The 129,756-nt window shown below is 39.6% G+C and overlaps 2 protein-coding genes across 2 annotated transcripts; one reads left to right on the top strand and one right to left on the bottom strand.

Moving 5' to 3' along the window:
* Window positions 1-852: 852 nt before the first annotated feature.
* On the bottom strand, window positions 853-34,549 carry Smc4 (structural maintenance of chromosomes 4). The gene is made up of 24 exons (XM_051157289.1): window positions 34,337-34,549; window positions 33,246-33,383; window positions 32,038-32,216; window positions 31,053-31,244; window positions 29,268-29,444; window positions 22,808-22,972; window positions 22,311-22,438; window positions 21,098-21,238; window positions 20,196-20,346; window positions 18,427-18,591; window positions 17,086-17,319; window positions 15,388-15,573; window positions 13,029-13,190; window positions 11,212-11,437; window positions 11,052-11,131; window positions 9,856-10,008; window positions 8,769-8,895; window positions 4,685-4,874; window positions 3,777-3,921; window positions 3,384-3,557; window positions 2,622-2,804; window positions 2,265-2,497; window positions 1,257-1,440; window positions 853-1,121 (listed from the first exon to the last, which is right to left on the bottom strand). Exons 2-24 carry the CDS (start codon window positions 33,376-33,378, stop codon window positions 969-971), a joined length of 3,861 nt encoding a protein of 1,286 aa, XP_051013246.1. The 5' UTR covers window positions 33,379-33,383; window positions 34,337-34,549; the 3' UTR covers window positions 853-968.
* Window positions 34,550-48,998: 14,449 nt separating this feature from the next.
* Window positions 48,999-129,132, top strand: Ift80 (intraflagellar transport 80). The gene is made up of 20 exons (XM_051157288.1): window positions 48,999-49,111; window positions 50,214-50,297; window positions 52,554-52,778; window positions 54,049-54,154; window positions 55,736-55,804; window positions 69,353-69,462; window positions 74,068-74,157; window positions 75,619-75,756; window positions 87,783-87,962; window positions 94,351-94,469; window positions 96,992-97,066; window positions 103,039-103,202; window positions 105,984-106,048; window positions 111,005-111,140; window positions 111,519-111,666; window positions 113,380-113,551; window positions 114,243-114,332; window positions 114,437-114,609; window positions 123,517-123,640; window positions 129,034-129,132. The coding sequence occupies exons 2-20, from the start codon at window positions 50,259-50,261 to the stop codon at window positions 129,130-129,132; spliced, it is 2,322 nt and encodes a 773-aa protein (XP_051013245.1). The 5' UTR covers window positions 48,999-49,111; window positions 50,214-50,258.
* Window positions 129,133-129,756: the final 624 nt, after the last annotated feature.

Raw genomic sequence — 129,756 nt, 5'->3', positions numbered from 1 at the left:
ACAGATATATATTACATATTATGAGTGCCATCGTTTAATGTAAATACTAGCAAGCATGCATTTTTTCAAGGGGTTAAGTATAGATGAGGAAATAAAGGAGTGAGATTAGCAGGTAGAACTCTTCTCTAGTATTATGCTTAAACAATTGGACTAGGGCTAATTAACAAACTTACATTTCTACCTGAAAACAGCTTATGTCATAGTCTTGACAATTTTAGTGCACAGCCCTTTTTATTTTAAGGCAAAAGTAAAGTATATACTGCATATACTGTTAAGTATAAACTTTTATATTTTTTACCAGGAGGTTGAGATTTTCCATACATTTTGAAATTCTGGGTTTGATGTGTAACAGTTTGTTTTAATAAATTTGGTATTTTATTGAATGGCTTAGAAAGTGGTGGCTTTGGAATTTTCATATGTAGTGCATATTTCTTCAAAACAGCTTTGAACATCATTCTAGTTATTAAAATAAGATACAATTTCATTCACTTCTACTTTCATAAGCATATTTGTAGCATACTGCTAATCACAGCCCATGGTAGGAGGCATTTGACTAACTGCTTAGGGTAAGCAGCACCTAGGTATTTAGTAAGGCAAAGACTTTGGCTTTTTGAGAAAGGAACTCACAATACAGACCTGCCCTGGCTAGCCTCAAACTCAAGATTCACCTCTTGCCTGAGTGCTGAGATTAAAGCTGCACCACTAAGCCTGGCAATGGCAGACTTTAAAAACAGTTTTCGTTTTGAAAATGTTGCCAGATAACATTTCTTTAGGTAATAGAGTGAGTATACTGGGGTGTTCCTGTCCTAGAAGATTACAGTTTTAAAAGACATTATCACTCTAATAAAACAAGACACTTGTAATACAGTTTAGAAAAATGTATTTTAAACAACTCATAATCTCACAGGCAGAAACCTAGAAACAAATCTAGGTAAGTTAAGTTTGAAGAATGTTCAATAGAAACAAGTTCAACAAAGTCCTTTAGATGCAATTTCTTTTGGGTTCACTGCAACGCTTTTTGTAATATTATATGTTTTATAGATTCCAATAAGTCTATCTGATATCTCAAACATATTATTTCGAAGAGAAATTATGATGAACTGGGCGTTTTTTGTTTGCTCCTAAAAAGAAAGAAAGAAAAAAAAAAGTCACAACAGGCAAACATTCCTTCCCTTACAAAGTTTGTGTGTTGTGTGTAGTAATTCTGATATAGATGATTAACACATGCATATTTGGAATATCAAAGATTTACTCACATATATGTAAAATGCAACAATAGACACATTTTTAAAATCCAGGGCTGCATCAATCTCATCCATGAAGTAGAGGGGGGTGGGTTTGTAGTGGTGAAGAGCGAACACTAGGGCCAGGGAGCTCAAGGTTTTCTCGCCTCCTGAAAGGTTAAAGATCTTCTTCCAACTTTTCTTAGGTGGCCGAACACTGCAGTAATTAAAAAATGTTACTCAAATGCCTTATGTAAAAACAGGATGCGACTTTATGAAGTGTTCCCCATATACCAACCAACCACCTTTTCCTTGCTTAGCCTGTAAGATGTTTTTACAATTACTAGTATTTTAGATTGTGGTTTTCTGAAAAGGGCAATTTCAGTATGTAATGCCTTTTTTTCCTCTTAAAAGTTGTTATCCTCCTGCCTAAACCAGCTGCTTACTGAGATTGCCAGTACACAACCCCCTCGCTTGGCTGTTGGTTAATGTATACAGTGTTTTGTCTGCATGTATAGTTGCAGGCCAGAAGAGGGCACTATATCACATTATAGATAGCTGCAAGCCACCATGTAGTTTCTGGAACTTGAACTCTGGAAGAACAGTCAGTGTTCTTAGCTTCTGAGCCATCTCTCCTGCCTGGCTGTTGACCTGGTAGATTTTTAGGATTTATCCAGCAAGCTAGTTACTAGTTATTTTTTCTTAACCAATGGAAAAAAAAAGTGTTGATGGAGGCCTTTCTACATTGTGTGGCAGTCATTTCACATAAACCTGGCTACCTGCCTGGTCTGAGTGTCTGTCTCTGCTCCCATCTCTGTAGAGGCATGCTGGAACTACAGATGTTTGAATTATATTGCATCTAGCTTTGATTGTAAAAGATGAATTACATATTGTATAACATATATTGCACATATTTCATGCTGTAAACTCAAAAGCACATAAGCATGTTATTTATTACCACTTAAAGGTAGTTCCAACTTTCACTCACTCCCAAGGAATATTAGGAATTTGGAAGATAGGCAGGATTCAAGTCTCACAAACCTGAACGTGATTCCTTCAGAAAAAGGATCCAAACTGTCCACAAGCTCCAGTTCAGCATCCCCTCCCAAAGTAAGCATCTGATAGTTTTCCTTTAATTTATTTGTTATTACATAAAAACCTGCCATAAATTCATTCAGCCTTTGCTTTCGAAGATCTTCATATGCTTGTCTAAAACTATCTCTTTCAGAAGTAATTTTGTCCAGTTCGGCTACTCTTTGCAAATATAATTCTTCCTGTGAGGATTGTAAAACAAAAAGTCCTTTTCACATACAAATCTGAGAATTCACACTGCTTACTATGCAAGATTAAAGAGCTTATTTTAGGCTAAGCAAAATTCATATTAGAATTCACTCATACCTTCTTTTTATACTCAGCTATGGCACCAAGATTTGGTTTCATTTCATGACACTGAGCTTCCAAAAGTGCAATTTCATTTGTTATAGAATCTGGGTTCTTGATTGCCTCAAGATCCTCTGGGCTTAGAACTGATACTGTCTCAACAGGATTATCTTCTACAGGATGCAATTTTAGTTTTGAAATCTAAGGAGAATTGAGAAGAGATGAAAACAGGTTGTGTTTATTTTGTGCATGGTGTATCTGTGCATGCCAAGTGTGTAGATGGCCTAGACACTAGAAGAGGGATCTTGTGGAGCTATAGAGATAAACCTTTTAATATGGGTGCTGGGAACAAAACCATGGGCCCTCTGCAAAAGCAGCAAGTGCTTGTAATCACTAGGCTATCTCTCGAGCTCCCACTTTTATTAAGTCAACATGAAAAATGACAGCTACAAAAACCATATAGGAATTAACTACTTTTCACATAAGCTTTGGTGAGAAGGTACTTGCCCTATTTTAATGTTATATCCTGTAATTTGTAAACTTAAAAAGTGACTATGAAATTAAGAGTCACAACATACCCCCAAAACATCAACCCCTAAATAACAAAAGGCTTTCATATTTTATGTATAGGCACATGTGTGCCTGGTGTCCTTGGGGATTAGAAAAGGGCGTCAGATTTCCTGGAGCTGGAATCAAACGTGGGCTTTTTACAAGAGCTCTCTTTCCAACCCCCCACCCCCAGCCCAAAGTCTAGAATTAATTAAATGGCAATAATTTCACCTCTTTTTGCCAGTATTTTATTTTCGAATTATGTTCAGCAATGTGGCCATCTATCTGTTCAAGCTTCAACTTAATACTCAGTGCGTCTTTCTGAAGGGCATGTTCATTTTCTTGAATAACTTTCAGTTCCTGAAGTACATTTCGATGTTCTTTCTGGATTTCTGATAAGGACTTCTAAAAACCAAAAATATGACAAATACCTTGTCTCTACAAGTCAAACAGGTATTTTTACATTACAAGGGCAGTGTTAGCAATTCCTCTCCATGTCCCACTTTAATAAAAATTTTAATTCACAGTTCTCACATTGTTCCTAATTAAGAAAATTCTAACTCACAACCGACACTTTTCACTGCGTCAAATGTCATATTCCTGTAATGTAGAAACAGGTCTTACCTCTGCAGCTTTTGTATCTTTTATGACCTCTTCTGCATTGTCTTCAATATTTTTTAGTTCTGCTTGTAAGTCATTTGTTTCTTTCTCAGTGTCTTTTATTTCTTTCTCTGTGCGTAAAACGGACTCTTGTGCCTTTTTAAGATTTCTAAAAAGGCAAACAATACAGTTTATGAGGTTTAGTGCAATTTAAAAATGTTTGATTTACTGAACCATCCTTGGTTTTTATATTTATACAAATACTTATAGTCCAAGTTGCATATTTTATTAAAATTTCCATAAAACGTAATAAAGCCTCATGTTAGCTTCTAGTAGACTTTGCTGCAGTTATAACGTTTCTTGACATCAAGGTTTGTTTTGAGACTGGGACACTCTTTGAACTCACAGAGATCAACCGGACGCTGCCTTCTGAGTTCTGGGGTCCCTGGGATTATATGCTACCATGCTTGGCTCCAAGTTGGGTTTCCCTCCCTCAACTCTCTTTAAGTATACTTCCTACTTCTGACATGATTAGCTCCTTTTAACCAGACGATTAAACAGATTAAACAGATAATACAAATTTTAAAAATCTTAAAAGATTTGATTTAGAGCTCGCTCTTACCACTTCCTGTTTCTGTGAAGACTTAGCTCTGCTACTCTTCTCTATGCCAGAGAAACAAAATTTCTATGCCTTGAATAACTGGGTTTTGATATATAACTCCAACTTTTCTAAGGCATATGTGTTTACGAGCTTGTGTGTGTCTTAAATTAAGAGATTAAGTGATAAAATGTTCATTGTAAGGTTTTTTTCCTGCTCAAAGTGTTGCTGGATAATGGCAGTTAAGTTTAGTAAGTAAATCGAATGCAACATTAAATATTTATGCCAGTGTTGAGGAGGGGCGCTAGCAGGCTGAGGGAAGCACGTGCTCTACCTGTCAGCAGTCTTGATGGCTACTTGGGCTTTAGTAATAGCAGAAGCACATTCATCCAGCTGCTTATTTATTTTGTCAAGTTTGTTTTGCTGCGCCTTGAGTTTTCGGTTGTTGATCTCTATGATGGTATCATGTAGCCGTTTAACCTCAGCTTCAACTTTACCAGCTTTCTCAGCCACAGTATCATATTCTGAAATCAGATATTAAAACAGCTGAATTCACTTTTCTATTTTAGTAACTACCATTTGGTGGATGTATGTTTTTCAATTACTTAATTTGATACATGGTATCAAATTTCAGACATTAGGGAAAGACCTAAAACATTTAAGCCATTGAACACATTTCTTAGTGGTTTTACTTTCTCTCTCTTTTTTTTAAAGATTTATTTATTATGTATACAGTGTTCTGCCTGCATGTATGCCTGCAGGTCGGAAGAGGGCACCAGATTTCATTATAGACAGTTGTGAACCACCATGTGGTTGCTGGGAATTGAACTCAGGACCCTTGGAAGAGCAGACAGTGCTCACCTCTTAGCCATCTCTCCAGCTCCTCATCCTTTTTAAAATACTTCACTGGTTATTTACTACATGAGAATTTTGGGGTCTTAAAAATCGCAGTTATGGGTGTGGTGGCGCACACCTTTAATCCCAGCACTCGGGAGGCAGAGGCAGGCGGATCGCTGTGAGTTCGAGGCCAGCCTGGTCTATGAAGTGAGTCCAGGATGGCCAAGGCTACACAGAGAAACCCTGTCTCGAAAAACCAAAAAAAAAAAAAAAAAAAAAAAAAAAAAAAAAAAATCGCAGTTATGTAACCATGTTTTTGTTTTAATCCCAGGTGTGGGATTTGGGGCTGCTTCAGTTTGTCCACAGCTGTTAACTACGATTGTCTCATGCACTAGCAGGGGTATGTGTGATCTTTGTCAACTGTAGATAGTTTAAATCTGGGGACTCTAAGCCCAGAGAGGGAAGGTACATTGAAGAAACGCAGTTGTTCCTGCTCCAGCTAGTTTGTCAAGTGGTCGTGCGTGAAAAAAGGAATTTGGGGTTATCTTGACAAGAGGAAGACTGGACCTGCCCCAAGGAACTCCACGCCTCTAACCAGCAGGAAGTAGTAGTTTAAAGAGGTCTACATCAGTTTTCCCCTCTAACCTTTGTCTCTTCTACTTGGTGGTGTGGTGTGGAAGGGATTAGGGTAGACAATGGTGGGAGATATAAGAACCCAAATAAAGTATTGTAAAAATAAATAAGTAAGTAAATAAATACACCGGTGCCACCCCACTGTAACAATGTGCATAGACTGTTAAACATTAGCAATTGCCTTGTTGAGACAGGAGTTCAAAAGTACTTTCAGCCACATAGTTGAGACCCAATCTCCAACTTAATAAGGAAAGGGAAAAAAAAATACATATATTGTCTATAATTTTGAGGGTTTTTAATTTAAAAATTTATCTTAAAATTAAATGTCCAGTTTTAATGGTTTACTAGAGCCATTGTTCACTTAAAAATATGGATACCTTTGAGAGTTTAAAAAGTAAGTTACAAGGAGTTAAAGAAATGGCTCAGCAGTTTAAAAGAATTGGGCACTTTTACTGAGGTCTTAAGGTCAATTCCTAACACCCACATGGCAACTCAAAACTGTAGTTTCATGAAATCTGATGCCCTCTTCTGTTATGCATATGTACATGCAAATGAAACACCTATATGTATAATATATAAAAACAAAAAACATTATTAGTAATTTAATCAATGTAGTTAATTTTTGTATGAATTACCCCAACCACTCTAGTGGTTCCCTTCTTAAGACTATCACTGCATCTTAGCCAAAGATGCTTTTTAAACCTATTAAGGTAAAATTAACTGTTCAATCTTATTCAATCTTTAACCCTACATTAGTAGAATTTACTGATATCCTCCAGGATTTCTGTGCGAGAAGACTATGCCTCCTGTTTGTAGACTACAGTCCAATGGCATTTGATTTCACTTAGAATCACTGGCAGGTAAAGTCCTAAGGATCTGGATGACTCTTTCCTATACTCCAGTAAGGATCTCTTGTGTTCTTTAAACACTGCAAAATAGCCCCTATTGTGCAGTGTTTGCACTTTTCTACACTCCAAGTGGCTTTCTTACAAGTATCCACATACTGAACTCCCATATTTCCTTGGGTCTATTTCTATCCATTTTAGATGTAAAATATTTGAAAAAAAAAAATTACTATCTTTAGTAGCACTCAGTACAAAGCCTAGCTAGTAGCAGATGATCTTCAAACAAATGCTTAAACATTAAAAATACAAGCTTGATCACATACTTGTCTTAGTTGGGCTTTTTTTTTCCTTTTGGTTTTTTGTGACAGGGTTTCTCTGGCAGTCCTGGAGATCCCCCTGCCTGTCTACCAAGTGCTGGGATAAACGTGTGCATCACCACGCCTGGCATCTTAGTTAGGTTTTTTATTGCTGTAACAAAACACCATGAACAAACAAATTGGGATTTGGGAAAGGGTTTATTTGGCTATCACTTCCACACTGCTGTTCATCACTGAAGGCAGTCAGAACAGGAATTCTCAATGCGCAGGAACCTGAAGGCAGGAGATGATGCAGAGGTCATGGAGGAGGGCTATTTGCTGGCTCACTTGGCCTACCTTCTTATAGAACCCAGGACCATCAGCCCAGGAATGGCACCACCCACAACAGGCCATTCAGCTGGATCTCATGGAGGCGTTTCTTCAACTCTGATGACTCTAGATTGTGTCAAGTGATGCACAAAACCGGCCAGCATACATATAAAATGTAGTTTCAAGTGAATATTCATAGGCACACCAGGCCTGGCCATTTAAATTTGGTGAATGTGTTAAATAAAATGTATCTACAGGCAGAGTCCTTGCTGCCAAATCTGACAGCCAGAGTTCAATCCATGGGACCCACATTCTTTTATCTCTTGTGTTTAGGAAGATAATGCCCCTATTCTGGGAGTATTTTAATCTTCTTCAAAGTGGGTTTCTCAATATCTTGCATGGCATGGTTTTCAATTCCTGAGTTCTAGAGACCCTATTGTTTCAACTTCTATAGGTCCAGATGTGCACCACTGTGTCTGAATGCCTCATCAGATTTCTGGGGCAGAAGAGTATTTGCCTTCCAAGGCTCATGAACTAGACACCAACAGGGATCTCTACTATGGATGTAATGATAGATTTTGGATGTAAGAGCTAAGACCCCATGAGGATAGAAGGTCTATGACATCACCCGCTCTTCCCTTGCATTAAGTAAGACTACAAAGCATACTACACTTCCACAATTTTCCTTTTTTAAAGCTTCCATTTATTCTGATATGTTTTATTTAAAAAAAAAACAAGTGGGCTGGGTGGTGGCACCTTTAACCCCAGCACTTGGGAGGCAGAGGCAGGTGGATTGCTGTGAGTTCGAGGGAACCCTGGTCTACAGAGTGAATTCCAGGACAGCCAAGCCTAAACAGAGAGACCCTGTTTTGAAAAACCAAAAACAAACAAACAAACAAAAAGGGAAGAAAGTATTTGTATTGCTTCAAAATAAGTTGTCTTATTTTTCACTTGCTGTGTGCTTTCTTTTTAGTAATTTACTTTCTTCAAATTCTTCGACTTCTAAAAGCATTTTAAAATTTAATTTTGTATATGCGTCTTTGCTTGCATATATATAAAATATACTGTATATACTTAGTGCCTTCAGAGGTCAGAAGGGGGCATCTGAAACTGTAGTAACAGAATTGATCCCAGGTCCTCTGGAAGAACATTCAATGCTTGAGTCACTCAACCACAATCTACTTATCATAACTACTTTAAAGATTTCCTGTGAGAGCAGGCTGCCCATCCCTCCCATCAGCATGTCATGTGATTGATTATAGGCAAATTACACAAACCACTCAATGTTTTGGATTCCTTTTTCATCAAATGAATTTGTAGGGACTAATTTATAGATTTGTATGAATACAATACCAAAAGCCAAATAAAATCAGCAGAATGACTTGCAAGTGATTTAACTATAATTTGTTATTCTACAAACTGATAGAGTACCGCAAATTTTGAAAATCTTTGGTAAAAAGTTTACTTTTAAGCATACCTTTTTTGAAAGCACTGACATTTTCTTCTAGCAATTTCTGCTTCTTTTTATCTGGAGCTGTAGTAAGCACATTAGCTTCCAGCTCTTTAATTTGTACACTTAAATACTCTTCTTGGTCTGACAAACCCTATAAAAATAATTTAGCATTTATGATCAATATTTTAACTTAGAATAAATTTCTTTGACCACTGACTTTTTAAAAAGACATTTTAAAGACTAACAGGAAACCGGTAGCACCATCAATATAAAAGTAAAACTGACCAGTAAACAAAAGGTTAGAACCCGTATTTGGACAATTCATTTTAAGTGCTTTAAACAGTCAAACACAACTAATTATAATTTCAGGAATCTAGCTTACAGAAATAACAGATGTGCATGTAAAGACATAACTATAATAGTAAATGTGGCTATGAGCATAACTCTAAAAAACATGAAATATAGCAGACAAATCAAGCAAAACAAAGGAAATTATTAAGCAAAGAAAAGTTTTTTGGTATTTGTATAATGTGTTTTAAACATTAAAAATCTATAAAACTTTATACACAAATATATAGATATGCATAAACACATTGCATGTAAGTAAATTTAAAGAATTTAAGTTATGAATCATAGTTGAAGGTTATAATTTAGGTATTTACTAAAAGTTGCCTTAAAATAGAAACAATTGGCCACCAGGCATAAAAGTGCACATCTTTAATCCTAAATCAGGTGGATTTATCTCTATGAGTTCGAGGCCAGCCTGGACAACATAATGAGTTCTAAGAATGTCAGAACTATATAGTGAAAACCTCTCTTGAGAAAAACTAAAAAGGAAAAAAAACCCAAGCCAAAACAATGGGTATGCATAATCAAGAATGCATGCCACTGCTTTGTGAGGAGGAATGTTGTAAGTGGTGATGTAGTTGGCTAAGGAAAAAAAAAAAAGCATATTTCTAGAGTCGGAAATAATCATCTTTTAGATTTCAAAATTGGAAATAACCATCTTTTAGATTTCAAAATTGGAAGCAAACCCAAAATGTTTCTTTGCAATTGCTGTTGAATTCAAATAGTCTCGGCTAACATTCACATACTCAAACAAACATGGTACCTGGATGCTCGCAGTGAACTTTTCTAGTGTATTTCTCATTTCTCGTTCACTATTCCGTAACTTAACTACTGCTTCTTCATGCTGCGCTTTTTGTTCTTGGATTTGTATTGCTTGTTTAGAGTGCCTTTCCCACTGGGATTCCATTTTATTCACCTTCAAAGAAAAGAAGGTATGAAATGTTCTCTAAGGGCCACTATATAGCAGCTCACAACCTTCTGTAACCCTAGTTCCGGGGGATCCAATATTCTCTTCTGGTCTTCTAGGACACCAGGCACACACGGTGCACAGATATTAACACCCAATCACATAAAAAACAAACACCGCCCCCAACCCCAGGCTTCTAACTGGACAAGAATAAAAACCAAAAGCAGTAGTGCCCGTGGATTCCCAGCGACTCCGAAGACCAAGGGACTCTGAAGACCAGCCAGCCTACAAAGCATGGAACCAAACCAGCAGCTTCAGATCCCCAATATTAAAGCTTAAGAGACAATCACCTATTAATTCAATAAAAACATAGCATTCAAACATTTGAACGGAAGGGATTTCAAAATATAGGGGGAAAACTAACACACACTTTGGAAAAAGGTATCCAAGCTAAGAATATTTTAGTGGCTGGATTCATACCCAGTGGCCTTACAAAGGCCAGGCTCTCTGAGCTGTATCCCCAGATGTCCAAAGCTTTTAAAATAAAATTTAGAAACATGGTTAAGAGTCTTTGAAATACCAAAATGAAGTACTTTGACACATGCCTTTAATCCCAGCCTGGTCTACTAAGAGAGTCCAGTACAACCAAGGCTACACAGTGAAACCCTATCTTGAAAAACAAAACCAAACCAAAACAAAAAACCCCAAACCACACACTACAGTAATTCTGTGAAATAAATAACAGACACTAAAAAATTGACTAAATTATGAAAAATCTGTATATACTAAAATGTTAACTAATAATGTTGTATGCACTTCTTTTTACTGTGGTGCTAGAAATCACACCCAGAGCCTTGGTCATGCTAGGCCAATGCTCCACTATTGTGACACCCACCCTTCTTTAAGTATACACTTTTTAATTAACATGTTTTGAACCCCAGAAAGGACTTAACATAATAGCTAACTTTTATATAATAGAAAATCTGTTAAAATTTACAATAGCTAATATTGTACTAAACTAAAAGTGAGCACTATTTTAGATTATGCTTAACCTCTTCTTCAGGGATTTCCACAATCACTGATGAACCCATTCTTCCTCTCATTACTCTGCTTCCACCACCAGTCATTGTACCTGGGAAACATGAGACGTCCGTGTTAAATGTTTTATCCAAGATTAAAAAACTGATTGGTAGGGAAAAAAATCCAACTTACCTGACTGTTCTATGATTTGACCTTGTAGAGTTACCACTCTCCATCGTCTGTCTTTCTGATAAGCCACTCTTGTAGCTTGATCCAAATCATCAGCCACCAAGGTATCCCGTAAAGCAAAGTAAAATGCTTGGCGGATTTCCTCATTCTTCACTTTAACTAAATCAAATAATCGAGGAGTATTTTCAGGAGTTTGAATTTTGGTCATTTTTTTGGCCCACACCGCCATCTAAAAGTTAAAAAAAAAGTGTGCATATGATAAAAAATTAATCTTGTCTTCTACATATTAGAATCTATTTTTTTTTTTTTTTTTTGAGACAGGGTTTCTCTGTATGTAGCCTTGGCTGTTCTGGAACTTACTTTGTAGACCAAGCTTGTCTTGAACCTGCCTTTGCCTCCCGAGTGCTGGGATTAAAAGCATGTGCCAACACACCTAGCTCCTCACTAAGATCTAATTGTGGTTCTATATGAAATTCCTCCCAAGTATTAACTTTATTTCTATACAGTAGCAATGTGCAATTTGAAGACAAAACTTACCACTAAGTTAAAACTGCACTAAAATCTATAAAACTTCGAAGCCATCAAGCACTTGCCCTACCACTTGGAAAGCAGAGAGGAGGACTGCTCCAAGTCCAAAGTCAGTCTGGTCTAGACACCAAGTTTCAGGTTATCCAAGGATACACCTTGTCTAAACATGCACACTTCTACCCAAGAAGGTGAGGAAAATCACTGTTAACTGGGCATTTTGTGCTTCCAAGTACACAATCAAGAGACAATTAACTTAAAGGGTTTTTACAACCCAACAAGACAAACCAATGAAAACAGGCAAAGGTTTTAGCATTTTCCCCCCAAGAAAGATAAAAAATTATAAGCACAAAATATGTTCAATATTAGCCATTAACGAAATGTAAATAAAAGTAGATAGCACTTTACATCTACCAAGATGTACTGTAATAAACAAGATACACCATATGATCCAATATCAACCCTATCCCTAGGGAGGTACCTACACTCACACAAAATTTTGTACCTGAATCTTTGCTACAGCATTATATTTTCAAAGTAGCCAAAAAAAGTATAAACAAGCAACAGAATGGGCAAAGAAAAGTGAAGGATAGTTACATGATACAAAACAGATGAGCCTGAAAAATTATGTAAATGAACCTGTGTAAAAGGACAAAATTATGATTCCATTTAATGTAATGCCCAGAACATATCCACTGAAGCCAAAAGCAAACCAGTGATTGTTGCTGAGGGTGGGGAAGAGGGTGTGTGGAGTGACTCTTAATGCCTATGGAGTGATGAAAATAGTCTGGAGTTAGATAACAGCCATAGATGAGTATGTTTGTGGATATAGTGGGAATAAATGAATTCTACGTTAAAACAGAATTATATAACACATATCTCAATAAAAATTCTATTAAGAAAACAGTGGTTAGTAATGAAAGTTACAAATATCCAGGTGGTGGTGATACACACCTTTACTCCCAGCACTGGGAGGCAGAGGCAGGCAATTTCTGAGTTTGAGGCCAGCCTGGCCAGAGCTGAGTTCCAGCATAGCCAGGTTATGCAGAGAAATCCTGTCTCAAGCCTCCCCACCCTCCAAAAAGAAACATACCAATAGTCATTCATGCACTGGACATGGCTCTAACACTGAAATTTTTTAGTGGAGGCATTACAAATCCAAAATCATGTATACACAGAGTGTAAATTTTGAAACATCAGGGTTAATTGAACAAAGGTGAAGAAAAATCTAAAATTCTAAGGGAAAAATATATGGCACATCAAAGTTATATAGGAAGCTTGTTATGAATACTTACCTTATCCAAACCTATAAAAGTTGCAACTCCAACATTATTTCTTTTCAGGAAGTTTACACATTCCTGGGCTGTATCAATCGAGTCAACCACAATGTAGTCTAATGCATGGCAGCAGGATGAAATAGCAATGTCATATTTTTCATCAATAGCTCCCAAGTCTCCCTAATAATTAAAAGGAATAAAAAGATTAAAGAATTAGATGTTTTAAAAGTATAAATCACTTCATTCCTATTCTTATTTCTTCACCTTTTGGCTTCTGTAGCTTAAGACTGAGCCTTGTACCACTGCACTAAGTCCCCAAGTCCTTGAATGTTATTCTGAATCTATTCCTTATTAAAAAAAGTATAACTCCCATTTTATTTGCCCAATGTATTTTTTTCTTCTGTCCTTCTGTCTTTACATGGGCTTTGGTGGAGGTCATGGTGCAGCACCAGCAGGTCTAAACCGGGCCTTCCGGGCCTCATGAGATGGATTCCTGACCACCTTGCTATGACTGGCTCAGCTCAGGCAGTAAAGCAGCCTGACAGTGAGTGAGCTTGGGAAGCGCGTAAGTGTCAACGGCACTGGCTTCGGAGACGTCCCTGACAGCAGTGACTTCTACAATGTTCTGAATGACGAATTTCTTAATGGCACGAACCTGGTGCAGTTCATGCAGCAAATTGGCTGCTGTGGCCCATTTTAGCACAACCACTCCTTTTTATGGTCATCTTGGAGCCAAGATGTAACACTTGCACGCTGGAAGAGGGCATTAGATCACATTATAGATGGTTGTGAGCCACCATGTGGTTTCTGGGAATTGAACTCAGGACCTCTGGAAGAACAGTCAGTGCTCTTAACCTCTGAGCCATCGCAACAGGCCCCTGAATCTATTCTTAATGGAAGACTAAATCACTACACTTGGGTTAAAGAAGCAGAAAAGTAGACTACAATGTTTCCTTCTCTCACCAACCATCCTTCCCTTTCAACAGGAGAACCAACAGGGAGGCTAATGTGTGCTCAGCAAGCATTCTACTTCTGAGCCATCTCCAATGCTTCTAATCTATAATCTACCCTTGAGTGCTCATGAATATGTGATGTGAATATTTAATGAGTACAGGATGTAAAAACTGTTTTATTTCATGAAAGCATATAATGTGGACATGAAATCTAAAAGACATAAGCAAAACAAAGTTTTTAACTTTTTTTTTAAAACTTTCATATTGAATGTTACCTTGGAATTATATGAGTATCTATGAATCAATCTATAAGCTATATGGTTTTAGATCTTCACAGCAAACAAACAGGATCAGTCGCTCTACTTTCAAGAAAATAAGGTAGAAGCCATCTAATATCAGATATAGACACAACCATATTGATTAAATTCTACTTGTCTTTCCAGATCATTGCTTCCCTTTCCAGAAGGCTGATAGGAAACCCATCAACTGGCTCTTTGGGCTCAAGTCTCAGTTATAGTTGCAGGGCAAGAGATAAATAGAATTGGCATACGTATATTCTTCCAAATCATACAGTGGTTCTCAATGCAAAGGCTCAGAAAGGTAATGAACCCCAAAACTGGTACTGAGTTCTAAATTCATCTCTCAAAAACCACAACCAAACTGTTAAGTATGTTATAAAATCTATAATATATTAAATCCTTATTTTTTTGTCTAAAAGTTCTAGCAGGGGATTGCAACTACTGCATATACTTGATATACTTGGCCAAAACAACAACAACAATAACAACCACCAACTTCTAATTGAATAGGTCACCCTATTAGAATGAGTCATGCAGCTTCAGGAAGAACACCCTTTGAAAGGTGGTGATGGGGACATATACAGAATAGTCAACATCAGTCAAATCAACCATGGTGATTAATAGAATAACAGATTTCAAAGTAGTATTGCCTTATATCCTAAAATTGCTCTTGTTTCTAAGACAGGGTCTCACTATGTAACTCTGGCTTAGAACTCACTCTGTAGACGAGGCTGGCCTTGAACTCCAAGAGATGTGGCTGCCTCTGCCTCTCTAGTGCTGGGATTAGAGCATGTACCACCACATCCAATTTCTAAATTATACCTTTTATAGAAAAAAAGTTTCTTGTGTGGTGCCAAGTGCCTAGTACTGGGAGGTAGAGGCAAGAGAAATCAGAAGTTCAAGGTCCACCTTGGCCACAGAGTTATTTTAAAGCCAATCTGAGCTATATGAGATCCTGACTCACATAAATAACAAACTTTTAAGAGAAAATATTTTGTGTGTGTAGTCATGCCCTCCTGAAACAAAAATGAATGGGATTCTGGGCACAGCAACAATATCTACTTAAGTCAAGGTTAAGAGTGTAATTTGCAATGGCTTGTCTGAGTAGAATGTGATGTACGTTACCAATCTTCCATATATCCCTGGGATCCTGCCAGACTTTTTTTCTTGAATTATTGCATCAAGTACTTTCCCCCTACTTCGATTCATTGCTAAGGAACTCTTTGCTTCTTCAACTTTTTGGAAAAGCTCATGAACCAAACTTTTCAAGTTTATTTCTTCTTGAGTCAGTTTCTGAAGTTCTTTTTCTTTCTAAAAGTGAGAAAATGAAACCAATAAGCATTTGATCTTAAATACACCCAACAGTAACAGAAAACTATTTGTAACATTTCAATAATAGGAGAGGCACAAACTAACCCCAAGCTTCCAGATCACTATGTTGGCCTGGCTTTGAAAACACAGGTGGTGAGTTTCTCCTAATGGAAAGCAGCGAAAAGTACTTGGGTCAGCCAGAGGGAGCCGCCAGCTCTCTTTCTCTCTCTTTTTTTTACTCATACTATCTATATATTAGAAATCCCAGGCCAGCAGCACATGGGTAGAGAAGTATGTACTAGTCCTCAAGTTCTGCCCCAAGCAAAACCAAATCCAAGAACGGGACACCAGTTGTGTGTAGCTGTGAAGTTCTATGGTGGTTATGGCTTTTTGGCTCAAGTAAACATCAAAACAAAAAGGCACAGTCCCTAAGTAGCGTTTGGAAACGGATGAGGGGATAGCTACCAACCCTGGAATAGCACACCCAAGTGCAGTTTCCCAATCTCCAGTTTCGGAACAGCCCCCTTCTCTACTTGCTATGCTCCTCTACTACTCATGACGCAGCGTAGAGGAAATGCTCAAATTATAGATGAACAACCGAAAAGTAAAACAAACCACCACAAAGACATAGTCACTGAACATAACTTAAATTACACTTAAAACTTACACACCAGCAAACTGCCTCATGATCAAACACTATAAACTTACTAATTTAAAAATACTTATTTTTAACTATGTGTACCTGTGTGTAGGTTAAGTCCAAGAGAGTATCAGAAGCCCAGGAGCTGCAGTCACAGGTGGTTATGAACCACACAATGAGGAGCAGCAAATGCTCATATCTGCTAAGCCATCACTCTAGTTCCTCAAATAACTATTTTGGCAGTCTGAGGAGAAACTTGTTCAAGAAACTTAAAACATTTTTATTATTAATCTTCATTTATCTTTATGTAGGCTGCCTACATTCTTAGACTTAGAAAAACATCTTTTGGGGGGGAAGTGGAGGCCAAAAGGCTAGCTTGGAATCCATTCTGTAGCAAACACTGGCCTTGAACTGATCTTGCCTCTACCTCTCAAATGCCAAGATTACAGGCATACTAACTTCTATATGGTGCGAGGGATAGGCAAGCACTCTACTAACTGAGCAATATACCCACCCCGAGAAATCGGGTTACATTATTTCCACGGGACTGTGGTTATTTATTGTTTGCTTTTAGAGACAATACAGTTAATCTCCTCCCATTCTTTTTTTTTTTTTTTGATGTACTTTGGGTGGAGCTCATACAGAAGCTCTGTCTGTACTGATGCCCTATACTTCTAGCCCCAGTGATCATCAGTTAATTCAAATACTTGAGATGCTATCACGTTTGAGATTATATTGAGAAGAATATCTGTATGTCAATTACTTAAAATCCTGATATTAAAAACAAAACAACAACCCCCTGCCCCGCCACACACACACATACAATTCTAGGGTTGACAATGTATAGATGAAATATAGAAGCAAAAATTTACCTTCTTTAATTCTTGTTGAGTCTGAGGAAGCTTTGTGTTTATGTCTCTGATTGCAGCTTTTCTTTCTTTGAGAGTCTCGGAAGCTGTAATTAAAGCTTCCTTCGCCTTACTTAGTTGCAACACTGCTGTATTATGTCGACTGAGATAGATATCAAGTTCTGACTGAGCGACTTCCATTTTTGAACGTGCTTCATTTACTGATTTGTTAAAACTCATAAGTTCCTTTTCTTGAATCTATTAAAATATGAGTTCATTAAATATGAAATATATTTTTAAGCTTAGACTGAAAATTATACTTCTTGAGGTCAATTAAGAAAGAAAGGTTTAAGACGGGCGTGGTGGCGCACGACTTTAATCCCAGCACTCGGGAGGCAGAGGCAGGTGGATCGCTGTGAGTTCGAGGCCAGCCTGGTCTACAAAGTGAGTCCAGGATGGCCAAGGCTACACAGAGAAACCCTGTCTCGAAAAACCAAAAAACAAACAAACAAACAAAAAACAAAACAAAACAAACAAAGAAAGAAAGGTTTAGAGACAGGAGGATCGCTGTGAATTTTGAGGCCAGCCTGGTCTACAAAGTGAGTGTAGGATAGCCAAGGCTACACAGGGAAAACCTGTCTCGAAAAATCAACAAAACAAAAACAGAAGAAAGAAAGGTTTACAAATTTAGTAGGTATCAAAAGTAACTCTTGTAAGTGGACTAAACTAAAATAGTCCAAGTATACTATTCAGTGTCTTTTCCTATTGACGTCATATGAATGAAGCTGGTATTAGCATGCCTGTTTCAGAAATAAAAATGTAATGTTTAAGGAAATTTGGGCTTACGTACAGATTTCATACCATTTCTACATTGCCCAGTGTATTATGAAGTTTCTCCAAATGTATTTATGTTGAAAACCCTGCATTATGGGGAAATTTCATTTCAATTTCATTCATAGCTTTATCATTAACAATAAAATATATACAGGAAAAAAAATCTCAATGCACATTAAGAAACCATGACCGCAGAGAATAGCTCTATGCCAAAATATCTGACCTCACAATTCCTACCATTACAAATTCTTTCAAAAACAGAAAACAAAAAAGGGCAGATAACCTTAAGCTTTAGGTATGTTAGATTAAAAGGCTAAGCAGTTTGAGACAGTCTTGCTATGTGACGTGGCTTTGCCTCTAGCGCCTCCCCAGCTGCTCCAGCCAGACAGGTAGCTGACGTTACAGCACAGGTAGAAACTACTGCTGTAGGCCTCAACTTACCTTTAGAAGCTCACCTTTCAATGTTATTGCAAAGACAGTTATCAGGTTAAGAAGTCACCAAAACCACCACTGAAGAAGAAAGACTCTTACCTCCTTTTCTTTCTGAAGCCCTTGTGTCTCCTGTTTAAGGCTATCCATAACTTCTTTTAATTTTTTTTCTTCTATGTCCCTCTCTTTCTCAAGAGAATTGCTTTTAGTTGTCATTTCATTTATGACATTTTTACTCTTGGCAGGTATACTTCTTAGCTCTTCAACCTGGGGTTATGAAACAAATTAAGGTTATGGAAGTATATTCCCCAGGGCACCAAATACTATTAAAATTTACCTATACAACCAAGTATTCCTTAGGGTCTCTATAGTTATCTGGAGACAGCACATCCTGAATTATCTTTGTTTGTGCCCTTTCACAACCCAATCATAAGATCTTTGAGAACTTTAACCATTCAAAGGCCCTACAAATAATAAAGATCCTATCCAGAATACATTCTGAAAGTAATCATATACATTTTATTCCTATGAACTAATGAGTCAGGGCTGGAGAGCACTTGCTACTCTTCCAGAGGACCTAAGTCCAGTCCCCTCACCCAGGTGCTCAAATCTGTCAACTGCAGCGTGAGGGTATCCAATATCCTTTTTTTGGTATACTCTCTCACACACAATATAAATACATTTGGAAAATACTTAAAGGCCAGGAAAAACCAAGTCTTGGGTGCCATTTATCTATTCACATCTGATAAAGCTATGAACACAACTTGAGAGACACAAACTTACTTAGCTATTGAGTCAAACTTTTTTTTTTTTTTCCGAGACAGGGTTTCTCTATGTAGCCTTGGCTGTCCTGAACTCGCTTTGTAGTCTAGGCTGGCCCTGAACTCACAGTGATCCACCTGCCTCTGCCTCCCTAGTGCTGGGATTAAAGACGGGTGCCACCACTGGCCAGCCTAAAATTTTTTTTTTTGGTTGAGGCTTTCTTCTAATTTTATACTGAATGTCTATGCACCACATTCATGCAATGCACGCAGAGGCCAGTAGATGGCATCACACCCTCTGACACTGGAGTTAGAGACAGCTGTGCATTTGACATTGAGGGTTCTAGGAATTAAACCCAGGTCGTCTTCTTCAAGAGTAGCTAGTGCTCACTAAGCCATCTGTCCAGGTCACAAAATTCATTTTTAAAATTTCAATGCCAGAAGAGATAATCTGTTACTCATAAGCCTTCTGTTTTTTTGCTTATTTTTTTACTTTTGCAGAAATTAAGTATTATTGTTAAAGTTTATGGGGCTGCTAAGACTGCTCAGTGCATTTACCTCTAAGCCTAATGACCCGAGCTTAATCCCTGAGATCCCGTAAGGTGAGAGAACCAACTCCCTCAAGCTGTCCTCTGACCTCCAGATGCATATAATAGCATACATGTGCATATAGACACACAAGTAAATAATTTCTGAGGGAGAGGAGAGCTGTTTTTAAAAACTCTGTAATATCTAATAAAAATATCTTTAGCTATCTAGCACTCAGTAGACAAGAGGCAGGAGGATCTCACTAGCTAGGACTATGTAGCAAGCAAGACCTCATCTCCAAAACAAACAAAAACATAAAACACCTAAAAATCCCTCTGAATTACTATTTAGGAATAAGAAAATCATTGCTAGTATCAAAACAGTATTGCTGGTTAGGTAAATGTTTCCCTAACATTAATGTAAGCTCTAAAACTCAATGCACAAAACATATCCCACGGGACAAAAATGTGTTCAGACATAAAATACACTAAGCACCAAAATTCATTTTCTCAGGAAACTAAAGCCAAGTGAATTTGAAAAATAATATTTAGATATGAAAATTTCGCCATTTCCAATGCCTACCTTTTCTTTATCTTTTTGAAGTTGTTTCTCCAGTTTTTTGGCTTTACTTGTAGCATGTTTTAATTTTTCCCTAACTTGAACATCTTCCAAATCCAGCTGTGTAAATTTTTCTTTATTCTGTTCAATAAATTTTGTAACTTTGTTGAGTTTCCTAACAAAGACAATAAATTATTAGCCAGATACAGTCTTACTGGTTTATTTCATCTTTGAACATGTTAAAGCTCTTATAATTAGAATCCTAGAACTTCTAGGCCGATCTTCCCTGCTAATGACTTTTTCCCTCTTTAAACCTTGTGTTTTCTAAGCTGCCAAAAAAATACTTTTTTTGAGACAGGGTTTCTCTGCATAGCCTTGGCTGTCCTAGAACTTATTCTGTAGACCAGGCTGGCCTCAAATCAAGAGATCTGCTTGCCTCTGCCTTCTAAATGCTGCGATTAAATGTATCTGCCACCATCACCTGGCTCAAAAATAGTTTTAATTATGTCTAGGTATATAAAAATTTGTCCATAAAAGTAAAAGAAATGCAACTCACTTAAGTGAAAGATCCCACTGTCTTTGAAGGTTGGCCTAGAGTGATAATTTTAAAGTCTATCTAAAATTACCAAAGTTTGATTTCTAAATCAAGTCGGTAAACTAGGAAGGCTAATGGGTCAAGTAAAACGCTTATGTTTTAGTTTTATATTTTTGTGGCACTAGGGGGGAAAGCATACCCTACTGTATGACTTCAAAGTTAAGCAAATCTGTTACAATGAGTTAGGTATAGGGTGGTGGTGGTGCTTAAAAAAAGATTTATTTATTTACTGGGAAATGTATCATATTCAATGTATTTGCAATACGTTTATGTGTAGACACACGTACAAACTGAATTTAAATACTCTTAATACTTTCCCAAAGATTATTACTTTTCTATGTCCTTTACAGCGGAATTCTTAGCTTTCATTTCATTTGAAAGCACATTGCTTTTCTCAGTAATTTCTTTAGTATCTTCATGAATTTTTTCCTTTTGAGTTTTCATTTCAGCAACTCTTTTCTGTAGATCATAACTAGAGAAGAAAACAAAGAGAATGTAAAATGCCATTAGTAAAATCAGATGCTTCTAAAATGTTCTTACATATCATCCTATAGCAAGCTAGGGAGTGGTAGGGTAGTACTTCTTGGCTTAGGCTAGATAGAATTTAAGAACAATATTGGTTCATTCAGTCAATAAATAAGATCTATTATATGAATTTAACAGTACAGTAGTATCTCATGTTTTTGCCTTTCATGATTTCAGTTATTTGTGGTACACTGTAATCTGAAAATATTAAATGGAACGTTACAGAATAAACAATTTAAAATTGCACACTGACTAGCACTATTAATCCTTCCTTTTATTTAGTATACCAGGACTGTACACAACAACATTATGCTTTTGTTCAAGTAACTCTTGTACTTAATAATGCAAAGGGTATAAGACATATAAAGGAGCTAAGGAGATGGCCCAATAAAAACACTTGATTTTCAAGCATAAAGATCAGAGCACAAACTTTCTGCATCCAGTAACACTCATAGCAGTACGCCCAAGTGTGACATTAACATCAGCACTGGGGTGGGGAGCACAGTGGTGCAGTGGCAGAAATAGGCGGATCCCAGGAGCTTAGTGGCTTGCTGGCCAAGCTGGAACAGTGTACTTCTGCTTTAGGAAATGACCATATATATAGGAGAATGAAGCGAAGAGGGAAAGAGGAAGACACCCAGTCTTGATCTGACTTCTGTATGCCCACACACAACCATCACAAAATATCCAATCCCGCCACCCCTCCACCTCCAACCAACACAGATTGGGGACATGATTCAGAGAGTAAAAGTGCTCCCAGGACAAACCCAATAACCTGAGTTTGAAATCTGGAACCTTCTAGTTGAAGGAGAGAATGATCCCTGAAAGTTGTCCTCCTACCTGGGCAAGTTAGTATTCATCCTTGCACAGTAAGCAAAAACCATGTGGAAGGGCACTTCTATAGGACAGCAATGAAAACAAATGGAATATATAAAGGTTGGGTACTACCTGTGATTGCTACTAGGTTCTGACTATTATAAGCCCCCCTAATGAGGGTTCTAGCTGAGCAGAGTACTTACATGTAATACTGACAGATATGATTCTTTTTCTTAAATATTTCATTTTCCAGGGTAAGGAACTCAATGGCTATGTTTTTCTCTCCTTCTAGGGCATCCTTTTCCTTTTCCACCATTTTAACTCTGTTTAACTACAAAGATTTAAAACATATTTTATATGTAAAATCAATTTGACACATACATAATAGAGTATCTCATACAAAGGCAATGTAAAAATGGAGGTTAGTAAAAACATTTCTGTAAGTATGAACTATAAAACCTAAGTACTCAACTCGATAAATTCAGTTGATCTGCAAATAAGAGACTCTCTCTTTTTGGTTTTTCAAGACATGGTGTAGCTTTGTCTGTCCTAGAAGTTGCTCTGTAGACCAAGTTGGCCTCTCTCTCTGAGACCTACTTGCCTCTGCCACCCAAGTACTGGAATTAAAGGTGTGTGCCACCACTGCCCAGCTAATAAGACACTCTCATTGGCAACAGATGTTTACTGAAGATGCATTTACCTTTTCTCCTCTGTGTTCATTTAGTATTTCAACTCTCCGACACAGGACTTTAATAGGTTCATTTAGCCGTCCACAACCAATTATGTCTTCTAAGTATTCAAGCATACCCTCATCATGTTCAGTCTGGCCTTTTGGTTTCATCATAGCAATCTGTTCAACTTCACCCTTTAAAAGAGTAACGTTCATACTTACTGGATACAGCAGCTAATGTCTCTAGTGAGACAGGGTAATCCCAACTAAATGATATTCATCAAGTAGGTTAAGGATATTTTATGTAGTGGGTCTAAAACCCCTTTTGCATATATATATTCTTATAAAACTACTGACAGTACATACCCACATATACACACAAAGGTGCCCTATCTAGTGTAAGTAAAAATTTGTTAATGAAAATTTGGTAAGGTACACTACCAATTATTTTTTTCAAAGATTTATTTATTATGTATACAGTGCTTTGCCTGCCTGTACGCTATGCCTGCATGCCGTAAGAGGGCACCAGATCTCATTACAGATGGTTGTGAATCACCATGTGGTTGCTTGGAATTGAACTCAGGACCTCTGGAAGAACAGTCAGTGCTCTTAACCTTTGAACCATCTCTCCAGCCCTCCACTACCAATATTATTAACATAATTTGCTAATTAGTTCTCTAATTCTAAAAGAATTTTCAAAAAGGGTCTTCATAATTAAAGTGTATAAGGAACCTTGCCTGAGTGCTACCTAATTTCTCTATAAACCTGGTGTGAGTTTAACAAAGTACCCATTTCAGAAAAGATGACGAAAACTTAATGTTCTGATTCTCTGAACTGGGAAAGCAAATTACCCTTCCTTCTAAGCAACCCAATTAGAGACAGCAAATAGCACTGTTATGTGCTATTCAGGACATCTTCTGTTTGTAATAAATCTATCAATGTTGAACTAAAAACCTTTGATTACCAAAACAAAACAAAAAACAAAACAAAACAAAAAAACCAAAAACCAAAAAATCCACACCAAACAACAACAAAAATGAAACAAAACCAAAACCAAAAGCCCCCAAAACTCTACAAGCAGCACCTAAGATCGATTTCAAAATAACCAATTAACTTGAGACTGAGGAAAATTCAGTAGCCTTTTTTGTTCTCTAAACATTGTAACAGCAAAGGAATAGACAGGCAGATGGAGAAAAAAAACAATCTTTAGCAAAATTTTAGTGATTCCATTTTATTGAGTGTTATGACTCAATTTTAAAAATTAGGCTAAAATGTATTGGAAAAGAATTTTAAAATCTATTCACTGGTAGGTGTACTTTGTGTTTATTTTTTAAAGTCAGCGTTTCTCTAAGTAGCCCAGGCTAGACTTGAGCTTGAATAATTCTGCCTGTCACTCACTGCCTACCAAGTGTTGGGATTAAAGGCATGCACCTAAGCCAGGCTAACAAATGTACTTTTTAATAGTTTCATACATCATCATAATGTCAATACTTGGATGTTCTAGCAGCACCATATGATCATCAAGTAGAGTGAAACTAAACCAAAATGCCAAAATGTATGCTAATACTGTATTATGTAGGTATCTATGCAGAGTACTTTCCTGTCAGCTCTCAACTCTTTGCATCAACAATTTTAAGTTTAGACAGGATCTAAATCTGAAATATGGTCAAAGCTGTGGATTATACTAGTAATTTTTGTCACTAAGCCCACATATTATAATTCGAGTTTCTAATGTTACCCTATACACGAGTAAGTTTATTTAAATAGCATCACATTTCTTGCCCAAACTACTTTCTAGAGGTGTGTACAGAAAGAAGTAACCCAGCTTGAGAAAAAGCATGGTAGCTGACTGTTTTTACTGTTTTCTGATGAAGAATGAAGAGCTGATTTCCTCATCTAATCAAGGTTTGAGTTAAAGACAAGTTTATAAATCAAAATAGTTCAAGTATCATGCAACAGAATATTTTAAATTGTAATGGTATTTTTGTTTTCCTTTGAGACAGGGTCTCTTTATGTAGACCAGGCTGTCTTTGAACTCACAGAAATCTGCCTCCCTCTGCCTTCTAAGTGCTGGGGTTGAAGGTGAGCACACCACACCCTGCTACTGCATTCTTTTAAAGACCAAATACTGAATGAATAATGTACAATCAGTTACATTTTTAAGAGACTTTTGTGGGTTTAAAAAATGTTACTATTTTATGTCTGACTGTAGTGTTGGCAAGTATGTTTATGTACCACATATGGGCAGTGCCCCCAGAGGAAAGAAGAGGGGCCAGATCCTCTGGGACTGGAGTTAAAGATGGTGGTAATCTCCCAGGTAGGTACTCTCTTAATTCTGAGCCCCCAGTCTGCTGTGGTTTTTCAATGACAACCTAGAACTTTTCTTGTGGTCTCAGTCCTTAATGCCTTCACGTGTCCTATCATTTGCTACTCTTTGCTTTTTAATATTCCATTTTATGCCATCTACTATGTAATCTGTGGATGGACAGAAGGTAGTTTTCAAAAAACCTAGGTCATGTGAAATATTTTACTTAAGGTGGCAAGCTTAGTATATTTCTAAAAGTAAATTTCTAACAAAGATTTTTCATTGTGTACATGTGTCCATACACCCACATGAGTGCAGATGCCCATGGAGTTCAGAAGCGTCATGGATCAACCCCCTGGAGTCGGAGTTACAAGCAGTTCAAAACTCGATGCTGAGAACCAATCTCAGGTCCTCTGCAACAGCAGTCACCACCGAAGAGATCTCTCATCGTACAGAAAAAGTTTATCCCATCAATCTGGATTTAAAAGGGATACTCTTTTATACAAGCAGCAACAGAACAATGATACCTAAAAGACATTTCAAGTGTTCTGTCACACCCAAAGCAGATAAAAGTTCATACACCCTCAAATGTGATGGTGGTGGGGCCGGGCATATAGAGCTCAAACATCTAAGAGAAGGTGGGCACAACAGCACACACCCCAAATCCCAGCATTTGTGAAGTAAAATAAGTCCTTTTACTTTTATTAAAATAAATACAGGTAGGGAGGGACTGGAGAGATGGTTTGGCAGTTAAGAGCACCAATGGCTCTTGTGAAGGACCCAGGCTCAGTTCTCAGTATTGATATGGTGGTTCACAATGACCCATAACTCCAATTCCAGGGGTTCTCTAATGCCGTCTCCTAACCATCTTGGCGGCAAGCACACATGTAGTACACATGCACACACACAGGCAAAACATGTATCAAACCAAGAGCCTCATGTGTGCTAGACAATCACTACACTGAGCAATATTGTAACCCCTTGGGCTTTTTTGTTTTGCCTAAACAATTTTCATTTTTCTTGTTTTTTGCTGCACTGTAAGTTAAATTCTACCTTCCTCAAGTTACCTTTTACTCTAATTTTTCTACAAAAGGACAAGTAAGCAAACCCCCAAGGTTAGCGTCTGTCTGAAGTACAGGAGTGAAAAGAGAATGCTCTCACGGGCAGCTCTCCTGTCTATCCTGGGTGCTCAAGGGCAGCTTCCTAGCCTGTTCTCATAGCCGAGACACTGGATCACAGGGACACCTTTGGAAAATTGAAGTATTACTAGTAAGTAAAAAAATTTCTTCTGAAATTTAGTCATATACTTGCTTTTAATTTTTTAAAGACAGAGATAATTTTTTATTTATTTAAATTTTCATTTCTACAAATTAAGAGACTATAATAGTTTATATGCCACGCCAAAAGTAAAGGTCTATTTAAAAAAAACATGAACAACTCAGATCTAAGTTAATTCATCTTCCAAAGCAGAAAAATGGGGGAAAAAAAACACAAATCGGCTGTTTTATTTGTACTAGGAACACAAAAACATTGTTCATATTCACAAGAATTAAGAATTGACAAAAATCAAAGTTCTGCTTTTTAAGGAATTTATGAAATCACCCTCAGCACAGTAATTTTAATATAACTTTGAAGGGTAACAGAAGCATAAGATTATCATTTCTCTACCTGAATGGAACAAAAGCATTAACAAATGAAGCAAACAAATAAAATCTAATTAGTAAGTCATAGTTTCCTGTGAAATACTACAGGCTAATAAATCTTTCTTGAAATGCTGCAAAGTCTCTCCAAGTAAGATACAAAACTATGTAAACCAATGGCCAATCAACTCTGTGGCTACTTCTGAAGAATACATGCCCGTGTATGTATGCCTGTCCCTAAGGATAAGAAATGGGCTCTAAACAGCTTTACATTAATCTTAGCACTGTGCCTTATTAGGAACACATTTCAAATGGTTAGTGAATCTTGGATCTGAACACTAGAGAATGCTTACTTAAAGAAACCTACGTCCATAAACACTATAAAAGTTAAATTTTTTTTCTAAAGCTTAGCTTATTTTAATCTTGAAAATCCACTTTTCCTAAACTTAGATGACATATGATGTAGTCATGATCGCTGTCCAGTCTGTATACTTCTATCTTGGATGCTGATATTGTGTATGTATGGTGCTGTCTGCAAGTCTTTAGCCTTCTGAACACGGGTAATTATTAAGATAAATGTTAGTGAGGAGAAATGCAATAAAAGCTCGAATCTTACTTACCTTCACATGCTTTAAGTCTTACTAGTTGAGTCAAAGATTTTGATAAGGAGCTAAGAAAAACTCACACAAACTACTTCTACTTTCCCTCAAATTTTAAAGAATTCTGAGTTCTATTTAGTCCTAGTTGCTAAGGTTCTTATCTAAATTCAAGCAAATCAAACTGAATCTGTTAATTAGAAAGTTTAACTTAGTATTCTTTAAGAATATAAAAATGTAATTTTTAGAGCACAGACCCTTGTGGTTCAGTAAGGAGGACAATCATCTTAAGTACCCCAGAAGCATGTTTTAATAAAAACTTGACAACTTATAATTTCTTTGGGAAGTTAATTTATCAGCTTACTTCATTACCAAGTTATATATAAGTAAGTTGCACAAAAATTTTACAAGACCTAAAATATAGCATATTTTACACTGGCAAAAACTGATCTCAGGATAAAACTAAGAAAATAGCAAAGAATGAACGAAAGTATAATTTCCTGCAAAAATGTTACCACCATTAAATTTAGCATTATAAAGGAATAAAACTTTTTATTCATAGTTAATCAAGCCAAATTCTTGAATCTGGAAATCCATAAAACAATAAAATTCATTTAAAAAACAAAGCAAAAACACCCACAATGGCATAAGACTACAATTATATAAATTCAAACCTTATTTACATGCATATCTGCAACTGATTTTTTTCAATATTTATTTTAAGTAACTGGTTCATTGAAGTATTATAAATGCACTGTTCTGATAATTAAGGGGTATTCTAGAAAATTGTCATCTATACTGTGTATGCTGAAAATTATAATAAAAAACCCTTAAGAATATATTCTAAAATGTGTAAAAATTATGTTAATAGGAACATTTAGTTACTGCAAGAAAACACTTTATATCAAACTAAAACTCCCAACTTAATTTAAAATCAGTAGCACAAAATACTAGTGTGTCAGCATCCATCTTTGCATAATAAGCACACTCTCTTTTAAAATTTTATTTATGTTCTTAGTAGCTAGGGATAGGGTAAAAGAATAAGATGCCTTTAAATCAAAACAGAAATTTCACAATACCCAAAGCCACATTTTACTCCCCCTCCCCCCAAAAATAGGGAGGACAACTTTTTCCTTCCTAGCAGGATTTACTTTTATTTACACACTCACACCAAAATTGAAAGGATGAGGGAAAGAAGGAAGGGGGGGGGGGGGAGCAGGAAAGGAGGAAGAAACAATAAAATACAGGCTCTAATAAAAAAAAAAATTAATATTAGAAACCTAATTTTTATACTTCTAAAAAAGACTTCTCTAAGAGTTGTTACTAATAGTACTAGTTTAATAAGTTAGGTCATTGTAAACAAAATTAAACCCACCCTGAGTAAACCTTTATGGGATTATTATAAATGCTAAAAATATTAGGTGCTCAGGGAAATTTAAGTATCAAGTATGTATTTTTTTATGATATAAAAAATGAGAATAAACAAAAGGGGCACACTATTAAAAGATTTCATTTAAAATGTTATCTTAAAGGGAAATACAAACAGAAATGATAGTTGCTGTATCCCTGTCACACTAAAGCAGCACAATAATATTGGTGTTTAATATTTATTTCACTACGCCAATATTTACGTGCTGCTAGAGCGGAACAAGAATGTCAGATATCCAAACATAAAACAAACATGCAATAACAACATAATCTTGAATGAATTTCCTTAAATTTCTAGAGCAGCAAATGATGATTCGCATCTTGACTGTAGTATGTAAACCATGATGTGCTGCTACAGTACTTTAAGGTTCCAAAAGACAGGATGCACATAACAGAAAAAACAAAAGCAAAAACAAAACTACAAAACAAAAACAAAACAAAAAGCCACCCCACTCTTTCAAGCTTTATTACAAAGCAAAACCTCAAAACTAAGAACCTTGGGGAAGTGTTTTTAACCTTACCTGCAAGATTAAAAATCGATTGTGGTCCAGGTCAATCCCATGGCTTCTTAGAAGATTTCCAACATCTTTAAATGTCCTCTTCTTCCCACTTATATGATAGACAGAAGTGTTATCTCTGTAGGCTGTTCTAGATACATAGAAGTTACTGTCAGGAATGACTTCATAATCATCCCCTTCCTGTTTTTAGGAAAAACAAAATCAGAAAACTGTTGGTATTAAGTCACAGGTCTGATCCAGATTTCATTTATTTTATATTAAAACTAATGCAATGGATTAAATATTCAAATTATCTTATATTCTTTAAGAGTCATACATTAATATAATGAATTTTAGTCCTTTTCACCTGCTATCACTAGTTTTATCTCCCCTGAATTAAATATGCACATTAGCTGACAATCACTCTAAAATGAAATGAAAAAAAAAAAAAAATTGCTTTAGCAAGGACTAGATACTTCTCCAAGTTGTTTTGTTTTCTTTCTCAAAGATCTCTAAAAGCTAAAAGCCAAATCAAGCAAAGAGTCATCCTCAAACAAGCCAAAAATATATTTGAGCAAGAGCCAAAGAAGGTGGACAAGAGTCCCAGCTTATCTAAAACGACCAACAGTCAAATTAATAACCTTCTTGACTGATTAAAAAGCTACAAGAAGAGATCATTTAAGGAAAATACTAAGGGGAAATATTTTTTGGTGGTGGTGGTGTGTGTAGACGGGACCCCCTTTTGGAATAGCATTTCCTATCATCAATTGAAAGTAAAACAAAGTGTAAAAAGTCACAATTATATGCCTGATAAAAGAAATCAAAATTGGGAGGGAAGAATGGGAGGATACAAGGGATGGGATAACCATTGAGATGTAACAAGAAGAATTAAAAAAAAAAAAAAAATCAAATTATAGATCTATTTTAGAGTTAGACTTCATTTACTCTTAAAGGCTCTGTCATATTTAATTTTAGATGAATCAAACTTAATAGGCATTGGATTAATAATCGATTTATTAGCTATCTATTTTTCTAACTTAAATGTACAACAGAACGAATTAAGAACCAAAACCATGATAGATGCTTCTGTGTAGTTAAATGTCTTTATGTTTAAATCCATCTGTTATTTTATCATGTGCATTTCTTCATTTTTTAGGTTCTTTTCAGTTGCTTCTGAATCATGGATATTCTAAGCTAATATTTAAACAAATAAAGGAGAACATCCACAGAACTGAGTAAATAACATGGTCATTATTTATAATTGTATTTCTAGCAAACAAAAATGCTAGCCTGTCACCTACCATTTCAAAAAATAGCTTCATCATGGTAGTTGAAACCTTAGAAATTTTCATATCACTCTCACACACACACACACACACACACAAACAGCTACTAATAACAAATTTAATGTACAAGGAAATAATGGGGGTGGCAAAATGAGTCAATTATTACATTTTAAAGATTAAAATGTTTATTCTAAAGTAATAAAAAGTGTAACTTTAAAAATGAAGCCCTTATTTGTAATGAATGAATGCTTAATTAACATTCACTGCCCTCATAAGTTACTATTTTCTTCCAAAAAGTTTAAGTAAATACAGTCATATAAGTAATCAATATTTCTTTTGCTTTAATTATACACAAAATGTAAAAAACAAAAAAAAACAAAAACAAAAACAAAACAAAACAAAACAACAACAAAAAAAAAAACAAAACCCACAAAAAACAAACAACCAAAAAAGGTCTACAATAACAAAATGTGGCGCGTTTGTTTTTATTGCTTGAGGTTGCAAGTAGAAAATACTTTCTTACCTTGTCAATTATCTTTTGAAAATGAACTTCTACAGTACAACTCTGAATATCCTTGTGTTCATCAGAATTATGTATCAGTACCGACAGCTTTTTAGACCTTATTTTTTGTGCTCGATAGCCAAACACAAAAAGCATGGAATCAATAACATTGGATTTTCCACTGCCATTTGGCCCAATAATACAGGAAAAGCGCTGCATAAAAATAAATTAAAAAAATTTTAAATTCAGTTACAGCACCAATATTACTAATTTTAAGGTATTCCACACATTAATTTATAGTAAAAACTAAAGGTATTTAAACGTTTTCTGTAAAATAACATGTTTTTCCCAGCTCCTAATCTCCAATAAGAGATGGAGAACAATTTTTACACTAACATTGAGATAGGAGATTCTCCGATAGTTAATTGTCAGTGCCCAAGGTGGGACTGCAACCAGATCTCAGGGAACATAAATCAGCATTTGAATGCACAGTGCACAGAACTATCCCCCAACAGTTTTCACTATTAGAAGATACATAATTTGGGCTTTCTTTCTTTCTCTTTATAAATAAAAGCAATTTATTAAGAAAAGTGCTCCAAGAATGAGTGGGCTACTGAGCTGAGGGAAAAGCATGCACCCCCAAAAACCCAATGTAAGTTTCGTACATTAACTTCTGCTCTAGCACAAGCTATAATATCTTAAATATAACCACACTCAAATTCTAACCCTACATTTTACAAAACTCATTAGAATAGCCAACAGGAAAACATTCCCTTCTAACAAAAACAGATTGCATTCAACATGAAAATGTTATTGCTAAAGATATACCAAAAATATCAGATCAAGAAAAACTAATTCCTGTTGCAGAAACCACAGGTAACACACTGCTTGTGTGTCTATGAGCATGTCTGTGTGGGTGAGTGGGAGCGCAAAGACTCAGGTCAGTTAGAAAACGGAAATATCTTGTAATAAAGATGCATTACACGTTATTTAAGTAGGCAAATACCTTATGGAATGGTCCCAGAATTTTTTCTCCAGCATAGGACTTGAAGTTTTGGTTTACAATATGAGTTATCATAAGCCGAGGAGCTCCAGCTTCACTGGCCATCGCGGGAGGTGGCGGTGGAGGGACACTACTCAAAATCTCTTCTAGACTTCTGTTATCAAGTTCCTCACCTGGAGCCTCTAGGTTAGCGTAAAGGCAATGAGGGGAAAGCCCACATTAGTGTAATTAGCTGGAGGCCTATTGCCTGCTAGTATTTAAAGAATGGGACGAAGGGCTGGGTGTTACTTATAAAACCGAGGAGTCTATTTTCCATATAAATATATCCTAAACTCATGGGGATGGGTCATTCTGCAGATTAGTTTCTTGAAAAGTAAAATCCGTGAAAGACATCAGACAATTTATAAAATCTGGCACAACTACACTGTATTTCTTAGGAGTCAAAATACCATACACTACACCACAAAGCAAACCTGAGAAGGTAGCAACAGATTCCCTGCATCCTATCTAAACAGCAGATGCAAGCCCAACCACTGAAAAATCCAGCACTTAAAACTCACAAGGTTCAGTAACATGGCCACAGGAGTTTCACAGCAGCCCTTAATTCCTACACTCAGGATGCTGCACGATCTTAAATTAGACCCTTTTCTAAGGGGCTCAGCGGTTTTTTTTTTTCCTTGAAGGAGCCACGCGTTTGGTTCCCAACACCCACAACGGGAGACGAAGGACTACCTATAACTCCAGGTACATGCCCTCCACGGGCACCTGCACTTGTTGAGGGGCACATACGCCAACACAGACACACTTTTTAAAGAGTACAAATTAATATTGCACCAAAATGGCAATCCAAGACGTTAAAGGGTGAAGTTGGCGTCAAGCAATTCGACATCACATTCAGTCCAGTCTAGGTCAGGGAGGCGCTCAGCAACTCTGGGCTGACCAAGCCGCTTTCAGTGGAAGTATGTTCAAGACGTCAGTGCCACTCCAAAACATCACAGAAATTCACAACTTAAATCTCCTCCGCTCACCCTCATCCCTTCCAGCAGCAAAACTGCATGGAATTCCTTTGAAAACCGTAGAGTTGCTTCTCGGAGCTGCATTTCGTGCAACCCCGACCTTCCGACGTCAACCTGTCGCCTGCGCCCCTCCAACCCTAGTGGGTCTCTGCGGGCTTCCGACGCACCCGGATCCTGATCGGCCACTCAACTCACCTGCGGCTGCTGCGCTGTCCGCTCCGCCGGCCGGTTGCTCCGGGTCCCCATCGCTGTGGGCGCCGTCCGGTGAGGGCGGCGGCCCTTCCTCCTGGTGGCAAGCAGTGGAGGGCTTGGTGCCCTTACGCCGCATGGTGGCTGCGGCAGAAGAGAGCCTGGAGTCAGGTCAGCCCGCAGTTCGCTGCCCAGGCCCCGCCGCAGCAGGACGGGCTCCGCCCAAGACCCACCGGCCGGCGCGTTCCCCAACCCCGCGGGCAGGTAACGGGTCCTGAGTTAAGCGGCTACTATTGACGCCGCCGTGGCAACAACCAAGCGGGGCCGGTTCTTCTACGATCCAGAAGAGTGGGGGAAAAAACCCACTCGTGCCGACAAACGCACCCAGGACTGAGGACCTCGCCCCGGCCACCCGCCCCCGCGGAGGCAAAGGACATCTGCAGACAGTCTCACGCCGTCGGGGCTTGGGGATGAAAGCGTTCGGAATCAGAGAGAGGAGCCCGTCCGGCTTGGTGTCGGAGCGTCTACTCTCGAAAGCAGCAGCGCCTGCCCGGAGACTCGTCGTCCTCAACCGCTCCCCTCTCCCCGCCATTTAGGTCCGGTCGCCCGGACGGCCCGGGGTGGGGTGGGGGAAGTCGAGCTCCTTTCTCTTCCTCCGCCCCAGCGGAAAAGCTGGCCGAAGCCGGGTTCACCCGCTAGACACTGCTAAATCCGACTCTGGCAGCGTCTGCTCCGGATGGGTCCGTTTTCCGGGGTTTGAAGGGGGTCTAATCCCTCCCGGGCCCTGGGCGGAATCCCGATGGACAGTATAAAAACCATGCCAAGTTGCCAGGAAAGGTACCGAGTGGGGCCGCAGTCCGCTTGGGAGCCGTGACGGACCGGCCTTGCAGGGGGAACGTCTTGGTCCCGAGCGGCTCGCAGCCTCCCCCAAGAAGAGGCGCCCGAGCCTCCGCCCGGCGCCCGAGGGGGAGGGGTGACAGGCAACGGAGCTCCCCGAGCCGCCTCCGCCGCTCCGGCTCCAGGCCTCTGTGTTCCCGGCGCCCGTAAGGCAGGAAGGGAGAATGTGACAACCTGCTCCAGAAAAAGAAGTACTTTACCTGTCGGCGGCTCCACTCCGATAGGGGCTGAAGCCGTGGGACACGGCCGACCCCCAGCCTCGCTCCTACCGGTGTCTCGGCTCCGGGTCCTTCCACTCGAAAATGGCGCCTAAAATCCAAACTCGAACGGAAATTCGTTACAAATGCGCGCAATGGTTTCTGGGACCCGCGAATTTGAAAAAAAAGTGCGGCGATTCCCACCGCCATCTTCGGGCCGTTCGGGCGCATGCGCGGGTTTAAGCAGGGGGGGCGGGAGGGCCCTTAGTGGCGCGAGGGGGAAGTTTCGACCAAGTGAGACGAGAGAGCTAAGGAGGATTACGTCTTTCCTATGGGTCTTTAACAGAAACACAGTTGTGGCGACAACAGCCTCTCCCATGGCTGGCGCGACTGCATGTGAAAAACGGGCGAATTCTGAAAAAGAGGGGGGAAAAATACCCAGCAGGGTCCCGCCCACAGCTGTAGGCGGGGCCCAGTAGTCCAATAACACCCTTCAGTGAGAGGGCGGGCTCCTCTGGGGGCGGGGTCTAGGGCCTGCTCGGGTGACTGGCGTTTGGCAAGTATCGCGGGAACAGGGAAAGGGAACCCACGGAGCGCTTAGAAATCACTATGGTGACGGGAAGGTCGGGAGGCTTCTCGGTAACTGGTCTGAGCTCTGAAGGCAGTCGCCACCGCTTTCCTGGAACTTGAGGTAAATTTCTTCACCCCACAGAGCCTTTGGAGAAAGGGCTTGGAAGCAGTAGCGGTCGTTGGGACTTACTTTCCCTTGCTTTGAAGGGATGAGCTTTGCGGAGCATCAGTTATCTTCCATCTTCCTGACAGCAGGATGTAGATCTTGGGATGTGGAGTTTATAAGTAAAGCGAGGAAACCCAGATTAGTGAGTAATCTTGCTGGTCACTTATGAATAGCAATGATTATCGAACTATTTTGTGTTAGTGTCACTAATGAGAGGTTTTGCATTTAAGATAATCATTTGGCCAACAGGGCTTCTAATGGGAGAAACGATCTGCTGGTGTTAGCCATTATAGGGGGAATTATTTCGTAAGTAGCATTTGTGTGCATTACGTTGTGAAAGGAATTGCCAGGATTGTTAAACAGATGTGACAACTTCTATTCCCGGAGAACTTAGTTTCGTTAATGGGTTTTAACCTGAGTTTGAAGATAACGGTGGTTGGGGACTGAGTGTCTAACTCTCCGAAAATTGTATACAAAGTGTGTGTGTGTGTGTGTGTGTGTGTGTGTGTGTGTGTGTTTGTGCTCTGTTTTCCTGGAGGGTTAGTTTTCCTATAATTTTGAAGAACCGTCTGAATCACCCGTCCTCGCCCCCTCCACACACAGCGTTAAAGAACCACTGATTTATTTGGCTGCCTCCAGTTAGTATTTATACAGCAGCTTTTGCTGTTGTTTTCTTTTGAGACAGTGTTTCTCTGTATAGCTCTGGCTATCCCGGAATTCCCTGTATACAGCAACTTTTAAACTGAGAACTGCTAGCCTCTTTTTCTCCTCTCTTTACTTATTTAGGGTCTAGCCTATTAGAGCAACAATAAGCCTTTTGAAGGAATGCATTTACATTGTTGCTCTAAAATATATTATGGCTCTTAGGGACATACAACTTACTAATGTTATAATGTACTTTTGTATTTATAGTTGAAAATAAATTATCTTCATAAGATAAATGTCACTATAAAGCTCAATACAGTTTTTTTGGGGGGGGGATGGGTGTTAGGATTCTGCTTCAGTCCACCTACTTGTGATGTCATTGCTTACCTGCCATGGGGGGGGGCATGACCGTGCCCAGGACCATATAAAAGGACAGACCCTCCACATGGTGTGTCTGTCTGTCTGTCTGTCTGTCTCCCCCCTCCGTCCCTCCCTCCCTCTCCCCCTTCTCTTTCTCTTACCTCTCTACCCCTCCCTCTCCCTCTTACTTTCTGTCTCTCTCTGTCTCTTCTCTCTTTTTGGGTTACCCCTTCCCCCCTTTTCTTTTCCCCATATGCTCATTTAATAAACTCCGTACAACATAATACCTGACACCTTGTATCTATCATTATCTTGTTCTTATTAAATATAAGCAGTGGGGTTGGGTGGGAATACCAAAGGATAAAAGGATTCTCTGGAGAGGCTTCTGGATTATTTTGTATTTGCAGAGGTTGTAAAGTACTACAAAGAGATACCTACTATGAAAAAAGTAAACTGGGCCAGGGGAGGTGGTTCAGTGGTTAAAAGCACTTACTGCTCTTGCAGAGGACCAAGGTTCAGTTCCCAGCACCCACATGATGGCTTATAACCATCTGTAACTCCAGTTCAATGGGATTCAGTGCCCTCTTCTGGCCTCGGGCAGGAGGCATTACACGTGATACACTTACATGCAGCTAAGACACTCAACTCCTACATGTAAAATAAATATAATAAAAAGGTAGACTAGACCACATGGAACAGTGTATGTGCTAGTCACACCAGAATTTAGTAGAAAGATCTAATTAGAAAACAGGGAGGCAGAGAGATGGCTTGGCACTGAGGAGCACTGCTACTCTTGCAGAAGACCTGGGTTTGGTTCCCAGCACCACACTGTGCAGTTCACAGCTGCCATGACAACAGTCCAGGGGACCTGAGACCCTTTTCTGGACACCAATGGTATTAGGCACACAATTTACATACATGCAGCCATTCACATAGAAGATAACCCTAAATCCCATTATTTCTCTGGTTGTCATAAATGGGCAGTTTACTCATCAGCTATCTCTGGGAGTGTTTATAAAAACCAACAGCTGACTATCTCATAGAATTGTTAGTAGTTGTTCATGTAGTGCACATACATATTTGATGTTACTGGGTGATAGTATATTTAAAGTATCAATAATGGTATATCAAATTTGAGGAATAGTAGTTTATGAAGGATCTTGAAAAGCAAGACAAGAATACAAGCTGGGTGTGGTGGCTGTTTCTGTAACTCTAGCACTAGTTTATAGACTATCTTAGGCTAATAGTGAGTTAGAGCCAATGCTATACAGTGAGATCCTTTTTTTTTTTTTTTTTAAAGGAAGAATGAGGAGAAGGAAAAGAATTAACAAGTACTGAAGTAGGATATGTTACAGGAAAAAGATCAGTGGTAGCTTTAGTTAGATTGTTATTAAACAATTTTTCATGTGATAGGTGAAGAGCGCCTATGCAATAGAAAGAATTCAAAGTTACTTTGGACAGAATATTGCTTTTATAGATCTTGGTGGTTAAGTGTATAAACCCTTAAAGACAATTCAATAAGGTTCTTTGTGAATCTTTGTAGGAACCAGGCCCGACTGGGCTGCCTGCCTGTCTTGCTGTTTCATATCCTGTTTCTAGCAGCTTCCATGTCTGTGTTTATGTTGGTTAGCTAGTCATGTTTACTGCTCTGTGAACACACCCCTCCCCTCCTCGAGACTTTTCCTCCTGTGTGCAATCACCTCTTGAGGGATTTCACCAGCAAGTGGCGTTCCTGTTTCGCTGCCTATAAGAAGGCTCTTTGAACACTGAATAAAAGCTGCTGCTGCTGCTCTCTTAGCATGAAGGACCCACTGTGTTATTGTGTGTGTGTGTGTGTGTGTGTGTGTGTGTGTGTGTGTGTGTTAAATCCACAGTCCCTTGCCCTTGACTTGGTACTGTGGTGGCGCGGGCGCCACAAATCTTTGAATTAGTGAAGAGGTAACAGGTCGAACATAGATACTAGTTTTACTGGCTTGGATGATTCTTTTCAGTATGGAAAGTCTTAATTAAAGTAGAAAGAAGTGGTTTTCAATAAATCATTTTACTTAATGACAGCCTATTGTTTTTAAATTACCAGTATTATTAGTATTATCAGTATGCCTGGCTAGCAATCAATTAAGACATAAACATTTGTTAAGTTTTAAAATATCCATAGTTAACCTGGGGCAGGGCAGACATTAATTCTCTAAACTATTTCCCATAGTGGGACAGGTACCTGCCCCAATCCTATTCCGTCTGTTTCTACCAATTTCTATCAAGCTACTTTCTATCCATAATCCCAAATATTTGTTAATGTTCTTCATCTGGGCTGAATTCTCCATCTACTCCGGCCATGTGCTTCTCCTCCATCTAACCCATGGTGGCCTTCCTCTCTTCCCTTCAGGTCTCTCTTCCCAGAATTCCTCTGTCTCCTTCTTGGGACCCTTAGCCACACCTACCTCCTTTGTCCTGCCCAGGTGGGATGGCTTTTTATTAATCAAAAGGTGGGTCACAGAGACAGCAAGCAGTAATTAGCATCAAAATACATTAGACCATCCCCCAACAATTTCACTTTTCTGTTTAAATAAACAAGACCATTTTTTATATACAGCAAGTACAATTATGAAAAATTATAAAAACCAATAGGTAAGACTTACATACATGTTTAATCAAAGGATATTTGGCAACCTTGAAGAAAATATTATGTATTTTATCTTGATGAGTTATAAAGTTTGAACTAAATCAGTATCTATCAAAGCTCAAATCTATTAACCTAAAAGTATCTTTCTAGACCTAAAAGTATCTTTTTAACTCCTAAACAATTAAGTTTAATTTTAAAACTATCTGGTCTTCAACCCCATCAGAGACACAAGAAGGAATAAATTTAACTACCTAAGTAAACAAGAAGTGCAGATTGGCAGCTTCCAAATTGAAAAAATGACAGAGACAGTTTACTGCCAGAACAGACACCCAAAACTCTCTATAATGTTGAAGCATCATCTTCAGCCTTCTGGCTCAGTATATCTGACAGACATATTTGTAAGACAGGAACCATTGAGGACTTGCTTATCCTGTCTTGGCAGAGGTTGGCTGTCAATTCTGTGGCTATACAAGTTTGCCCATTTTAGGCAGAACTTTTACTGTGGGAGAAACGAGGGCATTTTTGTCCTGTGGCTGTTGTGCCACACTGAAGCCATTTCCACAAGGAGGTTCTTCAATGCTCATCATCTTTGTGCTAGGCTGGGTGCTGCCAGGAATTAACCTGTTTTATTGTCACAGAATCCTTAAAGTAATAAAAACATTTTTATGCCATATTTTGTTGGTCTCTAAGGTTTTTGAAGACCATATTGAACTATTTTGTCTTATCTATTTATAGAATTATATCTATCTGTTAAACCTAGCATGTATATTTTTATATTTGACATGACCATGATTGATCAACTAACAATTGACTTGTATTACTTAATTACCCTAAACAGCCTGCAACAGCACTATCAGAGTATTGGCAGTAAACCTTGTATTAGTTGAGTTGTATGTGGACAATATTTCATATTAGAGTTGAAATATAATGTGAAAGATAATACTAAATTTGAATTCTATTTCAATGTATCAAAATTAAACTTATTTTGTATCAATATACAAAATTTTATATCAATGAATTAAAATTAACCTTATTTGTGAGTAACAATTTAGGCCTTAAGTTGAGGAGTAGATTCAATAATTTACTTTTTGTCCTATCATCCCTACATATCTCTATACTCCCCTTTCTTTACAATCTCTATCTCTATACCTCTTAATGACAATATACATCTATAGCCCAAGAAAGCAACCAAAAACCCAACCAACCCCACTTAAGGGAAATGGGGCATCTTTCTCTTAAAGTTTTTAAGCTAATTTGGGGTGGGGAATACCTGTAGGGAGCCCAAATTTTAAAAAAATGGTTAGACAGCTGGGAACAGAATTTGTGGTTCAGTCTCTAAATGTTGAGAAATTTTAGGCTTAATATTAGACCTGTGTGGGATAGTCTGAAATGTTGGAACAGTTTAGATCAGGTGCCTTCTTTGAAGCTGTCTTTTTATGATGAGGAACAGCAACCAAAGCACTTGGGGCTGGAACATGAAGGATGCAGGGTGTCACAACAGCCTCAATTTTAATCCAATTTAACCATGCCCTCTCAGAACAAATATTTTCTTTCACCTTCCATCTTTTCTCCTTCCCTCTCCCTCCCCTTCCCTCCTTTCCTCTCCTCCCCTTTCCCCCTTAACAGGGCTTCACATACCTCAGGCTGATCTTGTATTCACTATGTAGCCCAGGCTGGCTTTGAATTTCTCATCCTCTTGCCTTCACCTCCTGAGTTCTGAGATTAGAGGCAAGCATCATGCCTGGCAGCACAAACCTATTCTTAACAGCCATAAACTAAATTTCATAATGAAGTAAAGATATAACACACCGTTATAGAGTAGACTTAAAAGTCTGAATATGAACATAATGAAATAAGGCATTTAGGCACTGGCAATGTAGGCTTAGCTGGTAAAGTGCTTAAGAGGCCCTGGATTTGATTCTCAGCACTGTATAAAGCTCATTATGGATAACATACTCCTGTAATGTCAGCACTCAAGTGGTAAAGGCAGAAGAATAAATTCACGATTATTTTACCAGCTAATTTAAGGTTGGTCTGGACTATGAGATTCTGTCTCAAAAAACAAAACAAAATCTGAGTGTGGTGGTTCAGCCTTCTAGCACTTGGGAGGCAGAAGCCCATGCATCAAGGCCAGTCTGGTTTGTTACTGAGTGTGATTAGAAGCGTCAAACAGTATACGAGTAGGGCATAGTACAGGTGCAAAGTACAAAAAAAAAAAAAGGAGGGGGGATATAATTATCATTTCTCACTGGGTTCTTCCTGGCCTCCATCATTAAATGTCTGTATATCTTTCCAGAGATGTGTTTTAGTACCCACCAACTTAAATATATATCACTTTTCATTTGCACAATTATATTTTATAAAAAATGTATAGTATATGTACATGATGTGTGTGTAAGCGTGTCCTGTGGCACACAAATGGAGGTGAGAGAACAACTCAGTATCCTCCTTCTAGAGCCTTTAGGTAGGTTCTAGGGATTGAATTCAGGTCATCAGGCTTGTGTGATATGTTCCTTAAACTCTAAGTTAAATAATAGTGCTGTACATCTTGCTTTTCTCTTGCATGCCATAGACATCTTTCTGTATCAAAAGAGATAGCCCATTTAAAAAGAATAATCATGTAGCATTGTATTTTGTTGGCAATCTTTCTCTATTAGTTGAATTAAATAACACTGCATTTGTGGGTAGGTGAGGTGTATACATGCATGTGTATATGTGTTTGTATGTACCTGTGTGTGCAGGTGCTCATGTCTGTCTGTGTGCATGCACATAGAGGCTGGGGGTAGGTGCTAGGTGTCTTTCTCTGTCATCTGCTACATTAGTTTTTAAGGCTGGGTTTCTCACTGAACTCAGAGCTTACCACCTGGCTGGGCCTACTGGCAGTTCTCTGTCCCCTTTGCCAGTGTTACAGACACGTGCTGGTTATCCATGGGTGCTAGACCTAGGTCCTCTTGCCTGCACCACAGTCACTTTATCCAGTGACAAAACCCTCCCCTAACCTACCATGTACTATATATATTCTAGATTAGAGAATCAGTGGTTTGTTAGAATTAACTGAACACCCTGTCCCCCACCCCCCAAACCGATATAGGGGTCTGGCAAAATGGCCCATTCAGTAGAATAATTGGTCCTACATGGTAGAAGGAGAGAGCCCTCCACCTTCTTCAAGTTGTGCGGCTGTACACACACACACACACACACACACACACACACACACACACACACACACACAGAGAGTTAGTTAATTAATCTTGAGGTCAGAGAGATGGTTCTTAGGGAAAAATTATTTCAATGCAAGCCGAATTATGTGAGTTTTATCCCAGGAACTGACTCCTAAAAGTTATTCTCTGGCGTCCACAGACACAGTAATAAAATAAAACTTAAAACATTTTTTCATTTTGTGTTCTGGGTGTTTTGCCCACATGTATGTCTGTACTCCAGGTGCATACAGTGCCTGAGGACATCAGAAAAGGGTGTCGGTTCCTCGGGGACTGGAGTTTCAGACAGTTGGGAGCTGACATGTGGGTGCTGGGAACCAAACCCTGGACCTCTGCAAGATCAGCAAGTGTTCTTAACTGCTGTACCATCTCTCTAGCACCAAATTAAAAAAAAAAAAATGTTTAAGGAAAATACTGAATGCTGGGCTTAATAGTACGTATTTGTAATCATAGTACTTGTAAGCTTGAGGCAGGCGAATCGGAAGTTCAAGACTATCTTCAGCTCCATAGCCAGATTGAGGTCAGCCTGGGCTACATAAGACCCAGTCTCAGAAAACAAAAAATAATATTGGAGTAGAGATACTTGTCCTGGGGAGAATTGTAAGGAAATACATATGCTACAAGTTAAATTTATTTTAGCAAGCGTATATAGGAATACTATCATTCATAAGCCTCTTAGCTTTGGAGGTTTAAATGTCTTACTCTTTTCTAGGTAATAGTGAGTCTGCCCTCAATTCTTCTCAGCTGTGCAATAGACCTTAAATTTAGTTTGCTAGTGGTTCTATGATATAACTTACCTGAGTACAAAAAAATCTGCCTTTCATATTTCTTTTTGTTGAAGAGCCATAAAAGAACTTAAACAGAGCTACTGACTTTGACATTTGTGTGTGTGTGTGTGCGCGCGCGCGCATGCGCGCGCGCACGCATGTAAAGAGAGAGGGAGAGAGGTACTTGCTGTTGATTTGAAATGAGGAATATTCTCCATAGTCTTGGACATTTGAACACTTAGGCACCAGTTGATAGTGCTCTTTGGAGAAGTTTAGGAGGTACAGCCGTGCTGAAGGAGATAGATTATTGGTAGTGGGTTTTGATGTTGAAAGCCTTGCACCATTTCCAGTTTGTTCTCTCTGCTTCCTGCTTTCGGTTCAAGAGGTGAAGTCTGAGCTTCCTGCACCTTCTAAGCATGTCTACTGCCCACTGCCATGCTGGCTCACCATTATGGACTCTAACCCTCTAGGACTGCAGCCAAAATAAACTCTTCTATAATTTACATTGACCATGGTGTTTTATTATAGCAATAGAAACGTAATTAATATAGTGTGCAAGCAAAAGATCCTGAGTTCAAATACCCAGCATCCATGTAACAACCAAGCATGACAAAATGTGCCTGTAACCTTGGCATTTGGGGGTGGAGGGAGGCAGATCCTAGGAACTCACTGGTTAGCCAGCCTAGCTGTCTCAAAAAATAAGAGAGAGTGATGGAGAGGAAGGAATGCCATGTCCTCTGGTCTCTGTGTGTGCATGTGGACACCCTGGCACACACTTGTGCTTACACACACCCCCACGATTCAAGTCTTTGCATCTTTTATGTGTATGTATTTTTGTGCACCATTTTCTGCAGGTGCCTGTGGAGGCCACAGCACCCTTGGAACTGATATCACAAGAGGTTGTGAGCTGCTTGTCATGTGTGCTAGGAACCAAACCCATGTCCTCTGCAAGAGCAGTAAATGCTTTGTTTTTTGAGACAGGGTTTCTCTGTGTAGCCTTGGCTGTCCTGAACTCCCTTTGTAGACCAGCTGGTCTCGAACTCATAGCGATCCTCCTGCCTCTGCCTCCTGAGTGCTGGGATTAAAGGTATGCCCTACCACGCACGGCCAAGTATTCTTTTATAATAAGATTTAATGTAGGGGATTTCCCAACCATAAGACAAATTATTTATTTACTTATTTTTCCCGAGACAGGGTTTCTCTGTGTAGCCTTGGCTGTCCTGGACTCACTTTGTTGACCAGATTGGCCTCGAACTCACAGCAATCTACCTGCCTCTGCCTCCCAAGTGACAAATTCTTTATGTTATGCCAGCACTGGATTCTGTGTGTATTCATTTGTCCATCTGGATAATAGAAAATGTTATCTTAGCTGGGCATAGTGGCACAATTCTTTAATCTCAGCCCTCAGGAGGCGGAGGCAGGTGGATTTCTGTGTGTTTGAGGCCAGCCTGGTCTGCATAGTGATTCCAGGCCAGCCAGGGCTACATAGTGAGACCCTGTCTTTAAAAAAAAGCTATCATATTTTTGTATTTATTTGTATTTGATCCTGGCTGAGGCTTGGCATTGCTTTATGCTATTCATTGCCAACTTACCATGTGTATGTTTCTGTAAGTCTGTATTTAAAAATAGGTATACCTGGGACTGGAGAGATGGCACTTATTAAGAGTGCTTGTTGCTCTTGTAGAGGACCTGGTTCAATTTTCAGCACTCGCATGGTGGCTTACAACCACCTGTAACTCCAGTTCCAGGAGATCCGATGGCCTCTTCCTACCTCCATGGACACCTGGCACACACACTGTGCACATAAATGTGTGCAGACAAAACACTCATACAAATAAAATAGACAAATCTAAAAAAAAGTAGAAGTATCAAATTATATTAATTAGAGTTTCTCTTTGTTGTGAACAAATACCTGAGAGAAGCGACTTGAGAGAAGAGATTTAATTTGGCTCACAGTTCCGAGCCTGCCGTCTGTCATAGTGCTATCATGGCAGACATCACAGCAGAGAACCGGGTCAGTCCATGGTGGCAAGAGCCTGGAGGAGCAGAGCAGGCCCAGGCTATAACCCTCAAGACTTGCTCCAGTGGCCTTTGTCCTCCAGCAAGGCTCTACTTCAGTTTCCATGCCCTCCTACACAGTGCTACAAGCTGGGAACAAGTGTTCAAACACGTGAGCCTATGTGAGTATTTGTGTGTGTGTGTGTGTGTGTGTGTGTGCGCGCGGCTGGGGGGGGGGGGTCCATTTCACACCCAGGTCATAATAGCCATCGTCAACATCCTTGATTAAATGATGTTAAAGGAAATGTGTTACTCATTCTGTCTCTATATATTCCCAATGTGTCCCAGCTTAGTGGTTCTTGTATTGTTTTCTGCCTCCAAGCATACTGAATACTATATAATTTAAAGGTCTTTCATAACTACTCTATTATTTCCTTTCACTTATATGGCTATCTTTGCAACACACACACACACACACACACACACACACACACACACCCTTACCTGCTCACCTAACTATCACTCCTGGTTGTGGGAGCTGTCAGGTCTAACATCCACAGGACATTGTCTAACGAGTTGGAAGTTGAAGTAAGAGTTTATGTTGCCCACTTGAGCCCCAAGGATGGAGACTGTGCATCTGTGTTATAGTCTAGAGTCAGATCCCTGCTCTTCTTTTTCTTAAGGGCTTGTCAACTGATTGGATGAAGCTCGTTCACATTCTGCAAAAGGATATGTTTTAACTTAGAAAAAGTGCTGGTAAATGCTTATCACCTGTGAAAAGTACCTTTACGACATTTCCAGGTTGATATATAATATTAATCAACACTGGGCCTGGGCACTATTGGGAGAACTTCCTGGCCCAAATACTTGCTTTTCCTTCTGCATTATTGAAATCCTGTCTGTTCTCTGGCTCCCTGTACCCAATTCTCAGTTCATTCAGATGAAAATAGAAGCTTTTATTTTGACTTTCCAAGAACCCACCCCTTTCCTGACTGCTTGCTAGTCCTGTCACCCCTGCTTCTGTGTTTTGAGGTAGCTTTCTAAGCATTGTGTCTGGTGTGTTTCCAGGGATCAATTCTGGTTGTCCTGCAACGACAGCGGCAGGGATGATAGTGGCTTTGACTATGATGGTGCTGTGAGGTGACTAAATGTGGTGGGTGTTGGTTGGACTGTAAGCTTAACCTACTACTTTCATCCTAAATGTTGGGATTACAAGCTTGTCCACCCAACCTTCCTGTTAAACACATTTTCTCTGTTTTTCAGAGGTCTTTTCTCAAGCCTTATAAATGTTTACCCTCTGGAGAGATGGCTCAATGTTTAAGAGCACTGGCTGTTCTTCCAGAGGCCCGGGTTGAATTCCCAGCTCAGAACTGTCTGTAATTCTAGTTCCAGGGGACCTGACACCCTCCCAGAAAATGCAGGCAGAATGCCACTGCACAAAACAAATAAATGCATACATACATACCTTCACTGCATCAATTATAACTGGTAAATGATATTCAGCATAAAAAACAAGCATTACTTTTGCTGTTCTGTTTCTTGTGTAAAGTTTAACATTATGTTCTGGAAATTTTCTACAGCTTTCTACTCCATTATGAAGACACAACTGGTTGGTCAGACCCTTCCCTACCCCACTACCCAGACACCATTGGCTGGTCAGACCCTTCACATATTAAAAGAATACATTCCACCATGGTCAAGAAGACACCATGGCAGGACAGCTTTGTTGCTGCATTGGCCAGGAAACAGAAAAGGGAGTGCAGTACTCAGCTAGCTTTTTCCTTTTCCTACTTTCCCTCATCAGTCTGGGATCCAAGCCACAGGAAGGTATGTCAAGCCTGTGTTACAGGTGGGACTTCCTCAGCTAAGCCTCTGGAAACATCCTCACAGAACAGACACGCCTTTAGATGTCTCATTAATACCCTAGGTGGTCCTTGTTCCAGCCGAGTTGACAGTTGAAATTAGCCGTCACACATGGTTAGATAAGAACACCTCAATGCAGCATTCAGGCTGTTCTGCGCTTCTCAGTAGGCTGTGTGCAAATGTTAATTTTCCTACTTAATAGTGTATAAAGATGTATATGCCATTCATGCAGATGATTTCAGCTACATGGAATATTTAGAGAAAACTTTTCTGAGCCAGGGAGAGTCTTCCCTATGGTAGGTTGTTTCTCTCTTCCTCTGACCCTTTGGCACCATTATTTCTGAATGGCTGGTGGACCATTAACAAAAACATTCTGCTTTTACTATATAAAGTTGATTACGATCTCTTCTGGTGAGGAAATATCCTAATATTTTTTTCCTGAGACAAGGTTTCTTTATGTAATACCCCTGCCTGTCCTGGAACTCACTCTGTAGACCAGGCTGGCCTCAAACTCACAGTGATCTGCTTGCCTCTGCCTCTGGAGTGCTGGGGTTAAAGGAGTGCGCCACCACTCGTGGGCGATGTAATTGTTTTCGTGTTCTGGTTGTACTAGTATAACTATGTAAATATCTTACCAATGGTTTGTCAGTTGCAGGAGCAACAAGAATTCTGTAATTCTTTTGTACTTCTTTAAATTTGAATAATTGTGAAGAACTGGGTCTTTTTAAAGTGTTATTTACCTTTCTTCTAATAATGAACCAGCCTACCTCCATTTTAGGCTTAAAAGCCATCTTACAGTAAAGACAAACTAGGCTCATTCCTGCTTATGAGTAAATCTGTTTCTTAAGGATTAGACTGTGCCTCACCTGTAGCTTTAACTATGAATGATTCTGAACTGCCTATTCAAGAAAAACAACAACTATGTCTTTGTTTCAAAAAGTTGTAATGACCATCTTGCAATCTTACCTTTGTTTCAAAACGTTGTTATGGCTACATTATTATGACCATTTTGTTATGTTCTGCCTCTGTAACCCAGCCTAATCTGTTCCTACCAACCTCCCCCCTCCCACACACACATTGGGAAACTCCTTACTGTAGTGAGAATTTTGTAATTGTGTTAAAACACACACGCACAGAGAGAGAGAGAGAGGGGAGAGAGGGAGAGAGGGAGAGAGAGATATGCTATGGGCATATGCTTTTTTTTTAATCCCAGTTGTGGGGCTATGGGGCAGCTTCACAGCAGGTGACTATGATTTGCCTTATGCTCTAGCAGGGGCATGATTTTGCCAGCTGCAGATAGTTTCTGAGAGTATATGATGTTTTGAAATTTGGCAACTTTTTAGAGGATATGGGAGTTCAAGAGGCAGGCTTGTTGTTGGCTGATAGGTGCTGGGTTGATGCTGTTGGTTTCTGGTTGCAGTTTGCCAAGTAGTCATGCACAAAGAAACGAGAAGGAATTAGGTATCCTGACAGCGAAGATCAGACTTGCCCCAAGGAACTTGATGCTCCAATCAGCAGGAAGTAGTCTGACAATAACTTCACCAATTTCTCCCTCTATTATTTTTTCTCTCCTCTCTAGTGTTAGGGGCTTAATAAGGGTGGAAAAGGGTGGAAGAGAGAAAAAGGAACTCACAAAGTAGCCAAAACGCCGGTTACACCTTACCCCTGAGCTGTAAACCCGTGTCCAGTGCTGATCTCTTTAGCTCCACCTTTAGGGGGAGACAGCTTGTGTGCATGAATAAAAAGGCTTGCTTTAATTGGCCATGATGATTTGGGTCTTGCTCCATGAATCTCGGGTTAGAAGGGTCTGATGGAAGGGAGGAAGGAGTTTGGAGAAAGCTAGAGAACACCTTAATACCAAACCAAACCTAGTAAACATGCCTGAAGCAAATCACATTTGTTACTGTCTGTGCTGCATATAGTGTTATACTTTTGAAGTTTAAGAGAAATCACCCAGAGAGAAGTGAAGAATGTTGCACACCTTGCCTATCCAGAAGATTTCCTTAGTTTAGGGGAACAAGAAATAATCTCAGTGAGCCCCAATGATTTTTAAAAATCTCTAGTTAGCATTTCTTTCATGAAGTTTTCTGTAACTGTGGACCTGGTGAAGAGATTTTCAGCCCTGTATACTCACTTGATTTTTTCCCCTATATTGTCTAGTGATATTGCTCAAAATAATAAATACATATTGAGATGTGAATCTTTTTTTTTTCTTTCGGGACAGGGCTTCTCTGTGTAGCCTTGGCTGTCCTGGACTCTCTTTGTAGACCAGACTGGCCTTGAATTTACAACAATCCTCCTGCCTCTGCCTCCCAAGTGCTGGGATTAAAGGCATGCACCACCATGCCCGGCTAAGATGTGACTATTTTGATGATGCAATTATTTGGAGAGTATTGACTATGTTTTATTTTTTAATTTCATTTGGTAATTACATGCTGATTTGTTTTTTTTTCTTGACAGATTTTCTCTATTATTGTTGGTCTGGCTGTCCTGGAACTCACTGTGTAACCAGGCTGGCCTTGAACTCAAAGAGAGCCACCTTCCTCTCCTGTCCAAGTACTGGGCTTAATGGTATGTACCACAATGCCTGGCTACATGCTGAGTTTTGCTCAATTAAAACAATTTTTTTTGAGGTGGGTTTCATTTTGTTGCCCATGTTGGCCTCATTCATGGGTTAAGCAACCTTCCTGCTGCATTCCTCCAAGTAGTAGCACCACCACTCTCAGCTTGTAACCTTTAAAGCAAATTTTCACCTTGTCCATAAACAATTCAGTTGTTCGTCACAGTGTTAGCTGTAGCATTGGACAGATCGTTAGCCTCAGATTGCACCATATGGCTGGCTGCTAATGCTGCTGTATTGTTTTCATGTAGGTTATAGATGTAGTTAATGTAGTTTAGCCTTAGGAATTTAGTTGATATATTCATTAGATTGGATCAAAGCTGAGCTGTGATTGAGGGTTTCCTCATTTGCCCAATCTTTTGATTCATTTATTAATTGTATGTGTGCATGCATGCATGGCCCATGATTGGAGGACAGTCTGTGGGAGTTGGTTCTCTCCTTCCACCATGTAGGTCCTAGGGATTGAACTCAGGTAGTCAGGCTTGATTGACAGCAGGCACTTTTCCCACTGTGTTATCTTGCTGGTCCTGGAAATTCTTTACCTATGTAGATTTCATTTTAAACATCTCTCTTTTAGTTTGTATTATGTATATTTGTGTGTATGTGGGGTATGTGCAGACTAGTACAAATGCCTTGGAGGTGATGGGATCCCCTAGAGCCTGGAGTGTCAGGTAAGCTGTGAGCTGCCAACTCAAGGTACTAGGAACCCAACTTGAGTCCTTTGCAAGAGCAGTACATACTCTCGACAGCCGAGCCATCTCCAGCCTCAGACAGATTTACTGAGTGGGGTTCTCGGATAGTAAGCCTGTGGCAGACTTGTTAGAGAGAACCCTGCGTGCTCAACCCAAGGGCGCCGTCAATTCTTGCTGTTATTGTCATACCCACTAGTTTCCTTCCTCTTTCCATGAGTTTATATTAGAGGGATTGCTGGTGCTGTTGTGTTCTTTGGGATACAAAGAGTATGTTGTGTGTGGGGGTGTGTATCTGTGCGTGTGCCTGTATGCTTGTGTGCACAGTTGGTAATGTTGATATATATTCTCTCTATCTTTACAGTGGATACGATCAAGTGCGAATTAATTTTTTTCTGGAACTGGAGACATGAGGCTAAAGATATCGCTCTTAAAAGAACCAAAGCATATCCTTTAATATTGCAAACCTCTGCATTGAGCTTGCTACGGCACTGTCAAAGGCTTTCTTCTGCTTATCTGTTATTTATTTTATTCTACTTAATGGCTATTTTTCATTTCTTGAATGGTACTTTATAGACAAATTGTTTTCAAAATATTTAACTCCAGGGGTTCTGACGGCCTCTCCTGGCCTCTGGGGACACCACATACACATACACATGTGGCATACATATACATATACGATAAAAATCAAGTTGAATCCCTAAAAGAAACATTGTTCAGTGGCAGCAGCTGTACTAGGTTCTGAGGTAGTGGCCTGTGGTCCTTTCCTGGACACCATGCTTTGGCTCAGAATATTCCAGTGCCACTACCTTACTTCCTTGTGATGTTGCTGAATATCTCTGTGTTGTCTTTATCTTTTTGCTCGATCTTTTATATTTTGAATTAATTAAAAATCTTGGAATACATCAGAATGATTATGGCACAGTCTCTTTCCTTGGAAAAAGTTTGTTCATATAAGGTAAAAAGATTGTATAAGATCTATGAGAGAGAGCCGGGCGGTGGTGGCGCACGCCTTTAATCCCAGCACTCGGGAGGCAGAGGCAGGCGGATCGCTGTGAGTTCGAGGCCAGCCTGGTCTACAAAGTGAGTCCAGGATGGCCAAGGCTACACAGAGAAACCCTGTCTCGAAAAACAAAAAAAAAAAAAAAAAAAAAAAAAAGATCTATGAGAGAGTAGATAACTTAACCAGGATTGACCTGGTGATTTAGAAATAGAAAGATAGACAAGAATAAGCATCTTATATAAGTGACAAGTGGAAATAGTTTCTTCAGGAACACAATTCTGCTGGGGCAAACAGTTTGTCATGATAGCAGATCTGGGATTTACACTTACTTAGAAATTTTTGGGATAAATCAGAGACTGCAAAGCTAAATTAAATAAAGAATTGGGGGAACCATATTTCATTTATTCTTATGTATCTTCTATGTACAATAAATTGTAACTGAATTATTTTTTACTTCAGTATCAAAAAACTTGTCTTGTTGGAGCGGTGAGATGGTTCAGCGGGTAAAGGTGCCTGATCTGAGTTCAACTTCTGGGGCCTACGTGGCGAAAGGAAAGAACTGACCCCTGCACATTCCTGCAAGATGTCCTCTGACCTCCACCCCCTGACATGGGCATGCGCACACATACACATTAAAAAATATAACTTTAAAACCTAAAACATTGTATTGTTGACTAAACATAAATAAGTAAGGACTGGGAATATAGCTACCATACAGAACTCTGGGTTTGCTCTTAGGACCATACAAATTAAAAAGTAAAAATCAAAATTGGTAACTAAAATGAAAACAGGAGAAATGATATGGTGGTATTTCTGGCTGTTAGACTCCACCTTCCCTAGACTATTAGAATGCACAGTTGAAAGAGACAGTTCACTGTTAAGAGTTCAGTCTTCTTTTAAAAAGTAATGTTTTTAACTTACTAAAATAATATGTTACCAGGCATGGTGGCTCACTCCTTTAATCCCAGCACTTGTGAAACAGGCAGATGAATTTCTGTGATTTTGAGGCCAGCCTGGTCTACATAGTAGGTTCCAGGCCAGCCACAATTACATAGGGAAACCCAGTCTCAAAAAGAGGGAGAGGGTGCTTATTGGTCTTGCAGGGGACCCAGGTCAATTCCCAGCACTCACATGGTGGCTCATACCCCAGTCTTCCTATTTCCTAACATCATTTATTACTTTTTCATTTTTTTATTTATTGTTTTTGAGTGTGTGTGTATCTTTTTTTCCCCCCTAGACCTTAGGACTGAACCCAAGGCCTTGGGCTTGCTAGGCAAGTGCTCTGCCACTGAGATAAATCCCCAATTGGGTGTGTATCTTTAGACTGTACTTAAAAAATACCTTCTATCGCCGGGCATGGTGGCACACGCCTGAAATCCTAGCATTAGGGAGGCAGAGGCAGGCAGATCGCTGTGAGTTCGAGGCCAGCCTGGTCTACAAAAGTGAGTCCAGGACAGCCAAGGCTACACAGAGGAACACTGTCTTCAAAAACCAAAAACCAAAACCAAAACCAACGAAACAACAACAAAAACCCTTCTATCATAAACTTTATTCCCTCTCTGTCAGAAGATAATTTCCTTTATACGGAAAAAAATTGTAAAAGTCACACAATGAAAAAATACACTTAGAAGCGTGAAAACATTTGGCTGTGATATTTTTCCTGATGCACATCTTGAATGACTCCTTAACGCAATACCACATCAAGAATTGGTGAGCTGCGTGGGTTGGACAACAGCGGAGGAACTGTACTCATGCAGTGACGATCACCAGATAGTGAAATGGAACTTGCTGACCAGTGAAACCAGTCTAATAGTCAAGCTGCCTGATGACATCTACCCGATAGACCTCCATTGGTTTCCAAAAAGCTTAGGCATAAAGAAACAGACGCAGGCAGAAAGTTTCGTCCTCTTGAGTTCTGATGGTAAGGTTTCGATGACTGGCCTGTGCGCCTCCTTGTATTGACAGTACAGTACGGCACTGTGATTTGTGCCTGGAGCTGTTTTAAAAATCACCTTTTGATGTGGATACACTGTTGCCTGTACATTGGACTCTTCATCAAATAGAACTAAGGCTTGGGAATACAAATGCATGCTTTAAAATTCAGGTAGTTCAATGAGTAAAGGCACTTGCTGCCAAGTCTGATAACCTGAATTCAGTCCCTAGAACCCGCACTGTGGGAAGGAGAAACTGACTTCGGCAAGATGTCCTCTGACCTCTGTGGTACAGGCCTTGTGATAAGTAAACAAATGTAAAAAAAATTAGATGCATGTCAGTAGTCAGTTCACTATTACCTTCTCTCTAAACCTTCAATATATTTTGGTAATACCAATTCTAATTCAATATCATGGGGTTTATTTTAGTTTTTCTTTTTCTGATACTTGAAAGCAGCAAGGAGCTATGCTTATCAATATATATACTCATTTTAAAAATTCTATAATATATAATCTCAGAATCAATAACAGATACTAAACTACTGTAAAAATTAACCTGTTTGGTATTTAATATTATTTTTCCTTTTAGTTTTGTCTTCCCCTCCTCTTCCTTTCCAACTCTTCTTTGTTTTATCCTTTACCGTCTCTGTCTCCCTCTCCCTCTTCCCCAACTCTCACTGTATGTCCCAGGCTGTCTTTGAACTCACTGTGTAGCCCAGGCTGTCTTTGAACTCACTGTGTAGCCCAGGCTGTCTTTGAACTCACTGTGTAGCCCAGGCTGTCCTTGAACTCACTGTGTAGCCCAGACTGTTCTGGAATCACTATCCTTCTGCCTCTTACGTGCTGCCATTACAGGCGTGTCCCAGTCTATGGAAATTTCTATGGCATTTGTGATCTTTAAAATGTGTTTCACATCTTTAAAATGTATATAACTATTTTCTCGTTTGTAATTTCAATTATTTTTAAAACTTTTATTTAGTAAGAGGTTACTTTTATTATTCAGGGCTTAAATATATTTTTAAGTTCTTTTTTCTTACTAAATGAAATATCCTATATGTAAATGTCTATCATGCCACATTTTTTAATCTTTTTTGTTAGACTTGTGTTCCTTAAGATTGAGACTAATGAAAAAAAAAGATTAAGAATAATGACATTTTTTTGTTCTTATGCCTCTAGTGCCTAATAACTATCAGTCCATTAATGCTAATTAATCTAGTAGTAGGAAGTCAAAGCTAGACTCTCACACGTCATTTCTTTTAGGTAAGTTTCATCTGATTTCCAAGTTAGGAAGAGTGGAGAAAAGTGTGGAAGCTCACTGTGGGGCTGTGCTCGCAGGGAGGTGGAATTATGAGGGGACCGCGCTAGTTACAGGTAAGAGCTCTGCAAATTTGTCTCCCTTTCTGTGTTGTGATCAAAACCAGGCTCCTTCACACGCTAGGCAGGTGATCTGCCACTGATCAATATCCTCACCCCCAAATCACATTTTAAATGAATATGTACAGAAAAGTATAAAGAGAAATTGTTTTCATTGTTGTAGTTTAATTTCTGTGCTGCGGTAAAATATTGTGACCGAAGCTAGTCTCTGGGCTGTAGTCCATTATTGTGGGGAAATCAGTACATTGCATCTACAAGCAAGAGCAGAGAGAGAGTAAACACGTATGCAGAGTTAAGTGCTGCTGTCCCTCCGTCTCTCAGCATCAAGGTGACCCCCAGGGACATGCCCCCAGCCGTCTGGTCTAGTCTCAACTGAGATTCTCTTCCCAGGTGGTTCTAGATGTGGCACACTGACTCCCCACCCCCACCTCCCGAGACAGGGTTTCACTGCGTGGCCTTGGCAGTCCTAGACTTGCTTTGTAGACTGGGCTGTCCTCGAACTCACAGAGATCTGCCTGCCTCTGTCTCCTGAGTGCTAGAATTAAAGATGTGCACCACCACTACCCCGCTGGCAAGTTGATATTTAAAACCAACCATCACATTCATTTAGCAGTATCGTATTTCACAATTAGTAGCAAATAATTATCACAGAACCAATCTACACTGCTGTGTAAATAGTATCATTCAGAATATTTTATTTTTTCTTTATTTCCTACCGTGAGACAGAGTCTTGATATGTAGTACAGGCTGGCTTGGTATTCATTTTGTAAGTAAATTTGTTCGCATTAGCAATCCTCCTGCCTCAGCCTTGTCAATGCTGGGGCTGCAGGAGAGCACCACTATGTCCATTTCTTATTTTTAAATTTTTTTTGTTTTTTGTTTTTTGAGACAGAGTTTGTCTGGGTAACCCTAGCTGTCCTGGACTGTAGACCAGTCTGGCCTTGAACTCACAGCGATCCTTCTGCCTCTGCCTCCCAAATGCTGGGATTAAAGGTGTGCACCACCACAACTGGCTCCACTATGTCCATTTCTTTCTTCCTTTTTGAGCTAAGATGGTCACAGTGGATTTAATTATTTCAGCTATTTCTCTTCCTACTCCCTGGTGTTCAACTGCAGCAGGTATTTTTTGTTTTTCAAGACAGGGTTTCTCTGTGTAGCCTTGGCTGTCCTGGACTCGCTTTGTAGACCAGGCTGGCCTCCAACTCACAGTGATCCACCTGCCTCTGCCTCCCGAGTGCTGGGATTAAAGGCGTGCGCCGCCACACCAAACACTGCAGCAGGTATTATACGAGAACACTTTCCTTAGAGTGTAAGTGGAGATCACAGTGACAGTGGAAGTGCTAGCTGGGTAACATATACCTTAGTTTTCTAAGTTTGAAAGAAAAAATTTTGGCTATGGAAATTAGGTTATGTTGATGAAAGCTTTTTTCATATAATTTATATTTAGATTTAAAGTTAAACCATGCTGTTACACTTAGAATAAACTGTATCTGAATTTTAAACATTTAGATGTTTACTTATATATGTAAGTGTGAACTTAAGGCTATTTTCTACATTATCTTTCTTTTTTCTGCACAGTTGGAGAAGATGGACAAGTGAAAATCTGGTCAAAGATGGGGATGCTTCGGTCAACGCTGGCGCAGCAAGGTAGGCCAGCTGCCTCTAGTCCTCAGCCTGTACAACACGGGCCTCAGCATTCCCTCTTATAAACTATCTGTTAACAGTGCTGGAGAGATGGCGCAGCAAGGTAGGCCAGCTGCCTCTAGTCCTCAGCCTGCACAACACGGACTTCAGCATTCCCTCTTATAAGTTACCTGTTAACAGTGCTGGAGAGATGGTTCCGAAGTTAAGAGCACTTAGTGCTCTTGCAGAGGACCTGGGTTCAATTCTCAGCACCCACAGGGCAGCTCACAACAGTCTGTAACTTCAATTCCAGGGGATCAGACACCTCTTCTCACCAGACACAAAATAGTGCACATATATACATGCAGGCAAACCAGTCAGACACGTAAAATAAATAAATCTAAAACAGTAAATGAAGATTTTCTTTTAAAAAATCTATTACAGTGGTTGAGATTGACTTTGGTCACATTTAAAACCAAATTTTCTTCTATTTGTACCTAAGAACATTTTAAAAAAAGACTTATTTATTTTATTTATGTGAAGGTTTTACATGCATGTTTGTGCACCATGTGAATGCCTGGTACTTGGGGAGGTCAGAACAGGGCAAGGTTATCAGATACCCTGGAAATGGAGTTACAGGTGCTTATGAGCTGCCATGTTGGTGCTGGGACTTGAACCTGGGTCTTCTGCAGTAGCAGCAAATGCTCATAATGATTGAATCATCTCTTCAGCCCCTATTTTATTATTATTATTACATTTATTTATTCATTTATTTGTGGGTTCTCATGCCTGTACCCATCAAGGTGTTTATGTGGAGGTTACAGGTCAACTTATGGCAATAGGTTTTCTCATTCTGCCATGTGGACTCCATAGATGGAACTCAGGTCACAAGCTTGGTGGCAAGTATCTTTTACTGCTGCGTTACCTCACTGGCCCTGTACACTTTTTTATTTTCCATGATGTCTGATGATACTACCATGGTATTATTATTTAAATTAAGATATAGTTAAAAAGGTAGGTGTGGTGCACACTTTTAATCCCAGCACTCGGGAGGCAGAGGCAGGTGGATTGCTGTGAGTTCAAGGCCAGCCTGGTCTACAAAGTGAGTCCAGAACAGCCAAGGCTACACAGAGAAACCCTGTCTTGACAAACAAAACAAAACAAACAGCTAGGTGTGGTATGGTGGGCACTTTTAATGCCAAAACTCTGGAGGCAGAAAAAAGTGGATCTCTGTGAGTTCAAGGGCAGCCTGCTCTACATAATGAATTCTTTTTTTTTTTTTTTAAAGATTTATTTATTTATTATTATACAGTGTTTTACCTGTGTGTATATCTGCAGGCCAGAAGGGAGCATCAGATGACATTGAAGATGGTTGTGAGGCACCATGTGGTTGCTAAGAATTGAACTCAGGACCTCTGGAAGAGCGGAGAGTACTCTGAACCTCTGAGCCATCTCTCCAGCTCTACATAGTGAATTCTACATTATTGACCAACATTCTTTTTCTTATATTTGTGAATCTGTATAAAGGCAATTATAGGCTGAATATTCTTTTTAACTTATTGTGAAATATTTAGAGTGTCTTGCATATAAAGTAGGTCTGGGTATGTAGTTAAGACAGTCTCTCTGGGCATGGTGCTGCATGCCTGTGATCCTGAGACTTAAGACACAAAGACAGGAGGATTGTGGATTTCAGGCTCTCTTGGAATATATAGCAAGACCTTGCCTCAAAAACAGCTCATTGGTGGAATACTTACATAGCATGCAGAAGGCCCTAGGATCAGTCCTTGGTACTGATAGGAAAGAAAGAAAGAAGAAAGAATAGAAGAATTAATGAACAAAAGAAAGAAAAATGAAAGTGAAACCATGTAAGAGATGATACCAAACACTACTTCTCCATTTAAAAGTCAGATTAGCCAGGCATAGTGGAGCATGCTTGTAGCTCCAGGACTTGGAGCTTGAGGCATGAGGAATGCCCACCAGGTTGAGGCTTGTTCTCCATAGCCAGTTCTGTCTAGCCTGGCTATATTGTCTCAAAACAGCAAGTCCCAAGAGTTTGATAATATTAGCCGTGACAGCCGGGCGTGGTGGCGCACGCCTTTAATCCCAGCACTTGGGAGGCAAAGGCAGGCGGATTGCTGTGAGTTCAAGGCCAGCCTGGTCTACAAAGTGAGTCCAGGATGGCCAAGGCTACACAGAGAAACCCTGTCTCGAAAAACTAAAAAAAACAAAAAAAAAAATTAGCCGTGACGAGTGAGGTTTGGTTACTGACAGCTTTTAAAGGAGCATCTCAGTGTTCTTTGTGAGGAGAGCAGTGGCAGTAAGTCAATATGGTGTCCATTCCTGCTGGGGCTTAAATTACATGTAAGTTCTTATAGGTTAAATGTTCTAGAACTCAAAGCAATCTTGTGTTTACCTAAACATGTATGAGCTGATTTATAGACAGTCTAAGAGTAATTTGGATTTGATCTATTTTTATATCAAATTTCTAGACCCTGCAAAGGAAGCCCACTTGAGACATTAGCTTTTTGATTTGAGACATTAGCACCAGTATTGTTTTTTAAATTACATGTATTATCTATAGGCCTGGCTAGCAATCAGTCAAGACACAGACACTTGTTATATTTTAAAATAGCCTTAGTTAACCTGGGGCAGGGCAGATATCAATCCTCTAAACTACTTTCCATAGTAGGGCCTCAGGCATGGGATCCCTGTCTCAATCGCATGCCATCTGTTTTTAATAACCTTTATCAAGCTAGGTGTGGTATGGTGGGCACCTTTATCCCATCCATAATCCCAAATACTTGTTAATGTTCTTCATCTGGGCTGGATTCTCCATCCACACTGTGGGCCATGTGTTTCCCCTCCAGCTAACCCATGGCAGCCTTTCTTTTTTCCTTTCAGGTCTCTCTCTTTTTCCTTGTGGTGGTCTTTCTTCTTCCCAGAATTTCTTTCTCTTAGCCCCACCTGCCCTGTCCTGCCCAGGTGGGAATGGCTTTTTATTAAGCAAAAGTTGGGTCACAGAGACAGCAAGCTGTAATTAGCATCAAAATACATCAGACCATCCTCCAACACACCAGCCCTCAAGAAGTCTAGATTTACAACTGCCCTCAAAATCAGCAGTCTCTAGCTCACTTTATAAATCATCAGGAACTGTTCCTTCTGGAATAGGTCATTAAGACAAGTTAACTTCTCTAACGACTTTTCCAGAGATGAAACAGGAAACGTGTGCCTTGTTAGAAAAGTAAACCAGCAATTAAAAACTCAAGAATTAAGTGCACAGTTCTGTAGTATTAATTTTTAAGAAGCAGATTATTCAATTGAAATATTGACAGGATAACTTAAATAGGAAAATATAACAATATTATTTATCAATTTTATAGTTGAATGAGAATAAGATTAAATAAGGCAAAGATGATTAGTAGTTTTGAACTATTCCTTATTTTACAAAGAAATGTTTTAAATTAGTAATGATATATTCATTAATATTCTAAGTAGCAATAATTTCCTTGGTATAAAAATGACTTTGAGAGCCAAACAGTGACAGCACTTGGGAGGCAGAGACAGGTAGGTCTCTGACATTGAGGCTGGCCTGCTCTTCCGAGCAAGTTCCAGGGCAGCCAAGGCTACACAGAGAAACCCTGTTGTAGGAAGCAGGAGGGGGATACAGCCAGGGGGAACGACATGGACTTGAAAGTGTTAATCATTTTTGCCTAAAATTTGGAATTTTATGGACAGTGTTCAAAGTACCCTTGTCATTTTGTCTACACGTTTATATTAATTACACTTCTCTTTCTTTTTGAAAAGTTTATTCTCTGGCGAGTGTGTGTGTGTGTGTGTGTGTGTGTGTGTTTTATTCTCTGGCATCTGTCTATCCTCTATCTATCTATCTTTCTTTCTTTCTTTCTATCAATCTGTCTGTCTGTCTAGCTATCTATCAATCTATGTGTCTATCGTAGTCATATATGTGTGTAGAAGGATGCGTGCCATGGCACACGTGTGGAGGTCAGAGTGTAACAGGCCTCCAGACCTTAGCACAACGGATGTCATAGAAGCACCTTTCAGTCCTTGTAACCTAGTATGTAGGCTTCAACCCCTGCCAAAACAGGAACAAAGGCTAAGCCAGTGATTCCAGAAAGGTCTCCAAATGGAAAGTCCCCAAATGTATTAACCGGGCTTTTTGGCTTCTGTAGTTCCACTTCTTGCTGACAAAAATGTAACAACCAGGATGTGGTTTTTTTGCATAATAGACAGAGAGGATTGTGGGGCTTGGGCTGCCTGATTTGGGCAAGCTTCCCTGTGCAGTCACTAGCCGGCAGCAAAGATTTTCTCTTTGGTTTTAGGAGTGCCGAAGTGGCAGACTCTGGTGTGCTTCCCTCACAACAAGAGGACAACTTACAGAAGTAGACTCTTCCCTTCCAGCATATGTGTCCTAGGGATCAAATTAAAGTCATCATGCTTGGCAGTATGTGCTTTCATCTGCTGAGCTATCTTGATGGCCTTTACATTTATTTGTTGATAAGACAAATTAGTTCCTGAGTTAACTTTTATTTTATTTTTTTCCTTTTCTTGAGACAGGGTCTCTCTAGCCTTGGTTGTCCTTGAACTCACATAGATCCTCCTGACTCTGACCCTGGAATGTAGAAACTAAAACTTTATGCCACCATAGCTGGTCCTGTATTCATTTGTTGACTGTTAGAGCTTTTATTTTGTGTATATGAACACTCTAGCTACATGTACACCTGCACACCAGAAGAGGGCATCGGATCACATTATAGATGGTTGTGAGCCACCATGTGGTTGCCGGGAATTGAATTCAGGACCTCTGGAAGAATAGAGCCATCTCTTCAGCCATGAGTGTTAGAGCTTTTACCTAGAAAATTCATGACCATTAGGTTTTTACATAGAAAATGATAGTCATAGCTCTTTCTGAATGTTAAAGATGAATCTCACCCTGAGTGGGACAAGTGTGAAAGGATTCTTATGGTGCCCACAAGGAGTTATCATCCTCTGAGAAAATTATGTAAGTTGTAAATAATTATGATTAGGCCCTGTCTGGGTTACAGTGTATATTTTGACTATTAATTGAATATGTAAGTATATTTCTTCCTATTTTCAAACAGAAGTGGAATAATAAAAGATGGAGCTGTATATGGTGAAATTAGTGAAGAAAATGTCACGAGCTATGCTCCAAAGCAGAATGCACAGTGCTGTAAGCACCGCTGGAGCGATGGAGACAGAGGTGCCGTGGTGTCTTATAGGGAGAGAAAGTATTTATTGGAAAGGCCTTTAACAACTAGTGTAGCATTTTTTTTTTAACTGGGTTTTTGAAAGGTGGTGAAATTAGGGTTGGAGATAGCCATATTGTTGTGGTAGTAGATTTGGTATTGGAAGAAGTTTATATGACCAGAGGCAGAAGAGGAGGAGGCAAAAAGTCAGGCCAGTGTGTGGGCAATAGTTCTGCCAGAAATGCCCAAGTGCTGACAGCACAGGACGCTGAATGAAGGGGTTTCGAGTTTACTCTGTAATTTTCCAAAACCTTAAAACAGAAGTGAGCTGACCAAGGTTGTACAAGACTGAATCTCAGCACTTGGAGTTGGGTGCAGTAGAAACAGGAGGAACAGAAGATCAAGGTCATATTTTGCTACATAGCCAGTTAAAGGCCAGCTCGCCTATAGGAGGCTGTAGTATTTCAAAACCAAACAACATTGCAACATCACTTCCAAAAAACCAAAACAACCAACCAAACAGTTAAAGGGAGCCCACCGGAGAAGACGACTCAGACACAGGCTGTAGATACAGTCTTTATCCGGCAAGGGCTGACTTTAACCTGTAAGCCTCACTTGCCCAAGGACAGATAAGTTCCTGGAATGCAGGGGCCTCATGTAAGATAATAAGTGACCTGTTTTCACACTAGGTGGGAGATAAGTGGGCAGGAAGTACTTCAGGATGTATGCTTGCCCCCAATTGGGCGAAGGTGGAAAGTGGTAGCTGTGACTGACCTAATTCAATGCCATTTCTCTGGGAATCCTTGGTGTGGACATGGCCAGTGTCCATCTTCCTGGCCAGTATTAAATAAAGCTTGTTTCAGTTGGACAGTCGTGGATTTGGTCTTTTGCCTCGAAAATTTCAGGTTTAGCAATTCCAGCTGGCTGGGACTGTACTCAGATATTAGGGACCCAAGTGCGGTGCTGAGCACTTAAAGTGAGGGACTTTTAAAGACAAACACCCTCTTAATCTTGCATGGCAGCGGGAGGTTTTGCCTCAAGCAGGCAGTTTAACAGAAGGTAAGATAAATTAGTTGGGGCATCTTGACCTTGGGTTCCTAGAATAGAGTTAGGTAATTTTCCTTAGGTTTTCAGGTCAAGGAGATCAAATTCTAGTAAAACCTAAAATGGCTTCAGCAATAATGTGAGAGAGAGGATCCTCTGCATTTTCTTGCCCTGTAACAAAACAAAACACCAGAAAACACAGAGTAGGAGGGTAAGAGAAAATGGCTCTCTCTTTTTAGGAGCTTCCCCTAATTCCTGTGACCGGCAGGGTAAATTAGAGGAGGTTAGGATTTAAAGAGGAAAGCTAGTGAGGGGTTGTTTCTGAAAGGTCCTTTGTTATGGAGACAAGGATTTAATTAAGAGGAAGCATTGATCAGGGAATTGGGGGAGAGTGGAGACTAGTTCTCGGGGGGGGGGGGGGGGGGGGGGGGGGGGGCAGCTGCTGGGATGGCTGCCCTGGGAGAGAGAGGGCCAGAGGAATAAGGTGGAGCAACGGTGCTTTTGTAATCTTAGTTTGCAGGTGTTTTGGGGGCAAATGGGAATGTGTTGAAGATCAGAAGTAAAGGCTAAAAGTTAACGTGGCGGTAGTTCATAAGGTCAGAGAAGATGGAAAAGTTATTGGGAAATTGGGAGGTGGCTGCGGGTCGACACTGTGGAAACAAATCTTCTAAGTTTTGTTTTGTTTCCTGACCCAGTGGCATACATAAGCAAGTTATTTTTTTGGAATGAGTCCCACTTGGTCGTCTATAGTTAGTACCTATCTTTTGCAAATAGATTGAAGGAAAAGTTATTATTTTTGGCAGGATCTTGCGCAGTGACCGCAGCCTGTCTGGATGCGCTGTGGGGCAGTCCTGCTTCATCCTCCCTGTACTGGGATCACAGGTGTGGGCCAGGAGCGCCCGCTGGAGAATGAACTCAGGGTGCGTACCACTGTCAACAAGAAAGGACCCAAAGGCTGGTTAGCGCATCACAGAGCCATCGCTAGTAGGACCCAAAGGCTGATTAGCGCGTCACAGAGCCATCGCTAGTAGGGCCGCTGACACACACTGTTTATCTAGTGTAGACTTCCTTCTGAGTTTTTCCATCCACTCTATAGATCCATGTTAAAATCTAACCACTGCCTCATGTTACTGAGCATTTTGTTTCTAATACATCCTTTACTAACAGAAAAACAACATTTCAGGGGATACTGTTATGGCATGAATGTAAAAAACATGGTACATTTGACCAGGTACTTCCTTAAAACAATCGAAATACACTTTTCTCAACTCCTCTGTGGTTTAAAATGCTTTCAACGGGTTGAAAGAATTTAGATAATTTGTTTTACAGAGAGATAAGGGTCTGACATTTAGCACAGCCCCAGGTGCAGTGTGGTTTCTTAAAAAATGTCAAAAAGATCACATGACTTTAGTGTACCAAGTCAGAAAAACAAGATCTTCTTGAGACTTTTAACTGAAATGGAGCATAAATAAAAATTTCCTATATAAAAAGCCACAAATTATTATAATGATTGTGTTTCTATTTTTTGTTAATAGCATCTTGTTACATAATTTACTAAATTCTTTAAAATAACTCAATCTGGAGCCCAGATGTATTATTTTTCTTTGCAAAATTGAGGTCCAGCTGTGGGCACCGTGAGTGCGTTACTTGTGTGCTTGTTTCAGAGACAGCACCCTGATGTATAGAACCCTGCCTGACCTTGGACTTGAACTGTCCTTTGGCCACAGCCTCTCAAGTGCATGGATCACACACATGCACTACCATGCCTGGCTAAGTCACGCTTTGGTATGTATGTTTTTAACACCAGTTTAAATAGTATGAACTTGTCTCAAATGCAAATTATAAATCACTTTCTCTGTGAAACTGTTCGTCTATCTGAATAAATGCTCTTCATCCAAAGCCCCTACCTCAGAAGTTCCTTAATATCTGAGGAAAAGAATACAGTTCCAACACTTGTTTGTAACAGAGAAACTACTTGTTTCACTTTTTAAGCTTACTCTGTTTTATTCTATAAATCTTGTTTCTGAAACAATATTATTATTTTAAAAACTGTATTGGCAGGAAATAAATCGTCTCCTGTCCTCAGGTGTAGATAGGTATTTTGAAGGAAGGCTTGTAAACAAGGACCCAGTGACAACAGTCACCTTAAGAGGGCCTCAATTCAAATGCTAAGTTGAGGAGAATGAAAACATCCCTGGTCCTCATCCTACACCCCAGCTGCCTTTGACCACAACTAAAGGCTTAAAGTCACATCCTGTGTAACTAAATGGAAGCTGTACTTACAGAATGATTTCCTTAGGGTAGATGTTTATTATAGGTTACTCTATATCTCAGCGAAGTACACTTTTACTAAGTGTAGTGGATACTTGATAATTTATAAATTAAAATATACTAATTTCCCTTTTGTTTAAAAATACAACTATAGTAATAGAAATTCAAAAGCATATACTAGTTTATTATAGTTCTAACTACATTCTTGTTTTAATTTAAACTTCTTGAGAATTTTATACATGCGTATACTGTATTTACATTATTTCTTCCCAGCTCCTTCTACCCTCTCCTACTCCTCCTATGTTCCCAGCTCCCTTGAAATCATGACCTATTCTATAATTAGCCTTAGTTTTGTTTTGTTTGAAATAGGGTCTCATTGTGTACCATTGGCTGGCATTCAACTCTATATGTAGATCAAGCTGGCCTTGAACAAAGATCTGCCTACCTCTAACTCCAGAGTGCTGGGACCACCACCATTCCTGACACTGTTGTTGTTGTGTGTATACAAAACCTACTGTTTTTGTTGTGTGTGTACACAATCTACTGAGTACATTTAGTATTGCCGTTATGCACACGGGCTGATCACTGGAGATTGCATAACCTATGGGGGGGGGGGCCTTGTCCTGCCGAAAATGCGTTTTTCCTGTCAGCAGCCATTGACTGCTTTGCAGCTCCTAGGCTAGGGGTGGAGCATGATGAAGGTTTCCCCATCCACATTGGCATGCTGACTGTATGGTTGTTATGCAGGTTTAGGCAACCATATTGTTGTCTAGAAAACACTGTCTTCCATCAGGTGTCCTGATCCTCAGGCTCTTAACAGTCTTCCGACCTCCTCTTCATTTGTTTCTCTTAGCTGTTCATTGTCCTAGTTAGGATTACTACTGCTATGATGAAACACCATGACCAAAAGCAAGTTGGGGAGGAGAGGGGTTATTTGGCTTACACTTCCACAGCTCTGTTTATCATCAAAGGAAGTCAGGAGAGGAACTGAAGCACTGTGGGAATCTGGGGTCAGGAGCGGATGCAGAGGCCATGGAGGGGTGCTGCTTACTGGCTTGCTTAGCCTGCTTTCTTAAAGAATCCAGGACCAGCAGCCCAGGGATGGCATCAGCCACAATGGTCTGGGCCCTCCCTCATTAATCACTAATTAAGAAAATGCCCCACAAGCTTGCTACAGCCCATCTCACGGACGCATTTTCTCAGTTGAGCCTCCCTCCTTCCTGAGGACTCTAGCTTGTATTAAGATGGCATAAAACTAACCACCATAGGTGTAGTGTGGGGTTGCGCTGTAGATGTTCCAGCTGGGGCCTGGCACCCCATGCTTCTTTATTCTCTGCATTTGACCATCTGTGCATCTCTGTAGTAGCTTTCATCTGCTGCAAAAAGAAGCTTCTTTGATGAGGGGTGAGAGCTACAGTTATCTGCTGGCACTGCTAACTACCTCCCTTCTAACTATACGCTCCTGGCTGTTCGCTCCCTTCCAGTCCTTACTGAGAACTACATTTGAAGTTTCTGAAGTTTGGGTTTACTTTTTCTAGGGAGTTTATTAGAGTTGAAGATTTTTTTTTTTTTTTTTTTTTTGAGGTGAGGGGCTCACTCTTAGCCTAGCCTGGCTTAGGCTACATTGCTAGTGCTGTGTAGTCCAGGCTAGCTACAGTCCTGCTGTGACTCCCCTGCCTCAGCCTCCTGAGTGCTAGATTATAGGCATGAGCCTAGCCAGCCTGCCTAGGGATTTATTTCTGAACCCCAAGCCAGCTCCCGGCTACTCTTAGAGAATATTCTTCTTAAGTGCAGGAGGAGGAGGAGGAACGCCCTTTGAGTTTTGATTATCTCATTGGGCCTAGTTTCATGGGTTGCTGCAATATGGAAAAAGCCCAGTTGATGTTGACTAAAGCCTTTATAACATTAAATTAAATGTAAACTGCCGGCATCCTGAAGAGCTTGTATGGATGAGGTGTAAACTAGACTATCCAACCTCTATAAGCCACTGAGACCTGCTCACTCTGCACTTATTTGGGGAATGTACACAAAACAAATAGTGCATTTGTCTTAGTGAACTTCACTCCCACATGCTGAATTTTCTCTCTAAATAAGTACTTAATTAAATCTTATTGATTGTCCAAGAATTATCAAATTCAGATTTTATTTTCCTGGAAATTTAAATTTCTTGCATATTCTTTCATTTATTTCTTCATAAAAGCCAACTGCTGTAACAATCTGACCCTAAACAGTTTTCTTTTTTTTTTTTAAACAAAGATTTATTTATTTATTATTTATTACAATATTCTGCCTGCATGTGTGCCTGCACACCAGAAGAGGGCACCAGATCTCATTATAGATGGTTGTGATCCACAATGTGGTTACTGGGAATTGAACTCATGACCTTTGGAAGAGCAGATAGTGCTCTTAACCTCTGAGCCATCACTCCAGCCCCAACAGTTTTCAAATGCTTGGTTTTATAATTAAATGTGTTAATCTTTTATAGATTATATAACTTTGATCTTTTTTCTAATGAACAGGTAGCTAGGCTAAGGCAAGGGGATTATTACTATATAACCAATGTTTTCAATAATATATATATATTATTGAAAAAATAAATAGTTTAAAGGCAAAGCCTTGCTGTGTAACCAACACTGACCTATCACTCACTGTGGTCCAACATAGCCTCCACCTTGTTATCTTCCTGTCCAGCCTCTGAGTGCTGAGATTATAGGTACATACTACTTATTTGGTTATTATACTCCTGTCACATAGTCTAGAGGATAATAGGCAGCCCAGGGAGGGATCAAATTGAGAAGTACTGTCCTTGCCAAGCTTGGTGACGCATACACACTATAATCCCGGCACTTGGGTGCACTGCAGGAGGACCAGGAGTTTTAGGCCAGCCTGGCTATATAACAAGATCCTGTGTCAAGAAAAAAGAGCAATGTGGTGGAAAGATGGCTCCATGGTTAGGAGCACTGGCTGCTCTTCCAGAGGACCCAGTTTCTATTCCCAGCACCCACATGATGGCTCACAACTCTATGTAACTCCAGTTCCAGGGAACCTGACACCTCCTCTGGCTTCCATGGCTACCAGGCAGGCAAAAGCTTATATACATAAAATAAAAATAAATCTTCTTTTTTAAAAGGATGGACAAAAACAAAGTACTATCCCTAAATGTAACTGAATTACAGGAGCACTATGTAAATCCTTGCTGGAGACTAACATCCTGTGGAACTTAATGTGCTCTGTGATAGGTATACTTGTCACACTGTGTTGCTGTGACAGGACATTTGTCATGAACAAGGGAGGAAGGCTTTCTTTGTACTCACAGTTTTGGAGGGTTTGGGCCATCATGACCTCGATGACGAGGAGAAGCAGAACAGCTCACATTATGGCAGTGAGGAAGGAGAGAGAGATGGGCAGTATACGTTCTAAGCCTACCTCCTCAAGTATTCAGAATCTCCACACACAAATAGTGCTAGCAGCTGAGACCACGCCTTTAACAGTGAGTATTTCACATTCAGACAGTAACAGTAAGTAAACTTGTACTTTTCAGTTTGTAGTGTCACTGTCCTCTGGCCATACGTGCCACATGTAGTAAACAGCAAAACCTTTCCTCCTCTAAGAATCTTTAATGTAAGAAATCATAGGATTGAGGACAGGAAGATGGTTCCTTTGGTAAAGTACTTGTCCAACGACGGGAAGACCTGAATTCCCATCCCTAGCACCCACACAGAAAAGCTGGGCATGGTGGTGCACACCTGCTCACTGGGAGGCAGAAACAAGAGGATCTTCTGGCCAGCTGGTTCTAGCCGAGCTGATGAGCTCCATGTTCACAGAAAGACCCGTCTTAGTCTCAGAAAACATGGTAGAGAGTGATAGCAATAGACACCCAGTGTATATTTTATGTAATAATATACCAGCCCAGTGTGGGGGTGCACGTTTTTAATCCCAGCACTCGGGAAGCAGAGGCAGGTGGATCTCTGAGTTCAAGGCCACCCTGGTCTACAGATGAGTCCAGGACAGCCAGATCTACATAGAAAAACCCTTAAATCCCATCTCTCTCTCTCTCTCTCTCTCTCTCTCTCTCTCTCTCTCTCTCTGTGTGTGTGTGTGTATAAATTATACATTTACCTTATACACAGAGGCAGTTTCAGCCCTGTTGGCTATTCATGGAAAGTGAAAAACCCTGAATTTTTATAAAACTTTTATGTTACAGATTTTAATAGCATAGTATCTGGAATGTCTGAAAAAATGTTGTGTTTTCTTAGCTAGATCCAAATTCGTTGAAAAGATATCATGTCACTGGTAAAGTGGACTACACTTGTAATCACAGTAGAAAAGTCACGCAGGAGGATTTTACCCTGGGCTACACAGCGGGATCGTTTCTTAAACAAAGGATCCTGCTGTCCTTGTGATTATATACTTTATTCAGGTGACTTTTTAAATTTTGCTTTGTTTTTTGTTTTTTGAGACAGGGTTTTTCTGTAACAGCCCTGGCTTTCTTGGACTTGTTTTGTAGACCAGGCTAGCCTCAAAATTACAGCGATCCACAAAATTACAGCGATCCACCTGCCTCTGCCTCTTGAGTGCTGAGATTAAAGGTATACTGCCACCATTGCCTGGCCCCGGGTGACTCTGCTTAACCCTCAGAGTATAAATTGTCTGATGCTCAGAATCAAACAAAACAACAAACATCGAAACACAAAGTATAGCATTTCAGTGGTTCACAGTAAATCTTTAATATTTTGAAATACTATTAGGTCAGTTGGTGTTTCAGTCTCAGATTGTTCTCCAGTATGAAAGGACCACTGATGAAGAGGAAAGTGAAAACAACACACAAGATATTTAATCTTCCTGTTTTGAGATGGGGGACACTCTATGTAGCTCAGACTGGCCTTGACTTTAGGATTATCCTGCCTCAGGTTCCCTAGTATTCAGATTACAGGAGTGTGCCACCATTCCAAGATTTTGATACTCTTAACATTATTCTTTTTAAAGGCATGAAGATGTAAGTTTACCATTTCTCCTTTCTTTTTTTTTACAGGAATACCAGTGTATTCAGTAGCATGGGGCCCTGATTCAGAAAAGGTTCTTTATACAGCAGGCAAACAGCTCATCATTAAACCTCTTCAGCCAAATGCTAAAGTTTTACAGGTACATCGAGGCTTTTGTAACTTCTTATCTGGCTCTGCGGCACTGCCAAGCTGGGTGGTACTTGCAATCTCTGTTAGTCTGTTAGTTTCCTTACAGTCTGCAACCTTTGAGTTTGCAGTTTTTCTAAACTTAGTTATAGAGCAGGGAATTTCTGTCTATGTTTCCCAAAGGCTCACTTCCCAGGCACTTCAGCTCAGGCTGTGGTGGTCTGTCCTGTGGGTGTTCTGCGCTCCTGAGTTGTCATGTGATGCAGCACAGCTGAGAAGCCCTCAGAGTACAGAGTCAGCCTCAGGTGTGTAGGTTTGAGACGAAACAAACCTAAATGAAACTCTTCAGTGCTGACTTTGTTTTTAATCGTCATTATCATATGTTCAAACGCTGTGTTCTCTCAAAGGCCTAGCAGTTTTTTTAAAAATCATTGTTAGAATGCTGGAGGAGTCAATATTAGACTTAGAGCCAATTATGTGCATATAACTTTATGAATAATTTGGCTTAAGGATAGATGTAGAGCTGACATTATTTGTGTGCTATTAAAAAAGAAGGAATAGTTGTTAGGAGCTAAAGAATAGATGGGGAGGCAGTCCGAAGCCCAGGAAATAGGAAAAAAATTAGTTATTAAAAAATACATGAGAGAGGGTTAAACAGAACCACACAAAAGAAAAGAAAACAAAACAATAATAGCTGTTAAGACAGGTCAGGCAGGGACAAATAAAAGCCAAACTTTTAAGCCAATGCGCAAGATTTGGTTATTTGATTCTACTACTGAAGATGGAAGGTTCTCTCGCAATGTGATAATAACAGTGTAGTCTGGCTTTTGTCCTGTTACTGTTCTGTGCCTGTGATAGTACACCATGACCAAGGCAACACATAGCATTCACTGCTCTGCTTGGCTGCATGAACCTTGGAGGGTAAGGCCTAAAAATGAGGAGGGCTGAATTCTCATGCAGTAGCCCACTTTATTCAGAGCCTCAGACAGCTTATACTCTGGGGCTTAAGAAGAGCCGCCTGAATAAAGGTGTACAATCACAGGACAAGCTACATGTAGCACAAACCATTATTTTCATAGCAGCATATGAATACCACTTCTATCTGCTACCCATGGGAAGAACATGAAAACATAGTCCAAGAACAGTTCCGTGACGTGAAGAAACAGGTCGCAAGACTCTTGGGTTTTTTTTTTTTTTTTTTTTTAATTTTCTCATAAGCACTCAGAATTTTCACATGACCCCATTCTTCAACTGCGTTCCGGCTTATAGAAGAAAGGGTTTATCTGAGCGCTTGAGTCTGCATCTGTCATGGTGGGGAGCATGGCAACAGGCAGGGAAGCATGGCGCTGCAGCTGGGAGCGTATGTCTTCATCTGCAGGTAGGAGGCAGAGAAAGACACTGGGAATGTTACGAAGGTTTTGAAACCTCAAAGCCTTACTTGAGTGATGTACCTCCTAATCCTTCCCAAACAGGGAACAAGTTAAAGGCCACATATTCAAATTCATGAGCCAAGGTTGGCCATTTTCATTCAGACTGCCACATTCCACTCATGGCCCCCGAAGGCTCATGGTATCGTAATGCAAATGCATCGAGTCCAACTTCAAAAGTCCTCATCGTCTTTCACGATCTCAACACATTTTAAATGTTCAAAGTACAAATTCTCATCTAAGACTCCAGGCATTCTTTTAATTATAACTCTCTTTAAAATCAAAAAGGAACTTACATACTTCCAGCATACGGTGACACAGAATATACATTACCATTCCACTAGCTGTGAAAGGGCTTAGATGGCTCAGTCCTTCCAGCTTTGCTTAATGCAACTCACTTCTCTCTCTTGGGTTGGTTCCAGCCCTTGTGTGCAGCCCTCCTAACAGATGTCTCATAGCTCTGGCATCTTCAACATCTTGGCGTCTCCAATGCAAACCAGGCTTCACTTCCACAGCGTCATACAGCAGCTTCTCAGGGCGTCCCTACAGGCCCTGCCACATGCCTAGCCTCTGTACCTCTCTTTAACTATAGGAAAAAATTGCACAACCCCTTTACTCTAAAGCCAGAACCATGTAGACAATACTGCCAAGTCCGACTGCTCTCATTTAAACCACCACAGCCTTGGGGTGAGGCACCTGGGTCAGGTCTCCACTTGCCTACCTCCATGTGATGACAAAGGTCAGATCTCTTTGCTTCTTGGCCTTCTTGTCTCCGACACAGTAACCGATTCACTAGGATTGTTGTGAGAATTACTGTCTGGTGTCCAGGAAGCACTTGCTACAGAGTCACTATCCCTGCTGCTGCTGTGTAATGATGGATTAATATTGCCTTTTGTCCCTCTAATAAGCTAGAGAGTTCAGGAAAAAAAGAAAAGATGCCAGGGGGCTGGAGCAACAGCGCAGCCATTAGAGCACTGGCTGCCTTTCCAGAGGACCCAGGTTCTATTTCCAGCACCCATGTGGCTCACAACTGTTTGTAATGCCATTCCAGGGGATCTGGTGCCCTCTTCTGACAGCCACAGACGCCAGACATGCATGGGGGTACCAAGAAAAACATGTAGGGAAACATTTATACACATAAAATATTAAGTTATTTTTAAGAAGCTGTGCGGAGGTGGTGGAGACTGACAGGCTGCATCAGGTGTAAGAGTATTTTAGGAAGCATTAGTTTGGGCACTGGAAAAATGGCTCAGCGGTTAAGCACACTCACTGCTTTTGCAGAAGACCCTGATTCTGTTCTCAACACCCTCTCTGCAGCTAGCAACTGTCTCTAACTCCAGTTCCTGTGGATTTGATGCCCTCCTTTGGCCTGTGTGGGTACTGCACAGATGTACTCCACATACATACATGCAGGCTGAACACATACTTTTTTTTTTAAAGAAGCATCAGTTTCAGAAGCTGGGTAGATGTAGATTTCAATCAGTAAGGAGATGAGGGAAACTTTGATGGTCTACATTGTCATTTCTGTATCGATTATGCTGCTATCTCTTGTCTGTCTATCTATCTAATCTATTTCTATCATCTTTATTAATTAATCAATTATTAACCAAGAAAATACTCCACAGCTTTGCCTTGTAATGACTACTCTTATAAAGGCATGTTTTCAATTGAGCCTCCTTCCTCTCAGATGACTCTAGCTTATATTAAACTGACAAATAACTAACCATAAATCTGCAATGAAATTAGACAGCAAAGCCTGGCACAGTGGTACCTGTCAGTAGCCCAGCACTCAGGGAGGCAGAAACAGGCTGATCTCAGAGTTGAGGCCAGCCTGGTTTGCAAGTGCATCATCATTAAATATAATTTAGGGCTGTGTAAGGCAGAACAGAGGAGAAATGAAAAAGTACCCATTGTCACAACTTGCTAGAGCGAAAGAAGAGTTGGAGTATAATTAGAAATGTAATGCAAATTATCCATTCCTTTTGGGAATCTAAGCTTGCAGTGGCTCTCTGGGAGCATAGATGCATGCAAATATGGATTGTCTCCAAAGAGGAATCCCTTTGGAGACTTTATCCATGTGGACAGAATGCAGTTTAGAACTGTAGACCTTAGTTCTTTTAAGGCATTCTACACATTCAGAATCTGGTATTATATGAGGAAGCATATCCATTCATTCAGTATAAATAACTGCATGGCTGTTATTTATATGCCAGTATGCTTAGTATAGGATTTTAAATAGAATAGAGCAGGGCTTAGGGATTTATTCCAAAGTAGCATGTGTGAGGCCCTGGGTTTGATCACAGCATTATACACACAAAACAAGCAAGCAGAAATTGTCCTCAGCTTATTTAATAAGAGAGAGAAAGAAATAGAAGATGTTTCCTGCCACAGGAGCTTGTGGTTCAAATGGATTAAAAAAAAAAACCTGCCAGGAGTGGTGGTGCATGCCTTTAATTCCAGAACTCAGGAGGCAGACACAGGCAGATCTCTTGAGTTCATGGCCAGTTTGGTCCACAGAGTGAGTTCTAAGATAGTGAGGGCTACACAGAGAAATCCTGTCTCAAGCAAACTAACTAACTGACTGCCTAAGTACATGATTGGTAATAGCAAATGGAAACATGAACTACATTTAATAACACTATACCCATGCTTATTTTCTAGATTCTGTGTGACATATATATCCATATATATGGATCTACTTTCTATATGTCTCTGGGTTACTTATATTTAAAAGCAAGGAAAACATGCTTGCCTTATAGTTGCAAATTTCTAGGTAACTTGTGTATGTCCATCTATAGACATTATGGCTATATGTGATATATATGTACATATATATATTTACAGAAAACATTATTTAATTATATGGTAAATCAATAGAGGAGTTGTAATAATGCAGTTGTGACCCAGATCTATTAGGAGAACAAAACGTAGGAGATGTGCAGATAAGAAAGAGAGAGGGGATACTGAAGATGTTTCTGCAGTAGAGGTTGAAACAAAGAAAACAGCTTGGCATAGAGCTAACTGGTGGCGCACACTTTATATGTGAGACCCTAGAGTCAATTTCTAGCCCTCTCTCCTGCCCCCTCTGCAAGAGGGGAAAAAGGAGGAAAGAGATTTGAAGTCAGCTGATATTGTAGCTTATATAACACTTCACTTCTAACATTTTAAGCAGTATCTTTTTCCCTTCATAGTGGAAAGCCCATGAAGGCATTATTTTAAAAGTCGATTGGAACTTAGTCAACGACCTTATTTTATCTGCTGGTGAAGACTGTAAGTATAAGGTATGCGTGTAACCTCATTTCCTGTGACTGTGGTGGCATTCCTGACAGCAACGGCTTTAAGAGAGGAAGGGCTAGCTTGGTTTGCAGTTGGAGGTTCCTGGCTCTCATTGCAATGAGGGATTTGAAGCAGCTAGTCACACCCAGCCAAGAGCATAGGCTTAGTCAGTTCATTTTTCAGCGCCTACAGAGCCCAGAGCACGGAGTCACGTGGCCACAAATGGGTCTTCCCACTTCACTTGACACAGTCAAGACAGAACGCCACAGACACATCCCCAAGCCAACCTGCTAGACCGTCCCTTACTGAGACTCTTTCCACATCAGTCAAGGTGACAAATAAAACTGACTGTCACAGTATATAATGTTTAGACTTACTATTGGCTTAAAAGAATAAAACTTAGGGAAAAGCCCTTAACATATACAACTACTTTTTTAGTTTTTTACCTGTAATAATTGAACAAATTGTTTTCCAACTTTAAGTGCTATTTAAAGTTCTCATAATAAAATTTTGATTTAATAGAAAGCAATATCTCAATTCAGCTCTTGGAGTTTTTTGTTTGTTTAAATTATTCACTTTTGTTTAAAAAAAACCTTCCTAACTTCTTAAATATTGGTCCATTTTCAGACCAAAATAATTTCTGGATGCTAAGATGCTTCCCTTTTCTTCAGTACTGGGACCATGTGATGCATGAGGCAAAGGCTCGCCTGTTGAGGTGTACCCCTAGATCCAACAGGAAAATTTAGTGTAACTATAGTTGTAGGGACTTTAAAAAATTTTTTATTGAAGTAATTTATTCAGATTACATCTCAATTGTTATCCTCTCACTTGTATCTTCCCGTCCTCCCCCACCCCCCATTCTATTCCCTTCCCCTAGGTCTGTGACAGAAGGGGACCTTGTCCCCCACTATAAGATCACAGCCTATCAGGTCTATTTCTGGTAGCCTGCTTACTCTTCCTCTGAGTGTTATCAGGTCTCCCCACCAAGGGGCACCAAAGTTCATATTCGAGTTAGTCCCTGCTTTCCATACAGTTGTTGAGAATGTGCTGTCCATTGGCTAGATCTGGATAGGGGTTCTAGGTTTACTGCATGCAAGTCCTTAGTTGTAAGGACTTTAAATGAAAGAAATTATTAGAGAAAGTCAATAGAAATCTCATTTGGCAGAAAGAAATTCTAGAAAATATTAATCCTCAGCAGATTTTACTACTAAATTTAAAGTACTGAAAATGGGTATATTCAGTATTTAATTCAGGTTTAGGAATGCTGTGAGGTTTTTTTTTTCTGAGGCATGTAAATTTTCAGGAATACTGCTTTGTCCTACTGGTGTGATGGTAAAGTCTCTAGTTGCTCATTCTATATGGTTATGAGTTCTTAGTCTTCACTTGATAGCTTATTGGAGGACAAATTTTTTTTTTTTGTAGTAATGTGGTGATGCCATAAAACATTTAAAAATTTGATCTTGTAGGTTTGGGATAGTTATGGCCGTGCACTGTACAGTTCTCAGCCTCACGAGCACCCTATTACCTCCGTCGCCTGGGCTCCAGATGGGGAGTTGTTTGCTGTTGGGTCGTTTCATACTCTGCGCTTGTGTGATAAAACTGGGGTAAGTTACACTGACAGCAGTCACAGAGGTTCTGCCACAGTTGGCAGTGTAGCACACACAGCACTCAACCCTTAAAAAATAGTCTCAGGAAGGTATTTGACTCAATGTCTCTGATTCATCAACTTCTGATTACATAGTTTACAACTGAAAAGTGGACATAGCCTCTATTATTTTTCTTTTGGAAGTATTTGTTTTGAACATGACTCTGAAGGATGGTAAAATAGTTTAACACTTCAAATTTATGCCCACTTGATTATGGAGCATACAGCTTTATATTTATTTTGGTATCAATATATTTCATACAAAATTTTAGTCACATATTTTAAAGGAATTAATAGTAAATTCTAATTTTAATTTTAGTGCCAGGCATAGTAGTAACTACCTTTAATCCTAGTACTTGGAAGGCAGAGACAGGCAGTTCTCTGTGAGTTTGAGGACAGCTAGTCTATATAGCAAGATCCAGGCTAGCCAGGATCAGTAAGGCTATGTTTCAAAACTTAAGCAAACCAGTCTCTAAAAATCAACAAAGGATATATGTTTCTCTCTTAAGGATTTGTGTTTAGGGAGCTGCGGAGGTGGCTTGGTAGGTAAGTGCCTGCTGCATAAACATGAGGCCTTGAGCCAAGCATGTAGCACACTTCTGCTCAGTACTGGTGAGTGGCGGACACATGGAGGCTCCTGTCACTCATTAGATATTTGGTTTAGCTGAATAGATAAACCCTAGGTTCAGAGAACTCCTGTCTCAAAACATAGAGTGGAGAGAAATACTTAATGTCAACAACTTTTTCCCCCAATACACCTACATGCACATGTGCACACACTCACACAAACATGTGTATGTGTATACACCATGCACATACATACATACATACATACATACACACACACACACACAGAGTGTGCGCATATGAGTATTCATATTTGGATACATATGAGTCTAATTCTCTCTGTGGGGCATTGAGTAGAGAGCTGAGGCTTGGTGAATAAGTAGTTCTACAAGGTTAAAGGAAATGAGTTCAGACAAAAGGAACCTCTTGTGCCTCCAAATGTGAAAGAGTATGGAAGAGTGCCATGCCAGCAGATATGGCATAGGATATTACCTGGGGGTGATATGAAAAGATATCCACCAAACAAACCTGTTCTAGCTGTATAGAAGAGGATAAATTTTAGTCCTTTAAGATGTAATTCTTTTCTGTGGAGCCCCCTCAGGGATTGTTGCAGTGAGGGAGAAAGATAAGATTGAGATTAAGGTGTTCTCTTCCTGCAATCAGAGAAAGCTCCATATTGACCTGTTTTCCTGTGAAAGCATCTGGGTAAGATTCCCTTGAACAGCTGGAACTGTAACGTTGGAAAGCCAGCATAGTATGTTAGTCCGTAAAACATCATGGATGGTGGATAGTAATAACTAGAATTCAAATGTTGCAAGTATTGCTTTGATAGCCAAGGAACTATGGTATGGGAAAGAAGCTAAGCCAAGCAAAGGCACAGAATCATAGTTTATTAGAAAAGTTGGGCTGGAGAGATGGCTCAGAAGTTAAAAGCACTTTGCTCTTCCAAAGGTCCTGAGTTCAATTCCCAGAAACCACATGGTGGCTTCCAACCATCCATAATAAGATCTGGTGCCCTCTTCTGGCATGCAGGCATACATGCAGGCAGAATACTGTACAAATAATAAATAAATAAATCTTAAAAAAGAAAAAAGAAAGAAAAGAAAAAGCTTAGCACAGGGTAGCAATCTGGATTTTATTGTAGGGACAATGGGTTTTATTGCTGTGAAGAGACATCATGACCATGTCAACTCTTATAAAGGAAAACATTTAACTGGGGCTGGCTTACAGTCTCAGAGGTTTAGTCCATTATCATCATGGCAGGAAGCATGGCAGTATGCAGGCAGACACGGTGCTGGAGAAGGAGCTCAGAGTTTGACATCTTTATTTGCAGGCAGCAGAAGGAGATTGTGAGCCATACTGAGCGTAGCTTAAGCATATGTAATACCTTAAAGCCCACTTCCACAGTGACATACTTCCTCCATCAGGGCCATACCCTCTCCCAGAAGGCCACATCCCCTAATAGTGCCACCCCCGCAATGCCAAGCATTCAAACACATGAGAGAGCCTGGGGGGCCATTCCTATTCAAACCATGACAGTGAGTTACTGATTTTTAGATAGTGACCTTTGAGAGATTGGACATTTTGGAAGAGTGTGTACTCTGGCTAGTTTAGGGACAGATTAGAGAAGAGATAGGATAGAAGTGGGGTGAGTAATTATGAGGCTCTTGGTCTGAATAATGGGGTAGCAAGTTGAGCGGGAAAGGGGTAGGTTCCGGAGAGAAATCTTTGCTGTTTATTTGGGAAAAGTCTTGAACAGCTATTTACATTTCTGACTACATTACCATCTTCATTACTATTTGTATGCTTTCTTGAAGATTGTCCCCTAATATGACGTAAGTTATTCTAACTTTGTGTTATTTTATTAGATCCTTTGCTTGAACATTATAGATTGAGTTACCTACATTCAGCATGCACAAGTATTACTGAGTATTTCTAAAAGATACCTTCTTCAGTTCTCTCATTTAAATTTTATTTATTTTTACTTATATTTTTAAGTATAATTTTATTAATTCTTTGAAAATGTCATTGATGCATACAATATATGTTAAGTGCAGATCTACCTTCCATCTTCTTACCTCCCTCCCAACTTTGTGAGTTCTCTCTTAAGAATTTTTTCTTGAGACAGGGTTTCTCTGTGTAGCATTGATGTCGTAGAACTCACTCTGTGGACCAGACTGGCCTTGAACTCACAGAGATCCACCTGCCTTTGCCTCTGCGTGCTGGGATTAAAGATGTACCCCACCACCACCCAGCTACAAAAGTTAAAAAGAAAATTTTATATCATTTATTTTTATTTTATGTGGGTTGGTGTTTTGCCTGCATGTATGTCTATGTGATGGTGTCAGAAGCCCTGGAACTGGAGCTACAGACAGGTGTGAGCTGCCATGTAGGTGCTGGGAATTAGCAAGGGTCTTCTGGGAAAGTGACTGAAAAAAAAAAACCAAACAAACTGTGGAATCCTCTCCCTAGACCTTTTAAGAAACATTTTCAAGTAGCCTACAGAGCCTAGTTTGTGCTATTCATATACTCAGAGGTCCTAGCTCTCCTGTGGGAGCATGACCAACCTCCCAGGGTCCCCAACCACAAAAGAAACTGGCTGTCCCTCCCCTGGAAGCATCAGTGGAATTAGCTCCTTAGCTAGGGGTGGGAGCTCCTGAGCCCTCCTCCCTGCATGTTGGAATGATGATTGGCTTCATCTTGTCCTGGCCTTACGTAGATGATCAAAGTTGTCTGTGCCCATGAGTACACATGCCCTGGAATGTCCAGAAGACACCATTTCACTCCAGTCTCCCCCAATTTCTGGTTCTTAAGATCTTTTTGTTCCCCTCCACAATGGCCCCCGAGGTTTGGGGGAAGAGGGTGTAATATAGACCTCCCATTGTGCCTGAGCACTTCACAGACATTTTAACTACTTGCGAGTTTCGGCATTAACTGCATGAAGAAACTTCTCTCATGAGGTCTCAAGGCTGCACTAAATAAGTTGATGGGTCTAGATATGCTCATTTACAGGGAAATTTGATGTCTATTTAATAGTAGTGGGCTGTCCACTGGGGCCAGTGAATTCATGGGCTCTTTGGGGGCCGAATTTGTGATGTGCTGAAGCGAAATTTTGCTCCAGAAAGTTATTTCTTAGGCTTAGGCTGTTGCTTCTGGTCATTTTCATGTGTAGGTTGCTTAATAGTGTTCCATGGTCTTAATACCTAGTTGTCAAGAATCGCCTTTCCCAGCTCCTGCCTCTTCATAATCTAATTTCCTGTCAAAAGAAGGTTGGGAGCCATTTGATTTGTGGCTCTTAGTACAGAGCAGGAGCAGCCCACAGGGCCCAGGACAGTTTTTACAGGGCTGACTGAGGAGTGCCTGCTGTGTGATATTTTTCTGTGGAGATATAAACCATGCATCTATTCACCCTAGAATGGCACTGCAAATAGACCAAGGAACCCATTCCACCCAGGTCTGTCTTGATAAGCCTGAGAGTTTATTGGAATTGCTTACTCCAATAAACTGGTGACCCTCGACTAGCCTCTCTTCTGGTCAGAATGGTCTTTATAGTCAGTGCATTTTTTCTTCCCTCTCTTTCCCCTGTCTCTGTTTAGGGAATAAACTTCCACTTTCTGAAGAGTAGTTTTACTAACTAATCAGTTTTGGGGACAAGTTCTTCTATGGCCTAGGCTATCCTCAAGCTTGCTTCACAGCTAAGGGTGGTGTTGAACTCCCGATCTTTTGGCTTTTCCCTCTTTGCTGCAAGAACACCTATGTGCCAGCTTTCATGCTGCTAGGACATCATGCATGCTAGACAGCACTCTGCCAACTCACCTCCATCCCCTGCCTCTGAAGGATAGTTTACATGGGCCTCAGCCCAGCAGTTCTACCAACAGGAATTCACTCTGATGAGATGGTATATAAGTATACAAAGTATAGAGTGGTGCTTGTATTTTATGTGTGTGTGTGTGTGTGTGTGTGTGTGTGTGTGTGTGTGTGTGTATCAAGTTTTATTATAGTATTACTCTAGCAAAATGCAGAATAAGTGTCTGTGAATAGGAAACTGATTGGCAGTTGTTCTGTTTTCCATTAAGAATGGGAAGGAAAGGTTGTGCATGATTATTAGGAAAGATACCCATGATAAGCATTCTTGCCTTCCTACCTTCCTAACTTGCTTCCTTCCTTCCTTCCTAACTAACTTCCTTTCTAACTTCCTTCCTAACTTCCTTAAATGGCTACCCACACCCAATAGAGCTGAGCACGCAGATGAAGCAGGCAGTAGACAGACCCCCAGAATACCTAGGAAGGAGGAGAGAGGATGGCAGAGAGAATAAGGCTTTGGTAGGCTTTCACTCTCACTGAGGAGTCCATTGTACATCATACGAGACCAGGGAGACACACATGAAAGACCAGGGCTAGGCACACATGAGAATACCAGGGAAGACACACATGAGAAGACCAGGGGAGACACACATGAAAGACCAGGGCTAGGCACACATGAGAATACCAGGGAAGACACACATGAAAGACCAGGGGAGACACACATGAGAAGGCCAGGGTCAGACACACATGAGAAGACCAGGGTCAGACACATAAAGCACCTGTCCCTGGTCACTCGTGAATGATGCAGCAAAAGAAGAGGGCAAATCAGAATTGCTGATGGTGTGGCTTGGTGCTATAGGTGTGCACCAGGCACAGCCAGCTGGCCAAAGGTTGATTGGTAGCTTTTTTTCCTTCTGTTTGCCTGGGTCATTGAGAAACAGAATGGAGACTTCAGTTTCCACACAGGAGAGGAGTCATCTATGAGCAAACAGTCTGGAAAGCTCTCTAAATGGACAGGTGACTGTTGCTCCCATCAGGATGCTGCACACAGAGAGGTCTGATTTCCAGAGTTACTCCCATGGTGATATTCCAAATACCTTGTTTTCAAAAAGAAAAGTCAAGATATAAGGCATGCTGAAAAGCAGAGCACAGTGGCCCATAAGGGAAAAAGAGGTTGACAAAAAACAATCCCAAGATATCCAACATTGAGCCTGCTAGACAAAGACTATGCACTCAACATAATTAAAGAAGTGTGGATAAATCAACAGAAAACTTTTGAGACAGGGCCCTATTGTGTAGCTCTTGCTGAGCAGGCTGGCCTCAAACTCAAAGAAGTCTGCCTATCTCTGACCTCTGAGTGCTAGGACTAAAGGCACCACCACCACACCCAACCAAAGAAATCATTTTAAAAGAACCTAATTGAGGGGCTGGAGAGATGGCTCAACACTTAAGGGCACACACTGGCTGCCTCTTCCAGAGTCTTGAGTTCAATTTCCAGCAACTACATGGTGGGTCACAGCCATCTGTAATAGAATCTGAATCCCTCTTCTAGAATGCATGAGGCAGAACACTCATAAAATAAATAAATCTTAAGAAAACTTAAAAAAAAAAAAAAAAGAACCTAATTGAAATTCTAAAGGTAAAAATATGAGCAAAGGCTTAAAGAAGTATAAACACTCCCAGAACTCCAAAATGCTCTCTCTTTAGTAACAAGTGTCATGCATCTAAAATTTACAAAGCAATACATTTTTCACTCACCAGAAAGTGTGAAAATGGACTTCGTTGTAGCACATGGATAGAAACATTAATCAATATAGCTTTTATCAAGTATAACTTGACACTTTGGCACGCTGGCATGTATTTAATAAGGTGTAAAATGTACCCTGAATGGTTAAGCAGGTAATGGTCTCTGCTGCCCATCCTGACAACCTGACTCTGACCCCTGAGACCCACATGACAGAAGGAAAGAACAACCTAAATTGTCCTCTCAGCCTCAATTCTCTCTCACATGTTCCATGTGTGCACATACATAAATAAATAGAATTAAAATTAAGCCGGGAAAGAGATAGCATTATCTTTAACTGTTTATGTGTACGTATGTATGTATGCCACATGTATGTAAATGCCGGCAGCGGCCAGCAGAGGGATTGGATCGATCCCCTTGAACGAGACAGTGACAGGCAGTTCTGAACCCAAATGTTCTTAGCTGTGGAGGTATTTCTTCAGTTTGAGGTAGCATTATTTTAAGTGAAATGTATTACATTTAAAAATAAATATGTAAGGAAAATGAACATTACTGGATGATCATTAAAATAAATCGTGATATAAGTGAATTGCTGGTAGAATAAAATTCAGACTTGTGATGTCATATTTTTTAAAATTTAGATTCGTGGTATCATATTTTTTTCTAGGTTCTATAATAATGTTTATTTTTACTGCTGGTGTCTAAAAATGTGATTCAAATTAACATAGGTATTTTAAGTAAATAATTGGAATTTGGGAATGAATCACACTAGTTAGTATACAATAGGATTCAAGGAGAAAGATCTGAAGAGGCACGGTACTTTTGGCTTCTTAGTTAACTGACAGTGCAGCTTTTATGTATCAGTAGGGGGTGCTATTGGCTATGCAGAGAATAGCTTTTTTGTAATTTTCACTGTCTCTGTGAACGTTCATTCACTCATCCATTCAATTAAGGTAAATTTAATAGTTCACTCCCTGCCAGAACTTCCCTTGTGTCTTATGTAACTTTCATTGTCAATGATGAATATAAATTACAATTTGTCTTATTTTAAGAGGAAATATATGAGAGTATTCCTAAACACGTCTTCCATAAAGAATGTAAGAACTGCCTCTGTCTCTTTGTCTTCAGGCAAATTTATGTGAATATAATTTTATGAGTTGAAATTTTTAAATTTTATTTTACTTCAAAAGTTTACTACAGTGTACAATAAGCTCCAGGATAACACTTCATTCTAGCGGTAGGTGGCAAAGATGTTACGGCAGGAATCCAGATATTTACATAGGAGTGGAAGAGGGTCACGGTCACCTCAGGTATGAGGAGCAGCTTATTTTTTGCCAGATTTCTTAATTCCACCTGTGGCCCTTGCCTGCGGCCTTGGCTTTCAGCTCCTCCTCCTGTTTCTGTTGAAAGCCTCATCTTTCTTGTCCATCTCCTTGGCCTGCTTCTTGAGCTGTTTCCGGGGCTTCTTTTGCCACCTTCTGGGCCTGGCGTGATAACTTACAGCCCTTTCCCCAGACCCTGATCCTAAGCCGCTGAGTTGAAAATTTCAAACTAGGCCAAGCAAAGATTGTACTTTTGTGGATCCTTGCAGGGTAATATATGTGTACAGGAGTTGTGTAGAGAAGATACAGTTGTTGAGACTTAAGTCATTGTCGTAAATTTAAATATCTACTTCTCTATTGGGAAATTAGTTGCATAAGCAATTTCAGAGAATGCAAGGAAATAAGTCTCATCTTTTTCTTCAAAGGGATTATATATTTTATGTGTGGGATGTTTTTCTGTCATGTGTCTGTGCTCTACGTGTATGCATGGTGTCTTGTAGATCGCATGAATGAGCACATTGAGTCCTGTGGAACTGGATTGTGAGCCGCCGTGTGGGTGCTGGGAATTACACCCAGAACCTCTGGAAGAGGAGCCAGTGCTCTTAACCTCTGAGCCATCTCCCTAGCCCCTGAAGATTAGCATTTTATAGAGACATTCCCTGCTACTTTAAAAAAAAAAAAAAAATACTATGCTGTTCAGTATAGTTGCTTTATCTTAAAATTTAATTTAATTTTAATTTTCATTTTGAAATTTAAATTACTTTTTAAATTTTACTTAGTGTGGATGTGGCTTTGGGGCATTTCTAGAGTTCTGGGGTCAAATCTGCAGTGGCAAAGTTACAAAGTTGAAGATTTCTTCTGGACTTGTGTATTCCTTATGTATGAAATAAGTGATGAGGGCTAAATGATCATCTCTCTTCTGTTAACCTCACAATCCTTTGGTATCTTTCCCTGTCACTGCACGTGCTTACTTCTGATGAGTATTAATTGGTTGTTTATTGCCTTTTAATACAAGAAGCAAAACTGCATAGGGCACTCCAAACGTGGGGAAATCTCAAGCTGTGCTACAGCAATGTCGCTGATCCACGACTTTAGTTTCTACATTTAATTGTGTCTGTATGCAAGTAGAAGAAGCCATTAAACTAAGAGAGGAACTGGTTATAAAGATATGAAAATAAAGAGAGATATCTTTTAGAGGCCCAGGGGAAGTTACCAATAGGCCATAGGAACCAAGAAGTAGATTGCTAAGAAAATTGAAAACATTCCCTGTGTGTCTTTTGTTTTTGTTTCTGTGTGCATAGCCAGAGTCTTTTTCTTTCCCAGTGAAGAGACTCGTGTGGGCCTCCCCCTGGCCCATTTATATGGTAGAGAGTGACTTAAAGTATATACCCTTAAATTTAAAGAGTGCAGAGCGCATCAAAACCCCAGATGGGTAACCTTGTCTAGGTTAGGAATACAAGCCTGTCTAATCGTATGTGGTTAGGCATGCTGGGGAGGGGGTATGAGCACAACCAGCAGGGCTCAAGCGTAGTAGCCATGGGAACTGTTGGTGAGGGCAAAGTAGTCGTAGTGAGGAAGGTGGCGAGGCAGAGTCATTTTTATCTCAGACCATTTCAGATTTAACAGACGTTTTTGGTTTAATCTTCTGAGAAATATCCTATTTATGTTAAGTGAATTTCTGACTTTATAGTGAAAGACAAAGAGAAATTTATAGTTACATTTTCATATTTGGTATAAAACCAGCTTTGTTAGAAACCATAAACTATAAACCACAAAGCAAAAGGATTCTTTTCTGCTGTCTAGGATTGAGAGATTAAGAAAATTAGATTTCTGTTACAGAATTAGTTTCATTATTTTTAAAACCAACACTTAGGGCCTAGAGAGATGTCTCAGTGGTTAAGAGCACTGGCTGCTTGCTGTTCAGAGGACACAGGTTTGATTCCCAGCACCAACATGGTGGCTGACAACCATCTGTAACTCTAGCCCCAGGGTACCTGATGCCCTCTTCTGGCTTCTGCTGGCACTAAGCACACACATGTTGCAGAGATTTGCAGTCAAAACAGCCCTACACATACAATAATTTCTAATTAAGTAACTAAGTAAATTAACATATCATGTAGAAAAACTCCACGTTAGTGCATTACTGTGTAGACAGATTATATTGTGGGGGGTTTTGTTTTTGTTTTTTGGGTTTTTTTTGTTTGTTTGTTTGGTTTTCGAGACAGGGTTTCTCTGTATAGCCTTGGCTGTCTTAGACTTACTTTGTCGACCAGGATGGCCTCAAACTCCCAGAGATCCGACTGCCTCTGCCTCCCAAGTGCTGGGATTAAAGATGTGAGCCACCATCTCAAGAAACAGTGTTAAATGTTTTATTATTTTGTATTTGTTTCTATTGATGTGTGTGAATGTAAGCTACATGTGTGGGTGCCCAGGGGGTCCAGAAAAAGGGGTGAGCTGTCCAGGAGCTGGAATTACAGGTAGCTGTGAGCTGCCTAAGGTGGGCGCTGGGGACTGATCTCAAGTTCTCTGGAAGAGCATCGAGTGTTCTTAACCATTGAGCCATCTCCCTAGCCCCAGCATTATTATTTTTAAAACGACCTGTTTGTTTTCTGTGCATGATTGTTTTGCTTGCATGTATGCCTGCATGCTTGATACTTGGGAGGCCAGGAGAGGTGGTGGACTGCCTGGAATTAGAATTACTGGTGGTTGTCAGCTGCCATGTGGATTTCGGGACCCAAATCCGGCCCTCTGGAAGAGCACCATGTGCTCTTGACCACTGAAGTCTCTCTCTAGCCCTTATTATCACCACCATTATTATTACTTGTATGTGTTGACATGTGTGTATGAGTGTAGTACCTGCAGGTGTCAGAAGAAGGGTCAGAACCCCTGGAGGTGAGCTGCGGGTGGTTGTGAACCACCTGATATGGGTGCTAGGAACAAACTCAGGCCTCCAGGAGAGCAGTGCATGCTCGTAACCACTGATTGATCTCTGTAGCCCCTTTATCAGGAAGTTAAAGGTTTATTTTACCCTAATATCTATTACTGAACACCCCCATGTGTGTGTGTGTGTGTGTGTGTGTGTGTGTGTGTGTGTGTGTGTGTGTGTTAATTTCACAGTTGTTAGAGTAAGGCTGTAGCCAGTATACTGCACTGTTGCTTGCACTCTTTCTGTGTTTTTTGGTCCTAGGATTGGATCCAGGGCCGAACCTGTGCTAAGCAACTGTCCTGCTATTGAGCTCCATCCTCATTCCCGAATAATGAGTATTTCTGAAAAGTAATAATATGAGCCAAGACAGAAACACCTAGTAAAAGAACAACAGCAAAATGCAAGATATAATTTGACTTTAAAGTTGGAAGAATGAGAAAAAAATATGAAAGTTCAGTCAAATAAATTGGTCATTCTAGAAAAAATTGTATTATATCTGAAAAACAAAGGAAAAGCATCAGAGGTAGTCTGCCAAAAATGAGTGTTTTCTGAAACATTGAGAAGTCTATGTCCTCTGTCCTTGACACTTAGCTTGCTGATTTCTACACAGATCCTTCAAGTACTGAGGAGGGCTACACCTACTACATTCTGAAGGAAAAAAAAAAAGGAAAAATAAGCTTGTGCATCTAATATGCCATCATTCAGAATACATAGTAGATGTTTTACAATGTTTTTTATAGTGGCATTTTTTCATGACATTTTTGAAATATTGTAATAAGAACTTTTAAAATAGAGTATAAAAAACCTTCAAGTAAACTGGTTTCCTATCAATCTTTCTCAACATTATTACTTATAGGTAATCATTTGCATTAAAGCGATGCATTTTTGGCAGTTCTTGGGCTATTTCATATACTGTTTTATTGTGTTTCTAATGTACAATTTTAAAAATTCTATCTCTATCTTTCATTATGCATACTATAAATGTATCAAGAAAAAGCACCTTTAATAATTTTAGATAAAAATACATTTTTCCTCTGGACCTAAAAATGACAGTGCTCAGTTTCTTGCCGATGAGGGCACTGACTCACAAGCATAAGCAACTTTTAGCAATTACATCATAATTAAATCAACTTTAGAAGTTTTGTGTATCTCTGGATTTTAATGCAGCAATTCCTTTAAGGCAGTGGTTCTCTGCCTTCCTAATGCTGCCCTTTAACACAGTTAACGCCTCATGTTGTGGTGACCCCCAAGCATAAAATTATTTTCATTGCTTCTTTATAACTGTAATTTTGCTAGTGTTATGAATTATAATGTAAGTAACTGATATGCAGTGTATCTGATATGTGACCCTGTGAGAGGGGCCGAGACTCACAGGTCAAGAATTGCTACTTTAAGGCACCAGTACCTTCCTTAATGGAATTAGTGTATTCCAGGAGAGACATGTATTTTTCCCATTAGCTTCACTGCAAAATATTTAAATTCCAAGAAACAAAACTATGCCTCCAAAATGCGTTCTCTCAAAAATTGCTTTAGTATCTTAATATGTAATATGTGCCTACTTTGTAAGTTTTCACTTTTATGGGGCAATAAATCAACTTCTCTCCATTTTCTTTTCCATTTAGTGGTCATACGCTTTAGAAAAACCCAACACCGGCAGCATATTTAATATCGCCTGGTCTATTGACGGCACTCAGATCGCTGGAGCCTGTGGGAATGGACACGTTGTCTTTGCACATGTGGTGGAGCAGCGCTGGGAGTGGAAAAACTTTCAAGTAACACTAACAAAGAGAAGGACCATGCAGGTAGGATCATGCCCCAGCGTTGACCACGTCTGCTTCTTTCCATTATGCAGAGCAGGGAATTACCACATTTACCCATTTATGGACATCCGGTCACAGTTGAAAGTCCCTTAGCTATAGGCATGCCTTAAGACCCTTTACTGAGAGCCTATGAATGTATGGTTACTGTGCTGAGCGTAGCACAGGCTAGTGGCATTTGAAGCATTTAGGGAGTGTAATGGAAGGAGGAAAGAGGGCTGGAGAAGTCAGATGAATAGAAACAAATCCATATTCCCTCGCTAAAAGAAGATACTCTGTGGCCTGGCGAGTTGGTTCAGTAGTTAAAAGCACTGGCTGCTCTTAGAAAGACCTAGCTTCGACTCACAGTTCTCAAATGGCTGCTCACACTTATAACTCCAATTCCAGGGGATCTGACACCCTCTCTCACCTCCAATGGCTTCTGCATGCACACAATGCACAGATATAAACTCAGATACACACATACACACACACACACACACACACACACACACACACACACACATATAAAATAAAGAGTTGCCCTTGTCAATTATTTTATCACAGCAGCAGGAAAAGAAACAGATACATTTGTCAGTTTGGCAACTCTAGTCTGCCTTTCTATGAAGAACATTTTAGGCATGTTGGAGGGTTCTCTTCCTGGGGACTGTGCTTTTTAGCAGCTTGGTTTCTTTTGTTGGAGGTGACAGGGTTTCCATAAAGACTGACTAATCACAGCTTCAGTTTGCAAGGTTAGAAGTTGTAGATGTGCAGTAGAGCTGGGGTTGACTGTTTACTTAATAAGAAACTAGCGATCTGTAGAGTCGTTACTGTTAAATGTAACCTGGACCTGGAAGCTGCTATTTCCCAGTGACAGGGTTCCATCTTCCTAATGTCAGCTTTCATGGGACACTGTAGGTTAGGAGGAAAATACTTCTTCATCTACCTCTTGTTCACCAAGGAGAATTCCAACAGATAATTACTTCCAAAAGAGAAAGCTGGTGTCTCTGTTTGGAAGAAAGGGCTAGGGTCGCTGGAGACAAGGCAGCTCCTGAGCAGCTGGCCTCCATTTCTTTGCTGTTATCCAAACTTTGGCAGGAATACAGATGTGATGTTTATTAGCTGCCAAAGTACAAGATGTGATTCTTACTCCTTTCATTTCTTGTAAAGAAAGAGTGAATAATAGAGCAAGTAATAGAGAATTAGAGGAGATTACATAGATGAAACAAAAATAAGTAGTAGCTACTGCTGCCAGCATAGTCATGTGTAGTGAGTATTGAGAAAATTTTATTTGTATCAAACTGAAGCATCTAGGTATTATGAGGAAGTGTAAGGTTGTGGGACCATAATGGAAAGGTTGAGGAGAGCTTCAAGCTCAGATGCTGAAGACAGCAGGAGCTGGCTCCCTCCCCACTCCCAACCTGGAGGCATAAAGTCAGCTGCCCAGATCAACCCTGGGGAAAGTGTATTAACCTGAGAGTTATTAAGCTTTACGCCTTGTTTGACCTTATATGGTGTGTGCCTCCCCGCCTACAGCTCCTGAGTATGCAAATGAAGTTTGTTCTAATACTCCTGTCCTGGCCAATTGTACAGAGCCACACAAAACTTTACCTGGAGACTCTGGCTGCCTCCCAGGGGCACAAATACCCCCTTCTCTCCACCCCCACCCCCAATTAAATGAGCTATCCTATTGAAGCTGTCTCCCTAGATGGCTATTTCTCACATACTCACTGCAGGCCTGGCTAAGCTGCTCTCCCTCTAGTCTGGTTCAGTGCACAATGAGCCTGGATACTCAGAGGGGAAAGGCGGAAATGGGGAAGTATAAGGTAATCTAAGGATTAGGAATTAATCCTGGAGAAGCCTTAAACTGAACAGGATAACGGGCACATTTTAAAATCCATTTTTAGACGTTGCTGTGTGAGATTCTTTTGTATTTTTTATTTTTGTTTTGAGACAAAGTCTTACTATGTAGCTCCGGGACTCATTCTGTAGACCAGACTGGCCTTGAACAGAGATTGCCAGCCTCTGCCTCCCAAGGGCTGGGATTAAAGGCCTGTGCACCACACCTGGCTGTAAGAAGACAGTGGATTTAGTTTTGCTGTTATGGCTGGTATAGATATTTCATAACAGATTGGTCCTATTTTGTCACATAGGTAAAAAATGGGCACTCTCCCTTAGTAAACCATAGGAAATTATGGATTTTATGAAACCTATGATAAATTGAACAATATGGAATTTTCTTAAAGGTATATTAACCATCAATTTGTTTTATAGGATCTCATATTGCCCCAAGGAGATTAATATATAATGTTCCTTAAAATTATTTTTCAAAACTTATTCTACTAAAGACTGTCCTTTCAGGCATCATTTCTACAGTTTGCTAAGAATCATTCTTTTGTCTTGAAAATGTTTCTAAGAGAGGAGAGAATTCTAGATCTTTAGGAAGGTTTCTGGAGACTCAGACTTCTAGTGACAGTGGTGTCACACGTACACTGAAAACGTGCTCTACATTCCCTTTTATACAAACGGACAATATATTTTAGTCATATCTCCCTCAACCCCGCCCCCCAACTATTGGTACAGAAGATACAGCTGATTCCTGAGACCATTGTTTCTTCTACAGCTTTCTTGTGTCAGTCAGACTTAGTGTGCTGAAGTAAATACCTGAAACAATTTTAAGTGAGAACAGAAGTATTTGGGGTAGCTTTTGGTAGACTGCTAGCAAGTTCAAAGCTCTGGGTCTCTAACCGGCTGGTAATCCCAGGATCTGGAGGCAGGACAGTCAGCAGTTTGAGGACATCTTTGGCTTTTTATTGAGTTCAAGGCCAGCTGGAGATACATGAAACCCTGTCTCAAATAATTGTTTTTGAGTATTGATATTTGTAAAAAAATACTTTGTAGGATGATGCCATGTGCTTCTTATTGTATCACTTCAAAAGGCACATGTGTCTACTTGTCTCTTTCAGTGCTAAGATTCTTCGTTATTCCTAGGTGTAGTAAGCCTGATTGGTCTGTCATAAAGGACCCTGGTAGGTATCTTACGAGAATGTGCTGGAGCCATTGACCATAGTTGTTTAGAACCAGATTGCTGGTTGCAACAGGCTTAGGCTGTAATTCTGGAGTTTGTCCATGTTTATTAGCGGGACATCTTCTCTAATGGATTTAGTCTCATCAACTCTCAGGTTTCCCAGAGATGAGGCAAATGATGAATTATTTCCTTTATTTACAATTTTTTTTGAAGAATGAGCCAATTTTTTAGAACTCTCAATGAGCTTCTGTTGTGTTGTTGATGTTATCATTATAAACATACATATATTTGCATTTAAAATTATTTATTTAATTATGTGTATGTGTGTTTGTATGCCTATGTTTGGTTGTCTGTGAGGCCACATGAGGGCATTGAGTCCCCTGATGCGTAGTTATAAAAGGTTATGAGACACCCATGCATGGGTGCTGGTAGCTAAACTTGGGTCCTTTGCAAGAACAGTAAATACTCTTAACTACTAAGCCATCCCTCCAGCTCCAACGTTTTGACATGTTTAAACCCATTGAAGTAATCACTTTCTTTAAAGCTAAACTTGTTCTGTCTTTGGCCAATTGCTCTTACTTCTTTTGATGTGACTTCGGTAGCTTCCTTGCCTTCTGGTGTGACCAGATAGTCCAGCCCTCTTGTGTATTCTCACAGCAAAGTGTAAGGGGATAAGCATCAAGAGAGTAGCTGAGAGCAGCGCTGCACTGAAGAGAATAATAGAAACACCTTAAAATTCAGCACAGAACAGATTTGCATGGTTTTAACATCGTAAGAGTGATTACCATGTGCTGTCAATTAGCTCTTACGGCTGAGGTTTTCATTCTAGTGCCATCTACTGTACCATAGTTTCAGTCAACCGTTTTCCCAATAGGCCTTGCTTCTACAGATGAAGTGTTCATATAGAGATTAAAATTAGGTGCTATGTGCAACCATTGATGCTGAGTGATCATGGCTTCTAGACAAAATGCACTTTGTTTTCATAGATAAAGATAAACTATGGGTTTATACTTTAAGTCCTAGTTCATGTTTAAGGTTACAGAGATCTTATTTTTTTTTTTTTATTTGCTGTTCTTATCTCTTAAAAGAAAAATTTCGTTCCCAAAGACATTAACAGTTCTATTACTCCTATAATATGTTACTAAGTTCTAATGAATATTTTTTTGTTTTTAAAAATATAAGCCTGTCTATATATGTGAACATCCTGTCATTTTTGATAGAAGATAACATACTAAACATGTTGTTCTGTATCTTGTATTGCCGCTTTAGAATTCTTTGAGGTAGTATTCTAGAACCAAGACCACTGTAACTAAGAGTGTATGCACACATACTTTTGTTATCTCATGTCATGATGATATTTGGGGAACATATGTGGAGTATGCTTGCCAAGCCATTGGTCTGCCTTATGGACTACCATAACCTCGTAGCTCATAAACAGCAGACTTTTTCCCTTTATATTTCTAGAGGCTGGAAGTCCAAGACCAAGATGGCGGCAGATTTAGTGTCCAAGTAGCGCACACTCTGTCTCAACAGCTGGAACCTTCTTGTATCCTCAGTTAAGAGTGGCAAGGACCTCTTATTTAAAGGCATGAATTGATTTCCTGAGGATCCCACAGCAGGAGGGGCCCACAGATATTCAGAACACAGAAGTTTGACACCATACTTAGAAGAATGTGACTTCCTGTCCTTCTTTCATTGTTAGGAAACTTTAAAGAGTGACTAGTTTATAGTGTCATGACATTGGTTTTCCTTATTTCTTCAGTTCTTGATATGCTTGCTACCTTATGCATCTTGAGCTCACCCAGAGCTTAGGAGAACTTAACTTATCCACTTTCTTTTTGATGTATTATAGTTTGTTTCTTGACTTCAGAATTTTTGACTAATACCAGCAAATGGTAGAATTCTTGCAAGCTTGTCTGCCCCAAATGTTTGTAAGATTTTTTTTTCACAGTGGCTTTGTTGTTGTTGTTGTTTTGTTTTGCTTTATTTTTCGAGACAGGCTCTCTCTGTGTAGCCTTAGCTGTCCTGGACTCGCTTTGTAGACCAGGCTGGCCTCGAACGCACAGCGATCCACTTGCCTCTGCCTCTTAGGTGCTGGGATTAAAGGTGTGTGCCACCATGCCTGGCAACAAGAGAATTTTTATTCAGCTGTGAAGAAAATGAAATTATGAATTCTCCAGGGAAGTGAGTGGAGCTAGAAAGTACTCTGTGAGGTTTCTGCTGATGTCAGCTGTGCTCAGAGAAGCTTCTATTTCAGTGGTTTTGGTTACTTCACAGACTCAGAACTAATTAGTTTGTGTAGGAGATCAGCTCCCAAAGGCACTGACCAACAGGATACCAAAGATAGGAAATAAAGAAGACTGAGCAAGTCATCTTAAGACCTGGAAAACAGGATGTAAAGTAATGGCGGCAATGGACTGGTTGCCAGGATACACAAAAGAATGGTTGTGGTTGACTCAGCTCAGGAACCGGGCAACTGGATGCAGTGGGTGCCAGTTGGTTCAGGCCAGCTATGTCAAAACAGCTTCAAGACGCCTCTGTAGGAGATCATACACAGCGAGACTGCGCTCTTCCCTAGGAAGTGTTTGGAATCTTCCCTTTCCAGTTGCTTTTTTTTTAGGATAGGTTTCTCTGTGTAGCCCCCCCTTGGCTGTCCTGGAACTCACTCTGTAGAGCAGGCTGGCCTTGAACTCAGAGATCCGCCTGCCTCTGCCTCCTGAGTGCTGGGATCACTGGTGTGCGCCACCACGGCAGCTCCAGTTCCTTCTTACCCTTCTCCTTTATTACCTGTTTTCACACATGGACGTAAGTGCTCTCCCTTCTCTGTGCAGCTTGGCTTCGTTATAGTCTTTTACAGTTTTTATTTTATTATATTTTAAAATACAACCAATAATCCTACACTCCTGATTTTTTTAAAAAGCAATTATCTCTTTTTTTAGAACTTAAAATTTGAAGTAAAATCTAACCAAAAAAGAGATATTCTTACTCTTCTGGACAGAAATGCTGTGGTCTCTTTCCAGCTCCTATACGTCACCCTCCTCTAGCTGCATCTCACTGCCGGAACATTTTTAACTTCATCCCATTCCTACAACGCTTGGTTTGGCATGAAGATTAAAAATCCTTATAGGTCTTTTCTATTTATGTCCAAGAGAATTTTTTTTGTATCTGTATTTTTTGGTTGATTTTTTTAAATACAAAAGCATATCTATCAGCTTATGCCTAGATGAATTCTATTTTTAATATACTTAGTTAATTAAGGATACATTGAATTTTTCATGCATATTAAAATCATACTGGCTTATCTATTTAAAATTTTGATTTTTAAAAATGTTTTTTTTGTCTTATTTTCCTTTTTTGTTTGCTTAGGTTCGCAATGTTCTCAATGATGCGGTGGATTTATTGGAATTCCGTGACAGAGTCATTAAAGCATCTCTAAACTATGAACACTTGGTTGTTTCGACATCTCTGCAATGCTACGTGTTCTCGTAAGCACCTTGCATTTCCTAAAAGTCCAGAGTTTTCATCAGTTTTCATAGCAACACAGTGGTTTAACCTTAACGTTCTCAAAACTACTGATTAGCTCCCTATTTCAGACAAGGAAATGTCTGAGCTATATGCAGTAAAAACAGAGATAATGAAATTTATGCTTCACAGTTAATACTCACATTTACAACTGGAAACATCTTATGTGATGTGGTGTTTACTCACAGCTTTGAAGACTTTGATAAAATCCTAACACAAGCCCAGGGCTTAGGGCAGCCAGGAGCCAGCAGATTCCCTGTGAAGGGGAAGGCTGGCAGGCAGGAAGAACACAGGGCGTGGAGGTATGGTGACCATAAACACCCTGATGATGCGGAGTTGTCCAGAAACAGTGAAGGAAAATACATAAAATACATTCAGTGTCCTCCCTCCTAGAATGGTAATATACCAAGATCTTGCTTGGGAATTTAAAACACACTTGGTATCAGGATGCTCACAAGCACTGCATGAGGAGCTTTCTGGAAGCAGACAGACTTGATTTGCAGTCTGTGGTTATGATGATGTAAAAATTTCTCCAATTTTAAGCTACCAGTGTGACTTGCTGAACGTGGAGGGGAGATGCCAAATGGCAGTCAGCTTGTATTGTTGCCACTGCAGAGCTAGGATTGACATGAGTAGCTCACCGAGTGTGTAATGAACTGGGGCAGATGAAGCTGAACTGATGAGTCCCGAGCATTTCTTAGCTTTGTTTTGAATATAATTTGCCTGTCATAGTCAGTTTATATAATTTCATTTTTAGGCAATGGCTGTATTGAATAGTCAACCTCCAAAATCCTTATTTTAGCTAGGACAAGCCAGCTTTTTCATCCTACCATCTGAAGTATCCAGAAAACTCAAGAAACTGCTCATACCCTCAGGAGTGTTTGTTAAGGAAATTGAAACATTGTGCTTGCATTTATATTCCAATGTGTTTATAATTTAACCATTTGATAGATAATGGAGGCACAGACAGTATATCTTATTTACTTCTGTTTGCCCAGTGCTTAGCTCAACATGTGGTAGGCATGTACAAATATTTTGAATAAAGAAATTAATATATATATATATATATATATACATATAGTGTTACATTGATATCCTAAGGCCCAGTAATTCATAATGTAACAGTATTGAAGTTCATTGACAACTGCTCCAGTTCCCACTTAATATAATGTACAAATCTGCAACTAATCAGAATCTACAGCTTGGTAGTAGCCACGTCAGTACTCTTGACAGTACAGTACTCCAGTGCTCACTGGAGCAGAGAGGCAGCGGAAGATGGAGAAGAAGCAAGTGGCTTAAGGTTATGTGAATTGTTTTCTTAAATGACAAGAAGGGAGAACAGTGACAATTTAGGAAAAATCAAAAGAGGTACTAAGCTAAACAGCTTCGATATAGGGAAAAGAGTATAGACATAGAAGAAAAATATCATTTAATGCAGATTCATATTTGACTAATTTTCATTAGGTTACGCAAAATGAAGGTGAGTTCTTCAGTTTAAATGTTTGTTTTGTAGATAATTATGACTGAGCTACCCTAAATACGGGATTTAGTTTACTTGTGGTAGTGACAAACATAGTGTTCGAAGCTATAGGATTGCTACCATTAGGTGCTACATCAGTTTGTCAGGTGTTATTTTGTTGTGGGATTTTCCTCATATTGTGCTGTGTGGGACAATACACGAGTGTCTTCTTTCCTGAGTTAGCCTTGTCTCTTTCCTGATGGTAAGAAATATGCAAAGATACTACACATCAGTACTTGTGACAATGCAATACAGTCGAGCAGCTGTAGAACTGAGTCGTGCTAATAAGACATTCACCAAGACCTATTTCACTGTTATAAACTAGTGTTCTAGACTTGAGTCATTGCTTATACTATTTGTGGGCTAATCATTAGTGTTCCTCCTATTTTACAAGGGGAAGAGCTGAAGGTCACAGAGAATAACTAAGTAAGCTGATGCCAAATTAAATTACTTAACTTTATTACTGAAAGAAGAACTGGAGTTTGGTTCTAAGTTCTTAATTACTGCTGCCTCTTTATTTAAATATATAATTTAAAAAACAAACATGTAACTTGTGATTTACTTAATTTATAAAAAGAAATTCCAGAAAAAGAAAACAATACAGAAGAATGGTGCGTTACATTCTCAAATAACTTTTCAAATAAGTACTAGAAACCTCCTTGTTTCTGTCTCATAGTCTACAGAGTTTATATTTCCATGGTGTTTACATTCGGTCTCAGTTGTGAGAAGTTACAGATATTTCTATGAGGAGTTTTTATTTTTCAGTCCTGGAGATTGAGTACTAGTTGCTGGGGCTTTTTAGTTGACACACATATGTGAATCAATAATTTTAGAGTAATATGTTAAGTGTTTTAATAGAAATATATATGTGATAATTTGTGAAATTAAACATGCTATTTAAGATGAGTAACTGCTTGCTTATTAATGTTTGAAATGTTAATAAAATCCATTTTATTGATGTTTTAGTACGAAGAACTGGAATACACCACTTATATTTGATCTGAAAGAAGGAACTGTTAGTTTAATTCTACAAGCAGAAAGGTAATTTGTTTATATTTTAACTATTGAATTTAGGGTTAAGATAGCTCATGTAGCAGTACAATATTCTTTAAAACATCTCACAAGGTCTGCAGAGATGGCTCAGTAGTTAAGAGCACTGGCTGCTCTTGCAGAGGACGGGAATCAGTTCCCGGCACCCACACGGTGGTTAGCACCCTCTGCAACTCTGTCTAGGGGGTGTGGTGCCCTCTTATGGCCTCTATGGGAATTGTGTGCATGTCATATATATGCATACAGGCAAGCAAAACACTCATACATATGTAAGATAAAAATAAATCATTTTTAAAAATGATATAGTAGTCATTTGGGGTCAGTCTATATTATGTTTAATAATTTAAAAAATAGATTAGTGGTAATGAAATGTTCTATTCCAGTAATTTCTTTAAATTCTTAAAAAGATATTGAAGATAACATGTGGATTATATATACCAACATTCACTACATTAAAATTTTGAATTAAGAAGTTTAGTAGGGGGCTGGAGAGATGGCTCAGAGGTTAAGAGCCCTGACTGCTCTTCCAAAGGTCGTGAGTTCAGTTCCCAGCAACCACATGGTGGCTCACAACCATCTATAATGAAATCTGTATACATAATAAAAATAAATCTTAAAAAAAAAAAAAAAAAGAAGTTTAGTAGATAGTAACTTTAAATGTTGGGGAAAGCTTACTACAGGTAACATTAGAGTAACAATATGAAAAGATGACAGGGAAACAGGAAAAGTAGTTTTCCCCTGTTTTCTGTTCATTTATTCCTTCTTCCCACTTCTTTTCAAATACAGTTTATTCTCAGTGTGTATCAACATATAAGAGTGTTTCAGCAAGGACTTAACTACCAACCTCAGCAGTGCTCCCCTGTTCTCCGCCCCCTACCCCCTGCCTTGTCCTTCCTTGATGCTGGAGACTGAACCCAAGGTTTTGCATGTGCTCAGCACATACTTTGAGACTGAGCTATACCCTCAGCTCTATTTTCATTTTTAAATATTGGAATTTATTGATTTCATGAGTTACTGCGAGGCTGTGGCCTAAAATTTGAAAAGTAGTATTTTCTGGCAAGTCCTTCAGTAATATAGGACTATGAAATTCTGGTTGATTCTCTTGAGCAAATTAGGACTAGCTGTTACTCCAGAAGCCACAATTTTAAAAAGTAAAAACCATCAATCAGTTTATTAAGTACAATGATCCCCTACTGAATCAGAGATCAAGCTACTCCAAACACTACTCATTTTGGCCAAGGTCAGGTGTAGAAAAGCTACATACTAAGACTCAATAAAGTATGGAAATACAGTTGTTATTTAATTAAAGCAGATGTACAAGACAACCCCGAACTTTAACTTTTCCAGTTAAAATACAGAGTTTGAAGCCGTGCGTGGTGGCGCACGCCTTTAATCCCAGCACTCGGGAGGCAGAGGCAGGCAGATCGCTGTGAGTTTGAGGCCAGCCTGGTCTACAACGTGAGTCCAGGACAGCCAAGGCTACACAGAGAAATTCTCCCTGTCTCGAAAAACAAACAAAGCAAAAAACAAAAAAAAAACCCAGAGTTTGGAATATACTCACCATTTAAGACTGCCCCTCTTCCAACACACACCTTCTACAGCAGACTCAGGCTGCAAACTCTATATTTGAGGGTCGTCTTATATGCTGGAAAATGCAGTATATAAAAATCTCTGCACCAAAACTACACACTTTACCTCATCTCTTCTCTTGTCACCTAGGCAGTGAGAGTACTGTTCATTAGCAGGCTGTCCAGCCCAGAGCTTTTTATAAATAAACCAGAACAGGACTGATGTTGCTGGGAGCTAGGGGCTACTACAGTCACCGGCAGGAAAGTGACTGGCAGAAGGCACAGAGAAAGCCGAAGGCACAGAGCAGTGCCTGAGCCATGTCAGTCTTCTGAGCTCCAGCAGATTCGCAGGAGGATCCAGACTGCATTTAACTACTGAGGAGCATGGCCATCATATTGGTGATCCTGAGTGATCAAGAAATTGCGCTGTCAAACTTTGTCATCTGAAATTGAAACATGTTTTACTTACAACTTTTAAATACATGTCATTTTGTCATTTAAAGGGTAGGAGGTCAGCTATCTATTCCAAATAAATTTATATATTATTTATAAGTTTGTTGAGTATATTCATAGTTTAAGTATGTATTGTAGCATAAATAATTATATAAAAGATGATTTAGTTACTGCCTACCTCTGATCTCATAGTCAAACGTTTACCCATTGAAACAGTATTTCCTCATGAGAAGTTTAAAAGCTGATGTCTTCTTTATATTAGAAAATGCTTGCAGTGCTGAGCTTGGTGTCATTTGTGTGGTATGTGCATGCACATGTGCATGCAGGTGTACATGCACGTGTGTAGGTCAGAGATTGCCATTGGCTGTCTTCCTCGGTTGCTCTCTGTCATCTGTCTGGTGTCTGTGTATAGGTGGGAGTGGGTGTATATGTGTGTGCATGAAGCCAGAGTCATGCCTGGTGGCTTCATCTAATGTTCTCTACCATACTTTTTTCTTTTTGAGATTATAATATAATTACATCATTTCTCCATTCTCTTTCCTTTCTTCAAACTCTTACCATATACTCCTCCTTGCTCTCTTTCAAATCCATGACCTTTTTTTCCATTAATTGTTGTTATGTGTGTGTGCTCCCATGTGTGTATTACTAAATACAACTTGCTCTCTGTATGTATAACGATACTTGTATGTATGTTTTCAGGGCTGACCCTTTGGTATTGTGTAACCAATTGATGTGTTTTTCCTTGAGGTCTGTCTCTCTGGCTCTTAGAACTCCTTGGTTGCCTGTAGTTGTTTGAGGCCTCCTGGGCTTTCTGGTACTGTGTTGAGATAGAGTTTCTGACTGAACCTGGAGCTTACCAGGCTCGGCTGCCTGGCCAGGGGTTCACTTGTCTTCGCCTCCCCAGTGCTGGAGATTACAGGAGCACACTGCTGTGCCCAGCATTTTATGTGCCAAGGATTTGAACTTAGGTCCCCATGCTTGCAAGACAAGCACTTTACCAGCAGCCATCTTTCCAGAGAGTTCTGCCCTAAGCCTTTATCTTAATGTAATTTCCCTATGTGTGTATAGCAGTTTCAGAGTGACAGGTCTCACACTGAAGTGTTTGGTCTATTTTGAATTTTTTTTTGTTTTTGTTTTTTTGTTTTTCAAGACAGGGTTTCTCTGTGTAGCCTTGGCCATCCTGGACTCACTTTGTAGACCAGGCTGGCCTCGAACTCACAGCGATCCGCCTGCCTCTGCCTCCTGAGTGCTGGGATTAAAGGCGTGCGCCACCACGCCCGGCTTGAATTGGTTTTTGTAGAGTGTAAAAACAAACAAAAAAGAAACAGAGTGCTTTCAGTAATAACACAAAGAAAGTCTACTTTTTTTTTTTTTTTTTTTTGCTTGCCTCTTTTGTTTTTTGCTTTTTTGAGACAGGGTTTCTCTATGTAGCTTGGTAGTTCTGGAAATTACTCCATAGACCAGGGTGGCTTTAAACTCACAGAGATCCACCTGCCTCTGCTTCCCAAATGCTGATATTAAAGGCGTATGCTACACCTCCCTGCCAGAAAGAATAGATTAATGATGTGTCAATTAGTCAAAATTGGGAAATTCTATTTTTGTATAATATTGTGAGGCCATACACTAATTCAAAAGGACCAAATAATTAAATTAAATAAATATTTACCTTAAGTATTAATCAGAGTGTGTGCTTTTGGTGTTTATTAGGTACTAACTTTTCTTTAGTTAGAACAATTAGCAATTCCTGAATCAACACATACTTCTAAACCAAGACATTTGGATGTTGAGTATACAGTTTTAAAAGTAATATGTTCAGTGTTAAGAAAATATGAATAAACCCAGACCCTCCCCACAGATGTAGTAGACAGGCAGCACAGCCTCCCTGTGGTCCCATAATATGGAGAGTAGAGACTGCTTCTGACGTGGGCTCTGCTGCCCACTCGTTCATCACTCACTTCTTCCTGGTGGGGCAGCCTTGCCAGGCCACAGAGGAAGAGGGTTTGGACAGTCCAGATGAGACTTGATAGGCTGAGACCAGATGTTATGGGAGGAGGGCTCCCCTTTCTGAGGCCTAGGGGAGGGGAAGAAGGGGCTGAGGGAGGGAGGGAGGGAGGGGGAGACCAGGAGGTGACAAGGGACTGGGCTACAATCAGGAGGTAAAGTGAACAAATTTTAAAAATAATAATAAAAATCAAAATAAATCATTAAAAAGAAAAAAATGGGAATACAAATATTATTGTATATATCTATCAATATAACCTTTCTGAAGATGCTTTGATGATATATATTTTATTTTTATTTTTATTTATTTATTTATTTATTTATTTTTTGTTTTTTTTGAGACAGGGTTTCTCTGTGTAGCCTTGGCCATCTTGGACTCACTTTGTAGACCAGGCTGGCCTCGAACTCACAGCGATCCGCCTGCCTCTGCCTCCCGAGTACTGGGATTAAAGGCGTGCGCCACCACGCCCGGCTTATATTTTATTTTTAAAGGTATATGCTCCTTGGTCCTGCAGTTATACTTTGAAATATATTTTAAGATAAGTAGACAGAAATGACCATACATTGTAGACCCTATTTAAAACACTGAATAATACAAGACATTCACACACCTTTAACTCCAGTACTTGAGAGGCAAAGGAACATGGATCTCTGTGAGTTTGAGGCCAGCCTAGTCTACACAAAAAGTTCCAGGACAGCCAGCTACATAGAGAGATTCTGTCTCACAGCCCCCACCCCAAGAATGACAACAATGAATAATTTGAAATATAATGTCCATCAAAAGTGAGTTAGAGGTTGAGAGATGGCTCCAGGGATGCAGCGCTTACCACATAAGTGAGAATCTGAATTCAGACCCCAAGTAAGCTGAGTACAGTCGTGGCCATCTGTAATTCGGTCTTCCTGTGGTGAGACGGAAGGTGGGCATAGGAGACTGTCCACGGTGTGTGGGTCAGCTAGCCTGGGCTGTGCAGCTGCATAGAACAAAGAATTCCTTTCTTAAGCAAAGTAGAAGGCGGGGCGGACACCTGAGATTGCCTTCTGACCTACACATTTGGCAAGCTGTGGTATGTCTGGATGCATATACAGAGTGAGTTAATCGCTTTGCAAATGTCTCACTGGTAGAGCACTTGTCTCACATATCTAGAGCCCAGGTTTAATCACCAATCCTGAAAAAAAAAAAGTTAAAAATGTTGCTGTGTTCCTACCTTGTTTGCTGTCATTATTCTGTGTGTCAGGTAGATTTTAAATTGATTTCTGCACATAGAGGTCTTTGTTTTCCTCTTTGTTGTTTATGTGTGAATTAAAAAAAAAAAATACTGACCATAAAATGTTTAAGAAAAAATTAGCCACAAGGATCCTAGGGCCTTAAATATAGCTGTACCATATGAATGAACCTGAATGCCTTGTTGGAAAAACATGTGCTTAGATATGATACTGATGATTATGACAGTTTTAAAACCAGAAGTATCTCAATATAATGCTGCCACTGAAGTTGATTTTTGAGCATTTTTGGCTTTGACTTTAACCAGTACCTATTTTTTTTTAATCTTTAACATAATCTGTGATTGTTAAATACATATCATTACTGTTTAAAAAACAAAACAAGGCAGGGTGGTAATGGCACATACCTTTAATCCCAACTCTTGGGAGGCAGAGGCAGGTGGATCTCTAAGCTCAAGGCCAGCATGGTCTACAGAGTGAGTTCCAGGACAGCCAGGGCTTCAGAGAGAAACCCTGTCTCAAAAACCAAAAACCAAGCAAACAAAAAGCCAAACCAAGCCAAAACAAGTACTTTCAAATTTTTGAATATTTCAGTCTTTATCTTTATATTTACTATAATTGTAGGATTTAGAGTTTCCCCAAACGATAAACTATTCTTTAATATGGAAATGGAAATAGAGTATCTCCCTATTAAAATTAAAAAAAAAATTTTTTTTTTAGACATTTTCTTCTGGTGGATGGTGGTGGTATCTATTTGCATTCTTATGAAGGGCGCTTCATTTCTTCTCCAAAGTTTCCTGGAATGAGAACAGATATTCTGAATGCACAGACTGTGTCTCTGAGTAATGACACTATAGCAATAAAAGACAAAGCTGATGAAAAAAGTAAGTCTATCTTTATATAATTTTTCATATCACACAAAGAACTTTAGACCCTGCTCATCTTGCATTACTGCTTTCTTTCCCCTGCTTCTGGCAGCCACCACCCTGCCATCTGCTTCTGTAAGATTCGTGATTTCAGGCAGCTCATATTGGTAAACGTATGCAATGTTTGCCCTTTGGTGGCTACCTTGTCTCACCTACCTGACTTCCAGATGTATAGGGCATTCTTTCTTTCTGTCTGTCTTTTTTTTTTTTTTTTTTTTTTTTTGTCTTTCATTCTTAAGGCTAAATGATATTTCTCTGTGTGTGTGCCTGTCTCTCTCTGTCTTTCCCCACTCCTGCCCCCCTCTATCATGCACCCACCCCCACATTTTTCTTATCTACTGATCAGACTGAATGTCTCCACATATGGCTGTTGGAAGTTACGATGCAATGACTATGAGATGCTTATGTGAAATACTGAAACCAGTGTTTCCCACATCTCTAGATCACTTAGAGTTCTACTTATAACTTCTTGAGGTTCCTCCATGCTGTTTTTTTTTTTTTTTAAATGGCAGCAACACCCATTTTACATTACTATGAACAGCAAGCAATGTGTCAATTTTTTCCCACATCTTCATCGACATTTTTCTCTTTTTTGTTGTTGTTGTCATGGGATTTATAATAGTAATCCTAACAGATATGAAGTAATACAGTAGTTTGGATTTGTAAAACATTGCAATTTTTTCATAGAATTGTTGGCCCTAGAAAATGTTTTGTCTTTTTTTTTAAAGATGTATTTATTTATTTTATGTCTCTGAGTGCTCTGTGTGTACACTTGCATGCCAGAAGAGGGCGCCAGATTTCATTGTAGATGGTTCTGAACCACCGTGTGGTTGCTGGGAATTGAACTCAAACCTCTGGAAGAGCAGACAGTGCTCTTAACCACCGAGCCATCTCTCCAGCCTGGAAATGTCTTGTCTTAAAAGTAATTCTTGATTATCCCTTTAATCCCAGCACTTGGGAGGCAGAGGCAGGCGGATCGCTGTGAGTTCGAGGCCAGCCTGATCTACAAAGTGAGTCCAGGATGGCCAAGGCTACACAGAGAAACCCTGTCTCGAAAAACCAAAAAAAAAGTAATTCTTGATTATCTAGGGAAATTATTTAATTTTGAAATATTTTCCACATTTCAACATGAGAGTTAGTTCTCCTAACTAGCATTTAGTTAGGAAAATAAATCATTGCTCACAGCCTTTAAAAAAGAAATATACCTAAGAAATAATTCTAAAATAGTCACTTGGTAGAAAGTCAGTATTTTATAAACTACATCTTATTTACTCCTGCATTAGCTTTCTCTACCTGAGACAATTAATTACAAGGTAGGAAGGCTTATTTGTGCTCACAGTATCAGGGGTTTCTGTGGTCACTTGACCCTGCTGCTCTGGGCCTATGTCAAGTCAGAACATTATGGGAGGGAACACATGCTAGAGCAAAGGTGCTCACCTTATAGTGTCTGGAAGCTGAGAAAGAGAAGAGGGTTAGGGTCCTGTTGTTCCCTCTGGAGGCACATCCTTAACACCTGGCTTCCTTCCTTAGACTTGGTGCCTCTTGTTTAGCATGACAGGCTGGCAGCCAAGCTTCTAATGTATTGCTTTGGGGAGATAGCTGTGATCCAAATTATAATAGCTGATTTCTTCTTTTTTTTTTCTTCTAAGTTAATTCTAAAACTTAAAGGTTCACTAGAAATATGTAAGGCACAGTTCTAGAAGCTCCCCTCTAGAGTGCAGGGAAATTCCTGGACTAAGAACTAGCCGAGCTCCCAAAGCAAGTGTTCATAACACATATAGGTTGCTGTGGCCTCCCCATAATTCTGAGGCAAGCCAGCCGATACTCTGAAGCTGTGAGTTGAATATTTTACAAGGCCATCAATTTGTAATAACATATTAATGATTTATGGAGAATCTCAATTATTGACAGTCCACTTCCTCCCAAACCTGGTATACTGCAATTTTGTTCAAACCCTGAATATTCAGAACTTGTACAACCCCTAAAGTTGAGGGTACTTTTCATGAGATTGCTGTCACTTTCCATGTCAGCTGCTTGTTCTCAGCAAGCTTTGGGGATTTATTGCATAGTATAGTTAGTTAAATCATTGGCCACTTGTTTGAACTCAATCTCTAGACTCTGCTCATCCACAGAAGTCAGAGGCTAAAAGCTCCATCCTATTAATTGCTGCTTGGCTTTTCTGATTGTGAGCCCGTATCTGTAGCACCAACAAAGAATCTGTTGTTCTGACTAGCATAGCAAAGAAACTCTTCTATTATTCTGGAAATGTTAAGGGGTTTTGAAGCTCTCCGCCAAGGACCCAGGATAAATTATTTATTTTACCACATGAGTGTATAATAGAAACAACACAGAGTACATTGCCTGGCATCGTGTAGGTAGGTACTTGATGCATATTTTCTTTCATGAATATGATTGCTAAACAGGTCTAAATCAGAAATAACCAAAATTTAACGGTACATCCACATTTGGATTTGCCATTGATGAACTCGCGGGCCGTTTCCTTAACATTCAGTAACAGTTTTAATTAGGGACTGTGTGATAGAAAAAAATTAGATCTGTTTTCATAAAAATATAGCCTCATTAATAATTAGGAATTTAATGTTGCTGGTCTTCTGGGCTGATAGAGGTTCTGTGGTCCATAAAATTAAACAGTTTCTTCTAAGAATTATGATAACTCCACTAAAATTTACCAGCCATGACTCTAATACAGCACACTAATATCCTACTGTTTCTTTCTAGTAATCTTCCTCTTTGAAGCCTCAACTGGAAAACCATTAGGGGATGGGAAACTTCTTTCTCATAAGGTAATAAACACTTGCTGTGTCTAGTATAAATGACCACTAATTTAATTTTTAAAAATAAGTGTATATAGTACATATCTTGTCTAAAAATGCCATATCTTAAGACTCAGAATGGGGGTTGGAGAGATGGCTCAGAGGTTAAGAGCACTGCTTACTCTTCCAAAGGTCCTGAGTTCAATTCCCAGCAACCACATGGTGGCTCACAGCCATCTGTGATGATATCTGGTGCCCTCTTCTGGAGTACAGACCTATATGTAGGCAAAACATTGTATAATTAATACATTAAAAAAAAAAAAAAAAAAGACTAAGGACCAGGAAGTCTGAAATAGGGCACATAATAGGTGTGTCTGTTGAGTAGGTCTTTGTGTTTTCAGTACCATGTTCTGTCGTACTAAACTTTATATATAAAAGTGTCTTTAGGACTTTGTAGTAGTTTTTCTGACCTGTCCTTAGGCAGCACTCTTTAGGTTTTAAGATTGTAGTCCATCCAGGCAGTGGTGGTGCACGCCTTTAATCCCAGTACTTGGGAGCAGAGGCAGATGGATCGCTGTGAGTTGTAGGCCACCTTATTCAAGAAAGCAAGTCCAGGATAGTCGAGGCTACACAATGAAACCCTGTCTCGAAAAATGACAAAAGAAAAAAAAGAGACTGTAGTTCAACAGATATATTAGAGGGAAATTATTCTCTATAGAAGCACAAAGCACCCTGAATCGTAAAGTGTTCTTTTTAAAGATATTTGTTTATTATTTATTATTTATACCGTATTCTCCCTGCGTGTACACCTGCAGGCCGGAAGAGGGCACCAGATCTCATTATAGATGCTTATGAGCCACCATGTTGTTGGGAATTGACCTCAGGATCTTTGGAAGAACAGCCAGTGCTCTTAATCATTGAGCCATCTCTCCAGCCCTGCTTTTTATTCTTGAACAAAGGAGCACATTGCATGATGGTTATCTTTTTAAACATGTGGTACTTGAAAGCATAAGGATGCTTTTAACATTATTTAGCAATCCTGATGAATTGCTACTTTAAGTTGTATTCCCCCTTTTGTAGTTATTTGTTTTACATTTAAATAATGTATAAAGTCATGTAAATCAGAAATGTAATAAGCATTAAAATATATTGTAAAAAATGTTTTCCTACCACTCCAATTTTCTATATCTACCAGATAAGTATGACATGTCTTCTTTCCCTTTGTTTATATAAAAATGCAGTAGGTAGGTCTGCCTCCCGCATTTTTTCCACAGAACACCATTTTTCGGAGGTCTTTCTATACTGTATATAATGGTCTTTCCCACTCCCAACCACCATCATAAAACATAACACTGTCTGGCAGTATCAGTTTATTTAATCTGCCCAGTGGACGGCTGCCTAAGTTTCCAGTCTAGCTGGGCATGGTGCTGCATAGCTGTCATCCCAGCATGGGAGGGCTGAAGGAGGACCACATGGTGAAGGGTGGCTTGGGCTAGTGAGATACTTTTAAAAAAAGGCAAGAAACATTCCTGGAATTTTGCCACCACAGTGTTGCCTTGCATATGCTGCATTATAGCTGTGGCATTAATTCCAAACATTGTGTCAAAGGTTTAGACCATTTGTGGTTTTTAAGAAGTATTATTTTCCAAAGAGGCTGTGTCTGCTTGCCTTCCCGCTAGAAGCTGTTGTGATGCCTGTTTGTCGTCATTTAAGTCAAGACTACATAAGCAGAATTCGTCCTGCTCAGTAGAAATAAGTACTTAAAAATAAATAAAAATTTCAGCTATCAGAAGAATCTTTTTTGTAAGAAAGGTTGAAATGTGAATCATTAGTAACATTGAATACATATTGCTTTAACTTATGTGCCCTTGGCTAGAACACATACCCTAAGTGTATATAAGCATGCAGGGAATGGCTTCTGTATCTTAAAACTTACTGGTGCATGTGGATGGAACACAAGAAATGTTAAGTTTTACATTCTGCTTGGGCATAGTGGTACATGCCTGTGATCCCACACAAGAGGCTAAGACGGGAAGATTACCACTGCTTTCACACTGGCCTGGGTTTCCTGCCTTGTTAGTATTAGTCCAGCAAAGTTACATAGAAAGATCCTGTTCCACAAAAGCAAAACAAACAACAGATAATGTTTTACATTCTAGGTAATAATAATTCATCCTATCAATTTTATTTTATATAATTTTTGTTGGCTTTTTATTAATTTATTCAGATTACATCTCAGTTGTTATCCCATCACTTGTATCCTCCCATTCCTCCCTCCCTCCTGCTTTCACCCTATTCCCCTCCCTCAGGTGTATGACCAAGGGGGACCTCCTCCCCCACCATATGGTCACAGCCTGTCAGGTCTCGTCTTGGTAGCCTGCTTATTCTTTCTCTAAGTGCCACCAGGCCTCCCCACCAAGGGGAGGTGGTCAAATATGGGGCACCAGCATTCATGTCAGAGTCAATCCTCACTCTCCACATAACTGTGGAGAATGTCCTGTCCATTGGGTAGATCTGAGTAGGGGTTCGATGTTTACTGTCCTTGTATTGTCCTTGGTTGGTGCAGTAGTTTGAGCAGACTCCCTGGGCCCAGGTCTACCCATCATGATGTTCTATCAATTTTATTTTATGTTTGAAGAAACCAAACCCTAAGCCCTCCTCTGTAGTAACAGGGTTCAGAGTAGAACTCAAGTCTGGTGTTTTATTTTGGTTTTGGCTACAGGATGTTTTGTAGCTCAGCCTGACCCAAACTTACATGTAACTGAGGATGACCTTGAATTCCTGCTGGATTGCAGGCGTGTGCCACTACACCTAAACTAAGTCTGCATTGTTACTAGGTCTACGATTATCAGTTAGTGCACAGCAAAGGAGAAACTTTGAACAAGGACAGACTGCTTTCATGTCCCACCGCAGAGTGACCCAGGAGGACTAGACCAGAAGCAGACAGACTGGACAAGAGGGGGGAAGCTCTGCTGTGGAAGAGGGCACTCCCAGCCTCTGTGTAGGCAGACATTTCTGTCCATCTTTGACTTTAACTTTTGTAGAAACCAGAATCATCTGGGTAACTATTTCTAAGAGTACACCAACACTAGCTTCTTCTGCTGGTGTTGACAAACACTCCTTAAAAAAAAAAAGATGTATTTATGTGTGTTTGTGTGTGTGTGTGTGCACGTGCGCGCGCCCACATGTACAAACAGAGGCCCAAAGTGCCCTTGTCTATAATTCCACAGTTACTCTTTTGAGACTAAGTCTCTTCATGAGCCTGGGCCTTGAGTTCTCTCCACTAAGCCAGAAGCTCCAGAGTCCCTTCTGCCTCCACCCTGCCTCAGAGTTGGGGTTGCAAGCTTATACCAGGTGCACTGCTTGTTGTGCAGGTGTCGGGATCTGAACTCTGGTCCTCATGCTTGCACAGCAAGTACTCTTAACCACTGAACCATCTCTCCAGTCCAACAAATACTTTTTTATTTGTAAATATAATTTATTTCAAGTGTTTCTATCTTTATAGTGCTAGGATCATATTTCTTGTTTAATATTCATGAAACAAGAATTACTTTTTAAAAATATAAACTTTATTCTAGAAGGGATCCCTTTTAAAAATATATTATGAAGTAGAATGACTGGTCCATCAATTTGAATAAAGGTATATGTATGCTTTTATTTTAAAGGTGTTATGTATATAACTCTGGACACAGTGACTGATGGTATAATAATGATCCTTATGGAATTCAGAGTTCTTAGCAGTCTTCAGACACGGTAAACAGCATAAAAATCACTCATGAGGGCTGGAGAGATGGCTCAGAGGTTAAAAGCAGCGACTGCTCTTCCAGAGGTCCTGAGTTCAATTCACAGTAACCACATGGTGGCTCAAAACCATCTATAATGAGATCTGGTGCCCTCTTCTAGCCTACAGGTGAACATGCAGGCAGAACACTATATATAATAAATAAATACATTAAAAAAAAAAACAGAAACAAAAAATCGCTCATGAATTGAACTGAAATGAATCCATACTGAAGTGTTTTGAGTTTTTAAGAAACATTATCTTACTAGCTAATATAATGGATTAATTCAGTATTCCATAAATATTCTATTATTGTAGAAAAGCAAAGATCTTGGACTTAGAAGTCTAAATTATAAGTTCTGTTCTTGCTGACTGTTAGCTTTTTCTGACCCCTTACCCTCCAAAAAGTTCACAGAATGACTCTGGCTCTCATTTGGGAAGTATAATGCCTACACCACATTTTCTGTTTCATGGGAAACAACATGAAAACAATGTAAATTGTAATGGTCTAAAAACATGACATATTCCCATGTGTTTATAAAGTTTACTTAGCTAATCTTTAAAATATAAGTGTTAGGCAATCTACTTAGAATAAATGTTATAAGAAACCTTTCGTTAATGTAGACCTCTCCTGTGGTACTGAGACTTGCTTATCCTTTGATTATTTCAGCTAAGGACAGGACAAAAGGTCCTTGCTACTGAGTATCAGTAGATACTCTTTGATGGTATTTTAAGGAACCATGGGTTTCCTGGAAAGTAACCACACTTTAGTGCTACTTATGAAGTCTTAGATATTACCAACTTAAAATTGCTAAATAAGGGGTAATTCTTTCTGGGGACCCCTCTCCTTCTTGGGAGTTATTTCTCACTTTTCTTTAAATCTATATTCCCTGGGCTTAAACAAATTAATGAAATAAGTTAATAGGAGCAGGTAGGTAATTGACATTTAATTGATTGTGTTGTTTTCTTCTGTTTGTTTGTTTGTTTTTCTTTTCTTTTCTGCTCAATACAGAATTTTGTACTGTGGCCCAGGCTGACCCAACATTCATGGTCCTTTGCCTCCTGATTGCTAGGAGTATAGGTGGATGCTACCACAATTGGTTTAATTGATCCTTAAGAATAGAAATGTACTGATAACTAATTAAAATGATCACATGTCAAATACTAAAATGAACTTAATACTTACATACTTTTTGAAATTTTAGAATGAAATCTCAGAAATTGCTCTGGATCAAAAAGGACTTACCAATGACAGAAAAATTGCTTTCATTGATAAGAACAGAGACCTCTACATCACCTCAGTGAAGAGATTTGGGAAAGAAGAACAGATTATTAAACTAGGTAAAATAATTTCCACACACTTAAAATTTTAATTATTGCCTATTAGATGGTGTATCATGTACAAAATAGCTTAATGTTTGCATGAATGTATAAGGTTTAGTCTCACATTTCTTCATTACTTTGTAACTCAGTTTCAGCAGCAAATTTTAGCTGTGACTAAATCAGTAGTGAAACCCCTGTTGATTAAAAGTGGAATGGTTCTATGTGGAACATAGTATTTTCACTTTTCAGAGTGTTTGCATCTGTTCACGGTTACACAAGCAGAAAGTAGAGATATAGCCATTACATTAACTAGGATCTTGCTTGTCACCTGACTTTAAAGGTAGATCCTAATAACTGTTGACACTAATGGACCATGATTGTTCTTTTTAAATTAAGGAACCATGGTGCATACGTTGGCATGGTGTGATACGTGCAATATCCTCTGTGGACTTCAAGATACTCGATTCACAGTATGGTATTACCCCAATGCTGTTTACGTGGACAGAGACATTCTGCCCAAAACATTGTATGAAAGAGATGCAAGGTAATGCCATGTTGCATGGGATTTTATATTGTAAACAAAGCTCTAATTGCCATGCTTTGTCTGAGTTTAATAAGACTCAACTAAATAAATTGTTCAGCTAAAGCTGGCTTGTTAAGGTTTAAGGGATGCACTTAAATTGAAAATAAAATACGAATTATTTACTCATCCTTTATAAATGAGTATAATTGTCAAGTTTAATTTTGTTTAATGATAGCTCAGGTGGGTTTTTCTAGTGTGGTTTAGTGATTTTTTTTTTCCGAGACAAGGTTTCTCTGTGTAGTCATGGCTGTCCTAGATTCACTTAGTAGACCAGACTGACCTCGAACTCACAGTGATCCACCTGCCTCTGCTTCCTGAGTGCTGGGATTAAAGGCGTGCACCACCACACCTGGCCTGATTTAATGATTTTTAACACAGCAGTTTTAAGATTTCTCAGTGATGTAAACTTGGTTACAACTACCAGAGTCCACATTTTTATTGACTTTCTTAAGAATCCCAAGAATGTGTCTCTTCAGTTGGGTTTTTGGCTGATGTTAAAGGTAGAGTAAATCGCAGTTGCTGAAAAGCCTAAAAGCAAAGAACAAACCCTAAATGGGTCAAGAAATTTATCCCTAAACTCTCAAGAAGAACATTTTCTTACTCTTCTCAAAGCAGCTAGCTAGACTTCTTAGCTCTGAGCTTCACTTTGGTTTTCAAATTGGTTTTGAGTTTACTGTTAGTGTTTAAGTTCACAACTATAACAAAACTAGAGAAACAAAACAAAAGCTTATTTTTAAAAGTATTTGTAAATTAATTAGATGTGGTTTCACACACGTTTGATCCCAGTACTTGGGAGGCAGAAGCAGGAGGATCTCCTGTGAGTTCAAGACTAGCCTAGTCAGCATAGTGAACTACAGGCCTGACAAGGCTACATAGTATGACTCTGTCTTCGAAAAACAAGGAAAAATATTATTAACAAATTAATAGAAAGATGTCAGTCTTCTTATTTAAAGTTCATCTGTTTGTACTATGAGAAAATAATTTTGGAATTCATCTTAATTTTTTTATCCACTTACCCTTTAAATATTTTCGAAACTAATAGCTAAGTTATTTGTTTTATAATTTAAGATTCAAGGCCAAAACTTTTAGTCAGCTCTCTGTTACTGTTTATAACAGTACTTGAAACAAGCAGCATAAAGAAGAAAAGGTGTATTTTGGCTATGGCCTCAGAGGTTCTAGTCCATGATCAATTGGCCCCATTGCTTTTAGATCTGTGGCAATAGAGTGTATATGGCAGCAATGAGTGGTAGAGCAAAACTGCTCACTCAAGGCTGGGAAGGGGACAGATGCATGGCAGGAATGCGGCTCTAGGTTAGTTAGCCTTCACAGGCAGTGTCCTACCCCTGATCAGGTCTCACTGGGCTCCACCTCTAACAGACTCCTCAGGCTCCTCTAACAGAGCAAGATCTAAACAGTAGCAAGAGCTCACTGCAGATACTAGGACTGGAGCAATTGAATATATGGAACAACTCTTAAATTGTTGGTATATTTTGCTTCAAGTGTATATCTATCTACATGTTATATTGAAGTATTGATTTGAATATATAATCGGCTTGGAGTTAAATGGGGGTAGTGAGTTTTGAAATTATGTATGTTAAAGTTATTTCCCAAATTTAATACATAAGAAAAAATTTGTGCAGAATATAGCTTTAAGTTTTTCTTTGTTTTCAACAGTGAATATAGTAAAAACCCCCATATAGTGAGTTTTGTTGGAAATCAGGTAACTATAAGAAGAGCTGACGGCTCCCTGGTACACATCAGCATATCACCGTATCCTGCTATCCTCCATGAATATGTGAGCAGCTCAAAATGGGAAGACGCTGTAAGACTTTGCCGCTTTGTTAAGGTACCTTACATATTGTGCATATATTACACAGCAGTCTCCCTTTTAAGAGATGAGTAATGATAACAGTAGGGGTTAAGAAAATTGTAAAAAGGACCATCTCTCCTGTTATACTTGAAAACTTCTCTGTCTGATGGTAATGTTCTTAAATAGAGACCCACAGTGGAATTTCTACTTTTGTTGTTGTTGTTGAGAAAGGGTCTTCTTATGTAGCCCTAGTTGGCCTCAGACTTGGCTATGTAGACCAAGCTGGACTTAAATTCACAGTGGTCTGCCTGCCTCTGACTTTAAGTTCTAAGATTAAAAGTTTGCTACCATGCCTGGCTTCTATGTATTTTTTTTATTATTAGCTTTTTAAAATTCCATGTTTCAAAATATTTATTTGTAAATTAATTACTTAGTTATATACTATTAGAATTTAAACCCACTGCTTATAGCAGTGGGTCTCAACCTTCCTAAAGGTGTGACCCTTTAATATAGCTTCTCATGTTGTGGTGACCTTCAACCATAAGCTTATTTTATTGCTACTTCATAATTGTAGCTTTGCTACTTTTATGAATCATAATATAAATATCTGATATTTAGGATATCTGATATGTGACCCCCAAAGGGGTCGTGACCCACAGATTGAGAAACACCATTTATAGGTAATTCAGCTACCTTCTTAAGATACCTATTTTCATCCTTCACTTAGGAGCAGAGCATGTGGGCTTGCCTAGCAGCAATGGCAGTTGCTAATCGAGATATGACTACTGCAGAAATAGCCTATGCAGCGATTGGTGAAGTAAGTAAATCATGCTTATGTAATCCATGTGAATTTTTTCTTAACATAATTTATTATATTTCTATTATTATTGACATGTGATGTATTTCTCCTCCCTTTTTTAGATTGATAAAGTTCGATATATCAATGCTATAAAAGATCTTCCATCTAAAGAATCTAAAATGGCCCACATCCTGATGTTCAGTGGGAACATCCAGGAGGCTGAAACAGTCCTTCTCCAGGCTGGCCTCGTTTACCAAGCAATCCAGATCAACATCAATCTTTATAACTGGGAAAGGTAAGCAGAACCCTTTTTCACAGTCCCAAGACCCATTTGGTCTACATGTGTCCGTCTGTCTGCAACGTAGACAACTCTATCCTATTTAATAGTTTTCTAGCACTACAAGGGAATGTGTTCACTCTCTGTGTAGTGCCTGACCACGGGTCTGTATAATTGTTCTAGTGCGGGAGGAAGCGTCTCTAATGGTGGTTGAACTAGGCACTGATCTATGAGTGTAGCAGGATATCATTTTGTTGATGGAGGTTTTTTTTCTTTTCTTTTTTTAGACCTGTAATATTTAGTTTTACTCTAGGTCCCTGGACTATTTAATCTCTGGTTCTTGGTCACCTAAGCAGTTCTGATATGGGTTCCATCTTGTGGAGTGGGCCTTAAGTCAAATCAGTTATTGGTTGGTTACTCCCCACAGGCTTTATGCCACCATTGTCCTTAGCATGCCTTACAGGCGGGACACCATTGTAGACCAAATAAAAACCCACATATCTTTCAACTATTAGAATTAGAAATTCTCTCAGTCTATAATTTCTGTAGCTATTCTATCTACACCTTTCCCTTGAGTAGAAGCAATAAAATGTATTTTGTTAATTTGTGATTAATATACCACAATCTGTATATACACTCATGAAACAACCATCTGTATAATTCAGCTGCTCTGTCTTTGTGCTTTGTTTACTTGTGTTTGTTACTGTTGTATAGTGTATAGGTGATCAGAAAAGATGTTGGTTCTACAAGAAAGAGTAAAACATTTAAGTTGTAAGGTAACGGTTTGGCAAAATAGAATATTAAGTAACTAATAGAACGTTATACATCGTTAGAACTATGTGAGAAATATGAAAAGCTGATATTTACAATATTCTTTCAACACTTTTTGGTAGGGGAGCAGTTGAGATGCTCTTGTTATGTAATCTGTGCTTATCTCAAACTCAAAGCAGCCCTCCTGCCTCAGCCCCTCGAGTGTTCGGATCACACATCCATCTTCAGCTGATGTTTTTGAGAAAATGTGTGCCTTGATTAGTGGTTGAAACTATAGTTCAGGTAACACTGAACATAACCTTACATTCTAGGTGGGAATTCCATCTTATATCACTGACAATGGTAAGTAGAAAAAGACCTAGAATTTGAGCCTGGGTCTTTTAATGCAACCAGCTGAATTTGTCACTGAGCAATTAGGTCCTGTGGTGCTGATAATGTTGCTTAATGCTTCTGTTGGATGCCTCACTTCTTTAGTTAGTATCCTTGTAGATACTTATGTTATCTTCCCATGTCAGATAATACACTTCTTCAAGGACAGAAACATTTTTTAGTGTCGTATTATGTATTAGATATTTAATGTCCATGTACTTCATATCCTTGTATCCATGCAATATTTAATCATTTTGCCGTGTTCTAATGCTCCAAACATTTATTGGCTACAATTTACAGCTGATAAGCAGGTACCATAGCAGGAAGATAGAAAAAAATGTGCCTGTGGTGCTCAGTGGTGCCCTCTGAACATTGCTGAGCCACCTTGACCTAAGTGATGCTGTCTTCTCCCCAGACAGTACAGCTTTTGAATAGTTTACCCTCCTCACCTATGCTTTTCTTAGGATCTGCTGTGACTGGGGTTAACATGTTTATTTGTTTGTTTGTTTTTTATCTTCTTCATCTTTACTTTTCTATAAAAATCTCGAGCCTTTGAAGCTTATGCCACAGGTCTACACTAATTTCCTGTCATTGACTTCAAATTTCCCTGCCATCCCTGTAGGCTGCTCTCTGCTCATTTGCCCCTACCACCACGTCTCAGCAAGTCGCCTTGCCGGAGGATGACTCAATATTAGGGAGACAAGAAAGGAGGAAAAGAATGTATCCTGGGTGGTCCCCCCTTCCTGCTCTCTGGCGTTGCCTTTCCTCGGCCTCTAAACTTCATCTTACTGTAAGCAGTTAGTTGGCTAGTCATGGCTGATAGGCCTCCAAAGCTACCTTACAAGCTAACAAAGTTCCAGGCGCGTTGTTCTGGGATGCTGATTATCTTCTGAACACTTCAGACATGCAAACAAGTATCGCTCTAGTCCTGTGTCCTGCTGGTAGTTAGCCCAGAGCCAGTCACCCACTGTCTTCTTAACAGTGCCATTGAGTAGCACACGCGTGTGGATTTAGATTTTCTTCTTCCCTCATATTCCCACTGTTTCCTTTCAGAATAACCCACCTTTTTTGTTTTTCTTGTTGTATCCAGTCAGCTGTGCATTCACTCCATAGGCACACCCTTGTCTAAACTGACCAGGGTTCTCCAATAGGACGCGTCACTACTCCTCTTCCCTGTCACCTGTCCTTTTCCTTCCCACTCTGGATGCTATAGTCATGGTGAGCTTCTCACAATGGAAGAGTAACCATGAGACACTGACCCTACCTCATTTAAACGGAACCTATAGTTCCTCACTGCTTGAAGTACAGATGTTAAGACATGGCAAGGACTCACTCAGATAATCTAGGAAGTAATTATGCCCACCAAGACACTTTGAAGAGACTTAGATGTCACCATCTCCACATTCTACAGATATTTCTGAAACTTGTTCCTGTCATATATTCATTTATTCAACAGATATTTATTGAGTCTACTACAATGGGTATATTTAGATATTTCAGAGAAATCTTAAAAACAAACCCTTTGGTAAAATGTGTGGTCATCTAAATGCCCTGTGTGGCACGAGGTGTTGGGCGACTGTGGATGGGAGCTTTAGAGCCAGGCGGGCTTGATTTCATGCTCCACACCTACCAGCTATGGGTAAATTACTGAGGCTCTGTACACTGCACGTTCCCTATATCTGAAATGGCAAAGCAGCCTCAGGATTTGTTATCAAAATGGAATAATTATATTTCAAAGTATCTTAGCAAACTTTGTGATACATAATAAGCCTTTACTAAATAAAGTCATCTGTTACGTGTTTGTTGAGAACCGCCAGTTTGCCAGACTGTAGGCACTGTGAATGCAGGGATGAACAAACCAAAGAAGTCTGTGACAGTGATTTTGATTGTAAAACTCTAAATGGCATGGCTCATATAAAATCTATAGGTAAGAAGGATACATATTATATGTATACATTTATGTGTGTATACTTAGATATGATAGAATAAAATATATTAGGAAACATGTGCAAAGATGTTCAAATATACGATAAATGATAACATTTGTGGTTGATTAATTGACTATTAGTTTGTAGATTTGTATGCCTGTGTAGGTGATGATGGTCCTAATTTTATTCCTATTACTGAACCACCCTGAGGAAGTGGTGTGTGTGTGTGTGTGTGTGTGTGTGTGTGTGTTTAGAGAAAGGGGTCTGTTTGGTTTACATTTCCAAGTTACAATTCATCATTATCTTAGTTAGGATTTCAGGTGAAGAGACACCCTGACCAAGGTAACTCTTATAAAGGAAAACATTTACTTGCGGCTGGCTTACAGTTTGAGAGGGTTAGTCTGTTACTATCATAGAGGGAAGCATGGCAGTATGTGGGTAGACATGGTATTGAAGGAGCCAAGAGTTCTACATCGTGATCTGAAGGCAGCAGGAGGCTGTGTCACTGGGTATAGTGCCACTCCCTATGGTCCAAACATTCACACACATGAGTCTATAGAGGCCATACCTATTCAAACCACCACAGTCTTGCTGGGGAAGTCAAGGGAGAAACTTATGCTCTGCTATTACATCTGCAGTCAAGAACAAAGTGAGAATAGACACCCTTGCTTGCTTACTTGCTGCTGTTCACACTCAGCCAGCATTCTTTACTTGCCTGTAACTCAGGGCCGAGCCCATAAAATGGTGCTGCATACACTGGGGTCAGTCTTCCTACCTTAATTAACATTAAGAGAATATTTGATCGACATGCCCACAACCAACCCAATGTAGACAGTTCCTCAATTAAGACTCTTCAGGGGGGTGGTTTTAGGTTGTGTCAACTTGACAACTAAATGAAACACAGTCGTCTTTTAGAAAGGTCTCACTTTTACTTCACATATATTTCTAATTTTTCTTAGGACTGAGCAGTTGCTCATTCTCCCAAACAAAGGTTTCCTTACTTGAGGTATGCTATCAAATGATGGTTCTAAAAAATGTTTAGGTATTGTGTATATAAAAGGAGAGGGTATTAGGATTTAAATTTATTCAGGCACTTTCAGCCTGTGTTAAGTTCATGAACCCTCACAAGGAGTGTGATCTATAGGTGTAAAGTTCAAGGGAGCTTCACAATTTCTCCAAATTAAAATTATCAAAAAGGATAATTCCCTTAATGAACGATCAGTCAATAGAGAGTCTGAGGCCATGGGCTAATGATGGCCATTTGCAGATAGAGGAGAGGGCAGAGCAGCTCTACTAAATGCCCATGTTTTAGGATCTGGCTTAAGGAGAGAACTCAGTTGGGAAAGTGCTTGCCAGTTAAGATTCCAAGCACCTACATAAAAAGATGGGTTCAGCAGCCTGCCTGTAATCCCAGGGCCGGGGAAGTGCAGATGGCAGATCACTGGGGCTTACTGGCCAGCCGGGTTAGCTGAATTGGCAGGCTCAAGGTAGAGGGCCAGATGAGTGCTCAGGCCTAACAAGGCATTTATAACATCCCCGCTAAGGCTTGTGGAACATCTCAGAAGAGGGGCAGAAAGAATGGAAGAGCCAGAAGAGAAAGCTGCTTCTAATGCATGACAGTTGCTGCAGTCTCCAACGCAGCATGGTTGCCTGCTCAAAACTGACCCTGTTGGCCCTACCCCTTCCTGCTCTAATATAGGTTCCTGAAGGATTCTGGGACATGGGGAGTCACTGAGTAATTCTATACCCATGGCAATACAGAGGACACTAGTTAAACTGGGTGGGTCACTAAACACACACACAAAGACATGAATGTGGGAGAGAGATTTATAGGAGGGGTTCAGGGGTGGGAGGGAGATGAGAGTGGGGGTTGAAGATAACAAGAATATATGAAGCGTGTATGAAAATATCAAAGAACAAATTTAATTAATTATTAAAAACATTTTAAAACAGTAAAGTTGGTAGCGTGCTTACCTAGCATAGGCAAGGGAGAAAAAGAGTGTTTAGCAAAATATGTTAGGAAGAACCAAAAGGATGAAATTGAAAGATTTTGTTATGGAAAAGCACATATAAAATAGTGTGACAAAGTCACGTCACCATCAGTCAGTGTCAATAGTGATCACTTTTTGCACAGTCTCCATACCCTCCCTTCTCTTACCATTATTTTAAGACAGACTACAATTAGCATCTTTTATCTGTGGGAATTTAAATGTATAACTCCAAAAGATTTTAGCAGCCATAATATCATAACCATACTTAAAAATTGTCAGCAACTATATATAGTGTTTTTATTTCTCTGATACCTAATAAGATCCAAAAAAAGACTCATCTGTTGTGATTACTTGATACATTCTTAGACAGTTTCTGCCTCTGTGTGCGTGTGTGTGTATGTGCATGCACACATACATGCGTGTGTGTCTGTATCTGTGTGTCTTTGTATGTATGTCTCTCTCTCTCTGTGTGTTTGCTTATAATTTCCCCATTGAAGAAACTGGGCCTGTAGGATTTCCTGTCATCTTGACATTGTTGGTTGCATCTTTATGGTGTCTGTCTCCTAAATTAGTTACAAATTCATGATGAATCTAGAGCCTCTTAGATTTAAGTTTAATTGGGGGAGGAAAGGGAGCCTAAGTACTATAGTTAGTGGCATATATATTTCCATAATGACTGGTCACCAGCAGGTGTAGATGGTTGCTGCTAGAGCAGTGGTAGAAGGAAGTGTTGAATCATCTCTTGGATTACTTCTGAGGTCCCTGGACTCTGCCTCTGTTTAAAGCTTCTTCAAGGGGATAGATTTTAATTCATTCACGTGCTTCTCTGCTTGAAAATGTGCTCTTATTGGGTGTGCATCTGTACGTCATATTTGAGTCTGGAGATTGCCTGTGCCCCAGTAGGATGCAGAGCCTAGACACTTGCAGGGAGGTAGTTTATCTGTTTGGTGTCTCCTTTGTATACTGAGTGTTAATTCCTCTGCGAAACTAAAGTTAGGAGAGGAAGAAATGAAAGCTCCAGGTAACCACATAGATCCTGTGTATACGTGTTAACAAAATAATTTCTAATCTTCTACCAGTTATATAAAGTGCTTTTGATTTGTTCAAGTTATGCAAAAGATCATATTTGGAAGTTATCATATCTTTTTATATAACTTCTTTCTATTTAAAATATATGGACTTATTCCAGCCCTAGAATCTAATGTCACATTTGTTTGGTTGCCAAACCATTTTAAAACTAGAGACATACTGTTCCCAAAACCCTTATATAATTTGAAGTAAGATCCCTCCTAAATGTGGTAGAGAACCATTTTTTACCCAGTGTGTATGCATTTAGAGAATACTTAAAATAGAACATGTAAATGCTTACTTTCAGCCATTACTTTTCAAATAATCAATGCATGTCTCTTATTATTATAATAATGACAATAATGAAGATAACACTCAGGACCTAAGCTCTGAATACAGAATAGATATTACATTGTCTTTTCTGCATAATTAAATGTATTGATATTTGCATACCAAATTACTTCCTTAGAATTTTTGAAAAGCCCCAGGACAAAATGGCTGCCTATGAGTCGTGCTTTCACTTTGGCAGGCAGGATGTCCCAGCCCATTACTTACTGTAAGGTGCCCGAGGTGTGATCCACCAGTCTCCACTGACACACAGCTCACTGGGGCCAGAGGCTTGGGTAGCCTCGTCAGTTAGAAGGAATAAGGCATCTGACTGCCAGTGCTCACTGTAGAGCCTCTGTTCCTTAATTGTTGCCTTTCATTTCTCACTTCAGTCCCATCTGCTTGATTCATTGTTCTCTGGAAGACTTAAAGTAACATAAAATGAGAGAACTCTGGGAGTCTAACGGTCTGTGTTCTAGTGCTGTGAAGAGACACCATGACCACAACATTTCATTGGGCTTGCTTACAGTTCAGAGGTTTAGTCCATTTTCACTACAGTGAGGAGGGGCATGGTGGCACACAGATAGCTGTGGTGTAGAAGAAATAGTTCTATATCCAGATCTGCAGGCAGCAGGAAGAGCAAGCCACTGGGCCTAGCTTGAGCTCTTGAAACCTCAAAGCCACCAGTGACACACATCTTCCAATAAGACCAGACCTACTCCAACAAGGCCACACCTAGTCTTTTCAATAGGGCCCCTCCTTGGTGGCCAAGCATTCAAATGATGAGCCTGTGGGGCCCATTCTCATTCAAACTGCAACAGTAATAAATAACATATGTTGATACGTTGATCTCTTATAAGAAACCATGTTTCTTTATTTTCTTATTATATTGTCTTTGATAGTTCATGCAACTGCCTAGCAATTGTTGATAAATATAGCATTATCTAAAATATATTTAAAAATTTTAAGTGTGTGTATGTGTGTGTGTGTGTGTGTGTGTGTGTGAGAGAGAGAGAAAGAGAGAGAGAGAGAGAGAGAGAGAGAGAGAGAGAGAGAGAGAGAGAGAGAGAGAGAGAGAGACAGAGAGAGAATGGGGTCGGAGATGCATATGCCACAGTGCAAACATGGAGATCAGAGAACAGCTTTGTGGGGTTAGTTCTTTCTCTTAACCTTTATGTTGGCTCCAGGGACAGAACACAGGTCGCCGTATTTGTATGGCCAGTACCTTTCCCTGCAGAGTTATCTTGCTCGTCCCCAAAAATTCTTTCTAAAGATATTATTTAGCTTGACTAGTACTGAGAGTCGCAAGTTATAAAATATTAATGTTGTTTTGTCTAAAGTAACAGATCTATAATAGTTGACTCAGATAAATCATCATTGTCCTACTCATGTCACGCATAGGAGAAAGTGTGTGAACTTGAGAATTAGTGTGCTTTTGGCTATGGTGACTGTTAGCCATGCCGTAAAACAAGATCACAGTAACCAGTGCACAGTAACTCATGCTCCACCTGGTTTTTCTTGACTCAATTCCTGTGAGCCATGAGCAGGGTTTTGGCTAGGCTGAGGCCCTCATCAGACTTACATGGAAGCCTGGCCTGAGATAATCTGTTCGCCTCCTTGCAGATTATCGCCAGGATAAAATGTCTCTTTGGTAAGGTGCTACTGGTTTTTTTTTTTTGTTGTTGTTGTTGTTTTTATTTTGTTTTGTTTTGTTTTAAGTAATTCTGCTATTAAATACAGGCTTGTTTTAAAATAGCATAAATTTATAGCTATATTGGTTGAATAATAAAATTTTAATGGCTTTTTAACATTTTCTTCAAATTTTCAAATGTAATTAACTAACTGATTAATTATTTTATACTCATGTGTAGTGGGTAGTAGTCAGAAGACAACTTGGGGACATTGACTCGCTCATGTATGACCTAAGAAATTGAGATTATCAGGCTTGGTAGCAAGTACCTTTACTGCTAAGACACCTTGCCAGCCTAGTATGCCATTTTCCAAGATTCTAATAATAATAGCATTTAGACTGGTTTTAATATCAGAATTATTTTATATGATTTTTAATTTGATATAGTAATAATAGCTTTTTAATTTCATAAGTTTATTATAGGTTCATAAAAATGTTGGCATAGTTGCATTTTATGATTATTTACCAAAACTTTGTTGAGTATTCTTCATACATGTTCTCTGCAGTTCCTTCCAAAGGAAATAAAAAATAGATCTTCCTTCAAACAATATATAGGCTAGTGGAAGTTCTGTAATGCACACCTTGTAAGTAGTGCTTAGGATAGTAGTGTGCAGAAACGACACAGAGCATTTATATGTTGTATTTGTGTAAGAAGAGCTGGTTGGAAAGAAGGGGTCACAGACTTCAGGGCTAGCAGAGCAGTCATGTGTCCTGCCTCTGACATCAAAGCTCTGTTGTTTAGACATAGCAGTGTTTGATAATCTGTAATTTTTCATTATAGGGCACTGGAATTGGCTGTAAAATACAAAACTCATGTTGATACAGTTCTTGCTTATCGTCAAAAGTTTTTGGAGACATTTGGTAAACAAGAAACTAATAAACGATATTTGCAATATGCAGAAGGTGTAAGTATTATACAGTGTTTTATAGTAGTATGTATGCTTAATTAAAAACATTCATCTATATCAAAAGTTGACTAGTTCATCTTCTTTCTTTCTTTCTTTCTTTCTTTCTTTCTTTCTTTCTTTCTTTCTTTCTTCTGGATTTTGAGACAAGGGTTCTCTTTGTAGCCCTGGCTATCCTGGAACTCACTCTGTAGACAAGGTTAGCCTCAAACTCACAGAGATAAGCCTGCCTCTGCCCCTTGAGTGCTGAGGTTGAAGGTGTACTCCACCACACCTAGCCCTATACTCTAACTTCTAAAAGCATCACTTTTTTCTCTTGTGATGTTGTCATATTATTTTATGACTATATGACTATAGTGTTAGTTTTTCTGGGCTCTTGGTTGTTGCTCTTTGTTTGTTTGTTTGTTAACAGGATCATAACTGTAGTCTAAGCTAGCCTGGAGCTCACTATTTAGCCCAGGCTGGCTTCTAACTTAGAAGACTTCTCCTACCTCAACCTCCTGAGGTCTGGGATTACAAGCATGAATCATCAGGCCTGGCAATTTGGGTTTTTTTCCTAGACTCTTTAGACTTTTTTTTAAAGCATCAGTTTTTATGATAATCAATTTGAGGCTAGGTACTCTTTGATATTTTTAGATAAATAATGTAGATGTCTTGGAAGAAAGCTAACTTACATCTGTTTCCCCCATTTGAGAATACATTAAATTTGTGTGCGTGCACTTGCACACACACACCCCCACTAGCCCATTTTCAATGAAATTTTGGTTTATTTGTAAAATATTTTTATTTCAAATTATGTGTACCTTTATGTGGGTTTGTACACATGAGTGCAGTGCTTACAGAGGACAGAAGAGGGCATCAGATGCCCCAGAGCTGGGTAGTTGTGAGTGGCCCAACATGGGTGCTGGGAAACCACACTTGCACCTTCTGTAAGAGTATCAGGTGCCACAGAGCCATTTCCAGCTCGAAATTAGATTTTAAATAGCAAAAACCTAGCATCTTTATTCCCTTTTCTTTGATATATGTAATATTTAGCAGCTGCTAAAATATAATATCTCAGTTTTAAGTGGTACCTCAGCCAGAACCACAGAGCTTTCTCAATGTTTTCTTTCCTTAAACAAGCTACTTTTTAACAGGCTACTTTGATTTCCTTTGGTGTTCCAGTCTTCTTTTCTTCCTCACAGATACCATTTGAAGTTAACACCAACAAGAGTTATTGTATTGTATTACAGTGTTTTTAAAAGAAAAAAAGAACCATTGCTTAAAATTTTCATGATGGCGCAACCCTTTAATCCCAGCACTCAGGAAGCAGAGGCAGGCGGATCGCTGTGAGTTCAAGATCAGCCTGGTCTGCAAAGCGAGTCCAGGACAGCCAAGGCTAACACAGAGAGACCCTGTCTCAAAAAACAAACAAAAAGTTAACCGTAGGAAAATATCTCATGTGGCTGACATTTACTTGCTGATAGTCTGGTATCACTTGGGTCTATAATCTAGTTAGAATCTATCATCCATATTTATCTATTTTGCCAAAATTATTGGCATATATACTATCTCAGTACTAAGAACTGAATAGATATGTTTCATTAACAGTATGGAGGAAGAGTTCTGTTTCTGCCCTTTCTACCAGAACACAGGAAAGATAGAAATTCTACTTTACTGAAGACAATTCTTTTTAAAAAGATGTGTGTATGTCTGTGTGCATGCACACACGCACACACGCACACATGCACACACACATCCAAGTACTTGTGAAGGCCAAAGAGGGAATTGGAGCCCTGGAGCTGGAGTTGTCAGTGACAGACATGACTTGATGTGAGTGCTGAGGACTGAATTTCAATCGGCTGCCAAAGCAAAAGCTCAGCCCTCCAGCTCCTGGAGACAACTTACAATCAGCTCAGAGATGGCACCAGAAAGATGACTCTCCAATCCTCACTGCATTCATTTGTTTCCATTTTGTTACCTTCCCTTAGTTTTCTGTCAACTGAAAAAGCTGCTATTGTTTGCCTATCGTTTAAGGGTTAAGACACTGACTGCTTCACCTTTCAGTGAGGTTCCCCTGAGCCATGTATACTGCACACACTGAAAAACTGGCTCGTTTCTCTGGTTAATCTGCCCTTTGCTACAGGAATCTATTATCACTGTGAATTTAGGAGAGTTGAAGATAAAAGTGGACTTCCCGACATGGTCTAAGGTGGCAGTGTGAGGGGACATTTGGAAGGAGCAGAAGCTAGGTACATTGTGATAGGACCGATGGCGATGGAGATAGTCAGCAAGGTTCCAGGAATGTTCCTATCTCAAGGCCTTTTTCTTCCCTTTCTTGGTTATGCACCCATCTCTTTAAACTTTAGTGTCAGCTTTCCCAGGCCATCAACTTCTTTAACCACTATGGTTTAAAAAACACCTAGAAATCCATCAAGCAATTAGAAGGTCATGTGACTTCCCACCTTACACTTGCCATTCATTGTTTCCTTTCCTATCTTCAAAACCCTTACCACGTGTTACTTACACATTAAAAAAAAATATTTTTCTGTCTCTTTCACCATGATTTGTCTTTATTTTCTCTCTATGAAGATAGTTTTTTAAAATTTAATATTTTTATCCATAACTGAACCCTGTACTTAGGACAAGCTTGACATAAACAAGTGTTAAGTATTTGTCGAACAGAAAAGGCACATAGGATAAAAATGACATCAGCTGGTAGTTCTCTGAAGTTCCCAGGCCCAAGGATGTAGTTGGGTAATATAGCCCTTACGCAGTACGTGTGAGGTGCTGGGCTTGATCCCTAGCTCCACAGTCAACACAGGCTTCTGAAGTGTAGCTGGTGAGCCGTCATATTACAGTGCACTGGAGAGAGAGTCGGAGCCCTGAGTGAGAGGAGTCGGGGTAGAAGCAGACACATGAAGAGGCAGGAAGATTAGACGTCTGTGAAGAGAAGGATTGAGTATGTGGTCCTGAAAACAGTGCCCTGGAGGAGTTGGGAGAAATGGAGTCAGAGACAAATGTGACGAGGTTCGCATGAACCAAAAGGAAATAGAGTGATGGCAAGGAGGTTTATATGGCTAAAGAATTGGGTGAAGTCGTGGCAGTTTGCAACTTTATTTTCTGTTAGAGTAGGCAAGCTGGGTACTGGATGGAGAGCCATTAGATATGGATTTTTAAATGCTTTTATGTGACTTCAGAATTGACTTGGGATCCAAATAAGAAATTCCAAATAGTTTGACACTCCCTCTAGTAGAAAGTATGATGTAGAAGTCACTTGAAACTGTCAGAGAACTAGCACTCTTACCTAAAACATACTGTTAAAAATATTCTTAGTTAGGACTAAATTATCTATAGAACAGTGCCCTAAAATCGAACAAATGCCAGGTAAAATGTCTGCAGGAGACCATCAATTGATGTGCACTCATTTGCATTTCAACACGTAATGAATGATGTCTTTGTTCAGCAGACAGACTGACTGCTGGCACAGCACTGCAACCGGTGCGCAAGTATAGTAGTATTATGACAGCTGAAACAAACGTTAAGTCAATTTAAGGCCAGAAGGCCAAGGCACTCAGCAAAGTTTGTCTCCCTTTTTACAAATGCTTTGTTAGACAATGGAATGCATGCATTGCCATGTAAAATAACAAGTTGTAGCTCGAACGACATCATTCTTTCAATAACCTAACATTTGCTCTGCTTTTCAGCAGGCTGTCAATTGATTCTTAGTTTAAACAGTTATCTTCAAGGCTAAAAGAAAATCAATTAATTATTAACAAGTCTATCTTATATACTATAGATAAATATGTACAATTATTTTAAGGTCATTAAAATATCAAATTACTTAATGGAAATTTAGACATACCATATTGGACTAAAGAAGAACCAAATGATATCATGAAGCACTGGCAGTACACAATCAGCATGCGGCTCTGTTAAGATTAAGCTAATCTCTCAATTTCTTCAGCTGAATCTCTCTACCAGCAGGCATTGCTTTGCTCTGGTTTCCAGCACCCCTGTGTGGAGGTAAAAGCCTCGTCCTCTCTTACTGAGTCTAAGAGCCTTGGGTTTATTTCACAGTTAAGCTTAGTCTAGGACTCAGTTTTTCCCATGTTTTGCCTCAGAAGATACACATTCAGACATAAATGATCTCCAAATTTGTTTAACAGTAGATTCCTAAAGAAAGAAAGCAAGAGTTCTAAAGAAATAAATATTCCTAAACAAATTGCTCATAGAACTCAGGGGCAGAAGAGCCTTTCTCAACATCAAGAATATAATGAACTTAGAAAAGGATAGGTCTAGGCTGGGGCACACTCGTGTCCTCGTGGAGAAAAGAGAAGCAAACAGATACGAATCTTGTGTTGCTGTCATGTGTCCCCAGTCTTGCCTGTCCTCTGCTTCCTCTGATGGTGTTCATCAATTAGTGACTGCTGCATCCTCTGTCACATCAAGAGTGGTTGCAATAGCCAGGTGGTGGTGGCGCACGCCTTTAATCCTAGCACTTGGGAGGCAGAGGCAGGCGGATCGCTGTGAGTTCGAGGCCAGCCTGGTCTACAAAATGAGTCCAGGACAGTCAAGGCTACACAGAGAAACCCTGTCTCAAAAAAAAAAAAATATTAGAAGAGTAGTTGCAATAGAGCCTCTAGTGCCAGGCATGGTGGCACACGTCTTTAATCCCAGCACATGGGAGGCAGAGGCAGGCGGATCGCTGTGAGTTCGAGGCCAGCCTGGTCTACAAAATGAGTCCAGGACAGTCAAGGCTACACAGAGAAACCCTGTCTCAAAGGAAAAAAAAATTAGAAGAGTGGTTGCAATAGAGCCTCTAGTGCCAGGCATGGTGGCACAGGTCTTTAATCCCAGCACATGGGAGGCAGAGGCAGGTAGATCGCTGTGAGTTCAAGGCCAGCCTGATCTACAAAGCGAGTCCAGGACAGCCAGGGCTATACAGAGAAACCCTCTCTTGAAAAACAAAAGGGGAAAAAAAGAGCCACTGGTGAAGCCATACACCTTTGATCTTTCCTTACAGCTGGGCTTCTAGTGGGAAGTGCTGCTTATGAGATGTCCAGAGCAGAGCTGATGCAAGCACACCTAGTCCTGCCCTGCCCAGTTTGCTTTTGTTGGGAGCAGAGCGGCTTCTTTACATCATCCCTAAGATCTTGTGCAAAATCCTGAGGTTCTGTGCACTGTTTCTGTGTGCTTTGTTAAGAGTTGCCCAGAATTGTGGCCTTCTGAATCACCCCGTGAGTCTTTCTTGGGCTCTGTAATTGTTCTCTTGATCCTAAAGGTAGCTCCTGGGTTTCTCATTAGTACCTTCTCTGTCTCTATTTTAGAAGTCATATATTCTGTTTTTGTTTACCTTGGATTAAATGAAAACATAAGATATAAGCGCAATTCTCTTTTCCCTTCTGTTATAGCTCCAAATAGACTGGGAGAAAATCAAAGCCAAAATTGAGATGGAGATTACTAAAGAACGAGACCGATCAGCCAGCAAGAGCATGGGCTTAAAGCACTGAGTGCCATGCTCACCTGTAAACTCGTTCAGACTAGCCAAAGACGTGCATGTTTTGCTTGCTTAGAAACGCGTAAATTTAAGGCTAGTGCTCTTTCTCCAAGGTAGGACACTTGCCTAGCATGCATGAGGCCCTGGGTTTGGTCTCCAGCACTGTCAAAAGAAAAAGGAATTATCTTTAAATAATTGTCTGTACTTTCTGTGTGACAATTAAGCACAAAGTAATTTATGTAATTCCATCGTTTATATTTTTCTAGTCTAATAATTAACAAAATATTTGTATATGCTTATCTATGCCCAAGTATTGTTGATTACATTCCAAGTTGTTTTTTTTTTTTCATTTCTTTATTTCTGGTTCTTCAGTATGAATAGCTATTAACACTTATAATAAAGCCTTGAGTTCTTTACAATGTATGTTATCATTAATTTCTATTTGATCTGTAAATTTTAAAGTATCTCCCATAGCTTATAAAACAAAAATTCATGAGGAATGGTTTTGGGGGGAAATGTTACAATGCAGATTCTTCTACACTGAACTTGATAGTGTTGTTCAGACAGCAAAAGCTGAGAATAACCCAGGCGTCCCTCAGCTGGCAGGCAGATAAAGCCATGTAGTGCTCATACGCAG

The sequence above is a fragment of the Acomys russatus genome, chromosome 15 (assembly GCF_903995435.1).
Source record: "Acomys russatus chromosome 15, mAcoRus1.1, whole genome shotgun sequence".
Classification (NCBI taxonomy): Eukaryota; Metazoa; Chordata; class Mammalia; order Rodentia; family Muridae; genus Acomys; species Acomys russatus.
The sequence above is the reverse complement of the archived record's forward strand: the minus strand, read 5'-3'. Positions and strand labels throughout refer to the sequence as shown.

Bases quoted from the DNA above. Each gene is read 5' to 3' on its own strand.
- Smc4 (XM_051157289.1), bottom strand. From the start codon at position 33,378: ATGCGGCGTAAGGGCACCAAGCCCTCCACTGCTTGCCACCAGGAGGAA. The intron at 31,245-32,037 runs GTATTTGCCTAC...ATTTTTATGCAG, and splicing joins TTCTGGGACCATTCCATAAG to CGCTTTTCCTGTATTATTGG. The intron at 8,896-9,855 runs GTACCATGTTTG...TTATTTTTATAG, and splicing joins AGTTCACTGCGAGCATCCAG to GGTTTGTCAGACCAAGAAGA.
- Ift80 (XM_051157288.1), top strand. From the start codon at position 50,259: ATGAGGCTAAAGATATCGCTCTTAAAAGAACCAAAGCAT. The intron at 113,552-114,242 runs GTACCTTACATA...TCCTTCACTTAG, and splicing joins GACTTTGCCGCTTTGTTAAG to GAGCAGAGCATGTGGGCTTG. The intron at 114,610-123,516 runs GTAAGCAGAACC...TTTTCATTATAG, and splicing joins AATCTTTATAACTGGGAAAG to GGCACTGGAATTGGCTGTAA.